The sequence below is a fragment of the Populus trichocarpa genome, chromosome 8 (genome assembly GCF_000002775.5).
Source record: "Populus trichocarpa isolate Nisqually-1 chromosome 8, P.trichocarpa_v4.1, whole genome shotgun sequence".
In the NCBI taxonomy this organism is placed as follows: domain Eukaryota; kingdom Viridiplantae; phylum Streptophyta; class Magnoliopsida; order Malpighiales; family Salicaceae; genus Populus; species Populus trichocarpa.
Genome location: NC_037292.2, coordinates 9444019 through 9567534, shown reverse-complemented (window position 1 = coordinate 9567534; position 123516 = coordinate 9444019). Strand labels below are relative to the sequence as shown.

Below are 123516 nucleotides of genomic sequence, written 5' to 3'. Positions count from 1 at the left end.
ATTCTTTTTTTTTAGTTTAATGTGGGTGTCTGGGCCAGCTTGCGCGCACCTCGACTAATTCCATGGGCCCTGAAGTTAACGACCATGTAAGCCTCCGGTGGCCATCATATGAGTAACCACAGGGCTCGAACATGAGATCACAGAGGAAGCAAACCTCCTGGTCCCAAACTCTTACCACTGCGCCACCATCTAGAAGGTTAAAATTATCAGATTCCTCATTGTATTTATCTGTGACATAAAAATGAGATACAAATATTCGAGGAGCACGTTGTTAAAGTTTTATTCTCGTATATTTTTAACCTTGATTGGTGTGTCAAATAATTTAAAAATATTTATTATTATCAGATAAAAAAATTCGTTATAGTAATTATTGTTAAATCTCTTTTTCATGTGAATGAAGTAAAAATAATCTCTATGCGTGGTCATTCTAATTTTTATTTTATTTTACATTAAGAAGTATTTTTAAATTATTTTTTTTATTAATCAAGATAATTTTTTCCTGGACAATGCACGTCACTTATGTTAAAATGACGTGCTCAAAATAATTTAATAAATTACTATGTATAAGTTTGGAATTATAAAGACGAAGGAATAAAATATATTTAATTACTAAGAGTATGTTTGATATTTTTTTCCTGTATTTTTTGTGTTTTTTTAAAATATATTTGGTATTAAAAAATATAAATTAATATTTTTTTAATATTTTATGATATTAATGTATTAATATTTAAAAACATATTTTAATATATCAAGCAAACTTGTGAGTCACTTAATGCGTCCATGTGAAAGGAAATAAATATACTAAGGAATAATAAATGAGTGAAATGAAAGGGAATAAATTCTCCTTTCCTGTACAGTACAATACGCCAACGTCGTCATGATCACAAAATGCTCGTCAACTATTATTATTTTCTTCGTTTCCAAAACAAAGCACAGTCTTTTTCTCATGCAGCCCATCCGGCTGTACTGTATTGCGAGGGCACCCTCTTTCTCTTGAGACCATTTTACCCCTTTTGTTTTTTACCGTAACGAAAAGACTGATTATTTATGTGAAAAGGAATCTAACTGCATCTGTAATTACACTATCATATATACAATCAATTCATTTGCATGAAGATAGAGTTGCAATTATCTCACCCGCGTTCTTTAAAAATTAAATTTTTTTTATTAAAAATTAATTTTTTTATGTGTTATTGATAGTTTTGATGTGCTGATTTCAAAAATAATTTTTAAAAAATAAAAAAATTATTTTAATGCATTTCGGCATCAAAAGTATATTCTGAAAAATAAAATTATATTAGTTATCGAGATGAAAGTACTCGTAAAATATGGCTCATGTTTCGCAAATAATTATTGGATATGAAATTTATTGGCCTGAAGGTTGCCTTGTAATAATTTAACTCGGAACTTATTTCTATAGAGCCATGATATCACAAAACTTACTACAGCTTCCTACGTGCATCTCAATCCTTATAATTATTGAAGAATTTTTTTTTATTTAAATAAACATTTTTATAAGAATTGTGATAACAATTACGATTTAAAATATTTTTTATTTAAAAATATATTAAAATAATATTTTTTAATTTAAAAAAATTAATTTTAAAATTAACAAATCAAAACGGTTTAAAAATATAAAATATTTAATTTTAAATAAAAAAAATTTAAAATTTAAGAAAACACAACTTACAGCACAATTTCAAATTGTTTTTATTTTTTTAAAAAAAACGTGATTTTAATCTTTCATGTCAACCCTTTTGAATAAAGTCAACTCTATGGGCACGTAAATCAATGGTGAAAAAGCGGGAGCCACATTATTAAATATTCTATTGAATCCATACCGTCCATTTCTTGTTGTCAGGAGGGTTCCAAGAGGGCAAGTCGGAAAAAGGGATTTCCGTACATGGAATTGGGGAATTAGGAATTCAGAAATTCCAAGTCTTTAAAAAATCAAATCAATCACGTTTTGGTTAATAAAACTTGTATTTTTCTTTTGGTAAAGGTCTTTGGAGTCCTATGAGCGCTCATCTTAGCTTTTCGATTAGTTGAAGGGCCCCGTGGAGCCGGTGCCGACTATAACCATTTTTTTTTATTTAATATTGTAGTCTATATTATTTTTTAAAAGTATTTTCTAAAAAGATATATATTATTTTTTATAAAAAAAAAAATTGACATCAACAAATAAAAATCATTAAAAAAACTAAAAATACATCAATTTAATATTTTTTAAATGAAACATACTTCTGAAATACTTTCAGAATCAAAACTCAAAATTATTCTTCTCTATTTCACATTTGTTTTTTATTTTTGGTTCAGTAAAAAAATTAATCATCGACTTAGGTGAAGAACGGGTAGGGGATTGATTCTAGGTTAATTCAATCAACTCAATCTTTAAGCTCTTGTAAAAAGTCCAAAACAACCTTTTCTTGGAAAAATTAGGTTTCTCCATCGATCTTATACAAGTCAAGCCTCAAGTCAACAAATCAATAAATTGACCCGTACAAATGGCTAGACTTCCATGTGAAATATTTTCTTGAAATCTCACATGTATTATGATATTCATTACTCCCAAAGCTATGGATCAGTCGTGAAAGGCGGGTTAAATTGTTAGAGGATCAAATTAAGAATATCATGAAGTTTTAGGTATATGGAGAAATATTTTAATGATCTCAGGGGTGTTTAGCAATGATTTTTGAGGGTGTGATGAGCTTTATTTTAATTCTAGAATGCATCTAATTTGGTTCTTAAAATAACATTTTCAGTTTCAAAGACGACTCAAATATTTTATATCCTGAGAAGGGAAGGGAAGATGCTTTCTCCTAGAGGGTGAGTTTGACCTGTCAACGTTTGCTCTCCTGTATCTTGTTGATCACCTTTCTTTCCTTTTTTCCTAAAATGCCAAATGGAGTGGCAAAGAAACTGACTTCTTTACAAAGAAGGTTTCTTCGGAGTGGAGAAGTGGAAACAAAAAAGGTTTGTGATGTTGTTTAGAGCTTGATTGCTCATCCCAAGAGAAGAACTGGGTCGACTCTGCATTAATAAGTTCTTCTTTCTCAAGCCCGTATATTAATACTGTTGCTGAGAAAGAGGGCAAAGTGCTAGGAATGGGTGAATGGCATGCCTCTGCATGGACATGGAAGTTTAAGTGGATAGTACAGTTGTAGGTTTAGGAATTGGTTCAAGAAACAGCCTCAGTACTGAACTTAATTTCCAGTGTGCTTCTGTGTTAAGATACCGATGATGTATGGATTTGGATTCATGATGCAACTGGAAACTCCTCTGTCAAGTCTTGATGCTTTGTCCTGGACTTGGTTTTGCTGGTTAGTAGATTAATTTGTTCGGAAATCTTTGGTTTTGCCAAAGGTGTAAGCATTTGTTTGGTTAGCAGCTTTAGGAAAACTACGAACTAGAGATTTTTTTCGCTCTCGCTCTGGGTTAGTTGATCAACAAGTAAACATGCATTCCTTTTGTAGCATCTGCCAAGAGATCGTGCCACATACCCTCCTACACTGCCATGGGGATTGGCTGCTGTGGTCTCGAATTATCAGCTGGCGTGGTTTGTTTTTTGGGCATCCCCTTGCTCAGTGGATGGATTATTTCAGAGATATGCAGGAAAAGTTGTGATTCTGACTCCTCTTCACGATTTTATGGTCCATTTGACTGGGAAGGAATCGCTTGGGTGTAGTAAACGGTATCATTTTAGATTGGGACAATATACACTCTCAAATAATATTCTTTGAAAATAATATTTTTTTAAAAAAATTATTTTTATTTCAGCATATTAAAATAATTTAAAAATAAAATATTCTTTAAAAACATGAAAATAAAAAGGCTAAAACTCACTAGGATTTGAGACGTGCTGACCGCAGGTACCTTAAAATAGAATATTGATGGCTTTTCTTTGAAAAAATAGATTGAAAATAAATTATTATTAAGATTTATTTTTAAAAAATTAATATTTTTAATTATTTTAATACACTACTATTAAACATTTAGAAAAACAATTTAAAAAATAATTTCAACGCAAGCTCAATCACGGACCAGTACAAGGCTAGCAGCTACTACAGTAACAGTGGTGAAAAAAAAAAAAACCTCTCTCTCTCAGATTAAAAGAATATCCAAATATTTTCTGTCTGACAAGTCAAAGGGAATTATCATTACTATCTTTGGGATACGCGCACTTAAAACGTAGTCCCGCTCTCATTTGTTATTTCTTTCGTTTTCTTTTAGCAAGCCCAGCCTGCACCTACTTTCGAATGCCACTCTAAGCGTGACGCGCGGCATGTCACGCTCTCGCTCGCTGTTCTTGAACCAGAAGCGTTCCCTGGCTCTGGTTTTGGAGCTACGGTGTCAACTGTGGTGCGTCACGTTTTTTTTTTTTTTTTATGAATGGGTGCGTGCCATTTATGGGATTTAATTAAGATATAGGATTTAAATTGAGAAAGCACCACTACAAAAATACGTCTTAGCTTTAAGTTGACTGATGAATGGTACATGTTTTCGTTGCTCTTCCTTCTAATCGTGTGCTTTTAACATTCAAAAAAATCCCTAGATGAACATTTTCTTAATCTAAATCCATTAAAAAAATTAAAAAAATAAAAAAAAATGAAGTTAATTAAATCAGCGAGGACGAAAAATCATAAATGATGTATTTATTGGAGCACCCAAGTTGGCCCTTGTTGCAAAAAAAAAGAGAGAGAGAGATGTTGGACCAAGGAGCACGCGGAGGGGCAGAGACTGCAGAGGGGTGTGTATAGTAGGGCCTGTGCAGACATAGGAGACCCTATGAAATTTGTTTTCGTTCCCACTGGTCCATTATGATGATGATGGGATCAGATGGCAGGGAAAGGGAATTATGGAAATTCCTGCACAGATGGAATGATTCAAGAGATGAACATCAGAACGTAGAAAGTCGAGTGTTCTCGGTAACTTTATCACAGTTAAAAAATCTTTCCAGTAAAATAAATAGAGGTGAAAAAATATTTAGGTATCTAGTAAATAGTATATAGTCTTAGTAATTGGTATATGGGACATCGCATATGTCAATTACTACTCGTGTGTTTTAAATACGATCTGTGACTCTTCTAATAGATACATTTTGGGATAATCTCTCTTGCCATTAACTATCTTTCTAAAAAACAGTAATTTATATAATTTAAAAATAACTAGTTTTCAACATCAAAATACAATTCACATAATTAATACGTAACATGTTCATAATTCTCATAACATGTAATAATATGTAACTATATATAATATTCATCCCAACTCATAAAAAAACTTGGAGTACTCGTGTACGAGTTTGACGCATCACCTCAACTCGTCTAACTCAAGGGCAGGTCTGTAATACCCATGTAGGTGTGAGGAAGACTTATATCAGCTAGTGGATGGCCTTGGATCGCTCATGAACGGGTCTGAGACGCTTGTGGACGGGCTTGTGATATTCGTTAACGGATCAGCATCCCCAACACCTACCAGGCAATCTCATCTCCCACTAATGTTATTTCAAGATGCTCAACCTTCCTGACCTTTTGAAGTCCTTCATAACATAAATTGAGCGTAGTGCTAACCACAATAAGTCCCATCTCGTCGATATCTTCATGGATAGTTGCTGCTCCTTTCCATAATTCAACACCACTCGAACACATAATTTTATTAATTCATAATCAACAATAAGGTAAAATAATTGATTATTTAACCGAAAAACCTAATTATATCTAATTAACAACTTAAATTACATCTAATTATTCTAATTCATAATTCAAAACCTCAACATTAAATAAAAATCAAATTAATACACATTAAACATAAATTACATCAAATTAACTGAGGTAAAGTGTTCAATGAATCTCTAAATGGGAAAAAAATAAAAAGCCGACATAGGTAGAGAGAGGGAGATGGATGATTTTTATGGTAGCTTTTGTAGTTGTGGTTTGAAAAAAATTATTTTATGAAAAATACTTTTTGTTGAGGTTGGTTTGGTATTTATATATGTTTTGTAAAACTGTGGTTAAAATTGAGGTTGAATAAAAAGTAGTTTAATGTGTCTGGTTAAACATGCTTTTCAAATTGAGGTTATAAAATAACTAAACAAGATATATATTAATATTGATGGTTTTTAATTTAAATATTGTAGATTTAACTACCACTATTATATCATTAAATAAATAATACTTTATATCAAATATTTTTTGTTGTTCCATTAACTTATCTACAATTTCATCACGTATGAAATTCATCCGATAAGGACTATAGTTTCCATGGTGTTTTGAGCGTGCAATAAAATCAAGTAAAATATCATCAGAAACAAAATTGAAATTGCGATTAAATTCCGCAAATGCTACGTCATCATGCGATCTCTTTCTAATTTATGTAATATTATTGAATAATATTAAACACTAGTTTTTTTTAGTAAAATATAATTTTTTAAAAAATAAATTTTTTTTACCGGGTTGAACGCGGTCTAATGAACAATAAAAATACTATTCACATCAATAGTGTCAAATAAATTAATTCACTTGGCAGCTGCAAAAACAAATATGGCCGAAATTATAGATATTATATGTGATACGTGAGTGTGTTCCAAAAAAAAATATGTTATTTTTTGAATTGTGTTCCTTTATTTAAAAAAAAACTGTGAAAAAGAATATTATAGAAAGAGTTCACATTTCACGTAAATACAAAACCCGTATTTATTTACCTATCTGAAATCTGATTTTTTTACAGAAAAAACGCTTTGCCACACAAAATTCTTTTTTATTTAATTTAAGGTGAAGAAAAAAAAGATAATAGGTCAGGAGAACGAGGGCTACCTTCGAGGCCGCCGGGTACTTTTTGGCGTTTGCGGCAGAGAAATTTTTACTGGATAGCTTTTCCTCGAAAAATGCTACAAAAATTTCTGAGAGGATAAAAGGATTTTGCGAAATCTGCTTTGATCCCGATGAATTTTGATTTTGGCTCTCTCTCTCTATTTTTCTTTAATCGCCGAGCTAAAATTAAAGTGCATGCGGGACGCAGACTACGTGTTTTGGGTATTTCTCTGTATTTCTGTTGTATTCCTTCCTTCCTAATTCATAATTTTTTAATATATATATATATATATATTATTTTTAATTTTTATTCTTTGACATTAAATTTATTAGGAATTGAAATTCATAATTTTTTTAATTTAATATTTATGAGGTTATCCTGGATCACGGGTTAACTTGATTGATTCAAGATTTCTCTTATTTTTTTAATTGATTTTTTTTCAATTTCATCATTCAACCTTAAGTTGATTGAAAATTAGATTTCATGTTTTTGTTTCAGTTTGCTTTCCATCAGGTTACCATTATCTCGTGACTCGAGTTGTTTTCTATATTATTTTTTGATTGATTTTTTTTTCAGCTTCATCTCTCAACACTAAATTGATTAAAAATTAAACTTCATGATTTATTTCAATTTGCTTCTTATTGAGTTATCTTAATTTTATAACCCAAATCTTGGGTTTCACTGGTTAACCGGAGCTGATTTAGGTTATTTTTTGGGTTATTTTTTTAATTAATTTTTTTAAATTTTATTCATCAACATTATATTTTTTAAAAATTCAGTTTCGTAATGACCTATCATCGATCGAATATGTTTTTGTTTCGGTATTTATTAAAAAAATCTCATTTTAAATATTTATTTCGAATCAAAGTATGTTTTTACATGTCATCTGGGTTATCCTTGGACCCGTCAAGATGACCAAGTTACATCGGATCAAGTCCTTTGCAATTAAAATTTTTTTTATTAGAAAAAAATTAATAATGCTTAAATATTTTTTTATGTTAAAAAATAATCTGACCTGCAACTACATAAGCCAAATAATCTATTCATTACTATTTCAAAAGAATTAAAAGAGTTAGAGAAGTTAAAAAAATAATTCTTAAATTAACACAACTAAAGCACACTCATGCAAGTTTCATATATGTGAGTCAATAAGTGCAGGTACGACGAACTACACACATTTCATTTTTTTCTCCTCTATGCATTTAAATATACCAAAGTCAATATACATGTTTAATGAAGTTCAAATGGCTATAAAAAAACAAAAAATAATTCAATTGCTAGAAAAAGAGATGAGATGACTAAAAAGAAAAAACAAAACATTAAAGACATATTAGAGTTGCACAAGTAGTGCCCGCATGTATTGATTCGTACAAATGTGACACGCGTGAGTGCTTTAATCGAGTTAATTTAAGAATTATGTTTTTTCAACTTTGATAGTTTGAAAAATATTATTTCTAGCTATGCCAGTCAGGGAAAAAACTCTAATTAAAATACAACGAAAATCACATGTGTTTCTAATGAAGGAGGATGAAACTTGTACGCAAGCCCTTCCAACAATTCACTTTCAATAGGGGTGAGTAGAAAGACCGAACAACTGATTAAATCGAGAAAACTGAAAAAAAATAATTGAAAAAACCGAACCGAAAAAAAACCCGATTAAACTGATTAAAATTTTGAAAAAACCGGCCGTTTCGGTTCGGTTTCGGTTTTATAAGCAGAAAACCGAAAAACCCGAACCGAACCGAAACTGAAAAAAACCCAGAAAAAAACCGAGCCAAACCGGAAAAACCGAGAAAACCGAGCCAAAACCAAGAAAAACCGAGCCAAACCGGTTTGAACCGGTTTTTTCCATAAAAAACGAACCGAACCGAAACCTGTCGGTTTGACCCGGTTTCGGTTTTTTTTTAAAAAAAATTTCGGTTTGGTTACTTTTTTTTGATAAAAACAGAACCGAACCGAAAATAATCACCCCTAACTTCCAAGTTATTTGGAATGCATTAAAATTAAATTCAATTAAGAATATCTCAAATGCTGGTTGCTTCTTCTTTTCTATCCAGCTCAACCTTGACATCAGAAAGTTCTCACTTTTATCTTCTTAGAATATGTTTGGGAGGAACACGGTGCAAACCGCGTTCTCAAAAAATTCAAATTTTTTTTATTAAAATTTAATATGTTTTGTATGTTTTAAATCGTTTTGATATGCTGATGTTAAAAATGATTTTTAAAAAATAAAAAAAATCATTAGCATGCATTTCGACATGAAAAGTTATTTGAAAATCAACCGCAACCACACTGCCAAATACTCTCTAGTGGCATAATATATATTTCTTAAACTCATAATATTTAGATTTACAAAGCTCCTTTGATGGAGGTTTAACGTAGAACTTATACTGGATTTAAATTTTATTTTATGCTCTTATATATTGTCAGCCTATTAGAGGCAAGGTCAAGCCAAGATGTTTGTAAAATTTGTATTTGTTCTGAATCTTGAATTGCAAGTTTGAACTTCCGGGGTTCCGTTAGTAATGGAGAAAGGCATGATGATCAGATAAGAACATGTGGGCGACCTAGCTAGGTGCAGAAGAAAAATCAATTTTATAAAATAAAAACTTTAAAACAAAATCATTAAATTATCGATAACTCACTCCTAATAAAATAAAAATCACCAACAATATCATAGCCAACAAAAGTTCGATGAGCTTATAAATAAAAAAGCTCTATATATCCACTACAAAATTTAACCGCTACCATCCGTCAAAGCGTAGCCTTTGCTATAGCAGATCAGCATTCTGGCAAAGTCAGATCAGCATCCGTCGACACTGACATCCTCTTCAGATGAACCTTCTCTGACGAAACGTGAGCCTTTGCTATGGCAGAGACCCAAGGCGTGGAGTGGGCTCCCTCATCAGGCAGGATCAAGTTAAAATCAGTAAACATCGGCTTCTCTTTTAGCATTACTGATCGGATTCGAGTAAACCGTAGCTTGTTCTATTTTGAAGACACGGCGTAGCAGTTATTGACGAACAAATCAGGTCGGTCTAAGCCTCGACTTGGTACCATGACCTATTAACCAACGGCAGCAATTTTTCACGTATAATTTAATTATTTTATTTTATCAAATATTATTCCATGAGATTGGTTTTTCTTTTGTATAATTTGTTATAACAAATATGAGCCATCCACGTATGTCTAATCTGACCATTTATTTCTTCGTTACTGACAAAGTGGGATGTAGGGTCACATGTGATCAAGAATTGTGAGTACAAGGACTGTTATGACCAAGTCAAAACCAAAGGGGTCAATATGATAAAAAACCCGAACCACTGTAAGAATGAAGCTAATATACCGACCTGTTATTTTCTTTTCCTTTCTTCCATTTCTAGGGCTATCAATATATATAGCAAGAAAGCTCGAGCCACGTCAAGGATCGGCTTCAGGCTTAGGTAAAAATAGAGTGGACTTGACTCGAGTCTGACCCGTTCCAACCTATGAACTAATCTAGCAGGGAGTCTTGGTGACCAAAAATGGACTGGAGCCTATGGAGAAACCTAGTTTCATGGAAATCCAGCATGCAAAAATTGTTGCTGATGAGGCTAAGTACAAGGTGATCGTATATGCTACCGCAGAGCTTTCATGGTTTCGGTCTCTTTTCTATGAATTGGGCACCAAACAGCCTCGACTTTCGGTTCTATAGTGTGACAATTAATTTAGGTGATACTTGTATGATTATAAAGACGGTGTTTAATGAATGTGCTAAACACATTGAGATAGTCCACTGTTCAGTTTATCGGTTCAGAAGTTCATGGATATTCTAACCAAGCCCTTGTCTGCTAATTGATTTAACTACTTGAAACCCAAGCTGATCGTAGTTGCTCATACCTCAATCAACTTTAAGGGGGTGCAGGACAAGCAATTTTTTCAATTTATTTGTTTAGAAAGATCATTGATTTTTTTTATAAATGAAAGTCCCAATTTTAGGATGCGATTTTTGTTTGAAGGTGTTACATGCAAGGAATACAAGTTCTTTTAATGATGATTTTGAAAGAAAGAAAAAATCGGATTAGACTTACATATATGGACAAGATCTCTTATCTAACTTGACTAGACTAAGAATCTATTTGATATTATGGTAATTTTTATTTTTTATTTAATATTTATCTAGTTTTCTAAAAGAGAGAAAATATTAGAGTTTGTTTATTTTTATGTTTTTTAAAAAATATTTTTAAATATTTTTAAATTATTTCAAATTAATTATTTTTAGTGTTTAATTCAAATTATTTTAACATGCTAATATTAAAATAAATTTTATAAATTAATAAATTATTATTTTCAATAAAAAGATATTTTAAAAAATAACACCACCAGTATCTTAGTCTATTTTGTCATTTCTCGCGTGAGTTACATTTTTTGGACCAAGATTACACATAATGTTGTCCTTTTAAGAGGGGGGGCCTCCTTTGCACAAGTGAGCTGCTACCCACGTCAAGTTTGACATTCACTTGCAAAGCAAACTTTGTCAAAAAGAAGGTCATCTAAAGCACCTGGACCACCTTTTTCCAAATCTTTAATTACCTCGACTCAAGGCCACCCTCCAACAAAGCTCTCTCATATATATATATATATATATATATATATATATATATATATATATATATATATATATATATATATATATATATATATTATAATTGACCCTTGAGAGAGACATTAGCTCGAATTGATGAAACATAATGGGGGTTTTCCCATCTCCTTTAGGTTGTTTCTTTCTCTCTTACTTTTAACCCAAGTCTTCGCGTTTAGTTATATGCTTTTGCTTATAATTGTATGTAACCAGCTAGAGTTTGCCCTAATAGGAACCAAAACAAAATTGTTGACCCACCTCACTCTTTATGTCTATCTCCGTTTTGACCAAAACGCGATCCGTTCAAATGATCTTGAGATTGTAGCATCTTTGTGTGGGCGTGGCATTGCCAGTGTTCACTCATTTGTTCTCTATCCATGCAAACAATAAATTACATATACAAGACTCAACAGCTTTGGTATACTTGAAAGGCTACGAAGAACAAAGGAATGACGAATGGATAATTTTGGTTGTATTGAATTTGTAATATTTCATTCTCATGAACCAGGGGAATGGATAATGATCGAAGGAAGGTTCCCACCATCTTGACATTGTAGCCTCAAGTCATCGAATTAGGTAGAAAATTTGAATAATTGCGTTTCTTTTTATGGATTGTGTGTTTAGTAATTAATGTGGTAATGAATGTTTTTGTAAAAGTATTTTTTTAAAAAATATTTTGTATTTCAGCGTATTAAAATTAAATCATTGAGAAATATCTAAAAAATTATCAATATTTTTTTAAATAAAAAATATTTGAAAAGCATGTTAAATTGCGTTAGTAAAACAAGTTTAAAGAGCTTTGGTACGGATAAATTATCTACATCCTATCAAACCTTTTTAGGCTGTTATTATTACTATAGAGTATCTTAATTCCTTTCTTGGATCAAACAGGACGATCCACGATCTTATACAAATGATGGTTTAATGTGAGGTAAAAATGTATTTTAATTGTAGTAATGAAAAAAAATCAAAGAAGCCCCTCCTCAATAACTCAAGTATTTTTTTTATCAAGTATTTTTACTGTTTTAAAAGTTATGAAAAGATAAAAATACTATTATTTAACATCTCTAGATTTTGTTGATCTTGAAGATAGAAGATTATTTGAAATGTATAAAAATATTTGAAAACACTAATATAATTACTCCTATTAATTTTTTAATAATTAATGAACCTATTAAAAAGATCCAAACACCCCCACAATCAAGATTTCTATTTTTTTCAATCTAAAAATAAAATAATAATTTTACTATAGCAATATTATATGAAAAACAGCATCTATGGCTTCCATAAAAACCCTACGCGCTAGCTGTATGTTTTTGTTAATATTTTGATATAACTTTACCGTGACACACATGCCTTATTGAAAATTGGAAACGACCTAGATCCAACCTTAGTAAACTTAATTATGATACGCGGAAATGATACGTACAGAACTTTTCTTTTCGTTTAGTCCTTGTGTATACAATGCGACCGTACCGTGGATGCATTAATTTTCAAAGACTTACAAAAAAGCACTACTCTAGTTAATTTTTTCGTCACCCTATCATGTCTATGCGCGGCTAAAAATCACTTCGGAAGGTTGAGGCGTTCGAAAAAGAATACGAGGTCATGTGTAATGTTGGCGTTGTGGAATATCATCAATGGCGATATGTTGGCTCACCCCTTTTTTTTTCTTTCATGTGTTGAAATGCTAGCTTAACACATCTAGGCCGGTTGGCTGATGATCAAACCATCACTCTTCTAATTCAAACATCCATCAATCTTCTTTTGTTTGTGAGGAGCTACAGATCATACCAGACCCGGAGCCAAGGAACTAGCGAGGTGCTTGGCTCTTTTTTGTGGCATTCTCTACGTACTCTCGTTTTTATTTTATATATATATATATATATATGTGTGTGTGTGTGTGTGTGTGTGTGTGTGTGTGTGTGTGTGGTTGGAGACGACTCCCTGAGAAAATTAAAGTAAAATATCATGAATTGACAGAACAAAAAAAGGGTGCCTTCTCGTCTCAAACTGGCCTCGAGATTAATATGTGATGATTGAGGCAGCAGGACCCGCCATTGCTTGACTTTTGAATCTTGATAATTGAAGATTGGAATTGGGTTGTTGAAAAGTAGAAGGTCGATTTTCGTTTTCTCCTTTTTATCTCATTGGTTGGCTCTATCCTCTGGTCATGCACGTAAACCAGCCATATGGAATGATGCATGCATTGCCTGACCTGGCAAAGAATATGGCAACATTCCTTGACATATACGTTCTGGAATTACTCCTTTTCGTCTACCACACTTTTGATCGAATTCTTCTAGAGCATCACAAACCAGAAGAAATAAAAAATCAATGTGTTAGGTATTTTCGATCCCATTCTCACCGATGTTAATTAATTATATTTGTTTACTATTCTCTTTTTTCAAGTTTCTACTTAATTCCTCAGTACTGCCATAAGAAATCTTGTTTGTAGGTGTCGTGTCCCTTATTATAGGCCATATTTTGATGATTTTTATTTACTTCTCATCTTACAACGGGTCCTTCTTTTGTTTTCCCCCCCCTGTAGACTTGTTTAATATCTCCTACATCAGTAGAATTTAGGAATCATCATGCACCTACTATTGATTTCAATCCATAAAATAAAATAAAAGAAGGAAACTTTGACTACCATTAAAAAAAACACATCTCGTGGAAAAAAATGGTTGTGTTCCTGTGATTCTCCATAACAACTATATTTCACTTTTTAATTAGTAATTTTGATAGTTAGAAGATCTGGAAAATCGTGATATACAAAGATTATTTTGATTTTTAAAGTGTTTTTTATTTAAAAATATATTTTATTTATTTTTGACATCAACACATTAAAATGATCAAAACCCAATAAAAAATATTAATTAATAACTAAAAAAATAAAAATTTATAAAAACATAATTGAATTACAATGACAAACCAATTAATACTAATGTTATAATCATGTTTATTCGAGAGAGGATTCGAGAGAGAAGGAGAGGAGAAAAAAAGAAGAAGATGGTACCCATTTTTTCAAACTTTGAATCCGAGAAAGTAGTTTAGTCATTGCTATGACTTTTAATATAGCATATCAAGATCACCAACTCATGCTACTTTTAACTTAAGCAAGAGCATTAGGGTGCAAATCACGTTTAACTCTTAAGCAAGAGCATTAGGGTGCAAATCACGTGCAAATCGTCTCTACGTGTATTTGGGTTCCCATATTAAACAGCAATTAATTATGTTGCAAAAAGTTTGAATAACAGGACAGATTCTTCATTCCATGCAGTTTGTCGAATACATCTGGAAATTAAGGTCCTGAATCGCGGGATTGGGATACGTTTCACACCTTCACAACTTGAAGGTCAAGGACAATGGTGGGAGTACAAAAGCTCAAACAAATCCAACGGAGACCTTTTTTCCTGTTGGGAAGAGAAAGAGAAGGAACGGAGAAAAGAATTTGATATGAATGGTATCCAGACCCAAATCTGCCCTGCACATTAGTGAAACTCAGTTACCTTTAGTACGTATAGCTAGTTTACTCGTAGGTTGTTTTAGTACGAAATTGATTTAAAATTCATTTGATCACTATTTCGATTCTAACTTAACTACTGTTCCCATTTCATTCTATCACCAGATTTAATAGTTTTGTCGATAATTTTTTATCAACATTTATTTATATTACTAATATATTTATGATTATTTTATTGATATGATTATTAACAGAAAATATTTGTTCCGAAAAAACTCGTAATATGATTATTTTATTGATATAATTTTCTCGGTATAAATTAGCATATCATCAAAAAAAAAAAAAAACATATATAATTTCATTAGTTAACAATACCAATATCATTTCCAGTAATTCTTGCCTTATCACTATTTTTACAACTGCCTCATTTGGCACCTTTAAGGTCCATACCTGTGTTAAATCCTTATTGGTTTGATCAGGAACCTGATAAATCACAATTTTAGCAGTGCAGTTTGACACCAATTAAACACCAAAATCTACAAGAGATTTATGATATTTGAAGTTGGTATCGCTTCGTATCTTGAATTTATACTTTATGTATTGTAAAATATATTTATATTATAGCCGAGCAGCACAACAATTCAAACTAGTGGATAATTAGTTAATCCGATAACCGTTTGATTGAGTTGTTATAATAAATTTGTGATATTGGTTTTCGTTTCCATTATTATCAATTAAAAATAAATATATATAAAAAATTCATTATTGATGTTGTTATTGTCTGAACCTTCGCACCGTCTTCTTTTTACCGGTGCCATCACCATTAACACCATCTACTCCACAGCCATGATAACTTTACGATTACCGCTACAATTTCCATGGCCATCCTCCCAAGAAGTTTCATTCCTTAAAAGGACTCTCTAATTAAAAGATGTATCATTTTGATGTTGGTAATTCAATGACATATTGTTTTATTATTACAAAACATTTTAAAAATTAATACAATAATCCAATCACTTCTAGGCCATCACATAAATTCTTCTTGATTATTGTCTTATAATCAAGGTATTTTTGGACAGATTTTCTGATTTAGGCTGTTGGTTGCGTCTTAAGTAAACCATTACATGAAAAATCCTTCTCATTTCCAAGTGCGCCACTACAACTACCAGTGCATGATTTTCTTTTCTTTTTCTGTTTCTCAAGACCATAAGTATTTTAGGATCAGCTTTCATCTGTAGAAATTAAATCACTTTCCTTTTTTTTTTCTTTTTTCTTTTTGATTAGTGTGGATGTCTGAGCTAGCTTACGCGTACCTCAACTAATCCCACGGGCCCTAAAGTTAACGACCATATAAACCTCCAGTGACCCTGAGTTTTGTAAGACTCGAATTGGTGATTTCTAGAAAATAAATCTAAAGCATGACTAATTAAGCGTCAGCCCTCAAGGTTAATTAAATCACTTTCTTGATCGGTCAAATGCATGCCATTTATGAAACCATATTACTAGTTTTGATACTCTTTCTGTAAATCATGTCAAAAACTCTTCTCTGCCATGTAAATCAAGCAAGACTGCCCTCGCAGGTCCAACGGGCCTTCTCCATCGTTCAAACCGTGAAACTGTAGCTGTTCGCGGGCCTGGTATGAAAGAAGAAGATGGTGGCGCTTGTATTTTCGTTGTTGCAAGTTGCAAGCTCAACTCTCCTGAGATCAAACAATTCATTAAAATCTCAGCTGGGTTTCGTAGTTTTCTACTGGAATAATGAATGAATGGGTCCATATCACAGAATAAAATCAAACACCTTGGAAGAATCAACTTCTCTTCAAAAGAAAACTCTCTTCTAGAAGTTTGATAGTGGATTTCAAATTAGATTAGGCTTGATTTAATTGAGAAACAAGCAATAGCTATTAGCAATCCGGCTCATGTGAAACTTCACTTCTCAATTTCCATCCTGTCTCCAGTTCTCTCAAGCAATTTGGCGTCACACGAACAAAGCAGCACCGAGCAAACAATTGCATACAGCTTAATCATGTTTACTCTCCCTTCAACTTGGGTCCCTAACGGACCATGATTCCATTTTTTTTTTCCAATCTCGGAATCCACTGCACCATAACAAATTAAACTCAGCCCAACAGCCTCCCTCTTCCAAAAATTATCACACATCCGTTGAGCCCCAACGACTGCATGATTGGTTCAAAATATGGATTTAAGTCCACGGAATTTATGAGCCTCTATTCCTCAATTGCAATGTTTGGTTCAATATACCAATCACATTATCGGTGAGTGGGATGAACCCATACAGAACCAGGCATTTACGAGGTTATGCTATGTTTCATCCAATTCCTTCCCAAGAAAGTTAATGGGGATGTCCTGTAATTTTTCAATTACATTCTTCACGCTTGCGATGCAGAGAACGGAAAGATGCATCCACAGTCAACTTGATTTAATCGGTGCCCAAAACTCACTGGTGGAAATCCAATCTCACATCTTTTGCTGCAAAGGTCTCTTCTGTAGTAATGAAGCGTAGCCATGGCACCTGCTATGTCTGTTTGCATCCTAGCTTCCAACTGTAATGCTACTGTCACGAGTATCATCCATAAAGTTCAATTTTGCCAAATTCAAATCCAGTAAAAGATGAGAAACATGAAATATCTGAGCCAGTTAGGAACTTATTGCATGAAAAAGTATAAGAAAATTATTGAGTATTTTACATTTGACTCCACAGACAGTTCCCAGTGAAACAACTTCCCACCAACAGCAGCCAAAAAATCAAACGATCCATTTCTCGTGATTTCAAAGCTTCCTGTCATTAGTATCATGGACAGAAAATGCACAGTAAAGTAAGAACCAGAAACCAAAACAGAAATACAAGAGTAGGAATTAAGCAGTAACTGCATAGAGGAAAAATAAGTATATGTATAAAAATAACAAGTAGATTAACAGTCAAATTGACACCTATGTCTCCAGAAGATTGGAGTTGATGAATTTTTACTATTCTTTCATTCCAAAAACGTAGCAAAGAAAGTTGTCACTAGCAACAAGCCCAATCATTACAGGTATGGATCATCCCCATCGACGTCCATGTACATATCTTTCCACTGCATGTGCTCCAAGAATGTCTAAGATCACAAGTAACATGTCCCAAAAAATCGACTTGTATGAAACATTAAGTGTCACAAGTGTCCTACTTTGTTAATAATTATAACAAGTGCAACAATATCTAAATCAATTTCAAAGATTAGTTGATACATGATCACATGTAGTATGTCCTTTAAAAACTTCACTAGTTGAATTAGGGATTTGCTTTTAAGTTGTTGATTTGATAATTTTAATATCTTTACTACCATGTTTCAGGCTAAATGCGCTTAGCTGCACCTCTAGCAGGTATGCATGTTGTTATGGTCTTTCATGTGCTTCATGTCAAGGGTGAGAGTTTAGTCTCATGTAAGATACAGCAAACGAAAAAGAAGGAATCCATGGAGAAAGGAATGGCGGGGGAAACTGCTCGTTAAAATTTTCAAAGTGAATAATAGATGAAATGAGAAACAGAAAAGATTTTGCAAGGGACACGTGTCTGCACTAAACATTACTGTCCCCAACTTGCTTCCAATAGTTTCCCCACATCCAAACTTATGATGGAATAATGTACTGATGTTGGTGGCTCCTGATGGAGATTTCAAAGGCTTCCTGTCAATGTTTATCCTACTCAATTAAAAAACCAAACAAGTAAGCTAGAGATAATCAAAATCCCCCCCTCTTTTTTCCCATGCAAGCGGGGCTTGTTCATATTACATTAGATTAGTTTTATCATACAGCAAAGGCAGCGAAGTAACACGAGTCAGGGGTAGGTGGTGATTTAAAGTAAGATACAGGAAATGGTTCCAGAAGCAAATAATAGGTACCTCTTCGCTTAATAATTTCTTGCAAGAAAACATAAATCATTAGAATTGATTACAGGTTTAACTGAAACAGAAAGTTCCCAATAAATCGGAGACTTTACAATCATTTGATTGTCATCTCCCATAACTACCACTACCATAATGATGTTCCCTAAAGGAAAATGGATAAGTGATCATCAAGTAGTTCTATGTGAAGAGGGGATTTCCTAAATTTGATACCAAGTAAAATGATTGCCTTCCATATACCAATGTATACTGTGTTTCAAAATTTGAGTGTTTGGACTTGGAATGGCACTATTAGTTTGAACTAGTTGGTCCATCTAGATATGAGCTACCCCAACCTATCACAACATCCACTGGGGACTGAGACCCTACCAAATTCCCATTCTTGTTCTACATGTGATGCACACCCTATATTTGAACCTTAACTTGGCAGAAGCAACATTCACGGCTTCACAAACAATCAAATACATTGAATAACTGACAAGGCCACGGAAAAATTCAGTCATACTAAAAGCTACTAAAAAGATACTAAGCACTTCTATGAGCCAATTTCAACACCTAACTATAATGTTTTGAGAGAAAGGTCACAGGAATTGTGGAGGACACCCACAATACACTGGGAAATGTATGCTTCCAGAAAACTATTCATGGTTCAAAAGTTGATATACACAACAAATAATCTCATGCATTTTGAACAAAGTTATCATTTTAAACTAGCTGATCTTCTTGAATCACCCTAACACATCACATTAATAAGCTCAGGGCATCCTTCCACATTTCAGTTCCATATTAACATTCACCACTTCACTTTCAAACCTGATTGATTGATTGACCATAAAAAAGGAAACCCCTTCCAACTAAAAGTGAATCCTAGACTCCTAGTTCACTAAATCATTGCAAAATTATGAGTTAAAGGAGGCTTTAGATTACACACAGACAATTCGACCACAACAAAGAATCTAGCATCATCGATGAGAGGGAAGCAAAGGAAGCCTCCAACTAGACAGTCAGAAACTTCATAATGAATTAAGCTTAGAACCATCAATCACTAACTGAAAAAAACCACAACCTAGGTCATATAATCAAAAACCAAATCTCTAAATTCAATAACCCAACGACAAAAACCCAATTATTAGTAACCTACCAAATTATAACCAGAAATCCAAGAAATGCGAACAAAAGCCCCTAAATTACAATCAAACTCTGGACTCGTCCAAAATTTGCCCTGATAATCTGAAAAACTTTAGCTCAACATAAACCCACTTTGGATAAACACCACCAAAACTTATTAACCCACTAAACAAAACCTCCCAAATTTCTCAAAAAATTCCCAACAAAACCAATATACCAAGTCCAACAGAAAGTGATCAAGGTTACAAATTTAAGAAAAACCCACGTACCAGAACATTGAAAGAAACAGAAACTAAGCATTTGCAGTCTTCGGAATGAGAGGGATGGTTCCTTGTTTGTGGGATTGCTTGAGTTTGGCCTCAGCTTCACGGATCTTCTGCATCTGAAGCATTCGCTCCATGACAAGCTCATACTCACACTTCTCATAAATATGGCGCTCGCTCTCACACTTCCATGGAAGAAAGAACTCGGCGTGCCTACACTTGTTGAGTGGGATCAGCAAATGGGCGCATTGGTCTCTATATGGAATAGGGACCCTTGCCTCCACCATTTCTTCCTGTGTTGCTATCATTGGTTTCGATGATCCTGGCACTTCCATCTCTTTCTTTTCTTTGATTCTTGGATTCTTCCTGCTAAATTAAAATTATGCCTCTCCTCTCCTCTCGTCTCGTTTCGATTCAGTTCCGGCAGGTGTTTCTCGGACTTCAGTTCTCATGTTTTGGAGACTGTAGCAGCCGGACCGGGGGAGGATAGTGCTGTGGGCTTTTGGTTTAGGTTAATTTTCATTGGGCCACTGTGGCCTTCTAAAGGAATATATATTAATTATTTTACTCACTCCAAAAAAACATTCAAGTTTCATGAAAGTTGTAAATTATAGCATTCAGGTTAGTATTATGAATATCCTATCAATACTCGAAACGAGGTCGGGTTCGGGTATAAAAAAATTCATATTCAATTAAGTTTAGTGGTATTCAGTCAGTTATTATAGATTCTGGTATGGATAATATAAAACCTGTATCCATTACTGTAAGATTAGCTTTTCAATGAAAAATAAATATAGATTACCCTTTCCTTTCAAAGAATATGAGCATTTCATTTCACTTTTTTAGCTTTGCAACCGACCTCATTTAACAGGCATATGCAGTTGCCATGTATAATAAAGAAGACGAAGTTCTGCTAGCTTACAGTTTCGAAGTGGTTGCAATCAAGGAACGAGAAGAGCATGTAAGAGTAAGTTACAAGTCTTTTGTTCTCGGAAGAGGAAAAATAACAGTAAACTATAAACCTTTCAATAAGCACCACTAGTTTTTAAACATTAACCTTTCAATATTCTCCATTATTTCTCGTCTCTACAAATCTTGATGTGCCCTTATATAATAAGCATGCAGTTTCCAGAAGGCATTTTCGGTATGCCATGGAGCCACATATTGTTCGGAGGCATGGTGATGATGTCCAGAGGACAGCTTCAAAGAGGTGAGTTCCAACTTTTATGATCTCGATGACCTTATGGAGATTGTCTTTTGGCCAATTTTTTCCAAGAAAATTAAGTTCCTGAAAACTTTTTTCTAAGTGAGATTCTCAAAGAATTGAATACCAACTTAATCTTCTTTGACAACTGAGCAGGTATGAATTTTATCAAATGATGGTTTGTATTTTATCTAACTAAACCTCATTACACATATGGGTTCTTGCAATCTCACTCACGTGTAAGCTGTTAGTAGATCCCAAAAACCAAGATGACTGAATTTTGCTTGTTAGGTTGATGGGCAAAGTTGCAGTCATAACTGGTGGTGCTAGAGGCATTGGGGCAGCCACAGCAAAAGTATTTGCAGAAAATGGAGCGAGTGTTATCATTGCTGACATACTCGACGACCTAGGGACCTCCCTAGCTGATTCCATTGGAGGCCGATACATACACTGTGATGTTGTTAATGAAGCTGACGTAGAATCAGCTATAAATCTTGCACTGGCATGGAAGGGGAAACTAGACATCATGTTCAACAATGCAGGGATTTCTGGCACTGAAGGGAGCATCACCAACTTAGACATGGAGCAAGTGAACTACTTGCTCTCAGTTAACGTCAACGGAATTCTACATGGAATCAAGCACGCTGCAAGAGTCATGATCAAAGGCCAAAAGGGAGGGTGCATCATATGCATGTCAAGCTCTGCAGCCATCATGGGAGGCCTTGGATCACATCCATACTCACTGTCCAAAGAAGCTATTATCGGATTGATGAGAAGCACTGCGTGTGAGCTAGGGGTACATGGAATTCGTGTCAATTGCATTTCCCCTCATGGTGTCGCCTCAGAGATGCTTGTTGGTGCCTACAGAAAGGTCCTTGGGAAAAAGGATATGACACCTGAAGAAGTGAGCAAGATTGTTGGAGAGAGAGGGAGTCTTTTGAAAGGAAGAAGTCCAAGCCTGGAAGATGTGGCACAAGCTGTAATGTTTCTTGCCAGTGAAGAAGCTGGGTATATAACAGCACACAATCTCGTTATTGATGGGGGTTTTACCTCTGCCAGTAGTAACATGAGTTTCATCTACCAGTAGTCAAAACAGAGGAACAAATGATTGCAGGAAATTAGTAGAAAAAGGAATTGAAATGGAAAAATGCAAGCTACTTTGACGGTTTAACTTTATTTAAAGTTCCAATCCAAGCTATCTACCAACGAATACATAAGAAAATATACCAAAAAATCAGGATAAAGTTTCAGTAACTTTAGGTTCGTAGCGTTTCTTTGCTGTTTCATCCATCATTTTGAAATAGATAAGATTCATCCAATTGCTAAATCTGCCACTGCCAGGGGGTATGGCCAAACTGCAATGACCGACCATTCCCATTTTACCTTCATCAAGAAAGAATTTACTTGGAATCTCCAAGACTCTTAACAGAACATCGTAAACTTTCACATCTTGTCCAACAAGAGGAGTAAGTAAACTGCAGATGAAACTCCAATTATCATTTTCCTTGAATTATTGAGCCAAACTGGATATGAATTAGACAGGCATATTATAATATACACTCGGTCAACTTCGTCCTTCAGTTATCGGACTACCCCCCGGTACCGGCTGCCTCCTTGAATGAAACGTCCTGAATCATCTCCCGATACATGTGGCGGGACTGCTACTTTTTAACAGTAATTAATAGATTGGCCATCAAGCCTGACCAATTAATATCCATTCACAAGTTGCAGAAACGTGTGTCTAATGGAGATGTGACTCCTTCTCTGGGTTGATGTGCATACATTCTTGGTGAATAGGACTGAGATGGCTAGAAAACAAGTTACATTGAAGGATTATTTTAATGTTTTTTCAGAAAAAAAAAAACACAAAAACAAACACTCACATTTTACCGGCCACATAATTTTTAGTTTGTTTATTATCATGATAATTTTTATGGTTATAGTTTAAAAAGATATATTTTCAGTTGTGATTTAAAAAAAAAATTAAAAAAATATATATTTAATTGAAACTGTTGTGAGATTGATTTTTGTATGAAAATTAAATAAAAAGTAAGTTTTTATAAATAAAAAATAAATTATTTTATCATATAAAAAACAAAATTTGAAACTTAACTCTATATATATATATATATATATATATATATATATATATATATATATATATATATATATATATATACAGAAAATATTTAACTAACCGGATTTTCATGCGTGTTGATGAGTTAAAAATAGAAGATAACAAAATATCAAACGGTATACTAGGATACATTCAGTTCAAGCAAGCCCAACTAACCATTTGTCTTTCATTAGATTTTGGGTCAAACATACTGTTCTTAAGAGTAGACAGACACAAAGCTTCGTGGATCCCCTCGACCTCTTTATTCAATGGTCGAGATCATTTCTCAGAAGTGTATCTCAGGATCAGTATTTGCTCTCAAGTCATTGTCAGCTGCAATGAGGTGGTCGGTTTTAGACCCGGCAAGGCATGGCAGAACCCATCGTGATCCGATATTTATGAGTATTTATGAGTTGATTAGTACTGCACTCCCTTTTGTACTAACACAGCAGATTCAATATTGTACTGCGCCACCTCTTGTACTTACAGATCGTATATGTTTAGTACAGGGAGAAGCCCTAGAAATACGTTCCAGCCTCCAGGCGATGCCAATGAAGATGTAGCTTTTCTCCGCCTAAAATCCAAAAGAGAAATAACCCGGTTACATTTCATCAGGTATTTTTCGAGTTTATCACTTGAATGTTGACCGAATATGGATGAAAAGTTGTTTTCTGTTTCCTTTCCTCCACATTCGGTCAATGTTCCAGTGATGAGCATGAATGGTTGCAATTTTGCCAGTTTGAGCTGAAATGGCTGATCTCTAAGCTTGTGGCCCAGAAATCCTAGGTTTGCCACTCAGGAGTATCGGTTGCAGAGCCCTTTCATAACACTGACTGCCGTCTTCACAGAGAATTGAAAACTGAGGGGATAAGGAATTGAAGAAAAATGGCAGACCGAAATTGCCACCAGCACGCTGCCACTTCTTGCTCAAGCATCGCTACAGGTATGCAGTACACAGGTAGGGCAATAGTTAAAAATGCATCTAGAGCTAAACAGTAGTGGTGTGCAGTGGGCCTGAATAATTTGATGGCACTAAGGGTTTTGGAACATCAAATTCTTTGGGCCAAGGCTTTTGGAAAATAACATGGAAAAATGGCAAGTGATTCAGTGAACATGCGTTTCTTATTCGACAATTGATATATAAATTTTAACTGCCATGAAAAAAAGTATAAAATTAGAGTTGGAATACCAGCTCACCCCTTCACTATTCATATATAAAGATTGATGGCATTTACATGATGCCCATGTCTGATAAACCCGACTCCCCGAATCCTGATGAACAAAATTTTATTTCAAGATTCAAAACCCACTTGTTGGGGGTAGACACCATGCATTTCCTCGTTCAAAATTAACAGCTGTTTTGGGCGAACAAAAATTTGAAAGCCAAGGCACGATTTGAATGCTGTAGAAAGCACAGCAGTGACCTTCTATGAGGGTAGGAAGGGTGCGGATTTATCTGATTGCTGATTACCCCAGAAAACCAGACAGATGCGGCAATACACAACAGCATCTATGCTAATTATGATGCATACCACCCTGAATAATCAAAACATAAAACTAGCATTCCTTTAAGGCTGCTATATAATGCAGCATGGAACAGCGGAACAGTATCAACATGCTGTTCAGTCAAAAACTGTCAAAGCAGGCTTCGGAGCTCGTCCTCAAGCTGTTGGTGGTATAACATCCAAGAAAAAAAAAATTACAGAAAGAGATTCACAAGAAGAATATATCCCTGGAAGTTCACTCCTTTTGCCATCAGAGTTCGAGAACTTAATTTAACAACACTTGTTTACGCAGTTGTTTCATTTATGAACATGAGCTCCACTGCACAAGTATGGCTGTCCATCAATTTGCAACAGCAGAGCCACAAAAGAGCCCTACGAGCTACCTCAGCTTAAAAAAAGATTAATGTACAACATCCTTGCTCCAATGTGAATCGTTTCGAAAGGTCCCCGTTTATGCAAGGATGAACTCTAGATTAGATAGCCACTTACATTTTAACCTCTATGAGCTCACATACACACACACACACACACGTTTAAATACATACAAACATACATATATTTATATATATGACAAAAGTTTGTGTACACACACACGTTTAAATACATACAAACATGCATATATTTATATACAAGGCAAAAGTTTGTGTCTAAAATAAAAGAAGTGAAAGATCGGGCTTGACAGTCTAATAATGCTTTCTTGTCACTTGATATAGAAAATTTTCAGTATTTAAAATTTTGGTCACAAAGCCTTTCAAGAACTCTGCCAGTTTGAGTTCCGCAGGAAGTCTCCAAGAGCATATTTTATGTGACGGTGATTTTAATTGAACACTCAGACTCCTTGGTATTGGTTTGTGTCCATGAATATGCATGCACCTATAGAATTTCTTAGATTTTTTCTATGATCTGAGTGAAATGACAGGGTAAAAACAAAAATTAAATGGATTGTTCAGGCATGGAGGCTACAGCAAATCAATAACAACCACTCTTGTCACCTGACGAGCCCCGAAAACAATGGTGGCATAAGACGTCAAAAATAGATACTATAATCGATAACATTCACTAATAAAATCAGGTGCCATTAAATGTAAAAACACAAAAATAAACAGCAGTAACAAGCAATGCCACATTACAAAAAGAGACAGAAAATTATTGATCTGATAACCTTCAATTATCAAAGCGATCTATTCCATTCTTCATCTCATGAATCACTGACAGACATCTAAGATCGACAGAAACAATGAGTTGAAGTGTTACCTGATGCTGCAGTAATGTTCTGGCTCTTTTAGAACAAGGGACCCTTTTGTCTTAGATTACAAAACAATCCTCAAGGCAGCTGCATCTTCTTGGATTTCAGAATGCTCAGACATAAAACCTTGCCACGCTTTTTTCTACCTGTGTCTTACATACAGCTAAACCCACCATTTAAGAATCAACAAGAGAATATCAATTGAGAAACTGTCAACCATATACTCAAAAGGAACCTCTACCTTGTTGCTCACTCAACAGATCTTAGTTTACCATGCTTCATCCCCATTTCTATCTTGTCCAGATGCAACAATGCTCAAAAATAGAAGTACAGCTCCAATCCATGACAAAAGACACGAGGAAGAACAGGTTTCATGGATCAATCAATGAGGTAGGATAGATGAAAGCTAAAATTTAATCTAGTCATATCTCACAATTCAGGTCTCATAGGTGGGGTTTTGTCACAGACCTTTCAAACCTACCCTGGATATAAGATTCAAGTGCCAACAGATTAAGTACCAAACACCTAACTCCAACAATTTCTATTTCTATGCCATTCATCAATTACAACAAATGCTGTCGTTGCTCCTACCAATACACCAAAACAAGAATTGTTACTCCTACTTAGACTAATGTGATGAATTACAAATAGAACACTGCAGGAAATCTCCAGAGTAACAGACTGGGTTTCCCATTGTTTAGGCTGATCAGAATCAGCATCTTTCTACAGCAGTGATCAACATGCTACAACAGTTGATTTATAATCATAACTCAACATCGACACGTAACCCTCTTTTTATATTTTACTTAGCTTGATAACTCCCCAACATCTCATTAGCTTAATTATTTTCCACATATCACATACAAATAATAGGAGATGACTTCATCAAAAGTAAAGAGTACCTTTAACAAGGAAATTTAGAATTAAAAGAACATCATCATCCCTCAATTATATACTAAATCAATTTAAGTTCAAAAAAAATATTGAAGATTTTTAAGATTCAAATTATAATAATCCCTCAATTTAGACAAACGCCTTTTTTACATTTCCTCCAAAACCAACTTAGCTTCTTTAAACCTCTCAAACTCAATCAACTTACTCCCCAAAATCCTAAAATTCTCGCTATCCAAACCCTCCTCTTTCCCTCCACAAACCATAACAAATTTAACTGCCTGATCATGGTACCCTTGCTTCAACAGCGCGTTGATCACGTGTCGAATACAACACCGGCACTCCATCACCACCAACGCCCCTTCCACTTTACCCTTCTTACACGCGTCCAACACAGGCACGTCATAAGCACGCGAGCCCACACCCAGCCCCTCCTCTTCAATCCTCTTCACAACTCCGCTTGCAGCCGTTAAATCCCCTTTGAAACGATACGCCGTTGACAAATAATTAAGCGTCGTTCTATCCGGCGAAATCCCAAGCTCTGCCATTATCTCTATCAGGCTCCACGAGCGTTCCATATTCTTCTTTCTCGTTAGACAGCTGATTATGGGGTGAAAGGCACCGGCATTTAATCCAAACGCGCCACGCGCCATGAAATCCACAACAAGTATAGACGCGTCCACCCGGTTGAGCTTGCAGGGACGGCGATGAGTGCGTCAAACGCGCTCTTGCGAGGGAACCCATTGTCGAGGCGAGCTAGGGTTTGGATGAGGTCGGCGAGGTTTGAGAGAGAAGTTTCGGAGTTGGTTATGAATTTGAAGGTGCTGGTGGTGTTGAAGCAGTGGTCTCTCACTCGCTTGTTGAGGAGGTAACGAAGCTTGGAGAAGTCTCTCTTATGTCGGGCAGTGTTGGACAGATCGTCGTAGTAGGCGGAGGTTGGCAAGTTGGGGAAGGTGGAGAAGGGAGATGCGGTGGTTAGGCAGACGAGAGATCGGGGAATCAGTGATTTTTTAGCAAGTTTGCGTAGATGGGAGATCGACATGGTTTTGTTTTTACAGAGTATAGGAAGGATTAAAATAATAGTGGGCTCGGTTCGATAAGGCCCATAATCTTTGGTCTTGGTCTTACTTTGGGCTATTAGGGGCTGCTTTTGTGGATTTGGTACCGATAAGCTACGAGGATCAGTGAGCGCAAAGCCGCGTGGACAGTAAAATAAATGAGGGGGGAAGTTTTTGTTATTTTCTTTCACTTCTACAATTTTTTAAAACAATTCACTTGGCGTAAAAATTATGCCATCACTGAGCAGCGCTCTCGCTCTCTCTCTCTAGTTTCTAGCGATCTTTTCTTTCTCCGTGTCGGACATGGAAAGTGTTGTCGAGGACAACTCATCCGATGTCGAAGCCATGCTTTTCTGTTTTATTGATGATAACAATGATGCTATATCTTCTTCTTCTGAACAAGTGCTAGACCATGTCTTTTCGTTGTCCGAATTGTTCACTGAAAGCCCCGTGTCTTCTTCTGAACAAGTACGAGACCATGTCTTTTCGTTGTCCGAATTGTTCACTGAATGCCCCGTGGAGAACGTGCTGAACGACAAGAACAAGAACAAGAATGAGTTCAAGTCGTCAAGTTTGTTGGGGAAGAGAAAAGAAAGGAGGGAAAACAATGTGGGCTTCTGCAAGAAAGTAAAACAGAGTACAGCTGAGGAAGAAATCCGGGGTTTTCTTGATTTTGGTGAAAATCAAAATCCGAGTACTTTTTGCAGTGGTGGTGTTGATGATGAGACGATGGATTTGGATGGTGAACAGTCTATATTATTGCCAGATATTCTAGCACTGAACAGTGGCCTAGAAGAAGGTAGGGGATTTGATGAAGGGTTTTGGTCTCTTGAGGGCAATCTAGGGTTTGAAAGGGCATCTCAGCAGATGGGTATACTAGATAATACATCTACCGAAGCTCTAGACTTGGAGGACGGGCTTAGTTATGACGAGATGCTTGAAATTCTATGCAGTGATGATGATGGTGACATGTCTATTGAAGAATTTCTACTGCTACTTGCAGACATTCGAAGGCTTGAGGGCCATGATGAAGAGAACGAAGGAGCTCAACTTTATGGCTATTTAAACCACGAATGATGAGTTTGATGAGATCGATTTGTCTTTCTTAGGACATTATTATTGCGATCACTCAATTTTATGGACATGTGAGCAGATCAATGTTAGGCATTCATTATAAGATTAAGATATTAGCTTTATTCTTTTTGTAAATCTGTTGGTCTTCAAAGGTTGTCTTTTTATACTTATGGTTTGTGCCCATCTCGGGTTCATTATATTGGATGGAACCAATTTGCCTTCATTGAATTAAGAATCTTAGCTTGTTCATTGTCTCTTGAATCTATTTCTTCTATTCACCATGAGACTAGTCAGGAATGCCTTGCTTCAGCATAGAGTAGTCTTCTAGATTATCTTTTGATTGGAAATTCAGCATCAGGTTCAGGAAATATACAAACTAGGTTAAAAAAAATACTAAACTGTTATCTTGTTTATTGTCTCTCGCTCTATGAGTTGCTGCCCAGGCAATTCAAACATTAATCACTCTTTATTTAGCAAACAAATTAATCAGAAAAAATAGAAATGAATTTCACTTCTCTGCACTAGCAGTAGCGGTAGCAGGTTATGAAGAATTCAAATCCGATACCCAATTAGAGCACCGAAATTTAAGAATGTTAAGTGAGTGGGAAAATTAGAACAGAAAGAACAACAGCATGGAAAGGTTCTCTCGATATTCAAAGGCCTTCCGAATTCTTTCAAGAAGCAACTAGTAATTGCAGTAGGGAGTGAATACAAAAGCATAAAGTTGTGTGATGTGGTGGCTACCAACTGCAGGTTTTGAACCGATCACCATCTATCTGATTTTAATGAAGAATGCAGCGCAGAACTTTGTGATCATAGGACGTTGAATCCACGATCATCTCAGTATATAAGGAGGAAGTGGAACGAACAAAATCGTGTGTAGAATGGTATTTTCCTTTGAGAAATTTGTGACTCGACACTTTGCACCTGAAATTGATTGTTATCATCAGAATTAATAAACATCATCATTTCAGTGTAGGCGGTAGCAGAATTGAAGTCAAAGGTGGAAGACGATGGAAGAGGCAAGGCCAGTGATGGGCTATCAGTTTTTCGTACCATAGAATTGTCATCTGAGTTAGTCTGATGACGACACAAGTTGTTGAAGTCGTTTCTGTAAGAAGAGAAATCAATGGTGGACTCAAGAGGCTGACCAGCAATATCTTTACAACTTTGTTCTTCCCATTCACCCAAATTCAAACTGTCATTAGAATTCGCCACTGTCATCATTGCAGGATAAGAGGAGAAATAGACGTTGTTGACCTTGGCAGAGGAAGAACAGCGTTGGAAGGAGTGGACTTGACACAAAAAATAGCACCATCACCATCCCTCCCTGATCTCTCTGGCTCGTCTCTTCGAACCTTTAGATGTTAATCACTTTCAATATTTCATGAATTTTTTTTTTTTTAACATCTTTTCAAATTGTAATCAAGGGTATTTTGTTACGACGAGGTTTTATTAAGTATTTCTTGAAATAAATTTTCAATCAAATTTCCGAGATCGTTGTAATTTCCCAATCGATATAAATTATGTAAAGATCAGACCTCGTTAAGTTAGTTAAATTTTAACGGTCACCTATATGCTTGATACTTAATTCCATTCTGAACAGGCCTAGGAAAGCAAGACAATTCCGAAGAGTTGTTTAAGAACCCAATTGCCACGACAGCGGACCAGTTCAATGATTAAACTGTAAATCAATTGTCACGTAACAAATTTGAGGAGACAGTTGTAGAAATAAATACGTAATGAAAGGAACATTGAATCAAACAAAAACTCCTTGCTCATAGCTCATAGCTCCAAAAAAAAAATGGAAGAAATCGTTGTAAAACAGAAGGAAAATCATAAGCATGAGCACAAATATAATCTTGTGTGGCCCTACGCACCAAAATTCCTTTTAATCCTCCACTCCAAAGCTTAATTAGTCTCTATTAGCTAGATTCTGGTATTGATACATGTTCTTACAATCTAAATCTTTATGTTGAAATAATCAGGATCGAAGTGATGCAGCCTCACATAACCGTCCTCGCCTCCACTTGAGAAACTACATTTGAGCCAACAAGTAACAAATACATCAAACAAGAAGCATTCAAGGGTAATTAAAAGCTTTGACAATATATAAGCAACAGAATTCTGCTCACATTTCAGAAACATAACAGGGGTAAGGCAACAGCTATATGATGTTCATCTATTGAAATTATTAGTCCAGTTCAGCACAGTAAGTTGAAGAATGAAATTATTAAGATGTATAATGTCACCAAAACTTGATGTATATTCTATTAAAGCAAGATAATTGGAGTTGAAAGGAAGCCAGGTATTTGAATGTCAAAATATTTTCTAATTTGATTAGCACCAATGCACATACAGGGTCAATTAAGCAAAGAGGGGAAAACACCAGAAAATAATCGTTGCCAGATTGCTGAATAATTGTGATGGTAATACTGCTCAAATCTTTTGGGCAGACTAATCAAACAAAATGTTAATTTGTTTAAAACTACATAAAAAGAGTGTTGCCTGTGTAATAAGATGTGAATTAAAAAATGGAATTTCATTCTATATGATTAAATTTATTGACACCGATTTAAGAAATATGACAGAATAAGGTAGCAGAAACTATACCTTTTCCCATCAGGGTTAAACGCCAAAGCATTTATAGGTCCGAAATGACCTTTCACACCACCAATTTCTTCTTGAAGAATCTACAAAAGAAAAAAGTCAAATAACACAAATTCAAAATGTTCCACAGCCACAGATCTTCATATCATAAAAAACATTCATCAGCATTAAGTAACCTTGTCGTAGAATTTGGCTTCAAACTTCCCAGCACGGTGATCAGTTGTGGTTACAGATGATGCATCCTGACCACCTCCAAGCACAACCTGCAAGCAAAAAGGGCAGTTAGGTCGTAGCAAAACAAATGAAAAAACAAGGGAAAGTAATTAAACAAGTGATCAGTTTCTATTAATCTAGGTGCACAAAATGGTGGTCCACAAAAGGTACGCCAATAATCCCACCAGTTTGTTTTTTTGCATGAAGTAGATGGCTGCTGTAAGGATAGAGTATAAATCAGTAGTTAAACCGAATAAAATGACATGCTAGCCCTCCACAGGATAAGCTCACAAGGTATGAGGTGATGACAATCATCTGCTTCCCTAGATTGATGATTTACAAATTTTGGTCGATGGTAATTATGTATACTTCATGGTTATTACGGAAACAATTCATTTTTACTGAAATGATGGCCATTACACATTTTTAACTAATACTTCATTAGTTGGGAAAATTTAGCTTTGACTGTAATACTTGGCTAAAGTTATGGTGGGCATTGATCAACAAGATAGCTTCATCACGACATAAAAATAAGATGTTTACAGGAAAAAGGAATAACAGGGGTGATGGGTTATACACTATAAATGGAATCCAAAAGAATGTCAAACAAAGTTACAAAGAACACAAGTACAACATGAAAACAGTAAAAGAAAATGTTTCATTGTACATACATGATCAAGTAGCGGAGACATTGTAACAGCATTAACTGGGCGTTCTGTTGTGTAGTTCTTGATAAGAGTTAAAGTTCTGGAGTCCCAAAGCTAGAAAGTTGCAGAAAAACAAGCAATGCAGGAGATTGTCAAACCACTTTACAGCAAGAAAATATCAGAGGAGAAATTAAGAAAGTAAGACAATCAACCTTCGCAGATTTATCTAGAGAACCAGTCAGGAAGTGAGAACCATCAGCAGATTTTGTGAGTGATGATATCGGCTTCTTATGCCCAACTTCCGGTTCCGACTCTTTCAACAATTTTCCAGTCTGCGAATTTGATAAGAGAGTACAGAATAAACTCAGTCATGAAACCAACCAACAAAAAGAATGCAGCAAAATGTAAGACCAGATGGCAAAAATCAAATGAATTTAAAACTTCAAGTATCTTTTTTTTTCTTATACTTTCAATCAAAACAATAACAGCTCAATAGATAAACAAAGCGCAAAAAAGCATGCAGAAGAAGGGCTCTGCTCACTTGTATGTGAAAACAAAAACAAACGCATGTTGACACACATTAAAAGGAAAGATTCAGCAACTGCTTTACATGGAAATGCCAATTCAACCAAGATTCTATCTTTCCAAAAGATTATTTATCGCCCCAATCTACAGACACTTAAGCCATCCTGTATAAATCTGAAATGGTATAACCTGATCCAGTCCATGTCACATGGAAAATTCCCACCATTGACCTCACAAGCTCTCCCAAATAGCTGTATTCCTAACCACCTTAAAAAGCTTTGGGGAGTTGTGTCTAAAACAGCAAATTACCATACAGAATACTGTGCCAAAATTAACACTCTATTTAGGGTCATTGAGTCTAGATAGATGTCAGATTACAAGAAGTATCTCTCACTCTCTGAGATCAATTTGACAGAAACATTGGAAGCTTTTCAGCTCTCTTTTAAAGTTCTCTAATGCAATAATGATCAGAGCAATATGCCAACAAAGCCTACTGCACGAAACTTGAACTACCGTGTAGAGTTGAATTTAAATTTGAGTTCTCAAAAACCAAGATCCACAAATAATTCTAAACCTTATGGTCTTAGAATTATCAGCAAAGAGACAATCGTTTGTAGCTTGTAGATTAATTCAGGGAGTTTATCCTGCCTCCAAGTTGTCCTACATCACAATAAAAATAATGCAAGAAATAACTAGCGAGTTACCTCAGAATCCCAAATGCGGACCACACAATCCTCTCCAGCACTTATGATAGTCCTGTTCAGGGGTCCCCAAACAGCTCTATTAATTCTTCCCGCAGGTCCAGTGATGGTGAGCACGGATTCACCACTCTCTACACACAAAAAAAAGACATCATTTAGCAACATAACGAAAAAAATAACATGATCCCTTTCAACGTTCACTGACTTACGCTGGGAAGGATCGTCAGAAATGCGTTTGACATTAATGGCAGAAGTGACTCCCATGAAAGGATCAGTGGTAATAACAGCAAGCTTGTCACCTACAGAAAAGTCCACAGACCGAGCCGGCGAATTGAAACTAAATGTGTACAATTGCGCTCCAGTTTGTACATTCCAAAGCTTCACCGACTGATCCGCACTAGCAGTAATCAGCTGCATCGAATCTCCTAAATTGTTTTAAAAAAAATAACAATTAACATTAACATACAAAAACAGCAAAAAAATATATAAAATGGGAGCGAAATTTATTTCCCAAGAACAAAAAAACAAAAGAAATTATGATAATTCAGGGGGGGGATAGGAACTTGCTTGAGACATCGCAACACCAAACGGCGCCGTTGTGACCACGGTAAGTTCCCAAACGTTCGCCGTTATCGGCGAACCAGACGGTGGGATTATGATCTTTAGCGCAGGAAAACAAGAGATCCCCTTCTCTGTTGTACTTTAAGAATGTTAAGGGCCTTTCATGCCCTTTCATCAAAATTGGTCTCATCTTTTTTATCCCTTTTTTTTAAGAGATTTTTTATTTGTTTGTGTTTTGCTGATTCGCAGGAGGAAAACGAAGGCAGCAAGAACAGCTAGGGTTTTTTCCTTCCTTTCCTATTAACAACGAGAGATGTCCCTGACGGTGTGTGACTTGCTGGGCCACTGCCAATTATTGTGTCCTTTCACTTCCAGCCCAAGTTCAGTTTCTTTAAGGACTCGTTTGTTTGTCTGAAATTATTTTTCAGTAATGCATTTTTCTTGATAATATATAAACTGTAATTTTTTTAAAAATAAAATAAAAAACGCAAAGAAAAAAATAAATAGATTATAGGAGTATCATTGTAGTACAAACATATCATATTTATAGACATAGCCACCACATGGATGAAGACAAAACGAAGACAAATAATTTTATATACCATCAATACAACTTTAATGGTTAGGTTAGGTTTGACTGTTTATATAAAATAAACAGTAAATTTAATTAATATATTTGTTTATAAATTTTAGAATAAAGTGGTGTTTTAGATCAATTAGTTGAAAGTGAAGCTAAAGTTCGAGGATTTAAGATATTTTTACATTTTTTTTATATATTTTTAATTTTATTATTTAATATGAATTTTTTATTAATTTTTATCATTTAATATTTATTTGATAATAAATTATTTTTTATATTTTCATTACATAATAAAATAAAAAATTAATTTAACCCTAACTTGAATAACTTGAATGGTTATGGTTAACTAAAAATTAATAAAAAAATACCAAAAAATTTCTGGGACCAGCAGCAAAAGTACAGACGATAAACTACTAATTAACTAATTAATTATACCGTATTGTACATGTTGGCCTTGTAACTCCTAATATTTTTTAAATAAACTAGGGAAATTATCTTCCCTTGCCAAGATGGTGAAACTTGACCTCCCTTAGCCATATCCAATTGTCCTGTCTTACATGATGAATACAATAGTAGCAAGGTTGGAATGTCTAATATCAAACAAGACGAGAACGAAAAAAGAAAAAGACTTGGTGGTCGGAAAAAAAAATAGAAGAGTAGAATTGGGTTCGGATATTATTTTCCTTTTTGGGCCTCCGTAACTCCTCTGCATAGAATCCTCATAAAACTGCCAGTTTCAACTTTCAACACCTGAGTGACCATAGACAAACAACTGTACATCTAAAACTGTTGGATGATCCATAAAAACCCAAATTCTGTGGTTATGGTTCATACACAGTGACGAACCCAGATAACCATCACACTTATAGATCAGCCATCTGTATCAATATACTAGTCCATTTGACATTACTCAAGAACCTTGAACAAGAATATCATCACAATCCACAGCTTTGGTTTCTACCTCTTAACTATTTTTTATAAAACAAATTTACTACGCGAAAATGGTTACATGGTGTCAAATTCTGGCTAATCAAACATATGGCCAAAATGAAGTAGCAAATGTACAGGTGAACGAAGTGGAACAGCAATAAAATCATACTCTTCCAGCAATGTTGTCAAGATATCCATCTAGCAAGAGAAAATAATAACCAAACAGTGATATTCCATGCATCCAAGTAAGAAAAATGTTACCAATTGCACACGATAATCAAGACTGAAGTTCAAAAATCGGCATCCAGAATTATCTAACACAATAATAAAAAATATAGAATAATGTTCAGGGGTGGGGAGAGGTGTTAAAGGGATCATAAGAGCTCCAAAGCATTGGATTATCATGGAATCAAAGCACGATCTAGTTTTACAAGTAAAAGCTTTAAGATCACAAGTCCTAGGCATCAACAGTTGTCACCTGTTGCCATTCCCCATCTACGGCTTCTTTCCACAACGTGACATTGTTGTTCCCATCAGCAACAGCCAGTATGTTTCCAGTTAGGGACCAGGAGACCCTCCAGACAGGAGCCTTGAAGTCATGTAAAACCTTACCTTCCCATTGATCACCTTCCTTTGCCACAGTCCATATAATAACCTTCCCATCCTGTGAGGCACTAGCAATGGTAGATTTGGGAAAGCCCAAGTTGGGTGCCCAAGCAACATCCCTCACCCAATCAGTATGCATGTTGAGAGCTGGAAAACAGTCCAGCTTCCAGTTCCCGTTGTAAAGTTTCCACACTTTGACAGTATTATCACAGCCACCTGAACAAAGCTTCTGAACAGGGTCAAGCAAACCAGAACCAACAAGGGCACCAGGTGCAGTGGATGGAGCCCATGAAACAGAGGTTACACCAACCGGGTGAGCTTGATCAATCCTTGATGTGTCCCAGTTGCCATCAGCACGTGCAGTAAAAACAGATATATTCCCATCAGATGAACCACATGCCAAAGAAAGCCCCAGTTCATGAGGTGCCCAAGCAATGGAATTGACAGATGATTTGTGATCGTCAAAAACATGAGCCTGTGTCCAGTCATTCTGATTACCCTCCTTCCATATTGTGATCGGCCATCATAAGAGCAAGAAGCAAGTAAAGAACCAAATTTCGGGTGAGCCCATGCTACTTGCCAAACTGGGCCTTGGTGCCCGGTCAGATTTGCAAGATGTTGAGAAGTATTGTTGTTAACCCCAATTATTTTGATTGAATGATCCGATGAGGCAGTTGCAATCCGCTTTCCATAGTAATCCATTGCCACATCATGGACAGTGTCCTCATGACCAGTTTCAATTTTTTGAGAAGGCATTTTGTAATCAAAACCGTTCTTTTCTCCTACCAAGAAAACCCAAAATAAAGTCAAGCAAATTTTTGTTGTTCGTTGCCCAAAAAATGCAATCCAAATAATTTCATAAAAAAAAAAAGAATGAATAAAATCACCATCCATATAGAGAGGATATATGTATATGTGTGTGTAATCAAAGAAGAAAAAATTCAAATAATGCTAATTCACTAAAGCAACTAAGCAAAACAGATCAGATTTAGATCAAATTAATAATAAATACAAAAATCTGATTGAAAGTTTCAAAATTCAAAACTACCAAAATCACATCTCAGAAACCCTAATCTTAGAAATAGATTTGCAGAATTCACAAAAAAACACGATAAATCCACCAATGAAACGGAATTAGTTGAGCTTAATAATTTTCGATAATCAATAAAGAAAAAATGAATGAAACATGGATGAATAAATAAAAGGATTGATTAGATCTGAACCAACAATTACTAGCTGCATAACATAAAAATAAATTCAATTGTGTGTTTGAGATTCAAACCTATGAATGATGTTGTTATTGGATCGAAGGAGCTCTGCCTACATTTCACTTCACTTGAATGCCAGAAAAAAGAATATGTTTTGGCTGGATATTACAGGGGCTTTCTTTGGTGAATCTATCTCAATGCATGAAAGCTGGATGTTTATAATGGAATTCGAGTCAAGCCACTGTAAGAGACAACAATAAGATCATCGTGTGTTATAGAGCTTATGGATATGCAAAAGTTAAAAGACTTATTTAAGCCCAACACAGTTAGGGTCAAAGCCCATCCACAAATCCAAACAAATCGAGCACTTCGGTTTCTTCTGGCCCATTTCCATCTCTGTCTCTAAAATTTAACAGTCCCTCAAGAATCTTCCAGTTTCGCCCCTATGATATTAAGTGACCCTTTTCAAAATAATGTTATAATTATAAAATATACATTAATGTTTAAATCTAGTGTTAGATCTTCTATTTTCAGAAATATTGAAGCTATAACCATCTCTAGTAAACTCTATACATTTAGAGCTACTCAAAGAATCACAGGTGCTTCAATTATTTAAGGTTCAAAACTAGAAAAAAAACACCGATAAATGACAGGTACTTCTGCAAGAGACAATGGGGTTCAGCAATGGGGCCAGCTTTATCGGCCTTTGTTTCTTTTCCAGATGCAACTACCAATAAATGGTCATCCCTGAAACAATGTAGTAAATCAAATAAATTCAAGAAAAAAAAGTCTGACAATAACTAAGAAGTGTAGAAGGAACTTAACAAGGGACTGCGACTGGGAAGTCACCAGGGGTTTGAGGGGGGGAAACAATTCTTATCCCTCACAGGGCAGGATCTAACCCAACGCGACCATGATCCAAATCTGAGCAAAGGTGCCAAATGTGTTAGAATGCAATAAGAGACAGATATATTGATTTAGATTGAGAGGTTGAGAGGGTGACTGGGGAAGGGGCGGCTAGTTTGCTAAAATGTAATATTTTTATATTTATAGTATCCCTGGTTTTTTAGTAATTTTTTGATTGATTTGATTAATTCAGTTTCAGCTTTAAAAAATAAAGCTGAATTGAAACAATTTTTTTAAAAAATATCTAATTAATTTTTTTATATATAATTTTTTTTTCTCACTCCTAACTATAGCTTACGGGGCTACCATCAAAATTAGTGAAATACTTTATTTTTTTGCCCACGTTACGCCGCAGGGCGGGTTAATTTTTTTAATTTTTAAAGCCAACAACTCTGATCATAAAATCGAGATGACCATACATAAAACCAAAAACAATCTTGAGCAAAATTCTTAACCATAAAAAAAAAATAATAATAATAATCAAAACAACGAGGATCAAATCTAATATAAAAAAAATAATGAAATAAAATAATGAGGAAATTGATTGAAAAATATAATAAAAAAAGCAATTAAAATAACAACAACCAAGATTGGATAAAAATAAACGAAATAAAATGTTGAGGGACAAAATTGAAAGAAAAAAACAAATTAAGAAAAAGATAAAAAAAAGAGCAATTAGAAAAATGATGACTAAATCTAGAAAAAAAAAAGAAAAAAAATAAAATGTTAAAGGACAACATTGAAAGAAAAAAAACAAGAAAATGATTAAAAAAACAATAATAAAGAGAACGAGTGCCATATTTGATATAAAAACAAAATCAAATCAAATGGAAATTAATGAAAAAAATCTTAAAAAAATCCAAAACAAAAAAAAGAACAATCAAAAGAAAAAGGATCATAATTGAATTTTTTTCTCCATTATTTTTTTATAAAAATAATACAAATTTTACTTTTCAACTGAATAAAAAATCAAGCGATTAGTTAGGGAAAAATTATGTCCACCTGTTTGATTTTTTTTTTGTTGCTATTGTTTTTTTATTGAAATAATATCATTTTTATTTTTGGTATAATTTGACCTTGGTAACCCTGATCAGTCAACCCAACCTGTGACTCGGGGCATGAAGGAGGTCGACTCCCAGGCCAGGTTTTAAAGCATCATAAAAAAATAAGGACCAATTATGAAATGAAAGTCCAATGAAATTAAACAATGAAATCAAACAACAAGTGATTAAATTGTCAAAAAAACAATTAATCAATAGAAGAATTAAATTGCAATCATATGAATGATGATTGCCAAAAAATCAAATAATTAAAGATTAAATCAAAAAATAAATTTCAAAAAGTTGATTCCAATAGTTATTCGGTAATTACATTGTATAAACATGTTACAAAGACTAGAAGACTCCTGGGCCATGTTATAATTGTAAAAAAACCAAGGTTTGAAAAACCAAAAATACCCCTTGCCCTTGGAGAAAAAGTTGACCCCAAGGACTATTTGGTAATTACAACATGAAAAAAATAAAAAACTCAAAAATACCCCTTAGACATAAGCGTTTTTTATTTTTTATAAGGTCATAGGTGTAATTATACTATGCAACAAAATGAAAATTACTAGTTCACCTCTATATTTATTTTATTTTTTTGATATTTTTAAGAACAAATCATAGTAAAACACCGATGTCAATTTAGTTGGATGTGAAATTATGTTTGCTGCTGGAGTCTTCTTATAAACAAACCGAAGTGCGTGTACTGATCTAGAAACTAGAGAGTGACTATGACCATGATGTTTATTCGAAAGACAATCTTGGACATCACATTGCTACATGTGTTAAGAAACAAAGACCGGCGTAGCTACAAGAAATAGATACAAGAGGGAACGTATCTTAACTTTGATGTGAAAAACATTTACTAAAATTTTAAAATATCAAGCAGGGTCAAAGTCAAACAATATACACAAAACAGGTCAATTCAAGGATTGAAAAATTCATTTTTTTCAAATTTCAATATATTATTTTGACACTCCTTTATTTTCTCTTTCTTAAAATGTGTGTTTTTTCTGTATTTAGACTCATTTATTATTATAATAACGGTTATTTTTTAAAATAATTTTTACTTTGAAATATATTGAAAAATATTTTATTATTATTTGTTAAAATTTATTTTTAATAACAACACATCAAAAAGATCGTGACACACTAAAAATAATTAAATTAAAACAAAGAAAAAAATGAATTTATTCAAATGTATTGTTAGCATTTCCCTGTTTGAAACTTGAAAATGAGGAAGTTTCAGCGCAAATCAAAGAAAAGGACGTACCGAGAAATATATTCATCCCAAAATAAGGGGAAACATTGGACAGTGAAGTCTTGCGAATCAAATACGATGCTTACGTACGAATATATGACCCATACGCATGCACACACACAATTTTATTTTATTTTATATAATTAAATATTAACATACATTTGCTATTTTGAAAAGGAACATGCTTTCAAGGTAGGTGACATGAGAGATTGAAAATACAGAGAATCCTCGAAGTCCATGTTAGCCGCCATTGGCCGTGTCTTGTTTTTGACCGTGACCACCGTGGTTTCCTTTTGAAAGGAGTTTTCTTTGTTTTTGTTTTCTTAATAATGATGACAAATATTTTTAAATCAATTTGCATACCAATATTGTTGGACAATGTTAAGTGTATAATTCTCACTTTGACTTGATATTTTAAAAAATAAATGATCTCGAATTAAAACTTTAAAATAAAAAAAAAATGATAAAGAAGTAACAAAACTCCTTATAACCCTCGAAGTTTTCCATTTGAGCAAATGGTTTATGTATGTACTTTTTTGACTTAACCTCCCACAGAGTGATTCAACATAGGAGAAAAAGGGGGGGGGGAGAGAGAGGGAGAGAGAGTTGCCGCGTATGCCAAGGCGGATTAGTTTCGCCGCGTCCGCAGTTTGATGACAATCAAACCGGCCTCAGGTTTCCCTTTACCATCTCAGGGAAGGACCCCTGAACCTGTCAGCTTTGACTTGCAACTTTATAAATGCTCGGAGGAATCACCCTTTGCCAGCTAATTTATTGCAAAAAATCTCCAATGCTCAAAAAGTGCTAAAGTGTGTGTATAATAATTAAAATCAACAAAAGTTATTATTTCTTATGAATACACCAGGTAGTCAGTGTAAAATTATATTAAAAAAGAATTTGATTTTGATACATGAAAACTAAATGTAATATAACTTTATTATTGAAATTTAAAAAAGTAAAAACGAAAGTGAAGTTATTATTATTAATTTTTTTTTTATTAACGTGGGTGTTTAGGCTAACTTGCGTGTATCTCGACTAATTTCACGGACCCTGAAATTAACGACCATGTAAGCCTCCAATAGATATCATATTAGTAACTATAGAGCTCGAACCTGAAATTACAGAAATACAAACTTTTTATTTTCAAGTTTTTACTATTAGGCATGGTTAAGAGTGAAGTTATTATTTAATGGCATACACATAGAATAACCCAAAGAATCTGACTAGAAACCTCCGTCCGCAATAAAATATCATGAAGATTAATTTATCAATATACCTCGAAGTGAAAAATAAAAAATCTTCGATATCATCTGATCAACTTCTTTTTTTTTCACCGAAAGCGACGAGATTAGAAGAAGATGAAAGATGCTTGAAGGCTTCGTTTCGCTACTAAATGCTCTGTGGGCGACAGTTTCTTTTCCTAGCGTGTATGCCTTTGTAATCAGCCTAAGAATGAAAACCACTTGTCAAATGTTCTCCTCTTGCTTACAGAAACTAATGATATATATTCTTCATCTAGAAAGGGAATAGCTTGAAATGCGAAATACATGAAAGGTTTCTTAGATACATGGATGATTTTGTTACGTGTTCGCTTATATAAGAGGAAATTTCAATAACATAAATTTAGAGGGTATAATTTAACTGGTTAGGTTCTAAATTTACTTTCTAGAGGTCATCAATTCGAGTTTTACAAATCTCAAGGCCACTGGAGACTTACATGGTTATTAACTTCAGGGCCTATGAAATTAGTTGAGGTACGCGCAAGTTGATTTAAACATTCTCGTCAATAAAAAAAAATTTCACTTTAATAGCTGGAGAAAAAAACGTTTTGTGTTGCTAGGGATACGATGACAAAAAAAGGAAAACAATTAATTATATACAGATCGAGAAGATAAATTTGAGCTTGAGTCGGTTAATTTGAACAACAGAGAGGATACTTGAACCACCTTTGTCAATGACTTGAATAATTAGTTGACAGTCTACACGGCTTATTTTTCAAAATCGGCTAATGAAATGATGAACATCGAAAAAAATATTTCAAAAAGATACTGCTATATTATATTTACTCTTCGTTATATATTAAGCTGAAATTTTATATGTAGATCTATAACTATTTACGTAATTAACTGATGACAGAGGTTTTTTATTGTTCCAGTCAATAGAATTCCTCCAACCTAATGATTAAAGCCTTCTCTATTTTTTTTTATTATTATTACAGAGATCCTTCTATTTTTATTTTTAATCGTGACAACATAAAAAAAATGATATGTCACAACTGACATGAATACATGATCAAACTAGCTCCCTGTCATGTACTGAGTTGAAACTCGAAAGAATTTCTGTTGTCTTGAACAAATAAATTTTTGTTATTTAAAAGTCGTGACTTGGGAGTAGTCGTCTACAAATGGTTATTTATACATAAACCCATGCTCTGTTCTCGTTTATTTACTTATAATCGTTTTACTCTGCATTTCCGTGGGCGAAGCGAGGTACAGAAATAATGAACACAGCCACTATTGCCTTCTCCTAATTGTCTTCGAATATATTTTTTTTAGAGAATAGAAAAAACCAAAAGGGGAATCACTTCATCATCTGTATTCACACCTCCAAAACTAATAGGAGAAGGCAATTAATTAATTAATAACCAGCTCCCCACTAGCTAGCTATAAATACCACGACTTTCTCCAACCTCTTGTCCAAGCAAACCAAGGCAGACACCTCTAAATCTTTGAAGATCTTTTGTCTGTTCTCAAACCCAAACAATGGTGCTCTCTAAAATTTTTTCCCAGTCCGATGTCTCTATGCACTCCACCTTCGCCTCTCGCTACGTCCGAGAGTCGCTGCCAAGGTATAATACGCAATCATCACCTAATTTGTTGCTGTGCCTTGCGTTCCCCTCCTCTTTTTTTCTCTCATTTCTACTGCTATATATATGCGTGTGTGTGTGCCCGCGGGTGCTTGCGAGCTGGAACGTATAGGATGTTGATATATGCTGGCGGTTGATATATCATGATATTTGCAGGTACAAGATGCCGGAGAACTCGATACCGAAGGAGGCAGCGTTCCAGATCATAAACGATGAGCTGATGCTTGACGGGAAACCGAGGCTGAACTTGGCATCTTTCGTGACTACTTGGATGGAGCCTGAATGTGATAAGCTTATTATGGACTCTATCAACAAAAACTATGTTGACATGGACGAGTACCCCGTTACCACCGAGCTTCAGGTCACCCAACCCTCTCTTTAAAAATTACTTGCATACTATATATAGGTGTATTTTTTACGAGCTCTGTACAGAGTCCTTTTTAGCATCCGATGCCCAAAGCAAGAATTAGCAGAGAGTTCGTGCTGGTGATGCATAATTTTCCTCTGTTTCCAATGCAGAGATGCTACACCAGCGGACACTTTCCCATGGTTTACAAGCCTGTTTTTGTTTTGTGGTTTTAACTTTTAAGGGCAGTAAGGCTCTATCAGTTCTATCAAGACCAGGAAAAAAAAAATTATACTCGGAACTTTTTTATATTTTTTTAGGAGGCAAGAGTTTATTAGTCTTAGGGAAAGGATGCATGCTGATTTGTTTTCGCTTTTGTTTTGGTTTTCTTAGACCATGAAGTCAGAAAGCTGAAATTTGACTTTTCAGCTGAAACTCTTCCCTGTCTTATGGTGCTTTGGTCAATATCATATCAATTAAATTAACGAGCATATACAGAGGCGGTCAATAGACTGGGAATTTCTGCTTGCAGAAGATCTACGCAAACCATGAGCAATAAAATAAACGGACTGCTGGGAGATTTTTCAACAAACCTTGTCTCTCTATAGTCTATACCATATCATTTTCAAACAATTTTTTTCTAACACCGATCACACAGTTTCTTGACGTGCTTATTACTAAATCGTGGGGTTGGACAAATCAAAATGCGTTTAAATAATAGAATTAATTTGACTGACACAAAATTACTTGATATTTATGTGCAGAATCGCTGTGTGAACATGATAGCACACCTTTTCAATGCTCCCTTAGGGGAGTCTGAGGCTGCTGTCGGGGTTGGCACTGTAGGGTCATCAGAGGCAATAATGCTGGCAGGCCTTGCATTCAAGAGAAAGTGGCAGAACAAGCGCAAGGCCGAAGGGAAACCCTGTGACAAGCCTAACATTGTCACTGGTGCCAATGTTCAGGTATGACCCTTGATTCAATCCTCGCATCATTTTCCCCTCGTTTCTTTTCTTTTTTTTAATAAAAACCATATTTTCTTCTTTGTATAATAATTTAAAAGGCAGCAGTATAAACACCAGAGACAGATTAAAAAACAGAAGTTATAAGATCGAATCTTTTTTGTGATAAAGAGGAGGCTTGGGCACCTCCAAGACCAGGGCTCGTTATATTGGGCCGGGCTATAGCGTGTCAGCGCCACCAGGCAAAAGAAACATGAAAATAGCAGTCTATCAGTCAGTCCATATCATTTGGGCATCAAAACTTTTCCAATAAAATGCAATTCCATATTATACTCGCGTAGATTAATCAAGGTTTATATATTTATTTCTAAGAAAAAACGTTGCTTTAATCTTTATAAATGCAGATGGGTTTTATTTTTAATTTTTAATTTTTTTATTATCTATGTATGTATGTATGTAGGTATGCTGGGAGAAATTTGCAAGGTACTTTGAGGTAGAACTGAAGGAAGTGAAGCTGACCGAGGACTACTATGTAATGGACCCAGCCAAAGCCGTGGAACTGGTGGATGAGAACACAATCTGTGTTGCAGCCATCTTGGGTTCTACACTCAATGGAGAATTTGAAGATGTCAAGCTTTTGAATGATCTTTTGCTTGAAAAGAACAAAATCACTGGGTACCTATCAGTACTAGATCACAATCCTAAACATAGCTCATTAATTAGCTTGAATTACCTTATATATATATATATATATATAGACACACATAAACAGTGCATATCCTTTATATGTATAGAGTAACATTGCCGTAATTTAATTTTTTAATCCTATGCTTGGCAGATGGGATACCCCAATTCATGTTGATGCAGCTAGTGGTGGATTTATTGCACCATTCCTGTGGCCAGAGCTTGAATGGGATTTCAGACTTCCATTAGTGAAGAGCATAAATGTCAGTGGCCACAAGTATGGCCTTGTCTATGCTGGAGTTGGGTGGGTTATTTGGAGGAGCAAGGAAGACTTGCCAGAGGAACTTATCTTCCACATAAACTACCTTGGATCCGATCAACCCACTTTTACTCTTAACTTCTCAAAAGGTGATTGCAGTTTATTCGAATATACAAGGCATAGGAACTTTCTTACACCTTAATTAACATGGAGTTCTATCGCTTTTCGATTTCAGGTTCTAGTCAAATCATTGCTCAGTACTACCAACTAATCCGCCTGGGCTATGAGGTGAGAAAGCCAATAGGATAATGTAATCCCATCTCTTCTAATAAGTTATTATTCAACAAAAGAAAAACTAAAAATTTTCCGTGTCGTCATCAGGGGTACCGAAATGTGATGGATAACTGTCATGATAATGCTATGGTGCTAAAAGAAGGACTGGAGAAAACAGGGCGCTTTAAGATTGTGTCAAAGGACATTGGGGTGCCTCTCGTAGCCTTTTCACTCAAGGACCAAAACCGGGGACACAACGAGTTTGAAATAGCAGAAACGCTACGTCGCTTTGGCTGGATTGTGCCAGCCTACACCATGCCAGCAGATGCGAAGCACATTACCGTGCTTCGTGTTGTTATCAGAGAAGATTTCTCCCGCACCCTTGCTGAGCGACTTGTGCTTGACATAACGAAGGTTATGCATGAACTTGATGCCCTCCCTGCGAAACCCTCATCTAAAATGTCTATCAATGGTAACGAGAATGGAAAGATTAGTGGCTCTCTAGAAGGAAAGAATGGCACTGTGGTCAAGAAAACAGCCATGGAGACGCAAAGGGAAATCACTACTTACTGGAAAAACTTTGTCATGGCCAAGAAGTCCGACAAAAATAAAATATGTTAGATCTGCCTAGCTACTGCGTAGCTACAAATTACAATTTTCATTGAGAAGGATCCCTTTTTAAATTTCTCATGCTTTTTTTTAACTGACATGATAAAATTGTTTGGTCTAAATATTTAGTCCTGTTTCTAGCCCTTCATTTTTCCACGAAGGGAGTTTGTAAACCTTTACGGCTACTCTTTACCTGCAGTATTCTACTATTGCTTAATTGCTTTAGTATTTGATCCGTCGATTCACTTCAATTTGATTGCTGACTTTATATTTTTATTACAAAATTGAGATCGGTTACTTCCAAGTAGTGCTATTTGGGTTGCTTGCTTTTTTGTTTTTCTTTCTTTGGACTATTTTGTGTGCGCTTTTCTTGGCTGAATAGAGGGCTTCGGCCGAAAAGTGAAATCGATTTATATTTGAGCACAATACACTGGTTCTCATTAATTAAAAAAGGGAGTGATTAAGCCCAAGCACTATAAGCACAAAAGCCTACAGAGAGCTCTATCTAGCTCAGGAAAACAGCGCAAAAAAGGAAGAAATACAGATCAAGCCCGGCCTCATAAAATTAAACCCAGGGAAAACCAAGGAGATTGGAGAGATCTGACAGAGCGTCACTTCCACGAAAAAACATTTGTATGGGCATGTTACCCTGTGGTTCTTGATATTTTATATATATATATATATCATTAAAAAAAAAAGAACTTCATTGCATACGTATGCCACACGCAATTTTGTAATATAGAAAGCACGGAGGAGCATATCATGGAACTCTCAAGTCTCAATCATGTTAAATGTAATGATAATTCCCAAGCCTCAATTCTTCCGTTCACACTATTTTGTATCTAACCCTCCAATCGAGTTGCATCATCTGTGAAAGGAGGAGAAAATGCTTGGATGAGAAAGAGAGAAAGAAAGGGTATTCTAATTGTGGAAAGATATCTTCTGTGTCAACAATAGAGGCTACTGTTTCTCAGTGGAAGTGAATCAAATCATTACATTTTGAAAACAATATTCAGGCACAAAACCGCATCCTTCTTCCACGCCTCCACAACCACCGCACTATCAAAAGATCAGGAATTTGTAGTGCCTATATATATGGGCTACATACTCGGTAATGTATGTAGCAATTAGAGTGAAGTTGCCTTCTTCGAGAATAGAAACAATGAGTAGCAACATGAGAGCCTGGGTTGTGGTTATGTTAGCTTGTTTGGTAGCTTCAAATGTTTTCATATGTGATGTTAATGCGGCAGGAGAGTGTGGGAAGACACCAATTAGGTCAGCAGCGGCTAGCTTGAGCCCATGCTTGAGCGCGGCAGGCAATGTAAGGGCCGCTGTGCCACCGACTTGCTGCTCCAAAGTTGGTTCCTTGATCAAGACTGCCCCGAAATGTCTCTGTGCTGTATTGCTGTCACCTCTGGCAAAGCAAGCTGGAATTAAGCCAGGAATTGCCATCACCATTCCAAAGCGTTGCAACATTGGAAACAGACCAGCTGGAAAGAAGTGTGGAAGTAAGTGACAGTATTTACAATTTGTTTCGAATTGATTTTTATTATTATTATCAAAATCACTATTTCCCCCTAGGCGTCTTGCCCTCCTCATGTTTCGAAATTGGTAGATTAACACTAAAATCAATAAAGCATTTTTCTCCTCGTCTCAAATTTTTTTCCGTTTTGATTCTAAGAGAAAGCCTAATGGTCATGGACTTTCATCAACATGTCAAGTAGCTTTATCAGTGAAGTAGCTAACACTAGTTAATTTTGAACTAATTTTAGTAATTTTCTTACAAAGAAGAGCTTAAATCTGAAGTTTCTGGGAAGAGAATACTATCAACTCAGTTACAAGTTAGATCAGAGACTCATTTTAATTTTTGCGCCTCATGAATCACTACTGCTTGATTCATATCAGCAAAATGGGAGTGTCATTAGTAAAATTGGCATGAAACGAGCGTGCGTTTAAGAGGACGCTACAGGAAGTTCTTGAGAAGGACATGCATTTCGACAGGGCCCGTTGCTCGATTCCTTGCGTGGGCTTTATGCAGCAGCAGGATCACTGGAAAGCCAAGATATCCGAACCATTTGCTCTTGATAAAAACAACGGCTAATCTTGCTGTCGTCTCTTTGCAGGGTACACGCTCCCATGATGAAAGTCCAGAAAATAGACAGGAGGGAAGTAGCAAAGCCCACATGAGAAGAGCTGAGATTGTGTTAATAAGAGCTGCCATTTTAGGGTCATGTTCTTCTGTATAATCATTGACCCAGTAGAATCAAAGGCGGCGGCGGCGGCAGTTGTTTAACATGCCGTCTGTATCTTCTTATGTATTCTTCAGCTTTTGCAGTTGAAGTTTGTCTTTATATATTGCTTACAGAATCTGCTATCCTTTCGTTTCTTGGTTCTTTTTTTCCATTTACTCTCCCCCTTTCCTTTTTATGTTGAAAAATAACAATAGTTTTGTATGGAAAGACTCAATCGAGGATCTCTGCTATGTCAGGGATGATCGAGGATTTATATGAGATTATTATACTTGAAATCTGGTCTTAATGAGCATCAAACTTAGAAAAATATAATGATCAACATCCAATCTCCTACAGCTAGTTTCAATCCTAGCCCTACCTTCGGGTTTGCATGATATCATGAGCAATATCAACTTAACCTTAAAAAATTATTTTCAATTCGGTTTTTATCTATAAAATAATTAAATTAAAATTTTATAAAATTTAAAAATAAAATTAAAACTAGTTTCAACTAATTAGTTTTGATTTGATTTGATTTAGTTTGATTATTTTATATTAAAAACCAAGAACTATATTGTTTCTTGAATTTTTTTTTAGAATTTCTAATTATATGATTGGTTTCGGTTTGATTTTTTGATTCATTTCGATATATTTTTAACTAAACCGGTTTGGTTTAGTTGAGGTTTTTCGATTTTAAACTTGTGAAATCGGAACCGAACCAAACCAATTTTTTTAAAAAATATTCTTACCAATTTAATTAATTTTTTTCATGGTTTGATTTTTTAGTTATTTTTTTTTTGTTCTCTCAATTTAATCTATTTTTTTTTTATCACCTTTACTTCGAGCCCGACATACAAGATTACAACCTTAGAGAGAGATGTAAAACTGTTCGATTTCATCACGCTACCAAGCATTCAATTCAATTTTCCATTATATTATACATTCAATTCAATTCCATCATGGCCCACCAAGCATTGCCCCAATATATAGTAACAAAACAAAACCAACCAGAGGGCCCTTTTATGAAAACAAAAGAAAAGGGTGAAATATAGCTGTCAATGGGCCTAACGCCCAATTACTTTCATGGAGTCTATGAGCACATCAAGCCCAGCCCACTGTCTCTCTTCTTCTGTTAATTTATGTTCGTCACTTTTAGATTTTTTGGCACACGCCACCATAAAAAATAAAAAATGTCATTCACACACCAAGTGAACTTACTCTGCTGATCTTCTCATTCTGTCTTTTTTTTTTTTTAGTTGCAGTAGGATATTACCTGACCAATTTTCTGATATCAAATTTAAGAATGTTTTTTTATTCCATTATATATTTTATGAATAAAAAAAATTAGATGTTAAAAAATATTTTATAAAATAATATGAAAAATAATATATTATAAAGACTTAAATGGTGGTGGTGGAGTGACGGCAGTGGTTATAATGGTGGAGTAAAATGACGACTGCAATTAAGATTAATTCTAAACGTCTTTTTGACATAATTTTATAAGCTAAGAATATTCTATAACAAATTAAAAATTAATTATAAAACATGTTACGTTAATTATTTCTTTTTATAAAATATTACAAGAAAAAAAAATACTCTCTTAAACTCATTTTAATCGGCACCTGCTTGTTATAAAAATTAATCTTGTCGTGGTCGGAAATTCCATCTCTGCGGTTTGATCAAAACTTCAATCATCAAATATACAAAGTTTCAAATCAAATCAAGCCCCTAGAAGGGCGTGGCCCCACACTTCTCATCCTCAAAATCCTTACGCCGGCCCCCACCAGCACGCCAAAGAAATGGACCCACTAGCAAAAAAAGCCCAACAGCAAATAAATAAATAAATAGAGTGGTGGAGGGAACTGATCTGACCCACAATTGGTGAAGGATGTGTGAAAAAAGTTCCACAAAGGGAAAACGGTTGGCAACAACAAGCACCGGAGGGGAGAAGGGGGGGAAAGGAAAAAGGAAAAACAGAGAAAAGAGAAATGAAATAGAAAAGGATGGAAAGCTGAAATTTGAATTGTGTGTCTGAGCAGGGGTTCTTGTTCTCTCTCTCTCTCTCTCTCCACCGCACAGACATTTACATGCACCAAACAATAGCAAAATGATAACCTTCGCCATAATTCGGTTCTGGCCCCCCACCATGATTAACCCTTACACGTATACAAACACCAGGAAATAATACAAAAGAGCGACCCCATTTCCCATATCCCAAGAAACAATGGCTTTTCTCTTGCTTGCCGTTGACTGAATGCTGCTTCTAAATTCATACTACCATAATTCTTACTCTTTTTCTACAAACACGACGTCAATAAATAGCACCCATTTGCATCATTCTAGTGTAAATGGCTCGCCAGGACACCAGGTCACCACTGCCCCATGTGAAATGATCGTGTGTCAAAATAACTATACAGAGACAAAAATACGGGCTGGTTTTGAGCTTCACTCCATGGCTTATTACAAAAGCATTGGTGGTGCTGGCCTCTCTTCCCTAGGTTGGGATCTCCAAAGCCTCGGAGTTCTCAGAGCGGACATGTCTTTAGGTACGTACGATGCCTGATTCTGCTTTTCTTTTTTTTTTTTCCGTTAATTATTTGTTCCTTTATACTACAGTTTTTGTCCACAACGCTTATCTTGGGTAATTTAAAGCCTACTCATGATGTGAATAACGTGTTTATGTCACTGCCATGGATACAAGAACTTTACCATTTTTCTCTTCTCTAGAGTCTGATTTTTCAACCGGGTACTTAGAAGATGCTCTGCTTGAATTTAACGAGCCATCCAAACGAAGACGCTTGCTGTTGTTCGCTACTGATCATGATGATCAATCCGAAAAATCAAATCACCTTCCAGAGGTAATTTATTTCACAATTTGAATTTAAATATAATGTATAATTAGCTATATAGGGGTTTAAATCTAATAATATCCTGCGCTCTTTAAGATATAAGGTTCATAATGGTTTAATATTATATAATGAGTGGTTTTTAATGTTTTGCGTACGAGCAGAGCAACTGGAATGAAGAAAACTTTGACGACTGGGAATTAATGTCAGAGAATTTTAGTTGCATGAGCCACATTACTGGTTTTCGTGGACCTTCCGGTATGATTTTTAGCTGCTTGTATAATTTGTTCTTAAATAATGTTACATGGATGAATTAATAATGTGTATCCTTATTAAATATTATGGGAGCCGGATATAATTTGCGTTTCTCTTGATTAATATTGTTGTAGATGAGCTCGTGAGCACGTCAGTGAGCAATACTAGTGACGAAGCAAATGTTATCTCTGAGATAACAACACCAGGAGAGAAAATATCAGCCCCGGAAACTCTTGATTATTCATCATCATCTTCTTACAAAGACTTGGCTGCCACAAACTCCATTTTTGAAAAAGAAAACTCCCCTCATTCTACTGGTATCTCCCTCTCTCACACACCCAGATAGATAAGCTTTTTTTTTTTCCTTTTGTATATTAATTATGTATTGTCGGTTTCCATTTCTTGGGTTTTAGGGTTAGCTGGGTATCCTCGGGGTTATTTTTTTGTTTCCTTTTCTTTAAGAGAATTATGGTTGAATTATAAGGCTATTGTTAACATTATGGTTAGTTTCTTATTATTATTAGTGTTTTGTGCTTTAGATGATCATGAGAATAAGAGAAGGAAGACGGTGGCAACAAGGGTGGTGTATCCATTTGCACTAGTGAAACCAGGTGGGGTAGAAGGAGACATGACCATAAACGATATCAATGAGAGGATCTTGATGCCACCGACAAGGCCGGTAAGACATCCGGTAGGGGATTTTGCGTGTAGGCCATGTGTATCTGCTGATGGCCCAGGTCTTTCTGGCAAAGCTGTAGTAGCCCTTACAAGAATCCACACGCAAGGGAGAGGCACCATCACTATTATTAGAACGAAAGGTTAAAGAGGAGAAGTACTAGTCCTGCTGCTTATTTCCTGTGCTTAGGTCATGCGTTGTCTGTTTGAATTGTATAGAAAATGATATGCTTGTAAAATGGTTTTCTTTTACAGAGTTATAGTCAGTATTTTCTATGTATTGGCAGGATGGCCATGCTAGTGCTTAAAGGTTGCTGAACGCAACAACGATACAACATTTTTATGGTCTGAACTCAAATGGAAGAGTGTAAGGAAAAAAGTGAAAGGAAGAATGGAAAAGAAATAAGAGAGAGAAAAAGCAAAAGCCATGTCCATTATCCAAAACCAAGAGTGGCAATCTTATCTGACAAAGACACTCGAGCAATGCGTTCTGCTATTCTATTTGGCATGGTCTGCTACTACTGCACTGGTCCTATATATCCACGAAACAATGGCAGCTCGGTGCTATCATGCATCACCTCTAATATTATACTTAAATCTAAGATTCTTAACAAATATCTTCGGGTTAATTAGCTTTCTTAACCAATCCACATTTCCTTGCAAATCATCAGTACAATCTCTAAACTTATGATGTAGCGTTTATTTTGGCTTCTGTTAGGTTCTGAATTCTACACAACCTACCTTCTATAACGCGCATATATATATATGCGCATGCATGCTTTGAAGTGCATAATACAAACGATCAATAGGACCATTAGATTCAAATAATAATAAAAAAAATTAAATTTTTAGGCTGATCGGCAGATTATTATACTGATACTCAAAACATCAACATTGGAGAAATCACGATGGGTGGAAAAGGGGGCCGGTATGATTGAGAATTAAGTAACGGTTCCTTACCTAATGTGTATATTACATTTTCTTCAGCAATCGGAATAATTAACATCTGATCTTTTGACTTTATGATAGGAAAGAAATAATTGGACTGGTTAAATATAATTCCCAAATCTGAGTGCCTCTTGTATTATATATATATATTAGTCTATTATTCAAGTTTAATATCAACTCTTTCTTTATAAAACATGGTCAAAGACATATCAGATCATCGATGGCCTCTCTTCTGTAAACATATATTAAAGAACAATGTAATCAATATCTCAACTTATCAAGTTATCCACACCCATATTCTTTATATTTTAGCTAGATTTTAGCTAAAAATCTTTTTGTAGTGGATACAGATTTCTAAGCCAGACTTGGGAAGATAGGTCAGTAGCTTATAAAATTCATAGAGGGCTTCAATCATTCGTCAAGTATGATTGTGGTCGTTAGCTAAATTCTTCTTGTGCTATTATATCTTATTTCTACCTAGGTCAACACCTACCACATTCAAAAAAGTAACGAATGCCAATACAACAGGCAACATCTGGAACCCCTTCCAATGACCTAACTGTCCCAATTATCTCTCGTCACAATTTGTAACCTAGATCACCACCCTTAAATCCCTTTGACCTCCGAATATCAGAATTTGTAGCAGCATTAGAGCGGTGATGACTTGAGGCAGACGAACACAACTAGCTGGGGACACTTCACAGCTAGCTGGAAGGCAAAATTCCCACCTCAGTGGTTGGAATTTAGTGGGGTGTGACAAAGAGTGATGTCGATTAATAGGGTTTTGTCTCTTTATCGCAACAATGATCTCTATTGGTTGGGTGAAGAAGCTTGACTTTTATAGGCATGTTTGTTTTCATTGCAAAAAGACCTGATTAAGGTAGACCCCTGTTAGATTTATGCCCATCATGCCTGCTAATTAACTGTCTGCTTAGTTTAAATTTCAAACTTTTTCTTTGTTCTGTCTGAATGTTATGCCTGTCCAATGAAATTACAATCTTTCTAGTAATCTATAAGGTGTCAAATATTCAAGTAAGAAGAGATATTTTGGCTTTTGAATTGTAGATATCTTGCGTGACACATGGAAAGGGAGCAAGTACCATATTTTCTTGTGACTTGTGATAAAGTAAAATGTGAATTTCATCAGGAAAAATGGTTTATAGTGTCAATAAATCTGTTATAATTAAATTGAAATTTTATTCGTTTTTAATCCACTACTGCAGTCATGAGAGGAAATCTTCTTGTAATTTTCTTGATCTTTAAGATCAAGATATTTTGGATCATACTAAAGTTGTATCCTTTTCCAACATGTCTTCCAGACAATTAGTTCATAATTGAATCTATATATACATTAATTTATGAGTTTTTCTTAAGATCGATTTTGTATTAAGTTCAAATCATGGATGATAATTTAAAAAGAATACTCGTTCACCACTCCGAACTAAGCATTTGAGAATAATTTTCTTCAAGACTGATTAAAAAAAAAGTTGTTCAAAGCATGTAGCATTGTTCTTTTATTTTTTCTCTCTCTCTTTATAATTTAACTTGTCAAAAGGAGAGGTGGAAAAAAAAGAGAAGAAAAACCTAGATATACGTGAGAATATTTTCGGCTTTCTCCTTTTCCAAATCCCAAACGAAGAGGATTTGATTCTTTTATGATTTTGTTATTGCAATTGGGATTCACCCACGAAAAATCTCTCAGGAAACAATAATAGTATATGTTAATCAATCACCTCATTTTACTTTGTCGATCGATGATGTCAAAAAGGCCTGCCATGATGACAGATCAGTCTTGGAGTAAATGTAAGAAGGCCGATATGTGCTAACTTGGGTCCTAAGTATGTAACAGCTTCTCCCATGAGCACAGGGGGCCACTTGATGGTTTTCTACTTAAGCCCAAACACTTAAGGGTAAGAAGCCCAATACTCGGGATATGTTTCGAGACCATAGAACCTCGTTCGATCGCTTGTCCAAGGCTGAAAAAAATTGAAGGTTTCCGGTCTCTGCAGTACAACAGTCCCCGAAACTCTTCTCTGCGTCTCACGTTGATATCCTTAACCCGAGGACGGGTATCTCTCGAAAGCTCTTGCTGCTTCTTATTATGTTTTCTATCTTGTTTTTTTTAAAAAAAAAAAATTAGCTGAACTGGATTATGTTTGCCCGCTGAGAAAATGTATGAAATGCTAAACAGCTTAATTATTCGCTCCACAAAAACTATCTATGATTCAATCAAAACTGGATTTGAGACTTAATTTAGAAACCCAAAGCTTGAAAAAGTTGTTTCGCTACAGTAGCTCAGGTTTCTCACCATTACAATCTTGGGTGACATCGTAGAGATGTCTCCTTTATATATTTATCTGAGGGTGTTAGTCCACTTGGCAGTGGTAATAGTGCTCCGAGCTTGGTAGCAATGGCAAATTATTGGTCAAGTCGGAAAGAGATTGAATCTATGTCAAACAAGATACTGAACTTAAATTAGTTATTACTCATTCATGTAATATGATTCGGCGGAATTAAATGTTACACGTAATTGATCCAGATTCAACCCGTCATCCCTAAACTTCGAATTTCCAATTCAGCGCGCGTGCACACACACTCGTGATTTGGGACTTGATTTCTTCTCTTTATTTCACCCTTTAGAGTCAAGTTTGGGCATGTGATGGATAAAGGTGAATCTGATTAATTACCTCCCATTTGGATTCCACCAGAATCAAAGATGACGGAAAATAACTTTCTAGATAATTTTCACTTTTCCGCTTTAGTTTTTCCCCAATTGTTGCTTCCCACGTGGCAATCAAAATGGCTGCATGGGTTTTCAAGGCCCCCGCCGGAAACAGAGTCTACTTCTAAGTTGTAATCAATGCAACAAGTCGGGAAAGAGAAATTCAAATTGCAAATTATTGTCATCAGAGAAAAATAATCAACGTTACAGGGGATAAAATATTTGAACAGGGTTCACTGTCCAGAGCATTCCTCGTTGAAAAACAGGACACCAAGTTCATAAGAACCTCACTGGTCCTCGAGCAAACAAGTTCAGCAAAAACTTACCTAACATCTATCTGTGACCCCCAAAACGCCCCCAATTGTTCTTCATTTCCAAGCACTTTCATTCCCAGGATCGGAGAAACGAGTGATATTGCTTTCCTTCTATAACTCCCACGATAGACCCATTATTAACTAATCAATTCACTTTGAAGACTCATTGATCATTATACCTAGCTAGTAGCTAGAAATCGAAAAACAAAATGCAAAAAAGGCCTCAGCAACCAAGTTAAAGAAACGGCTCTCGCAAAAATCGAAGAAGTAACGAGAGCAAGATGACATCAAGAAGAAACAGCCCTTGTTGCTGATGAATGGAAGAGGCTCTACTTTCCAAAACAGAGTCCCAAGAAAGAGGACATTTTCTTTAATGAATCCTTCAGAACTTGGCCTCGTTTAGGGATCCAACGAGGCGCCAGAGGCAACGGTGGAGTTGGAGCCGGCATGTCGAGTGGCATTGTCAAATGGTGACCTCGTTTTTGTTTTTTGTTTTTTGTTTTTTTTTTTGTGTGTGTTGGCGGCTGCTGCTAATGGCAATGGATGGTTCGGCGCAGCAGATGGACAATTGTTGGGGAGCTAAGAGATGGCCGACATGAATTATATATGTAAATTAAACCGCGTGCTTAACGAGTAAGAAGCCGTGTGTAGCATTCGAGATTAATATAAGAGACTCGTTCTAAAAAAGTAAGAAGGAGAAGCCCACCAACTTTTAAAACTCTCTCTCTCTCTCTCTTAGCATGGATGTCGCTCAAGGGCAGACTCCCCGGTCTCCTGTTACTCTTTTCTTCCAAGTCTCTCCTGGTTTTGAACGCGTCCGTTTCTGCACACGCTTTGGCATAGAAGGTGAGTCCGCCAGGCGCCTTTAATTTTAATACAAGTCTCCACTCCTTGACCTGTGACTTTTCTGCATCCTTTTAGCCGGGGTATACCCCTTCTTATGACAAATTATTAACAGTTTGTTGAATCCTTCTGCGTCAGCAATTTACTTGGCATGAATAACGTGCTTTGTGTGCCTGGTATCATTTTCAGTTATTGATTTACGGATATTATGGTAAAGATTGTTTTTTAAAATATTTTTAATATTAAAATATATTAAAATAATAATTTTTTATTTTTTAAAATTATTTTTTATACTAATGCATCAAAATAATTTGAGAAAATTAAAAAAATATTAATTTAAAATATAAAAATATAAAAAAAAATTAATTTTTTTTTAAATCTTTTCAAATACAAGAATAAACAGCTCGTTAACTTTGATTGGACTAATTTAGTATATATTTCTGCACACGCTTTAGTCTCAGGTTTTAAAATATATGAATATAGTGATTGATGGTCTTGAAATATATACGAGTAAACTTGTAAAGTGGTTGAAATTAATGCTGTCAATTCCATTATGGTTGAAGTTTTTTATTTTTATTTTAATTAGAACAATACATTTTGGCATGTTGTTTTTGGGTTTAGAAAAAACAGAACGAGCACAAAATAAAAACTAGTGGAGGTTTGGATCCAATTAAATATGGACAGATCATGTATAAAAAAAGTGTTGTGGGGTCAATCAAACTAGTCATTAGTCTACCTCGTAGCCAGTAAACTCTTTTGTCGTCACACCAAGCCACTTGAGTTGGAAATGCGAGCCCAGGAATGGCCTGTCCTAGAAACTGGGTCGTGCGCCTATCAAACTTCGTACGGAGTGAGGACCGGGGACTCCGGCACTGCGAGCATGAAAAAGCGTGATAACGGGCCATGTTATCACCCATTAAATTTTATTTTTTAATGGACACAAATGCGTGTGAAAATTGAAACCACTCATTTAAATCCATCCCCTCCTTCCTTGGTGAAGCCCCTCCTTTCATTGGTGAGTATTGACTGCCTTGTCAGTTTCTGGCGGCGCCACATGTTCATTGCAAAATTTAGCGGAACAACAAGGTAGTTAGATTATTTTAACATTGTTTTTAAAATGTTTTTTTATTTAAAAATATATTAAAATTAATTTTATATCAATATATCAAAATAATTTAAAAATATTAATTTAAAATAAATAAAAAAATATTTTTTTTCAAAAGTACTTCTTGAAACACAAAAACAAACACACTAAGAGTTGTTTATAATGTATTGTCAAAATTTTTATTTTTATTTTAAATTTTTAAATTATTTTGATGTCTTGATGTTAAGCTATAATCAAGTACTATCGGGTCTGACAGATAGCGCCAACCTAGTGTGTGGGCCTGCCAGTACACGAGGCCCAGGCACCATCTAGGTCCGGCAAGGGCTGTCACGCCTAGTGGCTTGTGCGCTGTCAGGCCAACAGGGGTAGGCCTAATGCGTGTTTCCTGAAAGTGTTGAGCCCAGAGTTTTTTGTCATCACTTCCCCGGTATGGTCGGATTCGCTACACCCACGGATTAAAATATAATACATAAATCTAACGCCATCAATTCTATATATTTTTACATAAAATCTTGAAAAAAATTATTTCTCAATAAATAGACTTAATTAAACAAGTTTACACTCCACCATCACCATTAGGTGTGTTAAAGTCTTCCATGACCTGACATGTCCCCGTCTTTTAACTGTATTAAATGAGTGGAATACAACTCAAAATATTACAGAGATAAAGTTGCAGTCTCTCATCTTCACAAAAAAAAAAAAGACTTATGAGTTATAAATACACTATACAACCTTCAAACAAAGATTCATAATTTTTATTATCTATTGTATATATATTTTAAGAATATCTCCCTCTATAATATTATTGTATTTTTTAAAAAATATATATTTTTTAAGCATTGAAGAGTTTTCATCTTTATAAAAGAAGATGTTTTACAGATATTTACTACAAACCACATTAACCTATCAAGCATCAATCACCTTGACTAGAAAGAATAGATAGAATTACAAGGATCAATTGATTAACTAATTATTCAATTCAAGAATCATGTTTCTAGACTACTTGAACTTTTTAGAAACTTTATCAATAGAAAAACTGATTTTCTATCAATAAAATCATGGTGGCAACTTTTGTTGAAGATGAATTTGCAGACGGGAAGTTGTTAATCTTAGATAATGCCGTAAAATTCATTGTTTATTTACCTTTCTTGTGAAGTTAGGTTTGTGCCTTTTCTTCTTGTTTCGGCTGGCACAAATAGCCTCGTTTGTGATTCCAAACACATGCCCATGGCTATTGAGCATAGTTTCGTGTGGATCTTGAGCAACATACAGGCCGGGTTTGATTGAAAGATGGTAACATTTCCAAACACCATCTATATTTACTTTGGATTCCCAAGTTAAATGACCCGCCGCGTATAGACGTATAAAATTCTCCTCGTTAATTTATGCCAAGCTGCCAACCACTCGGTTTTTCCACAGACGACCAAGCAAGTCTTAATTGGGATTGGGGGTGTGAGCTGTCAAACCGAGTAGTGATTTGATTGGGAAAATATATAGATATAGATCGTGGGCTGGGCTGGGTTTATAATAAGTCATCAATGCAGTTAAATATAAACCCAACTGGTTCGAAATTAAATAATTGATTTTCTTGTTTTTTATTTATATCTCAGCTCAGTGACGTGATTCGACTACTGATCCGAGTGCTTGGAAACAAATATCATGTCTTGTATAAAGGGTGTGACGGCTTCGACCTCTAAATTCAATTTTTTAAGATGTTCATGAAGAGGAGGTGACGTAGCTGCATGGTTTTAAAACTCGGTTTGGAACTTGATTGACTCCAGATTATACTCGGCTGACCCGGGTTATAACCGGGCTGAGTTTAAAAAAAAACAAGGGAAGTCAATAACTCGACCGATCCAGTAGGTTGACTCGATGACCTAGTTGACCCGGTAATATCGGTTGTAACCCGTTGACTATTTATTTATTTAACCAAAATATGTTATTTTGATTTATAAACAAAATTGGGGTTGACCCGAGAACCCAGGCAAAACCCATGACTCGGATCTTGGGCTGGGTCGATTATCTGGTCAGATTTAAAAACTATTTATAAAAATTAAAGATTTTGAGTAGTTATAGAAGAATTTGTTCTAAATTAATTATGTAGATTACATGATATATAAAAATATATATCATTAAGACATTTTTAGTTCCAAGAGAATTTCTAATAATGCTATACCAAGATAATGGCTTAAAATAATAATAATAATAATAATAATAGAAAATCTAATAATGAGGTAAGATTCAATTTTTTACAAGATAGTCTATAAGCTATTTTATAATAGGTAACAACTTTATTATTCATTGGACTGTTAGATCTACCAAAATTAAACATGTAAGCTTCTGATTTGGCTAACTTTATTATTTTTTCTAGATATTTCTAGATTTATTATTTTATATTAGATTCTGTGTTAATTTTTTTTAATGTATTTGGACTATGATTTGTTTTGTGGTAAAGGTTGATTTTTTTAGCCTATAAAACACATTGAAAACCTTTTAAGAATACAAAGTTGATTATTTTAATATTTAAAAAATAAAATAAGGTTTTAGGAATTTCAATCCTATTTCAATTAATCTTCTATCTTTCTTTTTTTAAAAAGATAAATCTTCTATCTTTCTAGGCTCACTGCTGCCTTGATGTACTTCCACTTGCATCAAGAAGGCAATGGAAGGAGCTGTTGATTATTTTGGTGGTTGGTTGAAAAGATTGATATTTGAGAACTTCTATAGAAAACAATAAAAGTTGAAATATTCTATTAAAAAAAAAGTAATTCGATGATTAATTCTACGAATTGAATTATATATATAGTTATAAGTCTTTGTAATTTATTATAACTAAATAACTAATTCCATGATTAATTCTACGAATTGTAATTTTTTCTTGAAACATCATGAATGTTCTGAAACATATTATTTACACTTCAATCCTCGAATGTTTTTGTTTTCATTTTGATTCTTAACTCTCTTTTAATATTACAATCTAATCCTTTTACTCAACAGCCTCAACTATTATTGCGATGTTTGGCAGTGTGGTTGTGGGTGCGGGTGCTTTTCAAATAACTTTTCGTGTCAAAATGCATGTCAATGATGTTTTTTTATTTTTTAAAAATTATTTTTGACATCAGCACATCAAAACGATCCAAAACGTACAAACCATATTAAATTTTAGCTAAAAAAATTGTTTTTTAAATTTTTGAGAATGCAAGTTGAATCTTTATTAACATGGCACGGAAATCTAGTAATTTGCCTTTGCTTCACGTGTGATATTTTATAATACATGGGAAAATTATTTTATTTATTGATGAAATCTCTTTTATGTTCTTATACCATGAAAGAAAAAGAAAAATACAAATGTAAGTTTAAAAACACACTGTTTGACATCGTGGTTTCTATTTTTTTAAAATACTAAATTGATATCTTTTAAAAAATGTTTTTCTTAATAAATTTATTTTTAAAATGACAAAATCATTAAAAATTATCTAAAAAATCATGAATTTAGTTTTTTTAAAATAAAAAATACTTTTAACCGCGCATTACCGAATTCACACTCAATAATTAATTACATCAGTTTTAATCATAATATGATATGAATGTCATTACTGTCCTGTTCTCTATATAACTGGCAGGCTATAATATTAACACTTAGACACTAGTAGAATAGGATTTTTTTTTTGCAGTATTTTTTTTTCTTGAAAAAAATTTGAATATTAATGTAAAAAATAAAATTTTAAAAATAAAAAAATATTATTTTAATATATTTTTAAATTTTGAAAAGCAAACGTGCTCGTAGTAGTTTACGTGCGTAGAAGAAAAGAAAAGAAAAGAAAAGAAAATTCTTGGAAACTAAGATGATTGGAGGAGGAGGAGGAGGAGGAGAGCAGGCGGGGCCTGGGCAGGAGTTGAGAGCAGCAGACCCAGCGGCGACTAAGAGGGAGTTTGTAGTGAATGTCGAGTCATCTTGCTCTGTTTCTCATAATTCCAATAGCCACTTACTTCCTCCTCGCAACAGCGCCTTCTTCATTCCACCACCACCACCACCACCACCACCGCCTACTACTACCACTACTCAGCCCAAGGTATTATATTTTGAACTACTCCATTCTCTCTGTTTTCTCTCTGTTTCTACACCTCACAGTTGGCCCAAAAGAATTCATGGACTTGGTGAGTATATTTTATGCTAATAATGAAACCATTCTCATGTTTCTGCAACTTTCCCTTTTCTTTTCAAATTCTAAACGTGGCCGTATTAATTTGACTTGATGGAATATTTTTGTTTTTGATTGTTGAACTTCCTGTTTTTCTTTTTACCTTTTCTCTTTGATTGATTTTGCTTGAGGGGCTATTCCCATTTATCTTGAGTTTGATAATATGTACACTAATGGGCTTATGGATACGTTGGCACTCTTGCAAAGTAAGAGGAATCCTGGATTTTTTGTTTGTAATGAATTTGTATGCGTGTTAACCAGGAGAGAGGAAGATGGGAGACAGTGGTGCTAGCATACAAGACACTTGGAGTTGTCTTCGGAGGGCTTGTGACATCACCATTATATGTATACCCATCAATGCCATTGAAGTCTCCTACTGAACAGGACTACTTGGGAATCTATAGCATCATGTTTTGGACTCTCACACTCATTGGGGTTGTTAAATATACCAGTATAGCTCTCAAGGCCGATGATCAGGGCGAAGGTTTGCGCTAATCCATCTTATTGATTTGCATTCTATTCTTTGTGTTTTGATTAAGTTCTGGGCCAGCTGTCTTCTTGTCATTTTAATTTAGTTTTTTGTTTTGGTATGTGTATAACTTCCACGAGTATTAAAGATGAATGCTTTGATTGTTGATGTTTTTTATTCCATTTGGTTTAAGTTTTATGGTTTAGTCCCTATCTAGAATTTAGTTGGCAGTTGGATGGATACTCTCTCTCTCTCTCTCTCTCTCTTCTTTTCATGCAGGGTTCTTTTTCAGTTCTAAAATCCAGCTTTTCTATATGTTTACTTGTATTGAATCTACTTTTATAATGTATATTGGTTTTATTGATGTAGGCTAAACAGTTGAGTTTTCGTTCATCCTAGCGTGTGTTGTTTGCTATTTGCAATTTTTTTTAAAAAGCTCATTCCGCCATTTATAATTCTTAAAGTTTCAAGATGTTTTCTGCACATTGGATCCCGCTGAGATCTGAACTGTATGAATAATTGGAAGTAAGGATTGAGCAGAAATTCAGTTTATAGGAAAGTAATTCTACTTTCTTTTGTGGTAAATTTGTCAGAGGTTTGTAGAATCATTTGAATCTGCACATATGTAGTTCAAAAATGTATGTTGGGTTGTATAACTGGTTATGATTGTTTGTCTGTATAAGTTTGATCAAATTGATTTCTCTCTTTAGAGGTGCATATACAAGAGTTATGATTTTTTCATTCGCAGTTACCAAAACTTTTGATTGCTCTATTACTTCAAGACCGTGGTCTTCAAGAATGACCTTAAATAGTGCTAGAAGCAAAGCATACACTCATAATAGCGCACAGGTTCTTGACTGGTGCAAACCACTGATTATATGCAGGTGGAACATTTGCTTTGTACTCATTGCTCTGCAGGAATATGAATATTGGTATCCTTTCCTCCAAACAAGTACAGACAAACTCAAGTTTCTCGCACTCTGTCTTGCATGAAGGCACTGAGAATAAAAGTAGGCTTGGAAATTTTTTTGAAAGAAGCATAGCTGCCAGAAGGGCACTACTTTTCATTGCTATGTTAGGCACATGCATGCTGATTGGGGATGGTATACTTACACCTGCAATCTCAGGTTTTTCATCTTTTTTTTTCCTTTTCTTTTCTCTTTACCTTCATAAGGAGTAGTATTTCTCATGGATTGCTTATTTAAACTCTTAAATCTCTTGACAGTGTTGTCGGCTATGGAGGGTATAAGAGCACCTTTTCCCTCTGTCAGCAAATGTAAGTACTAATGATGAATGTTATAACTTGCAAGTTGCAGTTACCTTGAGAATCTTATTCAGATACTCCTAAGTATGAAGATGCCACTGCACAGTTCTTGTCAAGACGTTCCTATGTCCATAGAACATTTTAGTTCTCACCTTCAATGCTCTTGAGATTGCATTTTTGGCAATTTATAGATATTGATTATATAGAACTGTTTACTACTATCTCATTTCAGGTTAAGGGTGTGTATAGATTCATAGTGCGTTGCATAATATTTGTGAGCAATAAAGTGGATTGGGACAAGTTCAATCATGGAATTGAGCTCAACCCTGTTTATGGACTGTGAGATTAGTCCATACACAACTTGCATATAGATTGAATGATGTCACAATCTTCTTGTAAATTTAAGAAAACTAAATACTTTAAGGTAGATTGAACAAGTAAATAAAGATAAAAACATTCACTCAAAAATACAAGGTCAAAGGAAACTTTAAGAAGTCATTTTAGATGGAAATATATTTTCAAATATTCTTGTTGCTCTGCCAAATAATGCTTGAATGCAGGATAATGAAAGTCACAATTTGAGTTATCGAGTGTTATATCTGTCTCCCCATCTCAAATGAAATTCTCTCTTCTTACAATTTAATTTTTTATCATGTTGCAGCTTCAGTGGAAGCACTTTCTGCAGTAGTTCTAGTTGTTCTTTTTCTGCTACAAAAGTTTGGCACTTCCAGAGTGAGTTTTATGTTTTCCCCAATAATGGGTGCATGGACCTTGTGTACTCCGTTAGTAGGGATTTATAGCATCATTCAGCATTATCCTAGCATATTCAAGGCTTTGTCTCCTCACTACATATTCCATTTCTTTTGGAGAAACGGAAAGGAAGGATGGCTGTTGCTTGGTGGAACTGTTCTCTGTATCACAGGTGGAGCTTTTTTCTGTTCTTAAATTAAAAGATTGAATATTTCTTTCTGCTCTATTGATTGAACTTTGTGCTGTTCAGAACTCGAATGTTTTCAAATAATCCTAATTATCTGAGTTTAGATATGACAGCCAGGTTTCTTTCGAGAAACTCGTTGCTTAAAATATTAGAAAAAATTCACTTGATTTTGGTGAAGAAATTACTAGTAGCTTGTTTGTTGTTTCATTGGGTGTCTAGACCTGCTCACATCCTGTAACAGTTTGAAAATGCTGATAAGAGTTTCAGAGTGAGTTTCCTACTTCCTTTCCACATATCAAAACTGAAACGTGCATACTTTTTTTGGGTTTTCCACCATAAAGGTTCTGAAGCACTTTTTGCTGATCTTGGTCATTTTAACAGAAGCTCAATTCAGGTAAACATCCATATCGCTTTTTCAGCCCTTTTCTATTTTTTATCAATAGCTTATTCCACATTGTTGTCCAACCAGATTGCCTTTTTGCTTACAATATATCCATCTCTTGTTCTGACGTATGCGGGGCAAACTGCGTACCTTATCAAGAACCCAAATGATCATGATGATGGATTTTACAAGTTTATACCTACAGCGATTTACTGGCCAATCTTTATCATAGCCACGCTAGCTGCTATTGTTGCAAGCCAGTCTCTGATATCAGCCACCTTCTCGGTCATCAAGCAATCAGTTGTACTGGATTATTTTCCTCGTGTTAAGGTGGTGCATACATCTTCTAACAAAGAGGGTGAAGTCTACTCCCCAGAAGTCAATTACATCCTCATGATTCTTTGTGTTGCAGTGATACTTATTTTTGGAGATGGAAAAGATATCGGGAATGCTTTTGGTATGTTAAACCAGTACACTCAGCTTTCTTTTGATCACATTTTCAACAACCACCAATTGCTGTCATTTTGTAGATCTGGTTTCTTTTCACATCACCTAAGCAGCTGTTGTTATAAGTTTTAATACAGTATATCTCAACCCCAATAAATTGTAGTCGAGTGTGCAATGGCTGATTAGAGGCAATTACAGTTCTCACATGTTTGTTTATTATTAGGTTTAGTGATGATATCATCTATCATAGTGTTATAATACTGCTAATTTTTCTTTCAGATCAAAATTTAATATTTAAATTTCATGTAATAAAATATTTCCATTTAAAAAAAAAAAATGCTAAAAGGTAGGTGTATTTCCAAATTCTTCAATCTAATTCAAAGGAAACACAATTGGATAACGCCTTTCTCTAAGTTGGCGCTTACTGGCTTAAAGCTGTGCGTTGTATGAGGTTGTTGGGGTCATTATGTGGTTCTTCATTTTGGCTTAGACGCCCTCATACTTTCTATTTTGGGGAAACAACCTATTAATTTATTATGCATTCTTGCAGGTGTTGTTGTTAGTCTAGTAATGCTCATCACCACAATATTACTGACGTTAGTTATGATCATGATATGGAGAACTCCACCATGGCTAGTTGCAGTTTACTTCTTCACATTTTTTACAATGGAAGGGGTTTATTCCAGTGCGGTTTTGAGTAAAATACCTGAGGGTGGATGGATTCCTTTTGCCATATCTTTTATCCTTGCTTTCATTATGTTTGGCTGGTTTTATGGAAGGCAGAAGAAGATAGAGTATGAGCTGACTCACAAGATAGACTTGGGAAGACTTGGATTGCTATTATCCGAGCCAGGTATCCAGAGGGTTCCAGGATTGTGCTTCTTTTACAGCAATATTCAAGATGGCCTGACGCCTATCCTTGGACATTATATTAAAAACATGAAATCAGTACACAAAGTCACTATTTTCACAACACTTCGATATTTGTTGGTGCCTAAGGTTGCTGCACATGAGAGGATCGTTGTCAACAAACTTGGCCTCGAAGGAACTTATGGATGCGTGATTCAATATGGCTATGCAGATTCCTTAAATCTCGAAGGAGATGACATTGTAAGTCAAGTTACTGATAGCTTGCAGGTGTATCTACAGAACTGCTCTAGCTGTTTAACATCTGAACATCACGAGGTTCAGGAAGAGATTTCTGCTTTTGAAGAAGCAAAGCTGGCCGGAGTGGTTCACATTCGAGGGAAGACGAGGTTTTATATAGGCAAGAACTGTAGTTGGTTTGAAAGAAGCATGCTTGCATTTTATGAATTCATGCACAGTAACTGCAGGTCTGCACTGCCAGCCCTTGGGGTGCCGCCACCACACCGTATCGAGGTTGGAATGCTTTATGAAGCCTGAATAGATAATTAATTATTACTTTCAGCTTTTTTTTTTTTTCTAGAGCAATATATATATAGACACACACACACACAGAGCAATATATGAGGAAAATCATTGGAAGTGCATCATGGTATTTTTAGCCAAGAAAAGCCCAGTATAGCTCATGTTAATGCTCTATTTTGTAAGCTGTCTGAAAATCGATTGAATAAATAGATATCGAGAGATTTTCGGATAAAATTCTCAGTTTCATTTGTCGACAAAACGTGTCGGACTTTGAATGATCAACGAGGTTGCTTACAATGTCAGCAATGTTACATCTATGCCGCTTCATCCAAATCTAATGATCTAACACACATCGGCGTTGTGCCATGCCGGTATTCTTAGACTTTTACTTTTACTAATGATATGATCATCTATCTCTAGAACCACACGGTTGAATTTTGCTTGAAATTGAGTGCTGGAATAAAAGCTCTCAAGTGGCTTCTTGGCGAATTCTAAATCAGAGTTGGCTTTACAAGATTTTGGAAGCGATGAAACAATTCTTCATGAGGATTTGTCACCATAAGTTCTCATTTTTATGGTGCCAGTTTCCCTAAAAGTTTTCTCATTATTATTTGGGGCTTGAAGAGGATCGAAGTCCAGTTTTACGTGGATGTTTTTTAAAAAAATGACTGTACTGTTGTTTTCTCATAAGCTTTACATTCGTCTTCTTTTTGCAAAGATTGGTTGACAGATTGTTGTCTTTTGGCATCCACGATAACAAGGCATCTAGCAAAGAAACCAGTATATCTGCCGTGTTCAAAGAAATTTCAGCAGCTTTATTAAATTTGTTGAAAAATCTTTACCTATCTCTTTAGTTAATATATCGATCCGAGATATAAATTTTATCAGGTTAAATTATTATTTTTATTTAATTATATAATAAAAAAATATAAAAATTAATTTACCGTCACAATCTGATTGATAAAATTTAATAACAATTAAAAACTAAATAATATAATTGAAAAAATAAATCAGTATAACGTTTTGAATTTGAAAAAATTCCTGACTGGACTCTTTGATTAATATTTTGTCAATCAGTCAAACTAGTAATTCAGATTATGAACTTCACTGGATCGAATTAAATTTTTTATTTTATTATATAATAAAAAATACAAAAATTAATCAATCCAATACTAAATCTAAAATTCTATAAGAACCTCGTACTTAATAATAGAATTGAAAAATAATATCCAACCCACGCACTCGCCTAATGTTTTTTCTTTCTTTGTACAAGATCATCCGCCCATTTTTTATTTTTATTTTGAAAAAAAGCAAACACATGGAAAAAATTCTATAAAAATCTTATATTAAATAATGAAATTATATATAAAAAAATCTACCCCTCACACCTGGCCAATGTATTTTTTTTTTTCTTTGTGGAAGGTCATCTGCCCCTTTTTTTTTTTTTGAAAAAAAGTAGAGTGCCTCGGGGAAGTGACCCCCCAACCTCTGATATGCACTGCGCAGTAACCACTTAAGCTATAAAATGAGGTTGATAGAAAATGATTAAAAAATATATATTTACCTTGCTCACTATTCATATGAGTAGTCAAACAAAATCCAAGCCTTTTAGTTGTTTACTATATTTGTTACCCGCGCTTAACCGTGCGTAGAGCAAAATCTTTATTCAAAATGAAAAAAATTCTTCGTAAAAAAATCCAAGTCTTGAGTGATTGGTTCAAATAATAATCTAAACAACACAGAAAAAAAAACAACAATAATAAATAAAATAATAAATAGAAAATGATTAAAAAATATATATTACCTTGCTCACTATTCATATGAGTAGTCAAACAAAATCCAAGCCTTTAGTTGTTTACTATATTTGTTACCCGCGCTTAACCGTGCGTAGAGCAAAATCTTTATTCAAAATGAAAAAAATTCTTCGTAAAAAAATCCAAGTCTTGAGTGATTGGTTCAAATAATAATCTAAACAACACAGAAAAAAAAAACAACAATAATAAATAAAATAATAAAGAAAAAAAAAATGAAAAGAACAAACCTGAGTCTATTTTAATTATTAAACAATCTAATGCTAATTTAATAGAAGGTAAATCATAAAAAATAACAAAGCAAAACTAAAAGAAAAAAAAAACATAAGCTTAAAAAGAATGAGGATAAACTTTGAGAGAGAGAAAAAACTGAGGATGTAATTTGAGGAAAAAAAAAACTTTAAAAATGATTTAAAAATTATTGAAAGAAGCTTAATTCTTAACTAATTTAATTTTGAATAATAAAATCATTGAAATATTAAAAAAAATAACTTGAAAAAGCAAAAAAAGAAAAAAGAAAAGAAACAACAACAACAACAAAAAATGAGGATAAAATTTGAGAAAAACAAAATGAGGATGGAATTCGAGGAAAATTTAAAAATGATTCCAAACAAAATAAATAGCAATTAAAACAAAATTTGAAAAATAAAAAAATCATAGAGGGTGAAATTAAAAAACATTTGAAATTGATAAATTATTTATAGATTAAAAAATGATAGGGGGAAAAATTGAAAAAAATTATAGAGGACTAATCAAATAGAATCAAACCGTAAAAAAAAAAAAAAAAACACAAAAAAAGATAAGAAATAAGAAAACATCAACTTAAAAAAAGAAAAAAAAACTAAGCAAACTCAAGTGAACCTCCCAAATCAGGTATAATCTCTAAAACTTGCAAGTTGTGAAATATCAAATCTAGACTTAATCAAGAAATTTAATTCTCAAAAAATTTAATTTTGAAGGATGAAATTGTGAAAAAATATTAATGTAAAAAGCTTACAAAAGAAAAAAAACAAAAATGGAGATAAAATTTGATAGAAAAAAAACCCAAGGATGATGAAATTTGTTAAAAAAAACAATTAAAAAAATGATGCAAAATAAAATAAATAACAACTAAAAGAATGAAGACCAAATTTAAATGATAAAAAAATTATAGGGGGCAAAATTAAAAAAAAATATGAAATTTGATAGATTATTTATAGATCAATATATTTAAAAATAGTACGGGGTGAAATTGAAAACAAATTACAATTTGATAGATTATTTATAGATTAAAAAATAGTAGAAGGGTGATATTGAAAAGCACTTGTAATTTCATAACTTATTCCAAAATAATAAAAAAATTAAAAAAATAGGAATCAAATGTGAAGGAAAAAAAAATGGTAGGGATTGCTCTGAAATTTTGCATGGGTGACATAAATTTCATGAAGATAGAGAAGGAAAAAAAAATGTTTTTCATCGCCAAACTAGCAGCGCTTCATCTATATGTGTCACACCATTGTATAGAGGGTGTTGAGATCTTTCTAACGCTACCCTAGAAGGCTGTTTTTGGTGGTCAGACAACCCCGCACACATCGTCTAAATGGCGTAGTGGTCGTCCACACGTGGCGTGTACGTTGCACACCAAAATGTTTTTTGAAAATAATATTAAATATATAATAATTACAATAACATTACTAAGAAACCTCAATCTACAACAAAACCAATAGAAAATGATTAAAACATCCTTATAATTTTTTTTTCCTCTAAGAACGTCAAAATAATTGCACTATACTCAATAAAAGAAAAGTACCTAAACACCCTTGAGAGTAAAGCATAAGAATTTTTTAATCCAAGGCTATAACAATGATTTTACTTTGCCTAAAAAAGGAAAATGACAAATTTAACCCCTCATTGATAAAAACAATTATGTAATAGTAAAAATACATTTTTTTGCAAGGCCGATTTCACACCTTCACTATTACAATGAATAGTCAGTTGTGTCTTAGAGCACAAGAACCTCTAAGAGAGTTAGTGTTTGGATAATAAAGTAATACCTTTGAACTTAAGGCTATATTACTAGCCTAAAGTTCAGTTCAACTGATCATATGCCAGTTCCAGAGAAAAATGAGGAAACATGCTTAAGATGGGTCCTACTGAATTAAATCATCACGACATATGGCACCAGCTAGCATTACTAGCCTAAAGTTCAAATAATTTTTGGGAGCTTAGCACTAAAAGCAATCCATGGCTTTGCCACTAAGCTGCATTGTTTCCATAATCACCTTCGTTTATTCACCAGAATAATGGCTTCCTTTTATTGAGCAGAAAGATTGGGCTTAAATGTGATTAAAGGTGAGAAGCATGACACAGAAACTCTCATCACAAGTGACAAAAGCAAAGTTCAGGAATCAACTCATGCTCCTTGAGCTATTTTATTATTTATATATAATGTCGACAGAATTTTTGTCAATTGTTCAACAAGTGAACAAATTGCCTTTTCGATTCTCATTCTCATCTTTCAGTGTTGAGTCACTCCCAGGATTTCAAGATTACTATTTATAGGGGAAAGGATTACTCATCCATGTGAACTAAAGACATTTCACATCTTGTTCACTACGGTTCCTTGTATGCAAAAACACTTAAAATAAAATAAAAACCAAAAGTCACATAATTTAAACAATTACAACAGAAATCGCTGACAACGCAAACTAAGAAGCATGATGGAACGACAGCCTACTAGGCGAATCAATTCTTACCACCAATTCATCTTCAGCATCAGATTCATCACTGTAATTATCAATGATACAAGTCTCATTTGGCCTGTATCTGCAGTGGGGGAGCATGAGTTGTTCCTTGTATGCAAAAACACTTAAAATAAAATAAAACCAAAAGTCACATAATTTAAACAATTACAACAGAAATCGCTGACAACGCAAACTAAGAAGCATGATGGAACGACAGCCTACTAGGCGAATCAATTCTTACCACCAATTCATCTTCAGCATCAGATTCATCACTGTAATTATCAATGATACAAGTCTCATTTGTGCCTGTACTCTGCAGTGGGGGAGCATGAGTTTTTCCAATCAACTTCCTCACTTCAAGACTCTTCCTAGCATAAGTAGCTTCTTCTGATGGGACACGAACTTGCTGGTACGATGCGGTTCTTAAAACTGACAAGCTGTGTGATCGCTTGACTTGGCTACCGGAAAAGCTGTGGGCATGCCTCCGCATGTCAACCTTATGAAATGAAACAACAAGCCAGAAATTCAAAATAATCAGGACCTAGAATAGTAAAGTTCCATTATCAAGAAATATGATGAATTCTAATGACCACAAGCCGTGATTTGGAGCTCCCTCTTTATATATTTTGATAGCATGGAGGCACAATGAACTATATCAAATGGTTACATGAAAGATTAAATTGTTAAACAATAAAGTCTCTGAGCCTGAGTTATTCAATATAAAAATTCCACAGTTGTGCATTTTTTGCAATGATCCCAAGAAGGAGATTTGCAACATATCTTTGCAAATAGATGTATATTGAACATACCATGCTGCCAAATATGCTTAGCTGCATTGCTCTCACAGACAAGCTATTTTCTGATCGACAAGTCCCTACACAGTTCTGTTCACGTTCCCTTGGTTTGTACAAATTTTCAGGCCAGCTCATAAGACCACCATGCTCTCTAGTGAAAGATCTGTGGGGGTGATCAACCGATACCAATGACGATGATCTTCTCCTCAAAGCACCATCCGCTTCAAATGCTGCAATATCAAAAATGATTACCCTCGCTCTTGCCTCAACTTGATACCGGGATCCTTGATGAGAGAAACTGGCTGCTTGGGCACCTGTAAACCAACAATGCCAGTGACCTGGTTTAAATACCTTCTAATTGCCACAACCAACAACCAAAAAGGACATGGTTGAATAAGACTAGTTTAACACACCAACAATCTATGCCTACATAATGGTCAAGTAATATATGATTAACAGTAGACGATTTATGTATTCAAATGCAAATTCATCAAATACTCCCATTCATCATTTCACTCAGGATCAATCAAAACTCATCATGTTTAATAAATATAAAAGAAGCTCTCTTGGATTTTGATTTTTCATGCATTTGTTTGAGTGCCAAAAAAAATTCAATTTTTTGGTTGAGGGGAAAAGGTTCAGGTTTTCTCAAACATGTATTAACTTATACAGTCTTGGGGTGCTCATGTTGATGTAGGAAATTGATAAGTTCTGTTTTTTTAAAACACATCCAATTAAAATTGATGACTTGATTATTAAAGTAAAATAATAACAAAGAATAAGGGTAATGTTGATCGAATCAAATGTTTTCACAAACTTCATATATCTATATAGATTATAGGTGTGGATAATTCCTACGGAGATGACAAATTGAATTCACAACTTCAAAGGAACTAGTTGGCTTTCTAGTTTCAATTGATAGCCACATTAATTAACTTGTCTCTGAAATTAAGGTGTCAACAAAAACTAAATCAAGTATAGTCAAAACTATACCAAAGTTGTAAAAGAGTGTTATATATATATAATCATGAAAAGAACTTAAGTGTGGAGGTCATTGAAAAGAATAGAAAGAGTGATAATATAACCATTTTGTTTTTGGGTGGCATAGTGCTATAACGTTTTCTTCTCTTTTCTTTTTTTCCGTATATCCTATATATAGATCATTAAGAATAGTTTGATAGTACTCTACCTTAATATTTGTCTTTTAAATTTTATATTTTAAATATATTTTGTTTATATATTTAAGCATGTTTTGGTTGAATCAAATTTCAGTAAAAGTTTGTGCATTTATTTATATATTTAAGGATTTTCATGGATGCACAGATGACGTTGACATTAACATAAAAAAAAAAGCATCTGCATTAATGTATTTAACATTCATTTTGGACCTATTTAAAAGAAAATTAGAACAAAAAACTACATTTTTTGGAGGAAAAAAAAAACTGACTCAAGTAAGAAATTCCAGACAAATTCAAAGACTAATTTTGACATTATCCCGAGTGAAATTCCTATTTGCAGCAGTGGCTTGATGATTGGCACCCAGAGGGCTCATTGAGAAAGTACCGTGTTTGATGAGAAAGTGTTTGAGCCATGATAGGCTATTGGGTTTGGGTTGTGACTAGACCTCTAGTTCTCCTGTGTACCAAAAAAAGGAATTTGTTTGATGGTTCAACAGAATGTATGCCTCTGTCTGTCAGTGTCATTGTGGTTGTCCTAGGGACCAAAGTAACAGAGAGGTCCAAGTGTAACAGACGCACTTGAAGGTCAGCGGCTGTTTTGCAATTTTTCCAAAACTACAAACAAATCCGTTAACTTTGAAACAAACTGAGCATAAATTACCTGATATCCCTATCTTTTGAAAGCTTTGATTTCCTTGTGGAGGCAAAAGTACTGCAGGCGACGCAGTCAATTCATCTTGGAAACCATGGGCTTTTATGAATCCTTCTAATAGAAAGCCAATAGAATGATGAGGTATTTCTATAGTTTCTCCCCTGATGTATGTGGTCATCACTGACCTTTCTGCTACAAGGGCTCTCAATTCTTGCATTGGCATTTTTTCAAATACTTGAGGAAGCAAGAGTTTGGCAATAACGATTGCACTTTCCTGGAACACCACACAAGAAAAGGAAAGAGGAATAAAGCTTCAAGTAAAGATCAATAATCACACTCAGCATACCTCAAGTCACTTTACCCTCTTCCAAAGTAGGCGGACATTATAAGGCAACTAGACACTGTGGATTGGGGAAACATCCAATTCTTGACTCATTCAAAATCTTAACCAGAGTGAGTAATTTCATTAATGGAGGAGAAATGTGCTGAATCTAAACCAAAATGTATAATTATACCTGCCACAGGAAATCTTCAACTGCAGGGTCTGACCCTAGCAGAGAAAGTATTTTCTCGCTTTCAATAAAAAAGCAGAGTACCACAGAATCTGTTATTATGTCACATATGCAACGTTTCCCAACTAGCAGTTCGTACAGCCCTAGTGTGCTCCCATGTGTAAAAGTTGGATGCAATGAGTGTTTGCTCCTAACGCTCTTGCTTGTCCACTGCCAAACAACGATTTTCTCACTGGTAAATTGTGTTCCCAAGGAAAATAATAGTACTTCTGACTTATTTCTCAAATCCCAAACTTCCCATATAAATTTTTATTTACCTTGACAACACCACTGGAAATTAGCCAGACACCATTTGGTTTGGAGCCTTCTTTGTAAAGGGGCACACCACGTGGTTTCATTATTTCTTTGGAAGAACGTTCAAGGGGTTCACGCACCATAGAAGGAAGGGCCCCCAGCAGAGGATGGGCACTAATCAAGTCAGTTATTTTGTGAAGCATTACTAAAGGAGGATTCCTTAGAAATCTTTTCAAGTCAGTCTGCATGAGAAGATTAAAACATTTTAACTTGAATTTACAAAAACTGAAGTGCATTGACCAGAGATCATAGAATTGGTAAAGGATGAAACCAAAATCACCTGGACAGCATCATGAAGATGAAGCATTTCCTTTTCTTCCAATAACCCAACCTTCTCAAGATTTTGGACATAATCAATTAAATGGTTCAGCACTGAATATGTTGCTTGTCTTGTTTTCACAACACGCAAAACCTGAAAAAGTATTTAATAATTAATTGTGTTCTAACATCCCCTGATTTAGACGCTATATCAACAATAAACTATATGAATGAAACAAACCTGATGACCCACAGACCTAGGTTATCAATTCCTACCAGAATTCATTATACCTGAACAAATATACGGGGACAGTTAAACTTACAAACCTGAGGAAATGTAACACGAACATCTTCCAAGAACTTTCTTGCTTCTTCTCCTTCTGCATCACTTTCATTAATGACTATAGAAGCAATACCACTGTCACCTAGAAGTATAAATAAATGGGAGAAGTCAAACTTCTCACAAAATTCTACACTATATACATGGAAAACAGTTATGCTCTTTCAAAAGGAAATAAATGTCACTTCACTGGAAGCCACCGAGAGTACATTTAACTCAGGTTATTATCAGAAATATTTTTAAAGTGGTAAGAAGATGTTTGACCCAAGGGAAAATATCTTCCCATATACATTATGACAGAGAAGAAAAAAAACTATATTGTAGGAATCATGTCTGAGTCTAACTACCTATTACTTGTCATACCTAAATCAAGATCATCATTTACTATTATCCAGGTATTGCAGGGCATCTCAGAGCCCCAACAAATTGGACTTTCCAATTCATCCAAGAAACAGCAGAGAGAAAAATAAAGGGAGAGGGAGAGGGATAACATGAGAAGAGAGGAGAGTGGACAAATAGAGATTTTGGAAGCAATTACAGGACTCAATGTTCAAAAGTCAATCAATCATCAATAGCAAACTTGACTGCTATGGCTAATAGGGTGTTCTTTATTACTCCAAATGCATTCAGAAGGAACAAGAATTCTTTGCCCAACTAGGAATAGAACGACAAAATAGATCAAGTCAAGGAACTGAAATTCAACTTCTAATTCTAGATTCTATTTTTATTATTCTTCCTAGAATAAATATACTAAAATTCCTTTGATGGTTCCTAATTATTTACTTTATCCCTGTCAAAGAACCATTTTAACCCAATAACTTAAGTTGTTAGGTGAGGTCCAAAAATATTTTTATATTAACCTCTAACACATCCCCTCAAGTGAAAGCTTTTTGGGCTTGAAAATTGCATAAGCCCAGACTACCTTGTTATTAATTTTTATTAATTAGAATGAGAGTAGTGAGATTTAAACTCGTTACCACTTGGTCAACAAGGTTTTGATGTCATGTCAAAGAACCATCTCAACCTAATAATTTAAACTGTTAAGTGAGGTCCAAGAATAGTTTTATATTACTCTCTAACAATCCCAAAGGAATTTCATCAAAGCTAGATTCAAGATAAACCAAAAGGAATAGAACAGTATAATAAAACCTAAGTCAAGGAGCTGAAATGAAATTTCTAATTCTAGTTTCTATTATTCCTCCTACAAAAAATATCCTCAAATTCATTTGGCTGTTCCTAATTATTTCCCTTTTTCCCAATGCAATTTGATTTCAAAGAGTTATACTGCAGATAAACCAATAGCTCAGAATCCACAAAAGAAGTCCTCTTCAGTGCAGGTTGCATTAGAATAGAGACAACCTCATAAACCAATAGCTCAGAATCCACAAAAGAAGTCCTCTTCAGCGCAGGTTGCATTAGAATAGAGAAAACCTCATGACATGAGTCGAAAACTCAAAAATCTACCATTTGAATAAGCAGCAATCTCAACATGAACTATCACTTCAATTTTATCTTTGTGCCATGGAAGAATATAGATGTTGGACATGTGATTGCCTGCCGGAAACTAAAAGGCAAAGTAGGATTAAGAGATTGAAATGTTCTACATCTTGCCTAAGAAAGAGCTACAAGACTAACTTACATGTATTCTAAGTTCAAGAAAAACCGAGACATGCTTTTAATGTCAGTAAACGTAATCATAAAACAATCAGAAAAGGATCCAGGAAGAATTCAGTTTTGACTAAAACAGAATCTGTCAATAAATAAAGCCATAAGACTAGCTTCAACACCGTGAAAATGCACCTAATACATTTTCAGAAATGTAAACTCTAAAGCAAATATTTAAGAAGCAAGTTCAATGTAGACCACAAATCAACAGTGTGGCACTTTCAATGATCTTGTGACAGCATGTGAAAACCTTCATAACTTCACAAGTCTTACTTCCACCTGGTGTTGAGATTGTCTTAGTAAGACATGTTTGGGAGATGACTGTACAGGGATTAGAAAGAATTTACCATTAACATGGAAAATAGACTTTTGCCACCACAACATACCTTCACAACTGATATAACATGGATACAAGATTCCTCAAAATTGATATAAGCATCTCTTTAAAGAAAATTACTAGAGCATTATATGGACTAGCCATTATAAATTTATGTAAAGTTTGAAGCATAATAAATCACAAGAAGCACACGGATTAAAATGATAATGACCATGTAGGTGCAATTTTCCTCTGTTAAGATTGGTGTACAAGAAGTTGATAGTTTCTGACCTTACAGCCAAAAAGGATTTAGAACTATATGAACAGAAAATATAACACAATCCATGTACTGCATTAAAGTAAAACTGTAAATAGAAAACCAAAGAAAAAATATTTTAAAGAAAAGGTATTAAATCATGTAAAATTTTGTCCATTAGAAATTTACCAAATAGCCTAACAAATTGAATAAATTACCAATAAAGTCATGTAGTTGTCTCCGTGCAATTCTATGGGCACGTAGAAATGCAGCACAAATGTAGCATGCAGATTCAAGCCTCTCTACAGTGAAATAAGTAACCATTTTTTGAGGGAAAATGCTTGCTTGAAGGAACTTGTAATAATTTGGAAAATGAACATTGGATTGCAAGCCCTTCCAATCACATAGAGGTTCATGGGAAGCCAAGTCGATTGCTTCATCTACTGATTGCATCAAAATGTTTGCAGTTGTTTGTGTTATCCTTCCCTCATCAAGCATCCCCCAATAAGCAGCCTGAACTCCTGGTAAGGAAAAATATTTAAAAAAGGGCATTCACTTGCATATTTCAGCTAGAGATGGTTTAAGAAAAAATTAGTCATGATAATCAGCTCAACAAAAATAATAATTCTACAACCGAACTTTGATGCATTGATGACAATAGCATCTTCTTTGTACATCCGCTAGATAACATAACAAGCTTTCATGTGGATTTATAAACTCGCAACCTTTGCTTATTGGAGTTGATGGTCCTTTCAATTATCGATGGATTTATTGATTGATGCAATGCATGTTTTTCTTTTCTTCCTTCTGATTTTAGGTCTTGTATGAACTTTTGTTACAATATTACAGTGAAAAAGTTATTGTTGTCCTCCAAGGGAAATTTATATTTTCAAACTTTTTTCCTAAAAGCACATAGGAGAGAGAAAAGAATTACAACTGAGTTTCTTCGTATAATCTAAAATGAAATCCTTAGGCAAACTACATGGGCTACAGTCCAAATTCAAAGACGCTAATTGGGCATCATTCTTGTGAAACTAATTCTTTCCCGAAAGCTGAATGTTCTTTCTCCTCTCTCTTGTCTTGTTTAATACTTTTCTTTAATGGTGTACATGTTTCAACATGAGTCTAGAGGTGATCATGATAGATTGGCCCAGAGAAGAGCCTGTCTCCATCTAGATGGTAAATTAAAAAAAAAGGATGCTTAATACCTTCTCATTTATAACTAGTCCCTGATTATCCTTATCTTTTTGTTTTTATTTTAAATCAAAAATGAAGTAACAGCTCTCACTATCTAAAATAAAATACAAATTAATTTCTTTGACTCAAAACTAACTACATTGCAAGCTGATAGTTCTCAAATTTGCACAAATTAAATCCTACACAAACTTATAGGCACCCCTTTTTCTACAAACAAGACAGCTTTAATCCAATTCCCTATGCCATGAATAAAATAACATACATCCCAGCAGACAAAATTCCTTTTCCTTTTGGAGATAGAGAAAAGAGGCAGGCTGACTTAAGGTTATTTCACTTGTCAAAGGGCCCAACAAATCCCAGAAAAAAAATCAGCAAGTAAATTAATATACCGAGTAGCAATAAAACAGCACATTTACCATTTAGAAGGCGTATGCGAATATCTTTCAGATTAGTTGGGTCTAAATTATTATCAGCTTCAGATGCACCATGAGGGTGTTCGCATGACCCTTCCAAATTATTTAAGCTTGTAATGTATCTTTTAACTGTAGGCCAGTCAACAGGTCCAAGTTCCTCGTCCTCCCCAAGATCACCAAAAGCCTCTAGTGCTTTGTTCAACATTTCATACTTTGTGAAGTTCAATATACGCTTCTGCAGAAGATAGATACGTCACAAATGACAAGAAAAAGTAAACTTGTACAAAAACAAGATAGATTGGGTAGTATTTTCACTAATTTACAGATCAAGTTATTTTTTCATCAAAACATAAGAGTGTCTACTTGGTTTTTTTCAGCAATACTGGATGCATCCATGACTTGCATAATTCTCAACACAAATGCTGTAAAAGAAAAATATAAATAGTGATTCAGGAAGGGAATAGAAATGGAGGGAAGTGAAGAGAAAAGAGGGGAAAATAAGAAAAAAAATAATGCAGCCAGAAGAAGAATTATAAACTCTGTTCATCAAACATCAAGTCAAGTTGTCCCAAACATAATAATAGGTACTCATTTACATACAGAAATGCCCTGGTAAAATACTAACAAAATAAGAAGCTAAATTCCTAGGTGATGGACAAAAAATTTGAACTCCCAATCAAGACTGCCTTAAAAGGAAATACACGGAACACCAGAAAATTATGAAATTATGAAATCCATAATAACTAAAACTCTGAATAATATATAAAATTAAACAATCTAATAACAATCCTAGAAGGCTTGCTTCTTTATCTTATCCCCTGATCAGGAAAAGGAAAAAATTCATCCTCAAGTTTAAAAATCTCAAAGTAGTAAAACCACTTGTGATGGCTTATGGGTGTTAAACTCAAAGCATGGACTTGATATACTTCTTTATTGAAGAGGTTAATCATCCTTGCATTTCAAAACTCAGATTAATTATGAATCATAGAATTAGAGATTCGGAAAAATCCAGCCTCAATTTTAGTCTTAATTTGACTTCTATGCTGTGCTGGCCTTGATCTGTTCTTCATTTTAGTCATAAAATTAGGTTAATCATCTCCAGACTTTCTGCAGCCTTTCCAAGAGAGCATTTCTCAACAGTCTGTTCTTCATTTTCAAGAGAGTTAGCTGTTTCTGCAATTGTGGTGTTGTTACTGGCTGCTTTTCTTCACAATCATCGTGATAAATTTATGAGACTTCTATTTGCCCGACAGCTTTCTGAACTTTATTGAAGCATTTCTTCAACCTTACTTTATTGTCTCCACAGTTTCTAACATAGATCTTATCTGCTTTTCGCTAAGGCCCATAAGAAGACTCAACCCAGCCATTAAGCTGGTTCATTCAAGTAGAGTGGTAACATAGGCCAGAAAGGTTGAATTCCTTGCTGACCTTCAAGGGCAACAAGGTATTGGCAGAGAATAAAAGTAAAAAGTCGCTGGAAAGTGGTCAGGGAACTGGTGTTAACAAAATTTATGATGGCAATGGAACAGTTTAGATCTGGTCTAGGGGCAACAAAGTTGGACATGAGGAAATCAGTTCCAATCTAGTGACCTTAAACCAGGTTAAATCCCAGGAATAACAAGCATATCAGTAGAATTTAACAAGGTATTTGTCTAGTACTAAAGGTTTTAACATGGGAGTGGTATTGATGAAGGGCAAGTTTTGACTTGTGTCCCACCAAAAACTTGTGGCAGCTAGGATTTTTTGGGGTGCTGTAGTAGCAGCGCTTTTAAACAAGAAAAAAGAAGAGAAAAACAAGAAGAAGAATAAGAGAAGGAGGAAACCTCTAGGCACCAAGGATTCAAAATAACTCTAAAACTTTTATTCCATAGCTCAACTACAGCAAAAATAAGAGAACACATCTCCATTTATAGAGATGATGCAACCAAAATAGAAAATATTGATAAAATATTTTAATTTGATTTTTTTTTTTGGTATTTCTTGAAAGCCTATTTCATTAAGGAATTCATCTTACTTAGAGATATTACCATCTAGGAATCTTAGTATATTCGTTCAAATGTTAATTAGGAGTTTTCAAATACTTAAAATTTTTCTTTTCTTATTTGATGTTCTATTTCCTACTTAGGTTAGAACTACAAGGATCTTTTGGTGCCTACATCGCCTATACTATGTAAAAAATTGACAATGGAACGGTGAGTATTGAGCTTATACATGGCATTCTTGGCTTTTGTGGATAGCTTGCCTGATTTATTTGATCTTATCAGGATAAGGGAAGAATTTCTACTCTTTTCATCTATATCACGCAAGCTATATGTGTTTGTTTTTCTATGGTTGGAATTTATTCAAAGCTGGAGATTTCTCTTGAATAATTACAAGCACTAACTGTTCTAGAAAATATTTACTCCATGTTTGGAAAGATTATCTCAAGCAGAAGATTCATGGAAACCAGAAGTCAGACTTGGGGGGGGGGAGACGTTCCAAGTTCTTTTTACTGTTGTGAGAAAGGATTCTGAAGAAATAAATTGCTACATTCACGGTCTACTTTTTTGTTGGAACCATATTAAATACTAAACAAAATCATCAAGATTTATATCATTCAAGAACATCAATGATCATATTTTTGGAAGCCTATATCTTCTACAAAATTCAAATAAAAAATGGCTGTACATAAACAGAGAAATTCGAAGCAAATAGAGCAGATTCTTTAGAAAGATCAACTTAAAACCTTGTGCTTTCGATTGAGCAAACATCAATTTTACTGTCCCTTTCTAGTAGTGAGAAAGAAAGGTGTAGATATCTTACATGATTGTGATTACATTAGATATGCTAGGGATAGAAGTCTGCAAGATTAAGTTGTGACTGAGGAATTTCTGACTACAATCCAGCAATTCTCAAGGAGGACCCTTGGGAAGTGAATGTACCAGCAATTCTCAAGGAGGACCCTTGGGAAGTGAATGTACCAGCAATTCTCAAGGAGGACCCTTGGGAAGTGAATGTACTTGAAAGTTTTAGCAGAACCACTATAAATATAAATTCTCGTGTTTCATCTTCTCTACCCTTGACTCTATTTATTTTTGTGCTGCTTTGTTTGTTTATTCATGTAATCTTCTAATTGTCTTTCAAGCAAGTTTGACATATTGTTGAGCCTAATTTTTATTAAGTTACCACTCATGCTATCTACTGGTATGCTAGTTAACCTCTCTTTGTCTGTCTGTTTGAACTGTTTATGTGACTACGGGTATCCCAGTTGCATCTATATCTTTACACTTATATTTTGTTCAAAAGTTTTTTGTTTTACAGGTTTGAAATTTTAATTTCAGTCCAATTCACCTCTTCCCCCACTGAGACAACATTCACACCTAAAATAAAAATCCCAAATACTCATAAAACAAATCCTTAATCAATTGCAATTCCACACACATCAAACACTAACCCTAATTCCAGACTCAAATCCTAATTATTTAAACCTAAATCCTTTGTGGGACACAAAACCACAGCTATATCCTATATCAAAAGATAAAACTCCTAATTGGACTAGGACTAAATAAGAATAACAAACTAGACTTATCATAACTAATCCTAATTTGATTAGGATAGCAACTTAATAAATAGAAATAATAAATTAAAGAATAAGACTCCAATTCTCAAAATAAAGCCTCGTCTTTGGAGCTCTTTACAACCTTATTTCAAACCTATATACTCTAAACACTCGATTTACCACAAATCTTTAATGGGGCAAATCCAAAGTTTCCTACATTAAATTGTCATCAGAACTAAGTGATTCCTTCCCTCCCCTCTTGAACTTTGTTTCTAGCATATACCATATTCCTAGTCATCATCTTGAACTTTGCTCAGTTTGAAATGGTTCCAGAAGAATTTCAATTCTTCAAAGTCAAGGTTACATCAATAGAATCAACTATGGATGAGATAAAAACAAAATTGGCAAATAATGGATGAAATTAAAAAACAAGAATGGACAAGCTATTGGTTGCAACATTTTAGAAGAAACTTCTTGTTGTGGAGTTTCACCACCTCCAGTGTTGCTAATATCTCTTCATATCATGAGGATTGCGAAGATTTGGACTTGAGGGCAAGTCCTCGTCAATCAAGGAAGATTGATGCACGAGCTCAAAACAAGTCGTCTGGGGCATCTAAATCTGAAGACCATGTCTTTTTTGCCCAAATCCAAGACTTGGTAGATGAAGTAGCTTTTTTTATGCGTATTTCCAAAGGTAGAATCCTTGATAAGGACAATCAACAAGTTGTAGAAACACATGATTTGCAGCATTTTCCTCTCAAATGCAAGCTTTTGATTTGACAGCAGCCATTTCGTTTCCTTTCCAAGAAAAGGGTATAAAAAGCTGCTTGAGTATTTTTGTGTTATTGGTCTGTAATTAGGTATAGGAAGCAAATCAACACAATTTTGCTACTTTTTACATGTTCGCAGAATTTTGAAACCAATCAGATTGGAGTTCCTATTTCTGCCATCTCACTTTACCTAAACTTTATATATTGGCATTTATTTATTCAATGTGGTCCTTAAATAGAAGCAAAGAGAATTGTAGAAGGAAGAAAATAAAGGAAATGGAAAGCTAGAAGAACAATTGGGATGACTTCAGTCTCCATTCTCTCTAATCAACTATCAATAATCAAAATAAATTTTCCTCAAGCATAACAATAGGTGCTCTTACATAGAAACCAAATACCCAAACAAAAAAGGAATAGAAATTTTTAAATTGAAAAAATGAATTTTGCTCCAACTAATAGGAAATAATTTGAATTGCCTATGATGACTTTAATATGACATTCACAAAGATTCCTAATAATTGATAAAAAAAAAATACTTAATAATTGAGGCAATAATCCTAGAATTATTGCTTCGTCCTCCATGAGATAGGTATATCAATGTTGTATATAGATCAAAATCACAAACATCACTGATTTCAGAATATCGGATTCAAATTGAAGTTTCTTTTATAGACATTAATGTAAACCTCACCTTGGTAGCTGATAACTTATCCATATCTAGAAGATGTAAAATAAACTGCGTAGTTGACCCATTCACAATAAGCGTCAGAAATACGATTCCGCCAGTGAAGAAAACAAACTGTAACGGTGGAGAATAAAGCATCAATCAAATTGCAAAAAATCAGTTACTCTATTAAATTTCTATATTCTTGAAATGGTCTGATGCATATATTTGACAGAGGACTCGATATAAATTCAAGGAACAAATAAATAAAATAGTTTGTATGTTCAACGAACTCACCAAGGTTCCTGTATCAGAACTGAGATAAATTGAGCTGTCACTAGTGCGCTGATACATACAAGTAAAAATCATTAGAAGTAAATTATGGCACGAAAGAAGCTTAGATATGATAGAGAGTTTTATGGACACAATTTTCTTCAGAAAGCTTTGGATGGACATCAACCATCTATATGCTTGGAATAAATGTGTCATGTAAGTCATCTTTGGTCATGGGAGCTATGAAGAACTTTTGGTTTGAAAACACACTCTGTGCTCGCACATTTACAATCTCATGGTCAGTAAGGAATTTCAGACATAAACAAGGATCCAAAAGAATTAAATCAAAGAATGCGTGGAGATATTATGTTACAGCAGCATGGAATAGAAAATTAAATAGCTAGGTGAATCAATGAAAACTTGCCTTAACAGATAATGAAAGTGATAATGCAACAGCCCCTCGAAGACCTGACCATATGACAATGGTAGCTTCCTTCCAATCCAAACCATAACCAAAATATCGTAAAAATGGATACAATGCTCCAACAACTATGAACCGGGATAGTTGCACAAAAATGTATAGAAGAAATAGGTAGCCCCATGTATGCCCTGAAAAAAGACCAAGACACGTGTATATTCACCTTTTAAAAAATATGAATAGTGCTGGACATAATAAAAAAAAATTGAAAGTTTTTACTAACTAATGTGGCACCTCGTGGTGAGTGTTATATCACTTTTTTTAAACCATCACATTAAATGCCAAAATCTAATAATAATGCATCACTAACAAGAATCCATGATTATCAGACTTGTTACCACTGTAATAACAGAGAATTAATAAAATTCAGATATGCATCAGAGTATCAGACATAAAAGACTTGTATATTCTTAAGTCTAGTCCTACCAAATTGCCTGGAACAGAAACTCGAGCAACTAACCATTGAGCCAGGTCAGTTATAAAAATTTGAACCGGTAAAGTAATTGACCAAGTGAGACCAGTTAGGAAATTGACCTGGTGAACCCCATACATGTTGAAACAGGTCAGTCCAAGCCATTACATTCATTGATGTCATGGAAGGTAGCATTTGAACCCAAGACCAAATGGTATGACTATCACACTCATGAGCAGGCAAAGATGATCTTGTTTATTCAATTATAGCAACATATGCATATCACATGTAGCTAAATTCATATAATCAAAAATTTCCTAATTATGACCAAAATATATAGTAAGGAATTTTATTTCAAAAAAATTAATAGAGTAATGATTGATAATAAAATATCCCATACATTTGACATTCAAAAATTCCAAAAATAAAATAAGTAAAAATAAAACTATATATTTTTTGTCCCCTACCATTTGCTATTTTTTTATTTGAATGCTTCACCTTTAATTTTATCTATTTGAGTTACCAACATTTTATTTTATTTTATTTTTATTTGGCACTCTAAATTCCATCCTTTAAATCCAGTCTTCCAAAGCCACAAGGTATACCAGGCTGATTTTGGCTGACTTCTAAGGCTTTGAGCCTTGATCAATCAACCCTAAAGGTCCTGTATTGCTTGGTGGACTTTAAGTGAACTTCAAACCATGTTAGCTTATCAAAAAGGGTCTTCAAGAACCTTATGACCTTCTGGGTGGGTTTTCACATGTTCACAATAGCCTTCCACCATCAGCTCAAGTGCGTGGGACCCGTAATATATTCCATTAACATTTATCAATGTTAATGAACTTCGAATCAATCTGTAATATCAGAATTTAAAGAAGTAGAATATCAAAGAAAACTAAAAAGGGATGAGGAACCATAGGAGATTAAATCTTGGTTAACTTATGTATATGTAACTCAAGGGTGTACAAGGCTATGAGAAATTTTATGTTACTTCAAGGCTATTTATACACAAAATATGCACTAAATAGGAATATAATTACAATCTCATGGGTTGAACCTCAAGTCAATCTCATAATTATTAGATAGTTTTCTAACGTAAATTAGTAATATTTCAACAACTAATAAACATATAACCAATTCATAAAATGCAAAACCTTCTCTTCTACATTACCGACCCTTTTGACCTAGCTCAAGCCTAGCTACCAGTAAATCACGATAAGCAAGTTGTATATCAGTCGTGCATGAGTTTTGTTGTAAAAGGAAACAGTGTATTGTATACATGTAGGGATGTGTAGTTTAAAAGTGAAAATACCATGGCTATGAAAAGTATTGCCACTGCTCAGAACACCTTCTGCTATAACAACACCACTGCAAAGGAAAAGAGCATCAAACTTTAATGAATCTCACAATTAATTATGAATATTATACTCTAAAATAGCAATAAGATAGAAGCCAAAAAAAATACAACAACAACAACAACAATCATAAGCAGAATAGCTCAAGTCAAAGTAATTGAATGGTATGCCTCATCAGTTAGTGTGATACCCAATGACAACGGTTTAGTATTGAACTGAAAAGGTATATGATGACTCTGACAATCTCATGGCTCAGTTAAATGGATAGTCTCCAGTGGATGTTAAAGTTTCCTTTATCTCCCTCAGCCAAAAAGACAAGTATTCTTTAGCAAATAAACATTTTCGGTAATTAACAATCAACAATGATAACTTTTTGTAAAGGCTAAAGTCTCATTCTACGTGGAATAAGCATTAGGCAGAAAAGATGCAATGTACTTAAAGGATTTTTCTTGTTCTGATAATTGAACACAAAAGACAAAATTCCAATTTAATTCAATAATTCAATCATCAAAAGCATAGAGCATACTACTCCCCTTTGTTGAGCTGATTGGCAGTCCTTTGTGTTCTTTCTTACCTAATGTAGTTATTAAATATCGCAAACACAACAAACATTCTCCGCTAATCTCATTCCCAGACTGGAAAGAAAGTGTGGATTTAAGGGCTTGTGCATCACGAGTTTCATATCGGTTTTATGATGTCAACTAGTTTCATCAACACCTTGTGGTTTTATTTATGCTTTTCCTGTCTCAATAACATAATCATTGACATCTAACCAAAAATAAATTTAGACTTTAAATCCATCTAAGCATACATGAAGTATAGCTACAGCTTAAGGATATGGTAAATTGATTTCTTACCTTAAGATGAAAATTAATGTATTTGCAATATAAGCAACCATTTCCCTGGAAAAAAAAATTATGTGAAATGGATTAAACATGCAATCTTGTTGGAAAGTTCCATTCACATGATAACAAGACATTTATTCATTGGGATTATCAACCCCACTCATGTTCTGGCATCAGCAGATGGCTATATTATTTTCAGGTTTCCTTTCAGAATGTATCTGTTATCTTCAGTTTCTGCAGTGACTGTCAGAAATTTAAAACTGTCTTGGCTCTAATTAGGAAAAAGGTTATATTAGTAGCAGCAAGTAATAAATAAACCATCTGTTGATTTTAAAAGTGTAGCATCTCAGGTCTTTTGCAGTCTGCCTCAAACACCCAACATTCTCAAACAAACTTATTTGAAAATATTAAGAGCCCATGTAAATACATCCATTATCCTCTATTGCGATATACTAATGCACCATTTCTCCTATGAATATATAATATCTCAAAATATACTCATAGAAGTTAAGAGAGATAATTCTTGTCACTCTATTTATCCTTTCTTAAGATTGAAAGTGTACTGTCAGATTTTCGCTACCCAGATTCTTTAATCTTCTGGAAGATTCAATTTCCACTTTTGTCTTTCTCATCTCCTACCTCACCTTTTCATTGGTGTTAAAATAATTTAATCTATTAGAGAGTGGTGAATCAATGTTTAAAAGCAAACACATGCAGACCAAGTACAAGATATAGTTTTCTACAAAATAATCTCCCCAAAAAATATTTAACTCGCATTAATAATCCAAACTTTTACTATATGCTAAAACCAAGCTCATCATGCGAGGTAAATGGTTTCTAATGGATAAACACAACAGTTTCTCATCCTTTGTTCTTTCTTAAGGAACATAATCATCAAAAAAGACATGCAGTACTTTGACCCTTGTAGTCTTTAAATAGAGAGAGAGGCTACTTAGATGAAACAAGTGAGCATTAAGCATACCAAAAATGATGCAAGCTCTGTTGGCCATCACCCTTGAAAGCAGTCCTGGCTACTGCAGCATAAAACCTGTCCAGTGATATATCAAGAGATACCATTTCTCCAAGTTGCTAAGAAACTATTCATAATTTATCAACTTACATTCCTAAAGTCATCACTGCCAAAACGCCAGAAACAGCAGCACCCTCTTGAGCCTACCAAATAAAAATGCAAGTTCAGTTTCTTATGCACAAAAGACAGGAAATAATTTTGATAACTGGTCATAAGTTTGTAAAGCCACTTTCTGCAATTACAGTTTCAACTGTATTTTGATAATGGATGAGCAGGATAAACATGCTGAATAACACCAATGAATAAGATGGCCATGAGAATTATAAACATTGATTCCTATAAATTTATCAAGATTACACAACAACAATCACGCCCCAACCCCAAACTTGTTGGGGTTGGCTATATGGATCCTTTTGCAACATTCCATGTGATCATACACCAAATCTGCCTCAAGATTGAAAGATCTTAAATCCTTTGACACGATCCACAAAGCACCAGCCTGAAATTAAATTTCTCATTGAAAGCATTTCTTACTTCAGATAGAAAATCAAGCACCGATATAATTTGTTTCATGGAGAAACTTTGCAACAAAAAAAAACAAGCACCATTGAAATGGCTCCATCCTTGTGAAACTTCCTGAACATTGAATCTTGAAATGGAAAGCTAGTTAAAATCAAGCTAATCAATGAACAAGGAGATCAATTTTGAAGCATCATAAGGATTAACGGATGCTGGAACCTATCCTTGGGCAAAAGATAAAAGAGATAAGAAACAATAAAACCAGCCAAAAATCTGAACAGGGATTGAAGACCAACCATAGTCACAGACAGAGAAACAGAGGAGGAGAAAAGGTAATGACCAAGTAGACATCAAATCCATCACTGGATGCAAAACTCAAGCTTTCCGATAGACATTATTCTGTCATTTGCAATTTGAAATAAAAGACCTTGTGATGCACTCATTAGAATGGCAGACTTCAAAAATGTTTACTAATATATTTTGCAAATATGGTGACTAACACTTAACTAGCCATTCAGACAAAGAATAAATAAATTTAAAAGGAGTCCTGAGTTGGAAAGAAACATACAGTGAAGTAAGTAACGTAGCTCACAGCTAGTGTCAGCGCAATCTCTATCACTGTGTCATTGAAGATGAACCCGAGCCACAAAACAGATGCAATTCCAAAAGCAATACCAATGCCTACACTGGATCAAGAAAAGGTTTTCATTTCAAGAGTGAAATCCTTCATTCGGTGCATATTAAAAGTAATTGATACTTACGCTCCAAGCGAAACTTGAGTTAGAAATTTGATTATGGCACCCGAGGTAAAGCTCTCCCCAAGGACCATCCGATAGAATAGCTGATAGACCACAATTGCTGTCCTGGACATAGAAATTAAAGGCAATCAAAGATGACTGAAGATAAGAATAACAATAAGACTGAATTTTTCACAGATGCATTTATTCTTAGTTTGCTGGTTTCAACTGCTCAGATTTGTCAAATTATCTATACAGACTGTCAAGGACAAAAAAAAAAGACAAGAAAAAAATTAAATACCCATCGTTCATCAGGGATTCTCCTTCGATTATTGTACTCAATTTTTTGCTTGCACCAAGCTCTTTCAACAGAGCAACAACAGCCACAGGATCAGTAGCACTCAGAAGTCCCCCGAGCAACAAAGAGGTTGTCCAACTCCAGTTATATGGGAAAATGAGCTGCAGCATTAAATGGCACAGTAATTTTACAACAAGCGGGCTAAATTGCACAGTAATTTTATAACAAGCAGAGTATAGCATATTAAGAAAACTGTAGTCTTGTAGGGTACCTTCAAAGCACATCCAAGACAACATGTCGAAATTAGAACTCCAGGAACAGCAAGTAGAAGCATTTGCACCATGCACCTCTATAGAAAAATTGCCAAAAAGCAGCTGGTTCATTCAAACCAAAAAAAAAAAAAACTAAATTGACAGACACGTAGCTACACTTCGCCGGCAAAATAATCAATAAAATCAACAGAATTTTTATTAGGAAATTAAAACTACAATCAGGTGTCGAAGGAACCAAACCAATTAATAAGGAGATAAAACAAAGAGCCAAAAGAAACTATATACATCCATGTAAAAGTAGTATAATACTGCCAAATAATGTTTGATTTCAAGTCTAGCCATTAATAGTATTTATCAATCCGTAATTTTTGTTGGAAATTCTTCCTCAGGGTACAAAACATTAGAAACCAAAATAAACTTATCTAACATAGGAGATTTCATTAATTCAGCGAAGTTATACTTTTTTTACTTATGTTGTATGATCAAATATGAAGTACAACGCATCGAACCCTAAACGAAAGCAACCAACTTTCCCAAAACCATTAGACTCGTACTTAACCTCTTGATCACTCACGAAAAAGTGTCTGCTGAAGTTGTAGAAGTAATACTTTAAAGAGAGTGAAAGAAACCTTAATTTGGTGGACTTCCATTGAAAAGGAACTCTCGAAAAGAAGGGCAGGAAGGAAAACAGCCAGTAAAAGGTCAGGATCAATATGTGCCCCTGCATCATTCAATTACAAGTAGGGAACATCAACTAAACTATTATCATAAATAATAGTCTGTCAAGGCTTAATAAAATGAACTTACAGAGCCGAATTCCATCCCCAATCCTTCCCAGTTGATGACTGGTACCATATTCTGCACAGCCAAGTAATTACAATAACAATAATAAATCGAGAACGAGAAAAGAAAAAGCTATGACTGGTACTACCGTACTAACAACAGCATAGAATTACCTAAGGATCCAAGAGCAATGCCGACGACGAGAAGAGCAACAGTGTAAGGGACTCGGGTGCCTCTCAACAAATGCCTGCACGCAATCCCAAGCAGCAGACTTAACCCAAAGAAAAGCACAGTGTCCGTTGGATTCCATTCATCTGAAGCAGCAGATGAAGAAGAAGAGGACTCCCATATTCTGTACGGTAAACCTACTCCTTTTTCTATCGCACTCCCCATTCAATTACTTGCTCCTCCACTGAAACTGGTTTTGGTAGAGGAAGAGAATCTCTTGACTCTTTTCTTTTCTCTCTTCGAAGGAGGTTGGATATGCTCGTGTGCAGCCCAAACGTTCTAATGCGAATAGGGAGGATACGGTCAACCGTGCGATGATGATATGATGAGGCCGTTACTCGTTTTTTTAATTTCTAGTTGAGTGCATCACTTTGATTTGATGGGTCACCAGCTTTTCCAATTTATTTTTATTTATTTTTTTAATCATCATTACTATTTTAACCATTTAAAAAAAAAACAATTTACCCTTTAATTATTAACACCTCGAATAATTTAGGCATGTTTAGTTAAAATTTTTTATTAAAGATTAATTAGCATGAGGATATTAAGCACTCCCAAATTAGTCTTCGGAGGTTTAAATTTTACCCTTTATCCAAGAAGTCGTGTTTGTTTTTGTTCTCTCCATTTTGCCCCCCTCAAAATACACACTAAATAATTTCATATTTATCTCTTATCTATTTTCAAGGATGATATGGTTAATGCCCTGCTTGGAGCTGCTGGCTTTTCTTGAAGTTTTAATTTATTCTTTTTATTTTAAATTAAATTTTATTTTAGTGTTTTAGGATTGTTGGATGTATTGATATTAAAAATAAATAAAAAAAATAAAAAATTATTTTAATATATTTATAAATAAAAAAATACATTGAAAAACAACCAAAACCATACTTTAAAACATGAACTAAATCATTTAAATTTTTTATTTAAAAAATAAAAAAAGAGAAGATAAATTACCATATTATGGTTATGATTTTATTTTTTTCAGGATTAGTAAACCTGGATATTATGCACTACGCATGTATTTTTAAAAAGCGTTTGGAACGCGGTACAAACCATATTCTTCAAAAATTAAAATTTTTTTTATGTTTTGAATAGTTTTGATGCGCTGATTTTAAAAATAATTTTTTAAAAATAAAAAATATCATTTTAATATATTTCAACAAAAAAAACATTTTAAAAAACAATCACAGCTACTCCAAAACAGACGTACTTTAATTAAAACTATTGCAAAACCAACATAAAAAACCAAAACAATACGACTATACCGGATTTGAAATCCATTGTCTTTTTGGGTTGATGAAATACAGACACGTTAATCCAGTCATTTGACGACATTTGTCATGTTAGTATAATATTGTATTTGTTGTTATCTATAACTCGAAAGCAAACTTTGTCTTCTGATCGGAATATATACATGACAGATAAATGCAAAGGCAGCTGGTTCAGATTATTATTAAATTAATGGTTATTTACCTGAAAATTGATTAAATTAATGTTATTTTATATTTTAAAATAATTTTAATATATTGATATAAAAAATTAAAAAATTATATTATTTTAATATATTTTTAATTAAAAAATATCTATTATAGTACCAGATACACATTTAACGTGTTATGAAGTGTGTGAATGGGTGTGATGGATAGCTCATGCCTATTTTATGTTTTTTTTAATGTTTTAAAATTTAGATGAAGTGCAGCTGTATTGGTATCTGCGCATAGCTCACGTGCATCTAAAAAATCTCAAATTTACTTTTGCTGCACCGTCCGACTGAGTCGAAACGTGTTGGCTCAGTATCAAATAAATACGTAGCGCGGTGTATTTTATTTTTTAAAAAAAGAAAAAAAACCTAGCATATCAGGTCTTAAATCAAGCTGTTGTCAAAAGGCAACACATTAATTATTTGTGTTGGAACGATTAAAAAAAAAAGTCAGTAATATTGTTTACGTGTAGTTGTAATTGTTTTTTTAAATATTTTTTAAATTAATTTTTATTTTAAAAATATTAAATTATTAGTTTTAAAATGTTTTTTTGATGATTTTAAAATACTGATATAAAAAAAAACTAAAATATATATATATTTTTAATTAAAAATTATTTTAAAAAAAACCCGTACATCATATTACTAAACAATAAACAAACACTCAGTGTGATGGCGCTGGTTTAAAATAAAGGGATCTAGTTTTATTGGTTACAATAGAATTCTAAATTAATGTAATGTAGTAAGAGAATGTATTAGTGTCGTGGATATATTTTCAAATGTTCTTAATCAAGACATGCAAACATATTGTTTACCTCTTAGTAAAACAAATTAAAAAATATACGAATTTGATAAAATAAAAGGAGTTATTAGTGTTAATTAAATATTTAAATAAACAATTGATTTTTCTTCTAAGAGAGTGAAAGGCAAATGCATATACAAAAACCTAGCATTGACTTTTTTTTTTTAGTTTTGATATTTTCAATCTATATTTATTTTTAGTGTCGATGAACAAATTTATCAACTCAAACACACTCTTGTATCATTAAAAAAACACGAAATTTAAATTAGAAAAAAATCTCTTAACTCCGATATACTTTCTTTAACAAAATAAAGATCTGAAAACATTTTTATAAAATTCTCCTCGTTAATTTAAACCTGTTAATATCAAAATTGATTTTTTTGTGTATAAAACATGGCTAATTGATGATCTTTCCTCTCGTGCACCGTTTCCCGAAGAGTTTTTCTTTGGTATTTTAAACTTGGAGACTAGAAAATAAACAAGACTAACTCTTAGATCAAAATTAAATTTTTAAAAACTTTGAAATCATCACATTTTTTCTTTGTATTTTATGTTGTGATTCTTTCTTTTTTAATCCTGTTTTTCTACTATAATTGAAATTTTTTTCTAATGAAATAGGTCATAAAAGGATAAGATGAAAGAAAAAAACATAGATGGATCCAACCAGACAAAAAGTATAAATACAAAGTTAAAAGTAATAATAATAAAAAGAAGAAGATCCAAGAGGTATATTGAAATTGTTTTTATTCTAACTGATATATTATTTTAATAAGTATTTTTTTAATTTAGATCTCAATTAATATCTCTCTTCCATGATTTTTTTATTTTGTTTATTTAATCTTTTTTGAATAGTTTTTTTAATTATTTTATATATATTTAATTTTTAAAGTTATTGTTTTGATTCATCTGTATTTTTTCTTAATGTTTCATATAGATAAAATTTATTTTTAAAAATAAAAAAATATTTTTAGATAATATTTATAACATGGGCAAGCTTTTATTTTATATATATATATATATATATATATATATATTCAAATATAATTTAAAAAATTTAAAGAAAACATTATACAAAAATCATTAAATTTCTTTTAAAAAAATTAGAAAAAACCGGAAAAACCAGTTGATAAAATAAATAAAAATAAAAATTAAATTAAAAATATAAAATTTTACACGGCACCAATAATACGTGAGAGAATGCTCACTGCGTAAAAACCCACGAATTTTAGATAAATACTTAATTTGTTAATGTTAAAGTCAACAAAGTAATGGCCTTCCATTTCCATATCCGCTTCCACTGCTCTTCCCTTCCTTCATCTGCCATGCATGCTCTTTCTGATCATACATTCAAGCAGGGCATCACACTTTCTGAAGGTTTGATTTTTTTATTTTTTAAAAATTATTTTTAAAATTAATGTATTAAAATAATAAAAAAATATAAAAAAAATTAATTTTTAGTTAAAAATAACAAAAAAAAATTAATTTTTTTTTTGAAAACGCGGGCAAACGGGCTCTTTATACATAGTTTGAAACAATGTTTGGTTTCAGACTTACTTACTCGATGGGTTTTTTCTTTTTATGTATTTCATTTCACTTCTCTGTTGTTGGATTCATATTTAGGTATGTTTTCCTGCCGTGTACAGTGACATCCTCTCTGGGGTTGGATAGATAATTTCTAGTTTTTACAGGACATGAGTATGAATAACGATAAAGATGAAAATGTTTTTAGGTTAAATTAGGTTCATATGCAGTATTTTCCTTTTCAAGGGTGGAAAAATGGGAGAATTCTTGGTGATTCTTGCTGCTGCTGCTTTCATAATAAGTTGCGGGGGTCAAGTCCAGTCAGATGTATCTGATCATCGCTATAAAGCTGGAGATCTGATCCCTTGCTATGCGAGGGGAACTGGTCCATTTCACAATCTCAGGTACATGTCTCAATCTCTACATCAAGGAATCTTAATTGCCTTATTTTACTTAATATGCATGCACTACATATTTGTTCTCCATGTATGTAGATCTTTTGTTTTGTATGTTCTTAATTTGGATCCCTAATGTTTTAGAACTTAACCGTTTAGTTTACTTTGAGCTTGCATTCATGCATTTCGTTTGTGAATATTGGTTTGAGTTGATTGCTTGTAAATCTGGAGGTTTCATCTTCCTTTTCAGTTGACTATCAAATACATATTTAATACTCCAATTTTTTTCTGGAAAAAGAATGTGTTTTCATGCATATCATGCCATTCAATTATGTAGAATTCATTTCTTTTTAAAAAAACAAAACTAGTGATTAACCATCCCTATTTTATTTGGCCAAGTATTTTTTTGATCTCATGCTGGAAGATAAACAACGAGGTACTATTCTCTATACAAAAATTTGTGGATTTTTGCTTGTCTTTCTGATGTACTTATTGGATTGAGTTTTCCTTGCAGCTCTTTGCTTGTTTCATATTTAATAAGGTCTTATTAATTTATATTTTCTACTATGATCTTCCATTCTGTCACCCACATTTCATCTTCATCTGCACTAATGTTCTTTAATTTTGACCTTATCTTCTATCAATCTTGTCATGTATTGGTGTCTAGTCTATAATGGTTGGTCAATCCTAATGACACAGGTTTTGTCAATGAGAAGAAGCAAACTCTACGTGACATATTGACTGGGGATCAATATTTAACTTCTCCATATAAACTTGAATTCCTAGTAAATGAAGATTCTGAATTTGTGTGCGAAAGGAACTTGACAAAGGAAGAAGTTTTGAAGTTACAAGATGCAGTTGGGAAGGACTATTACATTCAAATGTACTGTGATGACATGCCAATTTGGACATTTATAGGAAGAATGGACAACAAAAAGAAAAGATATTTTCTCTACATGGATTTTGATTTCAGCATATATTACAATAAGGAACATCTGATCGAGATTTCTGCTTGAACTGACCTTTCTGATTGTGTGGAACTGATTGAGGAAAGGGAAGTTCACATGAAAATGAAATATACTGTGACATGGAAGGAAACTAGCAGCCCTTTTGAGAAAAGGATGGAAAAGTACTTTGGTGATTCCTCACTGCCATATATCTGGGAGATCCGTTGGTTTTCAATCTTAAATTCATGTGTTACTATTCTCTTCCTAACTGGTCAGATTTCGATGTATTACTTGTGAATCCTTAAGAAAGATCTTGAGTAAGAATATCGTGAATCTGTGATGTCTACCCAAAGTTCAAACTATTTTTTTTAAATTCTTTTTTCCTTTGGATTATTGAACTCTCTTACATGCGTTTCCATGATGAGGAGTTATTTGAAAACCAAGACAAGACGGGATGGAAGTTTATCCATGGTAATGTGTTCCGATACCCATACTACAAGTCATTGTTTGCTGCTGCTGTTGGTTCTGGAACTCAGTTGTTTACCCTGTATGTCCATGCTTTGAAATTATTCACCCTGTATTCTCTAATTTGATTAAATTATCTTAAAATTATTGATTATTTTGTGAAGATATCTTAGTCATAACTTGAGACGCGTGTTTAAAGGGCTAATTTTATAATTTTTTATAATTTTATATTCAATAATTAAAATATTTAAATCATGTTTTTATTGGTGGTTGTATTGAATTAACCCAGTTTATTTTTTTTAAAAAAACCGCGTGGAAACACATGAGTAGTTTTTATTTTTATTTTTGAAGTAGATACAAAATCTTATCCGATTAGCGAGGCAGTGAACTAATAATATCCTGATTACCGTTTGGATTGTGTGCATGCCTCCTTCGCTGCTGGGTTTTTTCGGGGATCAAATCTTGTTTTTAAAAACTGAAATCGGATATTTAAGTATACCGTCGGCATTCGAATCTGTGCTTTAATAATAAATTTGAGTCAATTACCAATTTGACCAAGTCTCCAGATACAAGGAGTAGAAAGATAACGGCAGCAACCAGTATATTGTCGGAGGGATCTTGTAATTTACATTTTCAACCTCAATCCAGGTCGTCCATTTCAATGAAACACGTATAACCAATGTCGATATAGTGTCCGTCAAATATCATTTTCTGAATATTTTCAAAATTACTTTGTTGGGATAACCCGTGACCGAACCTCGAGAAAAGTCAACAAGAACCTTGTCCAACAAATGATTGCACGCCAAGGGACTAATCCTTCACTATTCGAAACGAGAGAGAGAGAGAGAGAGAGAGAGAGAGTTAAGGAAATGAGGCTTTCGTGGTCATCACCAATCATTTGGATTCTGTAAAAATCTGGTTAGTGGGAAGTGTCTATTCCATGGCGTGCCATGGACGACATTTTAGTCAATAAGTCCCTTTTATCCACTCTTGTCAGGTCGTGTTGAGGACTGTGATTCACAAAGTTTTAAAGGATCTTTTGCTTGAAAATAAATTGAAGTAATATTTTTTATAATTTTAATACCGGTGTATTAAAAAAAGTAAAAAGTATTAAATTAAATTTTTTTTTATTTTTTTTAATACCCCTGTTTCTAATACTATTTATTTTATCTTGGCTGTTTTTGCATCAAAAGTCACACCCTGTTATTACGTGATTGTATGTTTGTGTATCCCCCAATCCAGGGAAACAAGATCTGTAAAGCAATCCCCTTTGCATAGTTCTTTGCCTTCGAATCATTATAAAAGCATACCGTCTGGTCAAAGTCAGTTTTACTATTAGGAGTTGCAGATTCGATTTTCTTTCTTTTTCTTTTTTTTTTTTAAAGAAAAAGATATTAGTATTAATTGAACTATATTTTTTCCAACCATCACAAAGCTACAAGATCACACCAGGTCAGATAAAGCTAATCGATAAAGAATTACTAGCCATTGGATCAGGTTAGTCGGTCCATGTACATAAAATCTTGCTACTTTTTTTTTTATCTGAAAATAAGAGATGTCCTTGAGCTATAATATTTATCATACAAATATATTGCATCAGGCGAGCCCCGGGATAGATGTGGAAACTAATTTTGACAATTATCTTCATATTCTTCTTTTTTAAAAAAAAAAAACTACAAACTCAACGTTTATCTCATCTCAAACATGATTGATTTTTAAATTACTATGATAGAGAAGCATTCATAAACTCGATGATAATAATATTTTTACCTGTGACGGCTAATTAACTAAAGACTAGACAATCCGGCCTAGAAGATTAAGAGTTCGTTTATTTGCGTGGTTGCTTTAGCAAATAATTATTTGGTAACATTCAAAACATAATTTATTTTTGATAGAATCCACTTAGTTTTGCGTTTAAAACGCAGGTAAAAGCAAAGCAGCTCTCGGCTACTTTTCTTTTCTGCACTGTTTATTAAAGTGAATAGTGTTTTTTTCTCTCGAAAAACTAATGCAATGAATTAAAAATTCACTCGCACTGTTCACGTGAACATGAACAATATTTTTTTTTTGAAAAACTAGTTTAGAGTGAATTAAATTTACTCGTACTGTAATCTCAATTTTATTCCTGATAATATTTTACCTAATTTTATTACACGCTCAAAAAATTATAGAAACTGTAGTTCTTGTCGGATGAATTTTATACGTAATGGAATTATAGATAGTTTAATGGAACAATAAAAATATTTTATATAAAGTATTATTTATTTTATAATGTAATAGTAGTAGTTAAATCTACAATATTTAAATTTAAAACCATTAATATTAATATATATATTTTATAGCTTCAATTTTAAAAGTATTCTTAACCAAATATATTAAACTACTTTTTGTTCAATTTCAATTCTAACCATAATTTTAAGCAAATATATATAAATATCAAACAAACCTTAACTAAAAGTACTTTTTATAAAATAATTTTTTCAGATTACAACCACAACAACTACCATAATACCAAACCATAAAAGTTACCACAATACCAAATTACCGCGCGCGTGCGCGCTTGGCAAAAAGGAATGGCTTTTTCTTTCATGAGCAAGGTAGCTCATACGATGATGGATCTGTGTACAGTGTCTTTCACACATGATGATAATTACACCCCTAAATGTTGATTAGATTTGAATTGACAAAAATCTTCCATGAAAGCTGTGAGAAACAGAGGAGGCCTCCAGCAGAGTAAGAAGATCGAGGCTAATCATATATTTAGACGAAGAAATTTAGCTAGATGGTTAATTAGTCGGTATAGATATTCTCACTCCATCATTTTCTTGAGCAAGGCAGGTGTGTTCGATTCTGAAGAGGAGGACAAAAGGGTTTGTTAGGGTCGTATAAAATCGGTCAAACATCCTTGTTTGATGGTACTCTTGAAGCCTTGAGCCGAGAGCAATGTTTTTCTTACCCCATCATCATGCTAATTATTAAAACGTTCGGCATTACGTCGAGCATTAATCATGACAATTTCCCTAAAACGTCAAACTGCAATCCTCCATTGTCATGATAAGAGATCTCTCTCTAATATATTCTTGTGCATTTGATAATCTTCTTTTTTTTAAAAAAAAAGAACAGAGAGAGAATACTCTATGATTCGCAAACAATTGAACCATCTTTTACAGGTAGAGAGAAGAGAAGATGATCCGATGGGAATACATATATTCAAATGAAACAAAGTAAAAGTGGGACCAAAACAGCCATAAAGCTGAAGTTTTTAACGTTGAGATAAGAGAATTTGAGCCGAGCAAAGGGGTTTGAGGTGATGAACAGTGAGGAAGAAAGAGGGTCAGCCCAGCTCGCACGTCAAAAGGATAGGCAAAAGGAAGGACCAAAATGGAGGCATCATCACCTCCCATGGCAATATGCCATTAACCCACCAGGCCTCATTGAGTTGTTCCTTTTGTGGGCCTATCTATCTCCCTTTAATTTCTGTTTTTTATTGTCTCCCACCTTTGTATTTTAATTTCCAGTGGGTAACATCACCTTCACGAACAGGTGCATCGAAAAACTGTATCATTGATTCCATCCCCGTAATTCAGCATCTGGGACCCACACGACAACCATAATCTCTTTTAAATTCTGCCATTTACTTTAACCAATCAGTGTAATTATCTTTATTCATCTCGCGTCAAAATAAAAAAGATTCTGAAGGAAAAAAAAGTTGTCGAGCCACGCAAATTAAGTTCTACTTGCTGCAGAGTGTATTAGTTTCTGTTTCTAGGTTATTTTAAAAATATAATTGATTTTTTAGTATCTTACTATGATTTTAAATTATTAATATTAAAAATTAAAAAATTAAAACAAATTATTTTGATATATTTTTAAATAAAAAATATTTTTAAAAAACATGCCACATGAATATATATATATATATTTGCGTCTCCAAGTTAAAAAACGGAACAAATATATAGCACCCAAGCATACCACCTTTTTATTTGGATATACTTTGCCCTGCTCCTGATTCCGTTGCCGTGGCACCTTTCTCCGGCCTGACGCCCTCTTCAAGCTTGTCTGCCCTCGGTCTCCACTCCGGCTAACTTTTTAAGCTGTATTTTCTTATCATCAAAATCACATGATTGATTTTAGTGGGCTAATCTAAAAATCTTGTTAGGAGAATAAATTAAAATTTTATGATATATTCAAGAATGAAACAGATTTTATAATATTTTATTTTCCTAACATCAAAACAATTAAAAAATACTGAAAAATATTAATTTAAAATTAAAAAAAGTTATATTTTTTAAAAACAATTATTTTATTAATGGATGGGGTATTCTGATACCATTTTTACGTATTAAAATGGAAGTACTCAGCTCAAATTATAAGCATTGAATTTTATTTGAGCAGCAATCCCGTGCACTTGCAGCCCAGCAGCAAGGGAAAAGAAATAAATTAAAATGCAAGAAAAAAAAATCATTTTATACTTGAGAAACGATCGTAGCCGTAGGGGTTGTTCATATGGGGACCTGAAAGGGAAATCTCTGCAATATTTATAAAGGCATCTTACATTCTGAATGTATCTGCCAAGCTCATATCGATGTCATCACATTTCTAGGGAGGAGACATTCTCCCACGCCTCACTGACAGACAGTGATCTTGGATCGAGCAAAATCCCCCCCTTTTTTTTTTCCTTTCTTCCCCGTCTCTCTCAACAAAAAGCAGCCGATCCTAGATGGACCTTGTCTGCGAGTCCCCACTAGTTTTGACCGGAAGTCAAATCAGCCCTCCCGCCATATCCTCTCGATGTCTGTCTACGAGTTTCTACTACTCTAGAAAACTAGAGCCTTGTGATACTTGCAGAAACTTATCTCCCAGTTCCATTTTTTCTCTCGATTCTTTAAGCATTTTGGGTATCTTGTGACCGATTTTATACGAGATTAAATCTATACCTTCAATCCAACTAAAAATAAAATATAATAAGTAGGCAATCAAATCAACCCAGTGAGGTTCTTTTCTTCTTTATTCCCTCTCCACGTTCCCTCCTTTTCCATTTTGTTAAAAGAAAAGAAAAAAAACCATAATAAAAAGCAATCCCTTTTCCTAAAGCTTTCCCTCTCTTTGCGACATCAACGACAATTTCTCATCATATTCACCACTTTCTTTCCCATCTCTCTCTTTTCTATACACTACACTACTCAACACTACTACTCTCTCTCTCAACTGTTTTTTTTCCTGCAAATCTCTTGTTTCTCCAATGGAGAGTAACCCGGTTCAGCTTTTCCATCATCTTGCACTTGCACTCCTTCTCTTCGTGTTTTCTGTTTCGGTTTCCGTGACCGAGCAGGGTCCCGTTCCATCGATAAGGACCGATGCTGCAGCCCTTCTTTCATTCAAGAAGATTATTCAAAATGACCCAAATAGAGTTTTATCAGGGTGGCAGATTAATCGAAGTCCATGCAACTGGTATGGTGTCTCTTGCACTCTTGGAAGAGTCACTCATCTTGATCTTAGTGGAAGTTCTCTTGCTGGGACCATCTCTTTTGATCCTTTATCTTCTCTTGACATGTTATCTGCTCTGAATTTATCTTCGAATCCGTTTACTGTAAATTCCACCTCTTTGCTTCACCTCCCATACGCACTGCAACAGCTTCAGTTATCTTCTACTGGACTTGAAGGTCCGGTTCCTGAGAAATTTTTCTCCAAGAACCCGAATCTTGTTTACGTAAACCTTTCTCATAATAATTTATCGTCATTACCAGATGATCTCTTATTGAACTCTGATAAAGTTCAGGCACTTGACCTTTCTTATAACAATTTTACAGGGTCCATTTCAGGTTCGAGAGTTGAGAATTCCTGCAACTCCTTGTCGCAACTTGATCTATCGGGAAACTTTTTAATGGACTCCATTCCTCCTTCACTTTCAAATTGTACAAATCTCAAAACTTTGAATCTTTCGTTCAATATGATCACAGGAGAGATCCCCAGGTCTCTAGGTGAACTGGGCAGTTTACAGAGATTGGATCTCTCTCACAATCATATCTCTGGTTGGATTCCTTCTGAGCTGGGAAATGCATGTAATTCACTTCTAGAACTTAAGCTTTCATATAACAACATTTCAGGCCCGATTCCTGTCTCCTTTTCCCCTTGTTCTTGGCTGCAAACTCTTGATTTGTCTAACAACAACATATCAGGGCCTTTTCCAGATTCTATCCTTCAAAATCTTGGTTCATTGGAGAGATTGCTGATAAGTTACAACCTAATTTCTGGATTATTTCCAGCTTCAGTTTCTTCCTGCAAAAGCTTAAAAGTTTTGGATCTTAGTTCCAATAGATTTTCTGGTACCATTCCACCAGATATATGCCCAGGTGCAGCCTCTCTTGAGGAGCTGAGATTGCCGGATAATCTCATTGAGGGAGAAATCCCAGCACAACTATCACAATGTTCCAAGCTGAAGACGCTTGATCTCAGCATAAACTTCCTTAATGGATCGATCCCGGCTGAGCTTGGAAACCTCGAGAATCTGGAGCAGCTAATAGCATGGTATAATGGCCTGGAAGGGAAAATTCCACCGGAATTGGGCAAATGCAAGAATCTGAAGGATCTAATTCTCAATAACAACAACCTAAGCGGCATAATTCCAGTTGAATTATTCAGTTGCAGTAATCTTGAATGGATATCTCTCACAAGCAATCAATTCACAGGTAAAATCCCAAGAGAATTCGGCCTTCTGTCAAGGTTAGCGGTCTTGCAACTAGCGAACAATAGTTTGAGTGGAGAGATACCGACAGAACTAGGAAATTGCAGCAGCTTGGTTTGGTTGGACTTGAACAGCAACAAGCTCACTGGTGAAATCCCACCTCGACTTGGTCGGCAGCTGGGTGCAAAAGCATTGAGTGGAATTCTGTCCGGAAACACTTTGGTGTTTGTTCGGAATGTGGGGAATTCATGCAAAGGAGTTGGAGGTTTGCTGGAATTTGCTGGAATCAAAGCCGAAAGACTTTTGCAGGTACCAACTTTGAAGACTTGTGATTTCACAAGATTGTATTCAGGAGCAGTCCTGAGCCTTTTCACACAATATCAAACACTGGAGTATCTGGATCTGTCTTACAATGAGCTCCGAGGGAAAATTCCGGACGAAATTGGGGAAATGATGGCCCTCCAAGTTCTTGAATTAGCTCATAACCAGCTATCTGGAGAGATTCCCGCATCACTTGGCCAGCTCAAGAATTTGGGTGTGTTTGATGCATCGCATAACAGATTGCAGGGTCAAATCCCAGATTCATTCTCAAATCTATCTTTCTTGGTGCAAATTGATCTTTCAAATAATGAATTAACAGGGGAAATCCCACAGAGGGGGCAGCTCAGTACACTTCCAGCAACCCAGTACGCAAACAATCCAGGACTCTGCGGGGTTCCACTGAACCCGTGTGGGAGCGGAAATAGTCACGCGGCATCTAATCCAGCCCCAGATGGTGGCAGAGGAGGTAGAAAGAGTTCAGCTACATCGTGGGCTAATAGCATTGTCTTAGGGATCCTCATCTCCATTGCTTCCCTGTGCATTTTGGTTGTGTGGGCGGTAGCGATGCGTGTGAGGCATAAGGAAGCAGAGGAGGTCAAGATGCTTAATAGTCTGCAAGCATCTCATGCTGCTACAACATGGAAGATTGACAAAGAGAAAGAACCATTAAGCATCAACGTTGCTACATTTCAGAGGCAGCTGAGGAAGCTCAAGTTTTCTCAGCTCATTGAGGCCACCAATGGCTTCTCTGCAGCCAGCCTTATTGGGTGTGGTGGGTTTGGAGAGGTGTTTAAGGCCACATTGAAGGATGGTTCTAGTGTTGCAATCAAGAAACTGATAAGATTAAGCTGCCAGGGTGATCGAGAGTTCATGGCCGAAATGGAAACTCTAGGGAAGATAAAGCATAGGAACCTTGTTCCTCTTCTTGGATATTGCAAAATTGGTGAAGAGAGACTGCTTGTGTATGAATTCATGGAGTTTGGAAGTCTCGAGGAAATGCTACATGGAAGAGGAAGAGCACGAGACAGACCGATTCTAACTTGGGATGAAAGGAAAAAGATTGCCAGAGGTGCAGCCAAGGGACTTTGTTTTTTACACCACAATTGCATCCCGCACATTATTCACCGAGACATGAAGTCAAGCAATGTTCTGTTGGACCACGAAATGGAAGCAAGAGTTTCAGATTTTGGAATGGCAAGGCTCATAAGTGCACTTGACACACATCTTAGTGTAAGCACACTAGCAGGAACGCCGGGGTATGTGCCGCCTGAGTACTACCAAAGTTTTCGGTGCACTGCAAAAGGAGATGTCTATTCGTTTGGTGTTGTACTACTGGAACTCCTGACGGGTAAACGCCCCACAGATAAAGAGGATTTTGGAGACACTAACTTGGTGGGTTGGGTGAAAATGAAGGTAAGAGAAGGGAAACAGATGGAAGTGATAGACCCAGAATTTCTCTCCGTAACTAAAGGAACTGATGAAGCTGAGGCAGAAGAAGTTAAAGAAATGGTTAGGTATTTGGAAATATCATTGCAGTGTGTTGATGATTTTCCTTCCAAGAGGCCTAGCATGTTGCAAGTGGTGGCCATGTTGAGAGAGCTGATGCCTGGATCAGCCAATGGAAGCAGCAACAGTGGTTGAAAACTTGAACATTGTGTATTGTTTGTGGATCATATAGTGTAAGAAGATAAGGTTTTCAATATCTTATGCTAAGTTTAAGAATTTTCTTGTATCTAATTTGAAAATGTTTTAATTTTGCTTTGTTGATTAGTGCCTAACAGAGATTATGATCATATCTTTGGTCTCTTCCTCATGAAATGCAAGACATTGTATAGAGCCAGATATCCTGACATCTGCCAACCAACCTTCATAATCCTTAAATTTCTGCATCCATCTGTTTACCTTCCCCGTTCCCAGTTCTCAAGATTAACATCCTAAAACATGGGATCCCCACCCTGTACATGCAAACAACATGAAGAATTGCTCTCTTACCAGAACCTGTTGTTGACAATGATAGATCTTCTGAGATGGAAACTTTGTGCAAGGAAAAATCGGATCAGCCATCACCATCATCATCTAGTACCCTGCCACTGCCAATAATATTGTCAATTTCAAAAACAAGAAATGCCATAATTGGGTCAGCTGTGCAATGTGGATATCTGTCAAACGAACAACTTGATGCCACTCGATCACAACGACTTGAACTCAAAGTTATCAACACCCTGTTCATGATTAGATTATGTAAGGAAATGCTTGCTAGAAACCCTGGTCACCTCTGTAATCCGGGGATTTAAGAAATGAGAGGGCAGAGGGTTTCCACTTTTGATTAGCTCATGGCCCAATGGGCCCATCAATGTTCTTGATATCTTGGCTCGCAATCATGCGGACTCGACTTGTTGGGTGTTGCTCGTAGGCAGCTTGGTTTCATCTTCTATCTGTTAACATCATTTCTGATTGATTGCTTTCCTAATGTCCACACTGACGAGAAAAGAAAAAACGAAAGCGGCAAAGAAGAAAGAAGAAAAGGGAGCCATTTCCATGACAGATTTGCACTACCATCATATCAGTCATTTACTTTGTTTTCTACCTCGTCCTTTTAGCTCCTTACAACACTATGACGTTTTGAATTGGGATTCTCTCATCTTATTTTCCCTCAAATTTGATCACGTGGATAAATAAATTTTAAAACCTCTGATTGAAGGATAATATAAAATAAATATATTTCTGGTATCATGTCGATAATTAGAATTGCCTTTTATTTTATTTTATTGGTTTTGCTAGATTTTTCAGCATTGGAAATAAAAAATATATATGAAATATAAAAAAAATACTGGGTTAATTTGAATTATCATTAATTCAAAATGGATGAAAATGATTATAGTGGGTGATACAAGTAAAAACTACTATATATCTATTACTTCTTTCCTCTTATTTTAAGGATATTATTGTATTCAAAATTAATGTGACATGAGAAAATAATTGTTTTTTTTTAAATTATCACCTTTAGCTCTTCCATTAACTTTAAAATGATGCACTTTCTTTTTAGCTACATCCCGAACCTCAAAATGATATTGGTAGTAGCGTGTATTTAGTATTATATAGCATAGGGTGTTTTTATTTTTTTTAAATTTTATTTTTATTTTTTGCAGTAGAACATTAAAATTATTTAAAAAATATGAAAAATATCATTAATTTGATATTTTTTTTAAGCTAAGCACAAGATTAAAACGCCCCTACGTACAGCAGAGAAATGAGGGATGAATTAATTAATGAATAATGCGGATTGCTTGTGAGCCAGTACTGCAAGCTTAATTTCAACGCAATTTCTCTGATAACTACGTGCTCTTGGATATATTTAACTTGGAACAATATTATGTCTGATAAGGATGTATGAGAAAATTAATTAGGAGAAGCGAGGGCTCCGTTTTTAAACTAATTGTCACTGAATACGTATAGATAAATCAAAGGTATGGAGACTCAATATTAATTAATTAATTAAGGAAGCATCCATAACCTTCTCTTGTAAGAAAACCAAGAATCCTTCGTTTCTAACGAAGCTACTGTTTCTCTTGTTTTCACGATAGGGACAAAAACAATCTCTCCATAAAAACCAGGCAATATATATATATATAGCTAGCTAGCATTAGTTAATGCATGTGTTCGATCATCATACTTAGTTTTTTCTTTAAACAATGTGTCAACCTGCAGCGAAAACTAAGGATAGTTATAATATTGCCTTAACTCAAGCTATTTAAAACTAAGTGAATGACTCAAGCTATTTAAAACTAAGTGAATGACTCAAGCTAGCTACTTATAATAAATACAGTTGATCGTTAAATATTACTTAATTTCCACCGAGAATAAAACATTAAGTTTTAACCGTTATTTATTTAGTTATTTTCTTTCTTTCTTTTAATTATATATTAAGAGAAATCATGGCAAAAAAAGACTTGAGAAATGTTCTACACAACTTTTGGTGGTTTTTCTTGCATCCTAGAGGTACGTAATATATATCCCATCAAAATGTAGACACAACCTTTTCAATTAGAAATGAGACTAAATCAAGTCGTGTACCAAAACTCAATTTTCATGCATACCACTGCAAGATTTATGCTTGGAATTCTTACTTGATTTTATTAATTTAGTGGGCAATTAGTTTGCATGCATAAAAAAATAATAGAATCAATAATAGTCGACCACAACCATCCATAAAAATTATTCTCTTTTTGAAGTAATTAACTGCCCACTCGACCTCTTACGCTGTAAAATGTTCGCAGTTTTGACTCCATGTAACATTATTTACGATCTTGGATTCGAGCAACCATTTCAAAAGCGTGAAATCAAGAGCTGGGAGTCTAGATTTCAATTGCTTCTTCTTTTTACGATAATCGATAGTATTATCAATATCATGTTAGCCATTTAGAAAATGGCCGACATCAATCCAGGTTTCAATTGCTCAAGTCGCAAGACGCAATGGCTTACCTTTTACCCTTTTTTTCTTTTTTCTTTTTTTTGCTGTACTGGGAATCTCGAACAGGTTATACTATCCTTATTGGCTACTGGGGTTGGGGCAGGATTTGGTGCAACTAGCGACCTGAAGGAAAACCTAGATCAACTGGACAGGTTCACTGCTCGAATCGGCTACCCAGTTCTCTCTGAAATCCGACCAAAGGGAGACAACTTCTTTAATACGGGGTTTGTCTCTGCAAGCCTACTTCTCATGGGTTTCCTGTGCTCTGCAGTATCATATCATATCATCCTTGGCCCTCTCCATTAAAGAGTAGACGAATATTAGAGGAGAGGAGGGTAAAGACGTTGTAAATTTGTTAGGCCTCGCTAATGGGATATGGCGCTCCAAGCTAGGTTAGTGCTAAGCTCAGTTTTCATTTTACAAGAGCCATGCTGAGGTTGCCATTCCATTCTCATCGTTTCTTGTTTCCTTTCTTCTTAACTCGTTTCTTTGCTAGAGTGATCGGTGTAGCCCAAAACAATTATTAAGCCCAAACTCAGCTCCTTTTGTCTGATGTGCTTGTCTGTTAGCTCCAAGGAACAAACATGATGACCCACATTGCAATAAGACATCAGAGTAAATTGTAAAGTGGTCCTTATTGTTTTATGGAACAAATAACGTAATCATTCTTTTTAAAAAAACAATCGATTAATCTCTTGACCACATCTCACCATCAAGTCAGGAACAAGCATGACTGGAAAATTGGTGTCAGCGTAGCATTTCAATGGCGGAAAGTAAACAGCAGGAAGTCATTGCAGATGTGAGAGATCAATTAATTTCTCTTGAACCTCAAGGGACTAAATTACTTCTTTGTAATACATTTAGAGACTTAAGCTATGATTTACTTAAAACATAAAACTCACCAGCTCTTGGCAGTTAACAGTTTGTTTTTTTCCCCGAAACGAAACGCAATACCTACCTGGCTAGAAATTGTGGGGGTATTAATTTACCTAGCTAGACAAACATTTTCATGTTCTATGTTTTACTTTACACTGGTTAGATTTTAAACCTTTTTTGCTAGAAAAAACCAGGGTCTCCATGATCCCATCATCGCATTGGAGACGGAAAGCAAGAGTGGATGAGGATATTTTTGTCCACTTCTATGTGTCCATGGCTGTACCTTTCTCACGGTAGGGTAGTCCCTTTCCACCACTGCCTGCTGTTGCATTCCATGTGGGAGAGATTTTCCATGCTATCAATGAAGATGGGGAATTGCATAGAGACAAAGTTACTTTCTTTCCCTCCAACATTCATAGGCTATACGACTACTACTACAACCATTACCTACTTCTAGTGTTCTACCACCACCACTATTTCTACTGCTAATAAAGACATCGTTCGAGTCAGTGTTTGATCAACATGAGATCAACCTAGTTTGTCTATTTTTGGACACGATTTTACAAATTAACGACTCTTCAAAATTTAGTCTTTTTGATGGATGTATTTTTTTAACATTAATTATTCATGGTTGAACTTACTCTAAGAACCCAAAGGTGAAAAAGAAGAAGAAGAAGAAAAAGCATAAGTGAAATAAAAAATAAAATCATAAATTAATTTGGATTTATTAAAACTTTTTTGCACTTATTCTAGGTTATGTATATTTTTTTTTATGATTAAGATTTCAACAATGGGGGGAGAGTTATCGCTTTTAAATGTTTTTTAAACTTGCTATTATTTTGAAAAAAATACCAAAATTAATGTTTTTTAATATTTTTTGATTATTTTAATGTATTAACATCAAAAATAAAAAAATCATTTTAATATATATTTTCAAACAAAAAATATTTTTCAAAAACACCCATCTCCTAAAAGGAACTTTAAATCAATTTATATATCTATAAAACACATCAACTAGGATTATTTTGTTTTGATATTAAAAATGCATTTTTAGGTCAACTTGCACATCAACTAGGATTATTAAAAAAAAAAAAAAAACTTAAGAACGCGCCCGTCACAATATGCTTCATCAAGAAAATATTAATAAATTTTTCTAGATACTAATCTCAAAGTTAAGAGCAGTAGAAAGTAATAACGTATATCCTAAAACATCAAATAAACTCTCTGAAATCGATACTTCTTTTTTCGAAATGTTGAATGATGCACAGTAGACTAAAAAAACATTCATCATCAAAACTCTATTATTAAAAAGTAAGTGAAATTAATGTATTTTTGTATACGTTTTTAATCAATATTTTATCTTATAACATTCAAATATCCCAACCCAAAAGTAATCAGTCCAATTTAATTACATGCTAGATCCTAATCTTTCGATTGATGGCTTGTTAATTTGTGTGATGTCTAGTGGGGTCAAGAATTACAGGAATTGTTGACCGTAAAAGGATCTATAGGAGAGAAATCTGAAAGCACGGCACTCATTTTTCTATGGAAAAAGTGTTGCGGGTTACAGGTTTATTTTAAGCATAAATGTCTTTCTTCATACAAGATGAGTGTCCAAGACAGTTTAATTTCCTTTGCATTTAGGCTGGTATAAAAGTGGAAGGTCACCCTAAAAACAGCAGTGAAAAACCCAAGCCCTAAAACTGATTTAGAATCGGAAGTTCCACCGATTGGCGATGGTTATCTTTCAAGTGGACAAAACAATGGAAGCTGCATTAAGAGGTAGGGAAAGAGGAGCAAGTGGCCCCGGTAAAGAAAGAAAAAGGCAACGAAAACAATGGAAATCCTTTTTAGCCTTTTGGCGCATCCTGCGCATTTCGCCTTTGTTTTGGCTTAAACTATGAAACAAAGTCAGCTAACACACACGCATAATGCCATTAGTATATTTATTTCTTGTTGTTAGCCACTACAAATCAGTTCTTAACTCTTAACTGGGAGTCAAGCATCGGTGGGTTGGCCTCTATATTAAATGCAAAAGAGACTGTGCCCTTCAGTGTTGAATAGATCTGCAACCTCTCCTGGTTCTGATAAAGTGAGAGAGTGTGTGTGTGAGTGTTAAGAGAGAGAGTGAGAGATAAATACTTCGAGTTTGTGTGTTGTTTATGTTGAGAGGGACGAGTGCCTGTGCACAACCATTTCAACTGTGGCACTGAAAAACATGGTGTTTTTCTGACCATTTAAAGGGGACACAAATGCAATGAAAATGACATTGCCTTTCCTTCTCGCTCTTTAAAGATCCTTTTTCTCTCTCATTCTCTCCTACAAAATTGAATTTAGGTTGAAAAACGGGTCAATGGTACCTCTGAACGGTTCTTCCAATTTTATACTAGCATAATGGTCCCAAGAAATCTAATCGCCCAAGCTTAATCAGAGGAACACTGCTAATAATCCATTTGTCATGCATATTTACATACTAAGAAAGGTTCATGCAGACAGTTCAGCATGCAGCATGCTTTAGTAGTTTTACCAACCTTGAAAGCTGTATATGAATTGTAGATCCATGTCTGCAATTTTTATGTCGGCTCCCTCTCTACCTCACATGATTACACTTTTTGTCGACACAATTGATCTATTCTCTAAGTATTAATCCAAACCCAAATCCAAATTATATTCAAACCAACGGTCACATGACAAATGACAGAGTACTTAATTATTAGCCAGGAAGAAAAAAGGATAACTCAAGCTAGCTAGGTATGTGCTGCATAGAATATAACCTGCCATATTATTCATGATCATGTCTTTGGAGAGAGTTCTCCATCGTTATTAGTAATAAATATAGAAGGAAAGGAGCATTATATGTACATGAAATTTTTTTGAAGCATTTCGATTTTCATAATTAAGAAGCTATATGCAGATTCATGTGAGTGGTATTTATGACGACACATCCTGTCGTAGTGCCATGTTATATATGATTGAGTTTCTGTGGTCTATGATGAATCCTCTTCTGCCTTGAAACCTCCTTATAAATAATGCACAGCGTATATATGGACTATAACACATGAAAACCCCATTAATCTTGCTCAAGAAAAACTGAAACCTCGTAATAAAGTCCGGCTAGCCATTTCTCTTTGAAACAAATGAAGATATTTATAAATATTAAATCAGTACAAATGAACTGTTACACCATCCAAATGTAGTTAACTAGCAACAATGGTTTAAAACACGAAGTTTGATTATACAGCCAGAGAACCTTCGTTTTTGTTTTTTTTTTTTTGGGTTAAAAGTTATAACAGAAAATTTAAATGAACAGATATAAAAAAAACAAAAAACAAAACAAAGAGAGGTTTTCTTAATACAGCTGCATGATATTTTTGAGATATCATTCTCCATCTCCTTCAGTAGTTGCTGAGGACATGTAACTCATAGCAAGAGAAGTCTCGTCTGCCGGTGCAGCAGCAGTTGATGCGTGGAATTGTTGCTTGCAAACTTGGCAGGTGACTTGCATAATGGTAGAACTTAATTTCTTTGTAGCTTGCTCTTTCAAAAGTTGAGCCTTTTCAAGTTCAGATTGAGCTTGTTGCCTAATCCTCTTTGCATTTGCAAATTCCAGTTCAGCCATCTCAATTTGCCTCTTTGCTTGTTGTCTAGCCTCCTCGGCATAGGCCTTTTCAGTCATAGCCAACCTCAACTGTTCATTTGTAAACTCCTTTAACTTTGCTGCTTCGAATGCAGGCTCATTAGAGGTGCTTTTATGCCAACTCGGATCCCCAATGGCCTTGTTTGATCCATCCTTTTCGCAACTATGATCACTTGACCCTATTGAAAGCTTCAAATTCGCAGCATGAGGCTCGTCAGGGTTTTGTGGTAAGTGATTGCTTGAAGATGGTAAGAGCTGAAGTTCAAGATTATGTTCTTGCTGACTAGAAGTAGACGCATCATTTCTATCCGAGCACAAGTAAACTTGTTCGGTTGGCTTTGACATTGGTATCCCTGGTAAGGGTGCTATGTTAAAATTGGCATCACTTGAAGGGCTGGTGCTTGAAGCAGTTCTAGATGAGCAGGCCGGCTGCAATGCCTGTAGTTCAGGCTGGGCTCCCCTTACTGTGCAAGCATCTTGGTGCTCAATGAAACTCTCCACCCTGAAAAGACAAGAAATTGGAATGATTCAAAGTGATAATTAAGTTTAATGATGTGGGATTATTCTTGATGTCTTTTGATAAACAAAGTTGTCAATTACAGCTAGGCATAATTAAGGCTTCAACGTGTAGGGATGCTAAGAAACAAGCATTATAAAATTGATTTAGGATCTGTACAATTGACCATATGACTAACTAGGTTTGATATATTAAATACACGTAGCCTTAAAAAAGGGGGGGATGTGGGCTGTGTGTGCAAATGAGTGCGCACAGTTTGTTTCTGTTTTATAAGTAATTGGGTTATACTTATATTTAGCCAATGAAAACTGTTTTGGTGAGCAGTGATGCACTGCTCCTTCAACTTACATTGGTTGGCCTAGATCGCTTACATGGGCAAATATGAAGTCATGCAGTACTGGAATGGAAATCGTTCTTGGATTTAGTACATCCACACATGTATTTATTTAGTAAAATAAAAACAGGCTTGAATTGCTCTTGTGGGATCATCATCATAAAACCAAAAATAACATGAAATTCCTTGAAAGGTAAGGCATGCCCTTTTATGCTTGGGAGGGGGGGAGGGGTGTTCTGTTAGGGTTAATTATGAACAAATAGAAGAGAACCTGGAAAAGACACGGCCACAGTCACAAGAATGACCTCTTGTGCCACAAGTCTTGAGGTGAGCTTTGTAATCAGACTGAACCGCGTAACCCTTAGAACACTTCTCACAAACCCACTGCTTGTGATTACTATGCTTCCTTCTAAAATGCTTCTTTATGCCAACAAGATCTCCTAAAGCATGGCAAGGGTCATGATGTAAGCAGCTTGGCTCTGGGCATACATAAACTCTCTTCTTCACTTCTTGTGTCTCCCTTTTCAGTAGCTTCCATGGCACCTTGTGCCTTCTCCTGTGCATTTGAAGGTTCTGGTCTCTTTGAAACCCTTGGTTGCAGATCTCACAGACATATCTGTCTGATTCTAGTAGGGTCCTGGGCGATAGAGATACAACCTCTGCATCTGGATCTATTTTTTAAAACAAACAAAAAGTAATTAAGAAAATACATGAATTGAACTGGTAAAAAAAAAAAAGAAAAACAAAGAAGAAGAAGAAGAAGTGAAATGAATACACGAAGGACAGAGAGTTTTGATATGTGGGAAGTTCTTGTTTTTATGTCACTGGAGCAATACCTGGTGTGCCTGCAGGTTTTCTTTTTCTTTTATTGGTGACCCCATTATCCAAGGAAGTTGTGAAGGGATCAGAGGAAGGAGATGGAGCAGTTGAAGTGGTGGTGCTGTCGAGCATGGATGAGGATTTTGTTTGGGATTTGGTGGCTATATGGTGTTGTAGGTGAGGTGAAACAAATCAATCTTTAGCTGTACAGGCGTTGGAGTTTTTTTTGGTGTAGTGGGGTTTTCAGCTTTACTGATGATAAAAGAAAGAAAATGGGTAGAGAGAGGGAAAGAGAAAGTTAAGAGGGCGAACATGGAGAAGGAAAGAAAAGCTCTTTGCTTTCTGAAATCTACTTTCTTTAAGCTTTTTCTTTTCTTCTTTTTAGCTTTTTTGTTTAGCCATGAGCTTTCTTGGTTTTGTTGTTGTTTGTTTCATTGACCCGCCATCCCCCACCTTGAGCAGGTAAAGGTTAGAGGCAAAGTCTTGTTTATAAAGCTCTCTCTACAGTTTACTACGTACAGATAGCGAGAGAGAGAGAGAGAGAGAGAGGAAGAGGCTGACCCCAATCACCATTGCGTAAAACTTTGAGCCCCCACACACAGGATTTGGACAGAAACAAAAGAACATCCCCCTCCGCAACAATACAACCAGTCATTATTCATATCACACTGTAATTTGCATGCATAAATGCAGGCCAGGCCTCTGTTGCACGTGACCTCACATCCTCCTCCTCACGTGGCCTTTTCCTAAAATCTACTTTTCCATGATTAATTAATGCCTTAAACCCTCTCATTGGTCAGTCTCCCTTTTAAAATCTTGATCAGTTTAGTCTTAGCTGATGGAATCGACCCAGACGATGCCGTGGATCCACTTGTTAGACTCTCTTATTAAAAACCTGATGTTGACGAATAATAATTATGCGGCAAAGGCTGTTTTATATATAAAATAACTTCGTAAAAAGTAAGAATTGTAAAATTATTTATTTAATCAACTGGGTATTTTCTGTGAAGATGGAAGTATTTTCATATAAAATTACACTAAATTGTTTTTTGGTAAGCCAAATTATCGGATATATTCCTGAGCTCTGAATGATTTTTGAATCGCACGTCATAAATCTGCTTGTGCGGTCTGTCTGGACAGATCGCTTTTAAGCCCTTGAGGCTGAGCTACCGCCTCTAAAACATATCAAGATCATACTTTATATGTTATTCCTTTGTTTCTTTTTTATATTTTATGAAAAAATAATTTCCAACTACACTCCTCGCTGCTAGTCAGTCTCTCAAACAGTCAAACATGAACATAGAGGGGCAAATACAACAAATTCTTCTATTTTACTCGTATTAATTTATAAATTATCAATTACTGAGCCTTAACGAGCTCTACAAATCTTATATTTATCTTTGATTATGATGTTTTTCGTATGTGTAGTGGCATTATTTTGAAATAAAATAAAATAAAAATAATATTAATGATACGGTTAGTAAGAAAAAATCATTTATAAATTATAATTTTGATAAGAAATAAATAATCAAATACAAAAACTAGCGTAAAAAAAGATAAATTTATATGTTTTTCTTATGTGCAGTGGCATTATTTTGAAATAAAATAAAATACAAATAATATTAATGATACGGTTCGTTAAAAAATCATTTATAAATTATAATTTTGATAAAAATTAAATAATCAAATATAAAAACTAGTGTAAAAAAGACAAGCACGTACAAGGCATTACGGTTACATTTTCTTATAGTATATTTGCATGCGCTGGCATTACGGTTACATGATTTAATTTAGACCATCAATTTAGTCCTTGAACGCACATAACCTTTGGCTAAAAAATAAGAAAAATTAAAAGTTATGTAAAGAGTCATTAATATATGTTAATATAAAAAATAATTTTTAAAAAATAAAAAAATATTATTTTAATATATTTTTAAATGAAAAACACTTTTAAAAATAATTGTGACAACGTATGCAAAGGCCTCTAAATTTGAGTTCTTTACTGGATTTAGAATGATTTTTTATTTTAATTCTGAATCAACAATTTAAAAAAAGAAATTTCAATTTTTTTTTGTTGATTAGTTTTTCAAAAACTGGTTTTCAAGCTTGTGTTCATGACGGTGTGAAAAATTGGGGAAGGGACACGTGCATTTATTTATCACCCAATTCTCATATGGGTCCCAAAAAACATATTTCTAATTAGACCCCTCATGTATTGGATATCACTCAATTAACTATCATCTTATAATTTTTGTCTTTACAGTCATAAAAAGAAGATCCATATCGGCTAAAATTGTAAGATTGTGTTTTTTAAAGTATTTTTTATTTTAAAATATATTAAAAAAATCAAATGTTCTTTTTCAAATTCTTGATATCAATATATTAGATAATAAAAACCACTAAAAAATTAATTTAATATTATTTTAAAAAATACACTCTTAAAAATTATCTAAAAATAAAAACTAACGCATTTCTAAACAGATTCTAAGGCACGCATGAGAAGTAATTAAAGTAGTCAGCTCCTAGAGTCGTAGCGGTAAAAAGGACCATAGATTTTTCAACCCAAGTTTTGACCTGGTATTTGTCTAGACACTTTGTATTCTCTGGGTAAATTTGAAAAGTGAAAACGACTGCATCAGGTGTCGACAAAAGAGGTAAATAAATCAAAGAAGAGTCGGTCAAAACCGACAACATCCATTTTCCTATGTAATTCGACTGCATTCTCTGCTGCCTCAACCAAGATTAATTTAATTATACCGAACAAAAGCTATTTTAACAGAAGCTAAAGCTAATCGACCCTCTATATTATCAAACTATACAAAAGCTATATCTTTTCTTTCCTTTTAATTTCATTATTTAAATTTTAATTCAGTTTAGCTTCATAATTTGTTTGTATATTTTTTTCTATCAAGTTATTCTAGCACAATTAACTTAAGTTTTTTTTTAATTGAATCTTTGTTATATTTTATATTTTAATTTTTTGTTTATTGAACATTATATTTTATAATTTATTTTAGTTTATTTTTCATGAGGTTATACTGATTTTTTGACATGGACCACTCATTTGATGGGTTAATCTGGTTAACTCTAGTGTTTTTTAGTTTTTCTTTTTAATTTTATCATTTAACATTATTTTGATTGTAAATTACATTTAATAATTTATTTTAATTTAATTTTTACAAGTTTATCCTAGTAATCTAATGACTTAGTTTCCAAGTTAAGCTAATTAAATGAAGTTGATACGAGTTATTTTGTTTTTTTAATAGTTTTTAATATATTTGTTTTAAATTTCAGTTGTTTAAGCTGTCAATTGGTCAGCTATACTGTTTAGGTAAATTCTAAACAGATGCGTTAGCTAGCTCAACACAAATGTTAATTAAAATGAAATCTACGAATTCCCTTAATGGCCCATAAAAAAACAGCAGAATTCATACTTCTTAGTTGTGGGGGCATGTATATATATATATATATAAATGCATCACAGACTTTGACACTTCTAGCGAGCTTAAAGATTTAAAACATTAGACACAAGATAATAAAATATAATATAGTAAAAGGCCCTTCGTGCATAATTGAAGATATAAAACATTAAACACAAGTATAATTATTATTATTTTGCTAGTATTAATAACATCATTTAATAAATTTTTTGACGCTGCAAGAGAAAACCAAGGTCCTTTCGCACTTGAGGGTGCCATCGGCCAACTACTCGCTTTAACTCTCTATTTTAGAACTTGGCTTTGTCAAGTCAGAACATACAAAATTGCTTGTGTGAATTCTCTGATGTTTGATTTATTGAAATTGAAGCACGATTTTCTACTTTTAACTGGTAAGCTACTGCAAATGTCACAGAGAGTCCACCTAGTAGACATATGATGAAAGGATAATACGGTGAACATTCCCTCGTGTTCCAATGCTCTCAGATGGAATATGGATTGTGAACACATGCTGCGTTCAAAAAGCAAAAGCAAGTGGCAATCATCCTTCCCAGTTGTCCAGGATTCCAAATGTAATGATCTTTTCTTACTTTAATCAACAGCACTAAAACAGTTTAAGCTTGTGAACCGTATTTTAAACAATCTGTTGACTTTTAGCTGGGCTCCAATTGGCTCGATTCCCTCCCAGTAGCTAAACTTTAATCTTTGAAACTCGTAAGCAAGGCGTTGTAGCTAGGGATATTGTTGGTTCATCTTTACATTTTTAACGCTAACTTGAAGATTAACTTTCAGTTGATGCATCATCCAGCGAAATTAAGCAGAAAACAAGAAGGAAGATAAACAAGTGTACCGCAATGATTTCCTGGTAGCAAGCAATGGCCCCAGGTAATTGCACTGAAACCTGGGGTCTTGTCTTGTCCAGGCTAGCTTGTTGGTATCCTCAGAAGTGAATCCAAGTTGGCTTCTCTGTGTTAGAGTCTAAACGATAGCAATAGGCGCAATCCAAGATCCCATGGCATATCTTGTCCATCCCTCCATCACACACCCTTTCACTTACTTTCGAGGCATAGAGAAGATTTGTTTGTTTGTTTTCGCACCTACATGGTCGTTTCTTTGGTAGGGACTGTCAGGACCTGAAAAGCCATCGTGCTCTGTAATTAAAAAAAAAAAACACGTAAAGGAAAAAAAAAGTTACCCAGGAGGTGAAAATTGAGAAGATAAAGAAGAGGGGCTGGAAGAGTAAAGAAAAGACAAAAATGCAAGTGCCTTAACCGAGTTCCATGAAAGTCAATAAAGTACTCTACAAATTTTGGCACATCACGTCACAGAGACAAATATACCCATGCACAAGGTCCCTTGTTATTTTAACCTGCCAGTATTATAACAAAACGGAACACAATTATAATAATGTACTCCTATTTCAGCACTTATTAAATGATGGGAAAGTGAGAATGTTTTTGTAAAATATTTTTTATTTTAAAATATATTAAAATAATATTTTTTTATTTTTTTAAAAATATTTTTGACATTAAAGCATCAAAATATCTAAAAACACCAAAAAAATATTAATTTAAAGTAAAGAAAAAAATTAAAAAATTTTAATTTTTTTTAAAAGCATTCTTGAAACGCAAAAACAAACAGGGTCTAAATCACAAGACAGACCACAACTGTTTTTAGAACCGCACTCAAATAGTGTTTTAAAAAAATATTTTTTAATATTTTTATATTAATTTGATGATAAAATTTTAAAATAAAAAATATATTATTTTAATATATTTCTAAATAAACAAAATTTCTATCAAGAACAAATTAGAAACATTTTAAAACAAAATCTTTACGGACTCTGAGGCAATCCTTTTTCTATCCATCCCTCTCTCTTGTCAACTGATATTCTTCTGATTCTGATGATTTTTCATATGATTTTAATGCATGGACCCCTCTCGTTTATTCGCTTCGTATTTCTAAATGAGTTAGTTTTATGTTTAGTCTGTGTTGATATTCTGCTCTGTAGAGCAGCAGCACCTCCGCCCCTGGCCATCAGTTTTAGGTTTTGTCAGGGCATCTTCAAATGGTGGAGGTAAATAAAATGCTGAAACCAAATAATTGTTAAAATACCTTTATTTTTTTTTATTTTACCAGGTCCAATGGAAGTGCTAAAAGAGCAGGTAAAATAGCTTTCTTCTTGGCCGGAAGTTATTCCTACATGTTTTTGAAAAAAGCTAAAAAATAATTCATCTCGTATATTTGTACTTGAGCTTTGGATTTTCACAATTTTGGGTTAAAATACCATATTAACAATTTAGTTCTTCTAAATAAATTTTATTATTGGAGTGTATACAAAATTAATTAAAAACTATATTTATATTATTCAAAATGCTATACTAACAATTTAGCTAGTTTTTGCCATTGGAGATACCCTTAATTAGTACTGGTTTAGTTTATCGAGTAATTATTTAAAATTATAATAGTTTCTTATATTAAAACTTAAGGGTATAATAAATCAATAATAGTTTTATTAAGAAGCTGGTACTTTTTTTATATAATTATATGTGGACAGTCATGTGCACACGTGTATGTGGGTAGACATAGACACACAAAAACTAAGGCAAGGTGTTTTTTTTGCACTCTATCCAATTAAAATTTATCCTTTTTTTTCTAGAAAAAATATTTCTCGCAATACTTCATATTAATAAAAACACCATTATTGAAAGAAGCATTTATTTGTTGTTTTTGGTTGGAAGTTGGACCGCTCATTTGATTATGCGTTGCAATCCATTTCATGGGCAGTATTTTGGACTCTTGGGGCTGCTAAATCTATCTCTATGGCCTTATCTATTCAAGTCCAGTTTTGAGACAGGACTGGCCTAATCAACACCGGCGCCGTACGCTCTTCAGTATTATTATTGTATTACTCCTATAATATATACTAGTAGCTAATTGATCCTGCCACCGTTTTCATTTGAAAAAATCCTGGGCAAGTAAGTTATTTTTAATTTTTTTTTTCACAGTATAGGTATCTAATCTAACCAAAATAAAAACAAAATAAATTAAGAGATGAACGGAGGTTAATATATTTAATATCGTAATATGGATTATTTATTTACTTGTGTTTAATAAATTTTTAAATTATAGATGAATCATACTAACCTCATAAAAAATAATTAAACATACTTTATATAATTAAAAATAATTTTTATTTTAAAAAGGATAAATAAGCCAAAAAAAATCATGAGTATTAATTAAAACACAAATGCAAGAATTTTTTTGAAAAATGCATATAAATTTTTTTTAATTTAAAAACAAAGAAAAATTGAAAAATAAAAAAATAGAAAAGAATGAGGTCATACGTTGTGGGTTTGGTAACTAGGCCCATCGCTTGACCCACAAAGAAAAGCCCCACGCGCAAGCCTCTTTCTTTTTCTGAAGTGAATGGGGCGGACGACGTGTCATCCGTCACATTCTTTGTCAAACTAAAATAAAAACGACATGTTGTCTGTTAATCCCAGAACCCGGCCACTAGTGTGGCCAGAAAAATGGAACTTTTTTTAACCCAAAAGCCCATTATGAATCCATTTTGACCAAAAAAAAACCCTATAAAACACCATAGAAACCTTGTTAAACCAATTCATGACCTCTAAAAAAAAAAAAACACCCCAAAACCTGAAATCAATCTGAAACTAAAAAACTTCTTGAGCTCAGATATATTTTTTTCATGTGTTTTCAAGGTAAAAAAAAACATATAATCTTAACTTCCCTCATCATATAGAACAATTTGACATAAAAATAGACTGTTTTGATGGCCTAAATCTTCCCTAACAATAACTTTTTTTCTCTAAGCTGAAATCAAGCGATCTCTTCTCTCTTCTCCACCCAAAAAAGAACTAAAAAAAAGAAAATGAAGTTTGGTGCTAAAATGTATTTTTTAAAAAAATATAGGTATCGGTCACCCAATAACTAAAAAAATGAGGGCTATATTACTCATGTTTTTCACTTTAGTCCTATGTTTTTTAATTCAACTCTCTCCCCAAAAACAATATG

General features: G+C 34.3%; 11 protein-coding genes, 1 long non-coding RNA gene and 1 pseudogene across 20 annotated transcripts; 7 read left to right on the top strand and 6 right to left on the bottom strand.

Moving 5' to 3' along the window:
- Window positions 1–17501: 17501 nt before the first annotated feature.
- LOC7457835 (NADH dehydrogenase [ubiquinone] 1 beta subcomplex subunit 7) lies at window positions 17502–20738 on the bottom strand. The gene is made up of 2 exons (XM_002311522.4): window positions 20197–20738; window positions 17502–17697 (listed from the first exon to the last, which is right to left on the bottom strand). The coding sequence occupies exon 1, from the start codon at window positions 20523–20525 to the stop codon at window positions 20220–20222; it is 306 nt and encodes a 101-aa protein (XP_002311558.1). The 5' UTR covers window positions 20526–20738; the 3' UTR covers window positions 17502–17697; window positions 20197–20219.
- Window positions 20739–21266: 528 nt separating this feature from the next.
- On the top strand, window positions 21267–22648 carry LOC7471453 (short-chain dehydrogenase reductase ATA1). The gene is made up of 2 exons (XM_002312457.4): window positions 21267–21400; window positions 21686–22648. The coding sequence occupies exons 1-2, from the start codon at window positions 21342–21344 to the stop codon at window positions 22479–22481; spliced, it is 855 nt and encodes a 284-aa protein (XP_002312493.3). The 5' UTR covers window positions 21267–21341; the 3' UTR covers window positions 22482–22648.
- A 4653-nt stretch (window positions 22649–27301) lies between these two features.
- Window positions 27302–28194, bottom strand: LOC7457834 (pentatricopeptide repeat-containing protein At3g56030, mitochondrial). Its single transcript, XM_052455107.1, has 2 exons — window positions 27836–28194; window positions 27302–27752 (listed from the first exon to the last, which is right to left on the bottom strand). The coding sequence occupies exons 1-2, from the start codon at window positions 28192–28194 to the stop codon at window positions 27302–27304; spliced, it is 810 nt and encodes a 269-aa protein (XP_052311067.1).
- Window positions 28195–31045: 2851 nt separating this feature from the next.
- On the bottom strand, window positions 31046–34881 carry LOC7471451 (eukaryotic translation initiation factor 3 subunit I). The gene is made up of 8 exons (XM_002311520.4): window positions 34548–34881; window positions 34190–34405; window positions 33984–34111; window positions 32967–33086; window positions 32779–32868; window positions 32071–32157; window positions 31898–31977; window positions 31046–31322 (listed from the first exon to the last, which is right to left on the bottom strand). Exons 1-8 carry the CDS (start codon window positions 34729–34731, stop codon window positions 31247–31249), a joined length of 981 nt encoding a protein of 326 aa, XP_002311556.3. The 5' UTR covers window positions 34732–34881; the 3' UTR covers window positions 31046–31246.
- Window positions 34882–36335: 1454 nt separating this feature from the next.
- LOC18101536 (protein transport protein SEC13 homolog B-like) lies at window positions 36336–38104 on the bottom strand (annotated as a pseudogene).
- Window positions 38105–43759: 5655 nt separating this feature from the next.
- Window positions 43760–47325, top strand: LOC7457832 (glutamate decarboxylase 4). The gene is made up of 7 exons (XM_002312455.4): window positions 43760–43923; window positions 44098–44302; window positions 45052–45252; window positions 45710–45924; window positions 46088–46341; window positions 46428–46480; window positions 46574–47325. The coding sequence occupies exons 1-7, from the start codon at window positions 43838–43840 to the stop codon at window positions 47084–47086; spliced, it is 1527 nt and encodes a 508-aa protein (XP_002312491.1). The 5' UTR covers window positions 43760–43837; the 3' UTR covers window positions 47087–47325.
- Window positions 47326–48172: 847 nt separating this feature from the next.
- On the top strand, window positions 48173–49459 carry LOC7457831 (non-specific lipid-transfer protein 4). Its single transcript, XM_002312454.4, has 2 exons — window positions 48173–48582; window positions 49198–49459. The coding sequence occupies exons 1-2, from the start codon at window positions 48189–48191 to the stop codon at window positions 49212–49214; spliced, it is 411 nt and encodes a 136-aa protein (XP_002312490.3). The 5' UTR covers window positions 48173–48188; the 3' UTR covers window positions 49215–49459.
- Window positions 49460–51345: 1886 nt separating this feature from the next.
- On the top strand, window positions 51346–53525 carry LOC7457830 (protein XRI1). Its single transcript, XM_002312453.4, has 5 exons — window positions 51346–51851; window positions 52033–52163; window positions 52316–52409; window positions 52541–52723; window positions 52946–53525. The coding sequence occupies exons 1-5, from the start codon at window positions 51560–51562 to the stop codon at window positions 53227–53229; spliced, it is 984 nt and encodes a 327-aa protein (XP_002312489.4). The 5' UTR covers window positions 51346–51559; the 3' UTR covers window positions 53230–53525.
- A 4200-nt stretch (window positions 53526–57725) lies between these two features.
- Window positions 57726–68418, top strand: LOC7471450 (probable potassium transporter 17). Of its 6 annotated transcripts, XM_052455345.1 has the most exons (9): window positions 57727–57911; window positions 60624–63086; window positions 63477–63699; window positions 64569–64811; window positions 64910–64960; window positions 65610–65870; window positions 66227–66279; window positions 66355–66724; window positions 67265–68418. In XM_052455345.1, the coding sequence occupies exons 2-9, from the start codon at window positions 62859–62861 to the stop codon at window positions 68116–68118; spliced, it is 2283 nt and encodes a 760-aa protein (XP_052311305.1). In that variant the 5' UTR covers window positions 57727–57911; window positions 60624–62858; the 3' UTR covers window positions 68119–68418. The 6 variants fall into 6 exon arrangements, with proteins under 6 accessions (XP_052311303.1, XP_052311305.1, XP_024463421.2 ...); XM_052455343.1 differs by having other exon boundaries at window positions 57726–57911; window positions 66227–66724; XM_052455344.1 differs by lacking the exon at window positions 57727–57911 and adding an exon at window positions 59199–60306 and having other exon boundaries at window positions 66227–66724.
- A 4328-nt stretch (window positions 68419–72746) lies between these two features.
- Window positions 72747–93091, bottom strand: LOC18101535 (sodium/hydrogen exchanger 8). Of its 3 annotated transcripts, XM_006379735.3 has the most exons (23): window positions 92720–93091; window positions 92571–92621; window positions 92393–92484; window positions 91763–91840; window positions 91495–91652; window positions 91218–91319; window positions 91025–91142; window positions 90028–90080; window positions 89890–89955; window positions 88920–88964; window positions 88020–88075; window positions 86242–86426; window positions 85842–85889; window positions 85572–85679; window positions 80576–80807; window positions 79181–79483; window positions 76713–76810; window positions 76408–76539; window positions 76091–76309; window positions 75777–75983; window positions 75271–75535; window positions 73447–73745; window positions 72747–73133 (listed from the first exon to the last, which is right to left on the bottom strand). In XM_006379735.3, the coding sequence occupies exons 1-23, from the start codon at window positions 92937–92939 to the stop codon at window positions 72831–72833; spliced, it is 3438 nt and encodes a 1145-aa protein (XP_006379797.1). In that variant the 5' UTR covers window positions 92940–93091; the 3' UTR covers window positions 72747–72830. The 3 variants fall into 3 exon arrangements, with proteins under 3 accessions (XP_006379797.1, XP_024462833.1, XP_024462834.1); XM_024607065.2 differs by lacking the exon at window positions 92720–93091 and having other exon boundaries at window positions 91763–91865; window positions 92571–92590; XM_024607066.2 differs by lacking the exons at window positions 91763–91840; window positions 92393–92484; window positions 92571–92621; window positions 92720–93091 and having other exon boundaries at window positions 91218–91314; window positions 91495–91637.
- Window positions 93092–96284: 3193 nt separating this feature from the next.
- LOC18101534 (uncharacterized) lies at window positions 96285–98544 on the top strand. 2 transcript variants are annotated; one of them, XR_008059805.1, is made up of 3 exons: window positions 96285–96427; window positions 96821–96978; window positions 97669–98544. It is a non-coding gene; the product is annotated as an uncharacterized LOC18101534 (long non-coding RNA). The 2 variants fall into 2 exon arrangements; XR_002983256.2 differs by lacking the exon at window positions 96285–96427 and having other exon boundaries at window positions 96436–96978.
- Window positions 98545–103480: 4936 nt separating this feature from the next.
- On the top strand, window positions 103481–107180 carry LOC7471449 (serine/threonine-protein kinase BRI1-like 2). Its single transcript, XM_002312451.4, has one exon. The coding sequence runs from the start codon at window positions 103624–103626 to the stop codon at window positions 107026–107028; it is 3405 nt and encodes a 1134-aa protein (XP_002312487.2). The 5' UTR covers window positions 103481–103623; the 3' UTR covers window positions 107029–107180.
- Window positions 107181–113855: 6675 nt separating this feature from the next.
- Window positions 113856–116613, bottom strand: LOC7471448 (zinc finger protein SHOOT GRAVITROPISM 5). Its single transcript, XM_024605962.2, has 3 exons — window positions 116059–116613; window positions 115494–115893; window positions 113856–114873 (listed from the first exon to the last, which is right to left on the bottom strand). The coding sequence occupies exons 1-3, from the start codon at window positions 116171–116173 to the stop codon at window positions 114114–114116; spliced, it is 1275 nt and encodes a 424-aa protein (XP_024461730.1). The 5' UTR covers window positions 116174–116613; the 3' UTR covers window positions 113856–114113.
- Between the last annotated feature and the right edge of the window lie 6903 nt (window positions 116614–123516).

Excerpts from the sequence above, each read along its gene's own strand:
- LOC7471450 (XM_052455343.1), top strand. The coding sequence starts at position 62,859 with ATGATTGGAGGAGGAGGAGGAGGAGGAGAGCAGGCGGGGCCTGGGCAG. Across the intron at positions 64,812-64,909 it reads ACTTACACCTGCAATCTCAG|TGTTGTCGGCTATGGAGGGT; the intron begins GTTTTTCATCTT and ends ATCTCTTGACAG. Across the intron at positions 64,961-65,609 it reads TTTTCCCTCTGTCAGCAAAT|CTTCAGTGGAAGCACTTTCT; the intron begins GTAAGTACTAAT and ends ATCATGTTGCAG.
- LOC7457830 (XM_002312453.4), top strand. The coding sequence starts at position 51,560 with ATGCTGCTTCTAAATTCATACTACCATAATTCTTACTCTTTTTCTACA. Across the intron at positions 52,164-52,315 it reads AATCAAATCACCTTCCAGAG|AGCAACTGGAATGAAGAAAA; the intron begins GTAATTTATTTC and ends GCGTACGAGCAG. Across the intron at positions 52,724-52,945 it reads AAACTCCCCTCATTCTACTG|ATGATCATGAGAATAAGAGA; the intron begins GTATCTCCCTCT and ends TTTGTGCTTTAG.
- LOC18101535 (XM_006379735.3), bottom strand. The coding sequence starts at position 92,939 with ATGGGGAGTGCGATAGAAAAAGGAGTAGGTTTACCGTACAGAATATGG. Across the intron at positions 92,485-92,570 it reads TGGGGATGGAATTCGGCTCT|GGGCACATATTGATCCTGAC; the intron begins GTAAGTTCATTT and ends TGAATGATGCAG. Across the intron at positions 80,808-85,571 it reads ATAAGTTATCAGCTACCAAG|AAGCGTATATTGAACTTCAC; the intron begins GTGAGGTTTACA and ends TATCTTCTGCAG.
- LOC7457835 (XM_002311522.4), bottom strand. The coding sequence starts at position 20,525 with ATGGAAGTGCCAGGATCATCGAAACCAATGATAGCAACACAGGAAGAA.
- LOC7471448 (XM_024605962.2), bottom strand. The coding sequence starts at position 116,173 with ATGCTCGACAGCACCACCACTTCAACTGCTCCATCTCCTTCCTCTGAT. Across the intron at positions 115,894-116,058 it reads AAAACCTGCAGGCACACCAG|ATCCAGATGCAGAGGTTGTA; the intron begins GTATTGCTCCAG and ends TTTAAAAAATAG. Across the intron at positions 114,874-115,493 it reads TGTGGCCGTGTCTTTTCCAG|GGTGGAGAGTTTCATTGAGC; the intron begins GTTCTCTTCTAT and ends TTGTCTTTTCAG.
- LOC7471451 (XM_002311520.4), bottom strand. The coding sequence starts at position 34,731 with ATGAGACCAATTTTGATGAAAGGGCATGAAAGGCCCTTAACATTCTTA. Across the intron at positions 34,406-34,547 it reads TTGGTGTTGCGATGTCTCAA|GAGATTCGATGCAGCTGATT; the intron begins GCAAGTTCCTAT and ends AAAACAATTTAG. Across the intron at positions 31,978-32,070 it reads AAGCCAAATTCTACGACAAG|ATTCTTCAAGAAGAAATTGG; the intron begins GTTACTTAATGC and ends TTTCTTTTGTAG.
- LOC7471453 (XM_002312457.4), top strand. The coding sequence starts at position 21,342 with ATGGAGCCACATATTGTTCGGAGGCATGGTGATGATGTCCAGAGGACA. Across the intron at positions 21,401-21,685 it reads CAGAGGACAGCTTCAAAGAG|GTTGATGGGCAAAGTTGCAG; the intron begins GTGAGTTCCAAC and ends TTTGCTTGTTAG.
- LOC7457832 (XM_002312455.4), top strand. The coding sequence starts at position 43,838 with ATGGTGCTCTCTAAAATTTTTTCCCAGTCCGATGTCTCTATGCACTCC. Across the intron at positions 44,303-45,051 it reads CCGTTACCACCGAGCTTCAG|AATCGCTGTGTGAACATGAT; the intron begins GTCACCCAACCC and ends ATTTATGTGCAG. Across the intron at positions 46,342-46,427 it reads TACTCTTAACTTCTCAAAAG|GTTCTAGTCAAATCATTGCT; the intron begins GTGATTGCAGTT and ends TTTCGATTTCAG.
- LOC7457831 (XM_002312454.4), top strand. The coding sequence starts at position 48,189 with ATGTATGTAGCAATTAGAGTGAAGTTGCCTTCTTCGAGAATAGAAACA.
- LOC7471449 (XM_002312451.4), top strand. The coding sequence starts at position 103,624 with ATGGAGAGTAACCCGGTTCAGCTTTTCCATCATCTTGCACTTGCACTC.
- LOC7457834 (XM_052455107.1), bottom strand. The coding sequence starts at position 28,194 with ATGTCGATCTCCCATCTACGCAAACTTGCTAAAAAATCACTGATTCCC. Across the intron at positions 27,753-27,835 it reads GTCCCTGCAAGCTCAACCGG|CTGTCTAACGAGAAAGAAGA; the intron begins GTGGACGCGTCT and ends CCCCATAATCAG.